The 144,179-nt window shown below is 37.0% G+C and overlaps 3 protein-coding genes across 10 annotated transcripts; 2 read left to right on the forward strand and 1 right to left on the reverse strand.

Moving 5' to 3' along the window:
* Window positions 1-2,227: 2,227 nt before the first annotated feature.
* Window positions 2,228-53,970, reverse strand: LOC121855307. 2 transcript variants are annotated; one of them, XM_042350190.1, is made up of 12 exons: window positions 53,871-53,970; window positions 38,014-38,131; window positions 33,966-34,129; window positions 31,936-32,134; window positions 30,301-30,432; window positions 19,714-19,934; window positions 19,098-19,257; window positions 10,514-11,252; window positions 9,021-9,236; window positions 5,300-5,486; window positions 3,616-3,724; window positions 2,228-2,880 (listed from the first exon to the last, which is right to left on the reverse strand). In XM_042350190.1, exons 1-12 carry the CDS (start codon window positions 53,876-53,878, stop codon window positions 2,578-2,580), a joined length of 2,556 nt encoding a protein of 851 aa, XP_042206124.1. In that variant the 5' UTR covers window positions 53,879-53,970; the 3' UTR covers window positions 2,228-2,577. The 2 variants fall into 2 exon arrangements, with proteins under 2 accessions (XP_042206124.1, XP_042206125.1); XM_042350191.1 differs by lacking the exon at window positions 53,871-53,970 and adding an exon at window positions 42,808-42,905.
* On the forward strand, window positions 47,542-120,784 carry LOC121855308 (rho guanine nucleotide exchange factor 11-like). Of its 7 annotated transcripts, none has more exons than XM_042350192.1 (19): window positions 47,555-47,616; window positions 47,812-47,861; window positions 56,829-56,965; window positions 59,525-59,632; window positions 66,402-66,553; window positions 70,380-70,496; window positions 71,470-71,568; window positions 72,082-72,381; window positions 91,814-91,907; window positions 93,120-93,328; window positions 96,665-96,832; window positions 103,323-103,409; window positions 104,008-104,115; window positions 106,143-106,241; window positions 108,825-108,917; window positions 110,573-110,766; window positions 115,064-115,241; window positions 116,789-116,900; window positions 120,610-120,784. In XM_042350192.1, the coding sequence occupies exons 2-19, from the start codon at window positions 47,851-47,853 to the stop codon at window positions 120,663-120,665; spliced, it is 2,322 nt and encodes a 773-aa protein (XP_042206126.1). In that variant the 5' UTR covers window positions 47,555-47,616; window positions 47,812-47,850; the 3' UTR covers window positions 120,666-120,784. The 7 variants fall into 7 exon arrangements, with proteins under 7 accessions (XP_042206129.1, XP_042206130.1, XP_042206131.1 ...); XM_042350193.1 differs by having other exon boundaries at window positions 47,559-47,576; XM_042350194.1 differs by lacking the exons at window positions 47,555-47,616; window positions 47,812-47,861 and adding an exon at window positions 50,757-50,826.
* An 11,779-nt stretch (window positions 120,785-132,563) lies between these two features.
* LOC121855316 (S-antigen protein-like) lies at window positions 132,564-133,001 on the forward strand. Its single transcript, XM_042350214.1, has one exon. The coding sequence runs from the start codon at window positions 132,564-132,566 to the stop codon at window positions 132,999-133,001; it is 438 nt and encodes a 145-aa protein (XP_042206148.1).
* The last annotated feature ends 11,178 nt before the right edge of the window (window positions 133,002-144,179 follow it).

Raw genomic sequence — 144,179 nt, forward strand, 5'->3', positions numbered from 1 at the left:
TATAGCTGTTTAAGGGTACTGTCTGTACATGTTGGACTGAATATGAGCAGCCACTTGAAAGTCCTCATCCAATGGACATTCCCAATGTGCTAGGCTATGAATCTTCTACAATGGCTCTTGTGGTTGGTATACCAGAGTACATAGTGTGTGAAAAATTACCATAAAATAATGATGATACTCAAAACTGCTGTTGTTGGTAAGCCCATGGTTAGCAAGGGATACCTTATGGTGTACTGTACAGTATTTTATATACCGTAAATAAATTTTCTGATTTATAAAATTAGATAAACCTTTTATATTCTTTAACAAGTACCTGTCCTTTAAAGTTTGAATAATACAAGAATTTATTGTACCGGGTACTGTACTTGGATTGAAGTGTTCCCTTATAGATAGTACAGTCATTGTCGAATTTACATTGTTCTAGGCTGTCCTGTGCTATAATTAATCCAGGACACCTTACACATTCCACATACATTTTTCCCACTCACCATGCCTTTAAGAAGAGTACATCAATCTTTTCTTCCTTACACTATTCAGTTTCAACTTGTGCATCTCCCTCAGTCAATTTTATTGATCATAATTCCTCAAATATCTATTCATATAACACCATTGAAAAACAGAATTCCCAATAATGGATATTAAATCAACAAATGATCATGATTTTTATATTTGAATATTTGTAAATGAAATAGTATCAAAGGAAAATACTGTACTGTATATTCTTGAGCAAATAAACACTGATGAACTGGCGTAGTATAATCAGTATACAGGTGCTCCTCTACTTAAGAACGTTCAACTCACAACCTTTCAGAGAAACAAACATCATCACTGAGGGGGGTTACCTGCCAGAACAGGTGTTTAATGTGGATGAGACTGGATTATTTTGAAGAAATTCCAGACCGAACAAACATTACCCAAGAGGAGAAGAGTGAGCCATGTTTTAAGGCTATATTAAAGGGTATAGCTGTACTAAATACCCATAATCTTTAAATTTTTTACAATATGTTTGGTATCTACAAGAGTAAAGTTGGACTTACAAACAAGCCTCAGGAACGTAACTCGTTCGTAAGCAGAGAAGCACCTGTACAAGGTTTCTACGTGCCATGTTATAGAAAGTACAGCCATTCTTCCCCAACCACAGTTTTAAGTATCCACTACAGGTTTTTGTATTGTCACCATATTAATCTACCATATTTTAAAATTTTAAGTATTTATAAGTTTTCATCGTGAAGGTATGTGGCAGTGTCCCATCTGGGCTATAATGCTAAGGTGAGTATTGAGGCCAGGTAACCAGCATCAGTGAAAACTGTGACAATTTTAAGTTTTAATGTTACAGTTAATAGGAAAGTAAAACACATTTTTAAAATATTGCTTTCATATATTTTACTGTACTGTATTGTAGGACTTGGGGCATGCCTCTCTTAGGGTCTGGTAACCAAGCCATTTCTAACCATGGTTTATCAGGACCCTAACCCCTGCAGTTGGAGAGGGAAGACTGTACTACACATCTAAATCCATTTTTAAAGACAACTGATAAATACTGTTACTGGTATAAACATAATCATATGTCATAAAAAAAGACTCAACTATTTACACATTTAAACAGTATTCAAGTTACTTAAGGTATCTAAAATGATTATTGCTATTATAATCTTTTTATATAAATTATTATCTTACAAAAATATATTTTAACATTTCCCTTTCAGACCCGCATATGTAGGTTTGACCACCGAAAGATGTTAAACACAAGAAAAATTTAAAATACAGTATGTACTTGTTTGTGATATTTTATTATTTACCGACTCCTCGTAATTGAGGCATTCAAAATACTGTATGTAATAAAATTTAGAAAATGCAATGGAAACAATGTTTTGTAAATAAATGCAGGTACACCACCGATTATCTGGAAACTGATGGTCCGGCACTTCCTTTAGTCCGGACAAAATTATGACAGGGGACTTAACTTCCCTCCCTCCCTCTCAGCCAGGGTGAAGCTAGTTTTAGGCTTTTAAGGTTTTATCTTAGCAGAATATAAATTGCATTGCTGGAATCCTTGTAAGATAGTGATTAATTTGAGTATAAACATCACATAGTTTACACAAGAGATAAGCTCTTTAGTCTAGTGTAGTACATTTGAGTACAAAGTGTGTACAGTAATGTTGCTCAAAATTATGGCTTTATCACATTTAATTTACATTTAATATTTGTTTAATTTAAGTTTCTAGCAGTCCATGATGCTTTAGAGACACACATCATTAGTGGGTCAGAGGTGTATTGTTGAATTATTATTACCTGACCTCGGTTGGGCCGGCAAAACGGATAATCTGGCAAGGCTTTGGAACCTGTACCACAATAATGTGAATTAAAGATCCAAGTACCTTGAATTCCTTTGGTCTGGTGTAATGATCTAAGAGAATTTTTCAGCAATGTAAACATGAACAGTATTTCTAGATTTTAATTTATGAACAGTTATTACAGTCACTGATTATCTTCTAATTTGTCATAAACTGTATGTAGTACAATACAATGAAACCTAAATATTCATAATTCTTAATGCATACTTTGATCCATAATTATTTACTGGCTTTGTATTTGTCTTTGTATCATTCTAGTTAAGTTTATGACAATATCCCAGTCACCTTTAGAAACTCCTATGGCTTTTAAAATATCATTAGCATTACGACTTGTTGTTTCCAGAAGATGATACAAGAGGTATATCTTAAGACCTAAGGAAACTAGTATGGACTGTAGAGAGGCTTGCAGTGCTGAGGTGGAGTGAAAAAGCTTACGGCCATATTGCTCTATGCCCCGAACAAGTGTACCACCATAAGCCACTCCAGAGATGTGGCCAGTTTCAATGTTCAGTACAGTCACTTGATTCTGAAAATTAAAACAATTACCTAAAATGAAATATTTAGTCTCATGTTCAGCAACTGATTCATTGACATGTTATGACTGGTCACAAATACAGTAAGTCCTCTAGTTACATTGGTAAACATGACATCAAATAAAACCAAAAATTAAACTGTATTTCAGCATCAAGTTAATAACAACAATTTCCAGAAAAATACAGTATTGAAAAATGACAGAACAAAATCTATAACTATCATTTGCTGGTCATTTTGAACTCCTGTTTGCATGGTTTGCTTAAGACAAAACTGGGTCTTGGCAAACACAACATTAATGTTGATAGTGTTGCTAGGGTGTGTGACAGTGACAGACATTGTACATCATTATGAATGCCTTCACTGTACAGTGACCACAAATATTATCCATGAATAATGAGCGAAACAAGGCTTAACCAAAAATATAAAAGGTCAAAATGTGCAAAGGATAAACAACAGAAACCTACTTTTGAGGTGAAGTTACCCATCAGGGTGTATATGCATGTGAATATAGTAGGCTACAGTACTTGATGTAGATTTAAGATCAACAGATGAGTAAAGGTAATGCTATGCTTCTTCCAGAATTGTGACAGAGCATATTAACAACAATGAGTAGAAACATTTTTCTTGAATGTTAAATGGTTGACAATGTTAATTTGCCTATTATAAACTAAACAGCACTCCACTATTATCATATTTCTGACAGCACTTAAAAGATAAAATAACTCACCAAAGTAGAATTGGACATAAGGTCTTGAACATGAAGACGTTCTGGAATACACACACCCATTATACGAAACTGCTTCAGGTGATGGTCCGTAACAGTGCCTGTGTGCCATCTGTAATATGTGAAATACTGTCTGTATTGTTACACTCAGGTATTTTGTTCTGGCTAGTAACAGCTGAGAAAAACACTTATCACCCAGTGGGTTAAAGCCTATCTCAATTAACCCTTCATGAAGTACAGTAGTGTTCCACTTAGGTATTTTATTCAGCAAATTTTCCAAACAGCTGTCTAGCATATGTTTGTAAATTAAGTTTTGCTAACTTTTTTAGCACCTCCATTATTGTACTTCGTTCTTCCAGCATATTTCACGTCCTCCTCCTTAACACTGTAACACCTCATTGCATTCAAAAGCCCACTTATCTCTCTTCTGGCATCTCATCTTTACAAATTTTAAAATCTCTATTTTGCTTTTCTTTATCTTATCAATAATCACAGTAATACACATCTATCCTTCGTATTTCATTCAACAAAAATTTATTTTCCTTTTATCATTTTACCTTTTTATTAGTTTTATGGCAGTGTTGAAATTTTGTATTATACTGTACATCTCTGATCAAAAATACATTCAATACAGGGGGCCCCCCCAAATTCACGGATTTTTATTTCGCGGTTCTCTATTATTCACGGATAACACCCTGGATGCACCCAAGAATTTCTGTGAGTAGTTTTAAAGTTGCTGGCATTTTTGCAGCTGGGACAAGGAGCCATTTGTTCTAGAAACAGTAATTTCCTTTACATGGTATTGTAAATGTGTGTGTGTATGTGTACACACACACACAAAACACATACAAATAAATAATAATTGGAAAAATCCTCTCAAATAATCAGAAACAAATTTATAAAAAATGTGAGTCTACCCTCAAGTCCGTGCTTCATTAATAAAAGTAACAGCTTGGCACAGTAGCCTGGTGGTTACACAGACGGGTCTAACCTGGCTACAATGCCACTAGCTATGTTAACAGATGTAAATGTGAAAAGAAAGTTTTCTATTGATCTTTTTTTATCAGGTATTTGTAGATTTAAAAATAAATGTTTCAGTACGGCATTAATAGATTGTAATGTTTGTAAGAGTTCAGAAATGGTTACTGCTTAGCTGCCTCTGAAGAGTTGGGTGTCTGCCGTACGGACGTTAATCATCTCAGGTTATCATCATCAGTACAGTACAGAGAAGTTATAGATTGAACTTTTATATTTACAATAATTATTTTTTAATTAATTAAAACTAATACAAGTAATAAAGTTTAAGTAAGCAATAACATATTTGTATTTCTGGAGTTGGGTTAGGTAGAATTTAGCCTACTGGAGACAGCAATGAGGGATTCATTAGCTTGTGGGAGACCACAACTTCACATATGCAGGCTGATTTTTTTTTTTTTTGGCCATTTTTCAGTAAAAAGTGTGTCATATATGACGTAAAATACAGTATTTCATATGGTTCTACTGTGTTTATACCTTGTAGGATGAGCTTTTACTATATACCTTTAAGGCTTTTGACTTGCTTTATATCATATTTTAGAAAAGTGGTCACCTAGAGATTTACAAGATAAAAATTTTCAAAACCCAAATTCTAATGCCATCTGATTTATAGATGGAAATATTAAATAAAAAAACTGACAAAGAATTTTACCTGAGCACTGGTAATTGCTTTGAAGGTGAGCGAGGGAGAAGTGTGGCAAGAGCCCGAACGTAGAGTTTAACTGTTGGACGATAAGTGTCTGCAGCTGCCAATAAAACTGTGCGGCCAGACAGCAAGGCATGAACCAGACAGTGGGAGACACCACAAAACTGTTGCACCAGTCCAGACAAACGGCACACTATAAATAAGGAAAAACAATATATACAGTAACTTCATACTACATGTATATTTTAGTGTACAGGTATCCCTTGCCATACAAATGTTCACCATATGAAAATTAATTTCTCCAAAAATTCAATTCTTGGAACTCTTTTTCATTATCCAAAAGTGTAATTCACTGTGGTGAGCCCTCACTGCCCTCACATAAAGTAATGCACCATCTGTATACAGTACAGTATTTAATTTGGTTTAGCAATTTGTTAGGTACCGTAACAAAATATTGTGGATTTTGTTGTTTATGGTAAGAATTCATTAATTTAGGTATAATATTTAGTTTTTGTTATTCATGAACCGATTTCATTTTTTAAAGACAATATTGGGGTTTTCTTGTCATTGGGGAACCAAACCTCATTTTTCCTTACTTATTATGTCAGTTACTATCCCAAACTCAATGTCCGATTGGTTTTCATGGACCTAACTCATTCAGATAGCAAGGGATGTCTGTATTGTGCATTATTTCAATAACTGCTTAATACAGAAAAGGCAAAAAATTAAGATATAGATATACAGTATATGGTACAGTAGTGTACTAAAAGCATTAACAGGAATTTATTTAAACTATAAAGTTCCCCCAAAATGGGAGGAAATTAATCTTCTTAACTTAATACCTTTTAATGACATATTTCATCAATTGATATTTTGTCAAAACTTCTTACATGGTGGTGGCCAAAATGCTTTAGGGGATATTTTCAACTAAACATTAAAAATTTTTGAGGACGTAAAAAAAAATTACAATATAAATAACGAGTATAATATGCAGTACCGTACTTCATAATGATATACAGTGAACCCTCACTTTACGCGGTCAATTGAACCCACGGAGGCCCGCGTAAAGCGAGAAACGAGTACAGTGAACAACATAACATATGGGATTAAATGAAATAGAGACCGGCTGACCCCCAAACTCCACTTTTTCCAACACAATACCTATGTTCTAGTAAAAATAACATCTTAATTTTATGATGGTACATGCACACAATTAATACTTAAGAGAAATAGAGAAATACAGTCGCCAAATTAATGTCCATTCAAATAATGGACTCAACTCCCTCCCCCTCTTCTCACACTACACTCGCTGGCTCTTCCCTCTCTCAGAAATTTTTGGGGGAAAACCACTAGATTTTAAGGTATAGTAATAAATAATACCTCAAACTAAAGTTAGGATAATATAATTGACATTGCTGGATTCCTTGTAAGACCAGGAATATTTTGAATATAAATGTCATATATTTTGCACAAAAGATAACATATTTACTCAGAGTAAACAAAATACTTACAGTACCTAGATGTAAAATTTGTATGTCTAATGCAAAATCTATGATGTTTATATTCAAAATGATCATCAAATTGTAAGAATTCCAGCAATGTAAATTATATTCTGGCCAGGTAATTTGTATGAATTTTATGAGCTAAAACAAATATCTTTAGTTAATAAAAAAAAAATATTCTTCACGACACTATCTGTCAATCAAAGTACCCCACCTTGCCTCCCCTCCTCTTCCAACCGCACCAGATGGTCGGTCGGTCCCAACCCTCCCCCCCACCCCCCACCTTCCCTCCCTACCAGAGAAATGTTAGGTGAAAAAACTAGATTTTAACTTTTAGTAATAAATAATACCTCAGACTAAAGTTAGCATAATATAATTGACATTGCTGGATTCCTTGCAAGACCAGGAGTATTTTGAATATACACTTCATATATTATGCACAAAAGATAGCATATTTGCTCTGAGTAAACAAAATACTTGCATTAGATCTAAATTTGTATGTCTAATGCAAAATCTATGATGCTTATATTCAAAATGATCATCAAATTGTAAGAATTCCAGCAATGTAAATTATATTCTGGCTGGATAATTTGTATGAATTTTATGAGCTAAATAAAAAAATTATACACTCACCCGGGGTACACGCACCACGGAATGTGAGCATCCCGGGTTCTGGCAGGGTACCGCGTAAACGAGGAAACGCGGAATGTGGGACCGCGTAAAGTGAGGGTTGACTGTACAGTATGTATTAAAACAATAAGGAAGCAAGATTGATTTTGGAAAAGAGCAAAATGATTAGTGCACTGCCTAACCTCAAGCAATGGATGAAAGACATTATTCACTATATGCCTCTACTATCTTTGATGTATGGTACTAATTAAGCATTAATAACTGGGTCCCCAGAGGCATGCAAAATCACGGAGGATTGGTAAAATTAGCCAAAAACTTTTTAGAGTGGAGGACTGTGGTTGCTAACCCTCAGATATGAGGACAGTATACTTTGATTGATTGATACCTTCTACAGTAATGATTATCATCCTCAAGGCACAACTGATAATCAAATGTCATAAGCAACAGAAAGATCAAGCAGAACCAGGAAGGAGAACTTCTTGGAACAAATGTAAATAACCAAACCATTAGACTGTAGTACTGTAATTATTGCTCAAAGCTGCTTCTGTTCAGAGGAACTTTTAATGGGCAGATTTGAATCAAAGGAACCACCTTATTTTGCTCCAGTAATGTACTCCATAATTTCTATAAAAAGTAAAAATAAATAAAAATTTTATAAGCCAGATGATAATATGCATTATTTTCTCTATCATGACCCAATTTCTAAATTCTTGCAGCAAACACTTTTCTTATAGATGGCACATGGCCATTTTTCACTTTCCCCATGGGTTTCTCACCAACACCAATAATCAGTACTTTTTTCACCACACGTTCATACCCTTTGATCTCTATTCCATCCTTCCACCTCTTTATGTACTATCAACTATCAAGCACTATGTCATCAGTTCACAATAACTCCCAGGGCCAACCAGTCCTAAAATCCCACGATAGTGTCCCCAGCACCATCATAAATAAAAGGCAGCTCAAAACCTTCGTGAACCACTACTATTTTTTTTTTAACGGGGAATAGCCCATCCGGGCACAGGTCATTTACTCTCATAGCAGTTTTTGAGTTCTCATATGATGCCATAACCAGTTGAAGACACTTCTCAACCCCAAACTTTCTCATTGGCCACTGTACTACACATGGTACCCTGCCAAATGCCTTCTCTATGTCTACAAATACAAAGTACAGTAGTTTCCTTGCCTGGCATGTTTAATATGATACTGAAAGATAGGAAACCTTATTCAAAGTTAAGAGGGTGACTGGGTATTAAGAATATTGGTGAGGTTTTGTGTAGTAGAATGAATTATTTTTTTTTATAGTCACGAGATGCACGAGTTTGAATGTGATAGGAAGAAGAGCTGGGGGTAAGCCAAGAATGACATGGGAACAAGAACCTAATGAGAAAGGCTGTAAGAGATCCCACAGCATGGAGAGCTGCCACTAAATAATCACAGTTAAACTAAACAAATGTAGAAAATTACTGCAAGGCAGTGATGATGATGATGAAATTATGAAATAATTTACAACTTTGTAGATATAAGGCAGTTATGATGAATTTTAATAGAGAATTTAAAGCAACGTGCATATATGATTCCATTATGATTCCTACCTTTGCTGATAAGCATCCTTTTATCAATATCCTCCCTTGGAATAGACTGTTCTCCCAAAACTGTGGCAATATCATCTTCCACTTCTTCTTCTTCTTGGATATCCTCATAGCTAGATAAGTCAAACATATGGTTGGAAGACCTACTGCTGCTACTGCTTGTACTGAGCTTACTTACACCTTGTTGGTTACTGCTACTAGCAATGGGCACTCCACCTTCTGTAATATACATATACAACATGCTTAGTCATTCATATATAGGTATCACAAGGAAGCAAAACAGATCACTGCAAATCTTCAAGGAAATTAAAAAGTTTGAGGAATGTTGCGAGGAAATGGCCAATGAGCGTGAGTCCATCAGTTGGTAGGCCACATAGAATAGACTTAATTTTTTACTGCAGATTTCTGTCTGCCACTTTAATGTATAAATGAGAAGCTGGTACAGTAGTCTTCAAACATGCATGTAACCACAACTTTTAATACATATTCAAGGAGTGCAGCACTTACAATCTAACTAAAATTAAAATATGGTTCATATATTGATTCCCCTTTAGTGTGAAGCTTTCAGCATGAGCCAACTACTGTACGGTATTTGTTACCAAGATTGTATGTGAAAACAGCAGTGAGCAAACGAACAAGTTTGTGCTGTGGCAGCAGACAATGAACTAACAGTGTCCTCATGCAAGTGTTTGAAGAGATAGGCTGTGAGATACATCAGCTAATCATAGGCATCCCATGCAGTCACATGACAGTGTAGTGGCCAATCGTAGCTCATGAGCACTCTGAGCCTACCCACCCACGTGCCCGGTAAGGGTCCCTATGTTTTTAACATGATGCAATCTCTTGGAAATTCGTTCCCATGCTCAAAATGGAGAGATTTTCCTGTAATTTCTCGCAATGCTAAAAAAAAATTCCTGTTAACGGAGAGAATATAATAAGGGAATTATGGTGAAATTGCATACCCGGTAAAGACATTGTTAAAGTGGTCCTGAGAGAGGAGAAGAAAGTCACCCACCCGCACTGCCTCCCATCTGCTGCTCCCAGATACACACTCATATACCAAGTTTTTTCATCATTCATAAGGCACATGAGCACATTGAAATAACTTTTCTAAAATTCTGTGGTTACCAATAATTACAAATACTGTAACACTTTACAGTACAAAACAGTCATAACAGTGAAAAATGTTGTCAACAATCAGACTTGTGTCTGATTATCTTGAAACAGTCCAAATAAAAAGGTTTATGTCCCCCCACCTCTAATTCACTTTTTCCAGACTGAGATCTGCCCAAATTATTCCAGTATATATCAAGTACTACTGTATGCTTGAATATATAGGGCAATTTAAAATATCAATACGTATAAATAAAAGACTACCTGACAGGTAGAGATAGTAAACTTTGGTGAAATCAATGAACAGAAAGACTTCAGTGTTAAAGCAATTTTTTTTAAATGCAGGAAAATATATTCATCAGAAAGAAAAATGAACAACTTACCCTGGTTTTCTTCAGCTAACTCCTGAGAAGTCATCATTTGACTTGAGTCATCTAAATCCAAAATAATTTTGTTGTCCCACATAATAGTCATTGATTCTGCATCAACACCTTCTGGAATATGTGGCACTGTAGCTTGGTCATCTCCATTACCTATGCTTGAAAATGAGGCACTATCATCATCTATCACCATTGGAAAAACTTTCAAACAATCTGCAGCTGCTGACACACTTGGGTTACCTTTGGGAATTTCCAGTGCATCTGTATATTCAGAGTCTGGACTTGATGACCTTGATAAGCTATTCCTGAGAAACTTTACAAAATCTGTATCCAAACATAAAGCAGAATATGAACTTGACTCAGGAGATGGTTTACAATTTTCTTCTTTAATTACATTAATGGCTGGAATATTTCCAATAAATAGGGAGCCACATGGATTTTCATATACTTCATGATCCATATCCTCAAACTTCAGAGTTATAAAAGGTTTACAGAACACCTCATGAATAGAACGAAGTTTGGAAAGGCAACCAATATAACCAACTCCACAAAGTTGTTGTACAGATCTCATGTCATGAAAGTTTCTCTTCATCAAAGACAGAACACATACAGTTGGTTTGGTGTCTGTCTGAGGCTTTTCAAACATTGACAAGTCATTCATAGCCTTGTACAGTGGTGACTGTGGTTTTGACAAAATATGACCAGCAAGGCAACTTAGGTCTTCTTCAATCTCCTTCTTATCCTGCAAAAGTAAATATGTGTTTTAAGTGTTATGATCTTCTAAAGAGATTTATTGATTCCTGGAATCTACAAAGTAATAAAGTACATCCTAATGTGAAAAATCAAAGTGCATAAAGTGTATATATTGGGGTTTCTTAATAAATAAACCTACATCTATTCTTCTTCTTTTTTATTACAGTGAAAAATCCTGTGAAGGTTAATAATATTTATTTTTGACTCTTATATTAATATCGTAATTGATAAACATTCTTAATAAAACTAATGGGCATAGGGATATCAAATTCTCACTATTTAAGAGTATGCAGCTGGTAACTCCACCTTCTGTATTTTTATTACCAAAAGGAAACAAGAACAAAGAAGACTATAAGTGCCTGAAAGACTATTGTAATAAGGAAAATGACTAACTTAAAGATGAATGGGAGAATCCTGGATATCTTGGCTCAAAGAGAAACAAAATTGAAGGACATAAGGGGACATCTGCTTAGGACAAATGAGGTGGACATAAAGTTATGAGTCTGAAATGGTTAAATGTAAAAGAGGTGTGGTAATTCTGTCGAGAGGAACATAATCTAATATCATAAGGCGGGTGAGTCAGTCCAATAACACTATGAATCTGGTTAAAAAATAGGGGATGGGTAATGAGTTATTTCAAGTGCATATTCACAAGGGGATGAGGAAAGAAAGGTTTTGGGAAAGCTTGAGCAGCTGTACTGATCAATAATTCACTGGTCAACAGCCAAAATGGTTCACATATGAGATCATGCTCACACAACTAATTTCATATTGCTGAATTCGAATCTGATATTTGTTTTGTTCTATCAGACCAGGTTTTATAAAAAAATCAATAGGTACAAATATTTAATATTCCATCACGTGTCGTGCAAAAGATGAGATTATCTCATGTGACTGTGCTTTCATGACTAATTTCATATTAATGAATATTAATTGGATGTTTCATTCTACCATCAGACCTACTTTCTTAAAGAATAAAAAAAATAGTAAATATAGTAACATTATCGCGTCATGCAAGATACAATTTTAAACCTATCACAGATAAGCTCATAAAAAATTGTACCAAAAAACATAAGTTCAAATCCTTTATAATGACAAAATATGAAGTTCTAAAAGTGCTTCTGAACTTTACTCTTTCTCTTGTACAGCTTGCTCTCTTCTCGTTGCAGTGTCCAGCAATAGTCGCCCATCATGTTAGGACTGAATTGTCCCTGATATCTGCTCTCCATTATGGCGATATCTTGATGAAATCTTTCGCCGTGTTCATCACTAACGTCTCCAAGGTTACCTGGGAAAAATTCAATATGAGAGTGGAAAAAATGCAATTTCAAGGACATCCTTGCTCCCAATGCATGATAATTCTGAAGCATGGTTGTTACGATTTCTTTGTAGTTGTCAGCACGATAGTTTCCAAGAAAATTCTTTGACACATTGACAAATGATTCCCATGCTTTTTTCTCCAGTGGGTTTAATGTTTTGGTGAATTCGCTATCATTAACTAGTATACGAATTTGTGGTCCATTCAAGACACCTGCTTTCAACTTGGCTTCGGAAACCACACCACCTAGTTTCTGAGATAAGTATAGAGTCCCAGCACCGAATTGATCCATAGCTTTGATGAAATTTTTAGCCAAACCGAGCTTTAGATGCAGTGGAGGCAAAAATATCTTTTCTGGATCTACAAGCGGATTGTGAGCACAGTTAAACCTTCCAGGCGCATCTCTTGGTCTTTTCGGCCAATCCTTTCTCACATAGTGCTCTGCATCAGCTCTGCTGTTCCACAAGCACAAAAAGCACATGTGCTTTGTGTAGCCACTCTGAAGGCCCAGTAGTAAACTGATGACTTTGAGATCGCCACATATCTTCCACTGGTGTTTCTCATACTCTATAGCGGCCAACAGAATTTTCATTGTTTCATAGCTCTCAGTCATTTTTGTTGCGTGTGCTATTGGGACAGATGGAAGCCGATTGCCATTGTGTAAAAGAACAGCTTTCAGAGTCTTTTCCTGAGTCTATAGACAGCCTCCAATCCTCTGTCTTGTATGTTTCAGACTTGCAGAGTTGTTGCATGAGAGATACTGCGTCCTCGCAATAACAAAGGTTGTTTGTCATCTTGAAAAATGCAGACAGCTGTCTATGTCGGTAACGCGCTGTAGTGATATGCACTCCACCTTCTAGCAGGTCGCTGCTTTAGTCTGGATCTTCAGCTACAAGTTTAGGTCCCTGATGAGATCATGAAGCGCTTCTTGAGTAAATAGTTTAGGCCTGGTATTTTCAGAGTCATCCTGGTAATTGAGGTAGAGGTAGAATCTTCAATTCTTGTTCAGTCGGTGGATTTGGGACTGGAAGCAATATTGGGGTACTGTACCTTGCCTCGTGTCTTGATTTTTATTCCCTTAATATTTGTGAGACAGAAGTAGCAGTCACTACTGTGGTCTTTAGGTTCACGCCATATCATTGGTACAGCAAACGGCATTCCTGAACTTCGTTTACCACACATCCACTCGCTCAGGTGGTTAACACAAGACTTACAGGCTACATGAGGTGCCCATTTCTTGTCTTGGTCACCCAAATGACATTTGAAGTAACTTTTGTAGTTCAGTCGAACAGCTTTTGTGATTGGTTTCTTGAGGCTACCAGGAGTGAAGGCACCACATATGTAGCAAAAACTGTCAGCACCGTTCACACACTTGCGACGTTCCATGTTTTGTTAATTTCAGAGTAATTACAAATCATGCAGGTGTAGATATGCAATATCATGAATCAGCAAACTGAAACAAACAAAAAAGCACAAATCAGGACAAAATAATTGCATAAGTGGAGCCAATGAGCATATAAATTACTGTATGAATAACATGGTACACTAAATATATAGATATGCTGGTTCTGGAAAACTGAGCCTGATACAGCTATACGAATGTCATAATTGAGTTCAGCACATACAATTACACTAGAATCAGACTGTTTTGATCCAGAACCATGAGAATTTTTTTTTATGTTGACCAGTGAAATAATAGATAATGGGTGACAGAATTGGATGATACTTTGGATAAATTTGGAGCTTAATGATTGATTAAAAAGGGGGAAAGATTAACATAAATGTGCAATAAGAGAGGTTTAATGATTGGGAATATAGGTTTTTTCAAAAGAAGGTACATAAATTATAAGCATACTGTACATTGATGCATGAGTGAATAGAAAAAGTTGTTACACTTTGTGTTGGTGGGTAGATGAGTGTAATTATGGTAAAGAGGAGGTGCATACAGTGTCACACCATTATTTGGTACATGCAAGAATAAATTAGTGAATGGAAACATCAGGACAAAGAAAAAATAGAATGAGATATTCAGTAGAGAGGAAAGTCAATGCGCATGAAAAATTTAAGGAAATGAAAGAGAACATGGATATACTGTACTGTACTGTACAGGAATGTAAATACAGTAACTGCAATTGGGGATAGTTGAAGAATGAGAGCAGTTTCAATGTTTAATTCTTAAGACTGCAGTTAAGGTGTGTAAGTACAAGATATTTGGAAATAACAAATTTTAATCACCATCCAAGTGGATGCAAACCCTGCCCAAGAACCATTACCATGGCAGGATTAATAATGAACTATTGACACTGTTACAGTAATTAATGTAGTCACTGCTGGAGACTGTCTCATGTCACTGTATTCTTTAACCCATTATGACTGAACAAACCAATACCATGGTAAAACCTAATCGTTTTTGGGTCAATTTGCACCAAAGTGTATCATGTGAACATTATCACAAGAGAATCAAACCTACCAAGTTTGGTGCAAATCTGCACAGACAGATAGGATCAAAATCAATACCTGTACAGGCAATCACCATTATACAATTGATCTATATACACTCGATCAGTTTTACGATGTTAAAAAATTAGCACCATTTACCTCTATGTGATGTCTCTGATCAGTTTTACGATGGTCGTATCCGAATGCTTTTCCTGCATTGTCACTGCTATGAAAAAGTGATGTGCAATAACTTGCAATATTCTGAGATATGATGAAACAATCTCAGAATGGCATAACACGTGCAACCAACACGGAATGCATATAGGCTCTGCCCGTCCCAAGTGGCTGCCAGGCTAAGCAGTTCAACTGTGTCATGTTGCCCAGAGGATGGTTTGTATGTGGAAGAAGCTAATCTTTGTACATAAAATAATATACTGTATACTGTATCAGTAAATGTGAGGAATAAATACTACATTGTCATTTGGCAGTCGTGTCACTACACACTAGACAGCTGAGCCATGATGGAATGCTGCTCCGTCCCTCCCTCACTCTCTTGTGCTAGCCTCCACACATAATAAATATTTAATCCCTTTACATTTTTGACGGTATAATAATTTTTTTTTTTTTTTTACACAGTCTGTATGAACTATTGCGTGCATGTAGCAGTGTAAATAAAATGTTTAATAAAATAACGTATATCTACCTGAATTTACTAGTTTAAAAATAATAACACACCTCACAGCTTAGAGGGAATCTGAGATACTAACTCTGCACCCGTCTCCCATGGCATTATCCCACCCACAATTCTTAGGGACGTAATTTTTTTCTATTCCTTTTATGTTTTTAACCTTATGATAATTATATATATATATATATTTTTTTTTTTGGGGCCACATTCTGTATAAATGATTGTACAATGTACAGTAAAAGCCCAGTTAGCTCTACCCCATAGATTGCTGTTTCATTGTAATGCTCTTGCTTGCATCTTGGAGCTCTAGAAAATAAAATAAATAAATAAAATCTGTAGTCAAAAGTCATGAGTTCGAACACTCACAACATGTCAAGAGCAGCTCTCTTTATTTTTACTCACTCTGCCAATCAGCGACAAGCACTCTCTGTTTACCCCATACACCACCCACAGTCCCCCAACACTATCCACAGCACCAACATAACCCAACACCACCCACACACCTTACAACACCACCAACATACCCCAACACCACCCACACACCTTACAACACCACCAACATACCCCAACACCACCCACATAGTACTATTGCTACTTTACTGTCACTCAGAATCGAGTACTGTATATGACGATCATCCAGCTACGATACAATGATATGAGTTATTGAAGATATCACCTTCATTGGTTAGCTCTGAGGTGACTCGAGAGGCCGATACAGGACCGGCAAGGTCGTCTACAGATGTAGCACATGTGGAGGGCTACACCTAGTGTGGGAAGGGCGGTGGCAGCGTCTTTCCAGCGTTGGCACTTGTCTGCCTCTGTATGCAGTCGGCCTAATTCAAAAGTATTGACACCTCTCGTGTGGTGCTCCTCCAAGTATTATGGAGTGGAGTGATCGTCTCCCAGGTGAGGGGGTCGATTTGGCACTTTTTCAGGTTTGTCTTAAGACTATCCTTATACCTTTTCAGTTGCCTGCCAGCGTTACGTTTACTATTCTTTAGGTGACTGTAAAGTAGCTGCCTGAGGCAGTCTACTGTCGTCCATGAGGGTAACACGGCCAGTCCAACATAGTTGATCATGGATAATGGTAGCCTCGATGCTCCTACAGTTGGTGTCAGCGAGAATACTGGCATTGTGTTCTCTTGTCTTCCCAGCGAACTCGGAGGATGGAACATAGAGTACGTTGGTGAAAGTTTTCAAGTGCCTCGAGGTGCCTCCTGTATGTGACCCATGTCTCGCTGCCATATAGCAGGGTGGGGAGGACCACTGCTTGATAGTAAAAAATAACATCATCAGAAATGCATACAGTATTCATATCATTTAAGCAATGGTATGATAACCCCTTAGAGTGCTCTTTGGGATAGGAATAAATAAAAATAATAAATAAATAAATAAAAGAAAAGAAAAAATACTGCACTGCCATTTGGGAGTCCTTGTTACTACACACGAGACAAACGGAGCCATGAGGCACACACCACGCCCTCCCTCCTTCACTCTCTTAGCTAGCTGTCACACAGATAATAAATGTTTAATCCCTTTATGTTTTTGACCTTATAAAGACTTTTTTTTCTTTTGCACATTCCGTATGAAGATTGTGTGTGCATGTAACAGAGTAAAAAAAAAGAAGAAAATTATGTATATCTACACGAAAATATAAGTTGAAAAATAACAAAAGGGCAACTCACAGCTTGGAGGGAGGCTGAGATACCAACACTTGCGGCACTGCACCCCCTCCCACTCCCACTATTCCGGTGGTCGAAAGAAATTTTTATTTCCTTTATGTTTTTGACCTTATGATATTTGTATTCTTTTGCACATTCTGTATGTAGGACTGTGTATGCATGTAACTGAACTAAAAAAAATTGTGAAGAAAGTTATGTTTATATACCCAAAATTACGAATTGAGAAATACAGTAACCCTAAAATAACTCCTACCTCAGCCATGTATAAGTCGGGCAAGCTTTTGCATTTCGAAATAGTGGTGTCAATTTGGGAAATTCGTATAAGCGAATTTTCATATCTCAAACGTTCGTATCTCGAGGGAAACTTGTAGGTCTACCGGTAATTAGGAAGGCTCTTTTTCTATAATCTTTTAAGTTCCTTCTCAGTGCATGTGGAGTGACTAAAAACAAGAGCAAATAGCCATACAAACAAATAGGGATATAAGGATATAAGTCTGTTGCTCTGTACAGATGACATTACTCTGATGGGTAATTCAGAAAAATTAAGCGACTAATCCTGAAGTAGCAATTTTTATTGAACATGGACTGTGTGATTCACATACCCCCTGTACCTCCATTAATAAGTTTGCAGTTCTAAAACCAGTTTCCAGGAACCCTGGAACCCTCCACTTACCTGTATATGACTTTTGGAAATAAATTTTGATATTGTAAATAAAACAGGACCAGCTGCTTTGCTCAAAATAAATGGTAACCTAATTATTTGGAAGCAACAGACAGAATCTATATACTATGCTTACAACTGTATGTGGCTAAGTTTGTATGACTGTTTGCTCAAGATTATATAAGTGCCACTTCTTAATGGAAATCTTCCAATGAAGCCATTTTGCAATCCAAATTTTTTTAACTTACTTAACCTTTTGGTTGCGGGAAGTTACCCTATTAACCTTTTGGTTGCAGGAAGTTACCCTATTAACCTTTTGGCTGCAGGAAGTTACCCTATTAACCTTTTGGTTGTGGGAAGTTACCCTATTATCCTTTTGGCTGCAGGAAGTTACCCTATTAACCTTTTGGCTGCAGGAAGTTACCCTATTAACCTTTTGGTTGTGGGAAGTTACCCTATTAACCTTTTGGCTGCAGGAAGTTACCCTATTATCCTTTTGGCTGCAAGAAGTTACCCTATTAACCTTTTGGCTGCAGGAAGTTACCCAATTAACCTTTTGGCTGCAGGAAGTTACCCTATTATCCTTTTGGCTGCAAGAAGTTACCCTATTAACCTTTTGGCTGCAGGAAGTTACCCAATTAACCTTTTGGCTGCAGGAAGTTACCCTATTAACCTTTTGGTTGTGGGAAGTTACCCTATTAACCTTTCGGTTGCAGGAAGTTACCCTATTATCCTTTTGGCTGCAGGAAGTTACCCTATTTACCTTTTGGTTGTGGGAAGTTACCCTATTAACCTTTTGGTTGTGGGAAGTTACCCTATTAACCTTTTGGTTGTGGGAAGTTACCCTATTAACCTTTCGGTTGCAGGAAGTTACCCTATTATCCTTTTGGCTGCAGGAAGTTACCCTATTAACCTTTTGGCTGCAGGAAGTTACCCTATTAAACTTTTGGCTGCAGGAACTTACCCTAAGCTGAATAAAATGGCCTGGCGGTAGCCAGAATAAAATGGGTAAGTGTGGGAATTGCAGCAAAATGGTTAAAACTTACCATATGTGGCCTTGCAACATCCAAAATGTGTTGACACTCCATAAGCTGCATTGCAACAGCTTCTAAGGATGTGTGTCTTAACATAGCTGCTTCCTCATCATCATCATTATGTAAAATTCTGGAGTCTGGAGCAAGACCTTGTGTGTCTTTGTCATGAAATCTGAAAAACAGAATTATGAAGTTTAACAATATCTTCAAAAATATATAAGAACAAATATAAATATCTTTTGAAACAACATGAATGACTGAATGACAATGGATGACTGGAAAATGTGCATTTTCCTTTGGTTCTGACACCCAGCATTAATTGGGAAAAGCCTTGGATATTCTTGTTCTGGTGGAAGAATAAATTAAAAATATCCATGAACTTTTTTCTTTATTTCAGTCCAACCAGTAAAAGAGAGTGAGAAAGAGAGAAGATAGAGAGAATGAGATAGAAAGAACTAAAGAGGACAGAATGAGATACTGTACTGTACACAGAATGAAGGAGAGACAGACAGAGACAGTGAGAGTGAAAGAAACAGAATGTGCACAGAATATGCAAATTAAAAACTCTAGTGGGAAATACAAAATAAATACTATACAGTATATCTAAATGCAACAAAGTAAAACTAACTGCTTATGGTTCCTCATAACTGTATCAGAAGGTTTGAGGTTTTGTTGCTTTGAAGTTTCAAGACTTTCATACATCTGAACAGTCTCAAGTTCAGCAGCATTTCTTGATTCATATTTCTGGAAATGGCTTTCTTGTCTAGAAGATAGCTGATCTTCAGACATCAAGTCTTCATCTCCTACTACTTCTTCTGCAGGTTCAGGCGACTGAGCAACTGTAGAATTCTGCAAAAGCATTTCTACAATTATTGGTGACCCATGACAAGAGATAATGAGAATTTTTGGTCCAAGATACCTATTCATAACATGAACCCAACATTCAGATACATCAAAAACTGTATTGTGACTTTCTTAGCTCCAGGAGCTGAGCAAACAATTTCATAAAACAAGCATTAAAGATATGTGTAGAAATCAAAGAACTCAAGCATGAAATCCTAATTTATGGCCATAGGAAAAGAAACAAGTGACCTGCAAGATCATCCTACCAAAACACTCCTTGGCAGAACCTGGCTAGTCCAGTGGGGTCTATTTACATTCTGAGAAGAACATGATCATATTGCACCAACATGAGTTGCTACATCAACAGATACTCCACCTTGCTGAGCCGGGTTTAAGAAGTAAACTCTAATTTAAATTCTACTGTGCTCTTAGAAGCCAAAATTATTCTACTACTCTGAGAAGAATCCCAAAGCCGGTCTTTAACTGCTTCAAAATAATCATCCATAAACTGAAATTCCACACTCATTTATCAGTTTTACCCTAGAGTAAGCCTAGCCAGTAAAAACCTTTGCAGAGAAACAGGCTTTGACATATCTTGCTTAAAGAAAACATTTATTTTCAACAAAGGACCAAGGCTGTTTAAGCATCCCTCCGAACTGCATAAACCCTTGGGACATGTTGTTAGACTGCAGTCAATTGAAGCAAGAATATTAATTAACAAAGTGTTCGACTTTTCTCCACATCTTTCAAAAAATGCTCCACTTCAATGGAGTGCTCTTTAACACTCCCTCTTCTGCCTGGCAGACAACAAGAGTCCATAGCTTTTGCCATATGGTGACAACCTTACCCATAAACAAAGACTCACCCAGACTGATGCAATATCGCTTTCTCCTCAATTTTCCTTTGTTATCAGTTAATTCAATACATTATGGATGGTATAATGTCAAGTTATGCTCTGTAATGATCTATTATTTCTCTTAATGCATTAACTGCTAAATATTATGATAATAAACAGAGTCCTCATTTTTTTGTAGGTTCTGTTACTAAAAGTCAATACTGTACTTATAACTATTTTATAAATAATGCAGCAATTCTTCTCATATAAATCAATGCAATAAGGGGGAAGGGGGTTCAGTTCCCAGCTGGTCAAGTTAGGTTATTTTTGTTGGTTGATCTGTAATAAAAAGCACAGAAAAACATACTCATTATATAAATACTGTACTGTACTGTACTGTACAGCAATAAATAAAACACTTTCTAACCATAATACAGTACATTATACAGTGATCCCTCGGTTAACGAGCGCCTCGGTTAACGAGATTTCAGTTAACGATTTACCTTCCATAAGATTCTTAACTTCGGTTAACGAGCAATCCCTCGATTAACGAGTTTTTTACAAGCCGACTTCAACATGTTTTCGCTTGCATTTGGCGGTCCACCAGCTGTAGTATTAGTCCGCCAATACAGTAATCGGTTTTAGGGCTTAAATTCCTTACTATTTTAGTAAATATCAAGAAGTTTATACTATTCAATAATTTTAAAAGTTTAATATAAACTTTTTTTAGTCATTTTAACAATTATTGAACATAATTGAAGGTAAAGAAACTAGTTTCTGGAGTGCCATCCAGCCTGTTAACACACCAGACAGGCGCTAGTCTCTCTCTGTTTACAGTGGAGGTAACATCTTGCTTGAGACTCTCTTCAACTAAACGCTTTTTTCTGTGTTTCCAAGCAAATTATTGGTCATTTTGAAATTTCTTTTACATATTGACAATATATAATGCAGTGCAATGTTGATTTAAAGAAAATAATCTTGAATTACACCAAGAGAACTAAAATTTTATGGGTGAAATGGTGCCATGGGGTGACTTCTCTTCCACCCCAATGCCTTCTCTTCTCCCTTCTCCTCCACCCCCATTCTAATTCCCATCATCATCATCATCATCATCATCAGGAGCCTTCTACATACACACCTCAAAGTAAGTGTACTTTTCTACCTTTTTTGTTGAATTTAGGCAATTTTCAGTGAGCTGGAACCAATTACCCAAAAACCCATTGAAACAATGGTTTCGGTTAACGAGCAACCTGCTGGAACGGATTGTGCTCGTTAACCGAGGGACCACTGTACCCTCATTACATAATTAAAAAAAAAGGGGCTCTGGGCCACTCAAATTACCGAAAAATCCGAATTAACTGAGTTCAGAATATTTTGACATTATTCAGCAATTTCTGAACTTTAGTGTTTGAATTTTCATCCATTTTCTGTTCAGTTTTTGCACCTTGCCTTGGCTGCCACATAAAATACCTGTATTCTATTTACAGAGTTGTAAAAAGTACCAGACTTTGTTACATTGGCAAAATGTTACTCAAGTACAGTATAGTCTTCATTTACGCGGTCAATTGAACCCGTGGAGGTCCGCGTAAAACGAGAAATGCGTCAACGAAATAACAGAACATATGGGATTAATTGAAATAGAGACTCGGCCGACCCCCAAACTACACTTTTTCCGACACAATACGTACGTTGTAGTAAAAATAACATCTTAATTTTATGATGGTATGCACACACAATTAATATTTAAGAGAAATATCAATAATATTAGGTTTTTTAACACTTACGTTAGTAGAAAAGATGGCTGGGCACACGGGGATGGGGGGTTGGTTCCGAGGCAGAGGGCAGATTATTGGTCCTCTCCTGTATCACCTGTATCACAATTCACCACAGAGGCTTGCAGGGCCTCTTTGTCAAACCCCTCAAGGTCTATATCCTCACTATCAGTATCACTGACTTGGGCTGGCTGTGGTGGGTGGCGGGTGAAGAACTCGGTAATGTTTTGATGACTGGGCGACCTTGTGCGCACCCTGCCCGCGCCGCTTCCCGCGTAAATGATGGAATGAACCGTGTAAATAAAAATTGTCGGTCTGGCAAGGTGCCACGTAAATAACCAAACGCGTAAACCAAATCCGCGTAAAACGAGGCTATACTGTATAAGTAAAAGTATCCAAAGTTCAATGTACTCAAGTAGAAGTAAAAACGTATCTAATTCATAAAGTACTCAAGTACTGAAAGTAAAAAGTAACAACAAAATTATTGTCTTAAATAATAAAATAAGTCCACAGTAAATTATATTAAAACAAAAAATAGCTAATTAAAGATAAAAATAAAAGACTCAGCATTACACATGTTTATTAGCAAATCTTTCTATTGAGCATAATTAATAACTACTAATTCTCCAGATTATGACTGTCCAATCAGGATCTTTTAGGCCTAAATATAAGCCCAGCATGACTTACCGAAAGAGAATATATTCAGCCGCTCTTCTCCCTACAATCCATCGCAAGGATAGTGAACGGGCTGAGAGTATATCCATCCAACACTATGGTCAGTTTCTTCCTCATCCACATAAGTATCATCATCGTGGACTTATGGTCTACAGACATAATGTTGTCTCTGCTCACATTAGGTTAGGATGCAGACCTATCTGTCAAGTATCTCAGGCGGGGATGACCCACACTTCTCTTCCTGTTAACTCTGTAACTGTCCCAACACTAACACCCTTCAACACTACTGTATTGCCTTGACTGTCTCACTGTCAGGGACCTCCTACCACAGGAAGAGTCACTGACCACTATATGTCACCACCTACTTATTTGTAATAATTTAATTTAATTCTTGTATGGTACCCACACTTTGGTGGGTGCTAACTCCCATTGTCCTTCAATCATATCAATATTGTCTCCATATCACAAGTCATAAGGTTTCTTGTGAGACATGAGTACCAATGTATTAGTGTCTGACCACATGTTCCTGTGACTAGGCTTATTGTCCCCTGGGGTGTATTAAATTAATAAAATAATAAATAAGTAGCCAGCATGACTAAACAGAAGCTCACAAGCAGCAGATGCAGGTAGCAGGGTGTTAAGCTTGAGAGATAACTCACATAATGTTAGGAAAGACCTCAGTAGCTTCATTCCATCCCCTGGCCATGCCATTCAGTAAAGGAGTTTGTGGATGATTGTTGCCTCCATAGTGACAGAGTCTGACTAAGACTCACCGTGAACTGTCCCTGTAATGGGGGTGTGGCTGTGGTGACATCACTTTTAGATTCTAATTGATGAGTGGCTGAATTTTTTTCACCACGTAACATCTGATGGGTGCTGGGGGGTCAATGGTACTGTACTCAGTTATTAAAGCAGAATTTTAAATACACTCAGTTTACACATGTGTATAGACACAGGCTTTATATCTAAGATGGAATTATGTAAAGCATTTTAGAATCACAGCCTTTTTGAAATTCATTTTAGGTACAGTTATATGCAAAGAAGAACTGATGTGTAACAGGAAGACCAAGATCCTGAAGGAAAGGTGGGGAGAAGAGGGGGATTTGATGGGGGGGGGGAGAGATAAGAGGGTAGGCTAGGTGAGGTGGGTGGTCAAGGTGCTAATGGTCACAAGAAGATCAAAGGGAAAGTTCGCGATCATGGCTACTGCCACCTGACCTGACCTGATGTCACCTCACCTCACCTCATGAGACCTCTCGGTGTCTTCCCACACCCACACCGTACCCTTCATGGCTCCACCCACACCATACCTTCCATCCACACAACCCTTTTACAATGGTTAATAATTAGTGAATTATTTTAAAAATATATTATTAGTTTGCCACAGACATTAAAACTCTTTGTTTCGGTCATGTAATGAGTAACAATTTTTGTTTTTCAATTGTATTGGAGTAAAGGTATTAGAAAACTATACTTAAGTATAAGTGCTAAAAAACTTGAGTATGTTTTAAAAAGTAAATACCCAAAAATGTTACTTGAGTACAGTACTCATGTAAATTTATTCAGTTACTTTACCACTATGTCTATTTATAATTACTGCAAAACATAATTTGTTTATAAATGTACATACAATAATAATAAGGTAAATAATAAAGTAATAAATAAATGTAACACTGCGAGGTGAGGTACGCGGACAAGGCGAGAGGTGAGGTGACGCGGAAGGAGAGGTGAGGTGAGGTGACAAGGCGAGAGGTGAGGTGACGTGACAAGGCTTAGAGGTGAGGTGACGTGACAAGACGAGAGGTGAGGTGACGTGACAAGACGAGAGGTGAGGTGACGTGACAAGGCGAGAGGTGAGGTGACGTGACAAGGCGAGAGGTGAGGTGACAACACACACATTAACAGCACTACTAAACCAGTGTCTTATAACATTTTAACTCCCAATTTCTATTTTAAAACGGATACATGATCGCTCTATTTGCTATTTTTGCACTTAAAATAAATCAGGGCATATGGAGGCACTGCATATTGCTCATACGCTGATGATTCTACTCTTCTTCACATTTTCCCCTTCCCCCTAATTCTCAAACTAGATGCCGTAGCTATTTCACTCCTGAACAGTTGCTTCTAGTTTATAAGGGATTCATTCATCCTAACTTAGAGTACTGCTCTCATATCTGGGGTGGCTCCTCTTCTATCCAACTGTTAGATAGGGTGGAATCAAAAGCATTTCGTCTGTTTTTTCTTTCTTTTTTATAGGAATTAGCCCACCCGAGCACAGGTCAAACAACCCACAACGTTTCTCTTAGCTGCAATGTTGCTTCACTCTCTCTTTTACAGGTACTTTGTTTGGTGGATTTGGCATCCTGTGTACCCCCGGCAAGGCCGTGGGCTTGTAACACTCATCTTGCCCGCAGTGCCCACAGTTTCTCTGTGGCTGTCGGTCACACTAGAATAACTCGTTATAGTAAGTCCTTCTTTCCTCACACAGCCAAACTGTGGAATGCTCTGCCTTCTTCTGTGTTTCCATACTCTTACAATCTGTCTCTTTAAAAAACTGGTTTTTCAGCATCTTCGTAATGTAGATTAATATGGTCTTTTTCTGTTCTATTTTTAACTTCTTTTTACTCTATTTTTTTGCACCCTTGGCACCGGTGTGAAGGAGAGTGAAGAGCAGAATCATTAGCGTAAGAATGGATAGAATTAGTCGTAGTGAGAAGTAAATCATTGATAAAAAGAAGGAAGAGAGTAAGTTAAAGAACAAAACCCTGTGGGACACCACTATTGGTAGAGAAAGAGCGAGAGATCGATCCTTCGACAACAACTGCCATAGATCAGTTCTCAAGGAAGCTAGAATTTAGAGAACAAAGTGGGGGAGAGAAACCATAAGAGGGAAGTTTAGAAAGCAAAGACTTGTGCCATAACCTGTCAAATGCTTTGGAGATGTCGAGGACCATTACGAAAGTTCCCCATAATCTCTAAGAGAGGATGACCAAAGATGGGTGCAGTAAGAAAGCACATCACCAGTAGATCTCGCCTGGCAAAAGCCATACTGGTGATTCAACAAAAGATAAAGATGTTCAAGGTGACGGAGAAAATGAGAATTTAGGATACAGTACTGTAGTCTCGAAAATCTTAGAGAGGGATGAAGTGAAGGCAATGGGGTGATAGTTAGAGGGATTAGAATGGTCACACTCCCTCAGAACACTAGGGGGTATTTTTAATACTGTACGTTTCACTAAATAAGTTTTTATAAGTTTAATAAATAAATATCAAATGAAAACTGTCAATCAGCTGATGAAAATATAGTTTCCCCTGCCCTCAATAGATGGCAGCACAAACATGTATGTCTCCTGCTAGCAGATACTGTCATCCCCTGATATATGGAAGGATTAAGTTCCATAAAATCTTACCATTAATCAATATTCCCTATATTTAACCAAATTTTCCTATAGACTCCCATCATATTGGTAAAAAAAAAGTTCTTACACAACAAAATCTTGACTCTACAAAGTAAAAAATACTGTGTACATAATAAAAATAATATACTTTATTAATTTTATGTATCCTGAACAGAAACACATGTAATAATGCAGCAATTAAACCACATTATTTTTAATTTTAGTCATTACTTACCCATTTCCGTTATTGTAAAACGCATTTCCCAAAATCAGGAATGACTGTACAGTAGGGTCTCATTTTACGTGGGTCTCGTGTGTGCAGTTACCACTTACGCGAGTGGTTGAAATGTGACCATAGTTATAGCTTATGAGGAGAGTCGTGGGTAACGTAGGTAGTGGTATAGCATTAATTTAGTGATCCTTTGCTTATTTAGCCACAAATTTAGCAATTTTGGTCATTTTAATTATTGGACATTATAAGTGCATACCTTACGTAATATAGTGCAGCACAGTTCATTAAAAAATAATTAATTTTTTATTAAATATATTACCTTATTTATTATAAAAATACTGTACAGTACGTATTAAAATAACTGTACGTATATACTGTACAGTATTGTCTTTAATGGGGATACTGTACAGTGGACCTAATCAGATTATATAGGCCTAACGTGAGCTAATAGGTACAAGAGATGACATTTCACATGTGAATGTGTTGGAGGGACTGGCCATTGCCGCATTCACCAGTTTTTATTTATTCATTAATATATTCTCGTATGATCAACCAATTATGATGTATGTTTCATCATAAATTATATAATATACAGTATTAAATAATAAAACAAAATACGATATACAATTTGACTTCAAAATAAAAGGATAAGCCGGGAAGGGAAAGGTTGAGGAGTGGAATGTGCATTGTGCACTAGTGTTTTACTTATTCATTATTATATTCTCATATGATCAGCCTCTTATGGTGTATGTTTTATCATTAATAATATAAACTATTACAGTATTACCCCGCCTAACGCGGTTTCACTTAACGCGTTTTATCATATACGCGGTGCCTCGCCAGAGCTGAACTTTCACTTAACACGGATTTTTTCCACATATACGCGGTGAGTGTCCGGCTCGAGACGCTATTTTTAGATTTGCCCCACCCTGCCTGACTGCCTGTTTTAGCTCATAAAATTCATACAAATTACCCGGCCAGAATATAATTTACATTGCTGGAATTCTTATAATTTGGTGATCATTTTGAATATAAACATCATATTTTTGCATTAGACATACAAATTTTAGATAAAAATTTTTCTCAAAGTAACTATGTTATCTTTTGTGCAAAATATATGACATTTGTATTCAAAATATTCCTGGTCTTACAAGGAATCCAGCAATGTCAATTATATTATCCTAACTTTAGTTTGAGGTATTATTTATTAAAATTTAGTGGTTATCCCACACATCTCCTTGGGACGGTTGGTGGGGGGTGGGGGGGAGGGAGGGACCAACCGACCGACCATCTGTTACCCAGTGAAGAATTATTTTTTTTTAACTGAAGATATTTGTTTTAGCTCATAAAATTCATACAAATTACCCGGTCTGAATATAATTTACATTGCTGGAATTCTTATAATTTGATGATCATTTTGAATATAAACATCATATTTTTGCATTAGACATACAAATTTTAGATAAAAATTTTTCTCAAATTAACTATGTTATCTTTTGTGCAAAATATATGACATTTATATTCAAAATATTCCTGGTCTTACAAGGAATCCAGCAATGTCAATTATATTATCCTAACTTTAATCTGAGGTATTATTTAATACTAAATGTTAAAAACCCTGGAAGGGAGGATTGGTGGGGGGTGGGGGGGAGGGTTGGGACTGACCGCGCGGTTGGAAGAGGGGGGGAGGCAAGGTGGGGTACTTTGATTGACAGATAGTGTCGTGAAGATTATTTTTTTTTTATTAACTGAAGATATTTGTTTTAGCTCATAAAATTCATACAAATTACCCGGTCAGAATATAATTTACATTGCTGGAATTCTTATAATTTGGTGATCATTTTGAATATAAACATCATATATTTTGCATTAAACATACAAATTTTAGATAAAATTTTTCTCTAGGTAACTATGTTATCTTTTGTGCAAAATATATGACATTTATATTCAAAATATTCCTGGTCTTACAAGGAATCCAGCAATGTCAATTGTATTATCCTAACTTTAGTTTGAGGTATTATTTATTAAAATTTAGTGGTTTTCCCCAAAAATTTCTCTGAGAGGGAAGAGCCGGCAGTGTAGTGTGAGAGGGGGAGGGAGTTGAGTCCATTATTTGAATGGACATTAACTTGGCGACTGTATTTCTCTATTTCTCTTAAGTATTAATTGTGTGCATGTACCATCATAAAATTAAGATGTTATTTTTACTACAACATAGGTATGTGCCTTCAAAAAGTGGAGTTTGGGGTCGGGCGTTTCATTGGAATTAATCCCATATGTTCTGTTGTTCACTTAACGCGACCCTGGTTTCAATTGACCGCTAAGTGGGGTACAACTGTATATAGAAAAAAAATTATATACTGTAATTTGAATTTAAGATAAAAGAACAAGCCGAATGAAAAGGTAACCTCTTCCCTGACCAGTGGCCCCCTCCCTCCGCAAAGGAGGGGGGGAGGGGGGTTGAAAGAATGGCTGTTGCCGCGTTCACCATTTTTTTTTCATTTATTCATTACAGTACTGATACATTATAAAAATAAGCGAGCCAATCATTATCTGTATACAATGTGATGGAAGTTATTGGAGCAAGGGGAATCCACTGCACTAGATGACATGCTGCAGGACGAGAAGAGTGACTTTGAGGCAGCGGAAGGAAGTGTTGGTGGTGTGGCAGAACCGAAGCAGACCGAAGTAGGCATGAATCAGTGGCAGGTGATGCAAGTTTTCAACAAGGTTGAAGAACTCAAGGATGCTTTAATGAGTGCTGAGCCCAGCCTGCAATGCAGTGATGAATTATGTGCACAGCTAGACAGTTTGGTGGAAACCTACAGGCAACGTTACCAGGAGTTTATTAAATGCCGCCGCCAAACTCTCATCACCGCCTATTTTCTGCCTCAACAATGTGATGAAGATCAAGGAGAATCCAGTGACAATGACCCCGCTGCTCTGGTGATGAAGCTGAAGTCATTTTACAAGTGTCAACAGTTGATTTTGAAGGCTTCACCCCTGCCTCAGACCCCAATCATCTCCCAGAGCTTCCCACATCGCTTAATTAACTTCCCGGGCTTTCTGAAAAGATTTATTTAATAATGTAGATGCAATTTATGTGACATGTGTAATTTTGGGGAGGTTAAGTTGGTTACCCAAAGTCGTTAAATAGTAAAGGTCTGGCGTGTCCAGTACAAAAGAGCAATTTTAACATGTGTTAAACGGCATCATGTGTGCAGATTTGTGATGCGCGGACGTGTACCAATACAGTATACCCACGCAAAGTGAGACCCCACTGTACTGCACTTAAAAAATACTGTATTGTACTAAAAGTTTTTGTACACACACAGTAAACATACATTTGGTTATGCATTCTAGGACACAATAAATGTGAATATGTACTTGCATAATGTGTAATTTGAAAATAATAATGTCCTCCCTAAGCATGAACACAAAATCAACATAAGCTCACACTGGATGAGTCAGCTAATACATTTCTTTGAACTTGAATGTATCGATCCTTTGTATATTCCAAGTTTCTGATGAGTCCCTTCATTTCTTCTGAAAACCATTCAAGATTACTCAGCTTCAGGTATTCAGTTGCCTGCAAGAAATAAAAACACCATTAATTATAACACTGGAGGAGGAGGCTAGTCATACATACTGGTAACACAATACTGTACAGTAGATTACTAATATTACAGTAACTGAATTATAGCACAATATTAATCTTAACTATGGTGCACAGATATACTGTAAATGACTACAAATCTTTAGAATTAAGAAATGCAATCAATCATCATCAGAAAAACAAATCAAATTTCACTCTTTATCTGCGAGCCGAAGGGTACAATACAGTTTCTGATATATTTACAACACTGTTGTGCTGGGAACTCACTACCACTTGCAATGGAGCACTACACTGAAAAAAATACAGAAATGGCGTGAAAGTACAGTACACGATCCCTAGAGCAAACAGGTACTGTATATCCCCAAAACTGATGTCCCAATAACTGCCGATTTACATAACCAACAATTACATATTGGGGAAATACCCCACAAGTTTTGTTGATACTCCGGAGATTCAATGATTGGGAGAGGAGAGGCAGAGCTGTTTTGAATGTGGTGGCTTGGTGCAAATTCATGCCATGAGAGAGCTCTGCACACTGCCTCCGACTCATTCCGGCCTCTGCACTTTTTTACACTTACGATGTGTCTCCGACTTCATACTTTTTCGTTATTTCAGATTTCTTGTGTTATGCAATCATGCCTTAAACGCTCTGGTGAGAGTTCCTCTTGTGCTGAGGGGCAGCTTGATGTAATGTGATAAGATGTAAAAAGGCATCATAGAGTGGTGATGGACCAGCAAAGATTAGTAGAGACTTGAACTTGCCACCCAAGATCATCTCTACCATCCTCAACAAAGGTAAATAACAGCCTTACTTTATGTTTTACATTCCTTATTTAATGCTTATTAAGATTGCTTCATATGTCTGTTTTATTTTCTTGCTTGACAGTGTGCACTAGTGATATATCAAGGGTAGATGGGAGTTTTTGGGGGGTGGCCCTTCCCTAATTCCCTGAATTTGTTATATGCTTATGAGATTAATTGCTTCAATAACCGTTGATTCACTAACCAACGACATTTCACAGTCCCTGCGTTGGTTATCGGGGTATGCCCGCTAATATGTTCAAACTGCCAATAAAAATTGGACTGAGTGCACATGATCATGAATGGTGTGAACATGAGACAATCACAAACACCAGCCCAGTAGAGCTAACCCAGTATTTTCTGAGTTTTGTAGTTAGAGTTAAGATGGACACTATAGCATCAGTTAGAACTGACTAACTACAATACACCAAATTAGTTTAGCAAAAAAAAAAAAACTGTAGCGTATACAGTATTATTTCATAATTTTCTCAGTTTTCTGGGGTAAGCACAGATGGGCCAGATAGGGTCTACTTTATCCAGATTAGCAGGTAAATGAAATCCCGTTTAGCAGGGTTTACAGAATACAATTTGAACATTGGCTCATCCAGAATCCTAGTTGTGCTAAAGAAAAATAAGGCTCTACTGTACATTCATGTTACAAGAAAATTTCCTCACCATAATAAAATGCTGTCTTAGTTGAGAGAAATAATGCAGAAGTTTCCTTGCATCTGAGGAAATGTATGAGAGGCACATGGGTCGAACAAAGCCTCGAGCACGCACATCATAGAGTGTGAAGTAATGTACGTACACATGGACACCTGGGTTTATGTCCTGCTGCACCATCTGGGTATCCTCATATACACGAAATTCACCACTGGAGGAATAATAAAACATTATCAGATTTGTACAATCACCATCTGTACACATAAAAATTTATACTTATATATATTTTTTAAGTTAAAGCACAAGGTAATCTTCAACAGTAATGCTACTTTGATATAAAATATCTGTTACCAGGAAGAAATATGAAACTGTATTAAGAATTACAAACATAACTTATTGTACAGTACAGTCAAAACATCAGAAAATAAGAAATACAAATTCTTTATAAAAACATCAACTTATAGTACATGTTCCAGCATCTTACCAGTGATATTTCATCAAAATTCATGAAAAATATTTTCTCCTTGAAGAAATATATCACACAACACCAACAATACCAAATAGGTACAGGGTAAGTAATACTCTTTAGCCTAGCTAAAAGTAAGCGCTCACCCATTAAACATTTATCCAACTCATATGGCGGATTGGTCATAAAATCATATTTTCCAAGAGAATCTGTAGCCAGGCAGCTCTTGTAAATGGTCAACTCAAAGTTATCGGTGTAAAAAGGAGTTTGCGAGCAAGGTTTCCCTCTACAGACAGGAGGTCTGCCAGGTACAAGTGACATTTTGATTTCAGAATCAATCTACCATTTTCTATTAAGTTTCCCACTGACTACCCACAAAGCCAAGGTTGGAGGTAGGGTACTAAAAATGGAATTCAAATTCAATTCTCTATTTCTTGCTAGATACCCTTGCTGTATAGCTAACTAGAAAGTGGAGGAAGCAGTACTAATAAACCTCCAAGGATACAGCAGTCATACATCCCTCAGCAGTTCCAAACTGTACAAAAAAGGATGGAAACATTAACCTCTAATTTTCCCCTACAATACAGTTCTTTGGTATTATACTGGACTCTAAAGGAAAATAAATTATGAACCAAAAATATCCAGAGCCCTTAGGATGATGAAAGTGTTATTAACATGTGCACTCAGAGATAGTTATGAAGTAGCTATGCAATACCGATACAGTATTCTACTATTTTTCTAATTTTAGTGGGTCAAGGCAAAGTGCAGGGAGTGAAGGGGCAGTTAGTCTGACTCATATGCTTTACAAAAAGATACAAAAAGACAAAATGTTAATCTTATCTTATTAATAAAAGGTACCTAGAACTGCAGTAAACCCTACATGCTACTCTTAAGATATTACTACACAGGATATATCACTTAGCTCCACTTTAGCCAGCAGAGGTAGGAGATGGAGGTCTACTCTCTGGAGACCAGTGTAAATAAAAAGCAGCAAACTGACTCTGAAACCAAAATGGTGACCGTAACTGGTGCAATGCCTGAATTGCCTAAGCAGATATGGGTGACTTCATAGACCTCCTGCTTCAAAAGGAAAACTCATGCAGCCAATTTCCCTTTTATGGTGATGACAGGGATGAGCAACCACAGCATAGGCCCCTACCTGTTGGCTAAAGGGTAGTCTACTGTAAAAGACTGTGTAAAATAGCTTTTGCATCAACAGGTTTTGTATGACAAGGTTGTCAAGCTAGAAATCTACATCAAGTATTAGCAGCATCTTTATGTCTGCTAGTAATGTTTTATTGCCGTTTTACATAACTCTGTTACACTGAAGTACTATGCTAGCCTTCCATTAACCCCAGCATACATATAAATTGTGCAGCACCAAATGGATATTTTCATTTTTTTTTTACTTTGTTAAATTAGTTTAAATCAAAGCTTGGGCTTTAGTCTGCTCCCAACACCTGTATCAAGTCTGATTCAGCTTCCCCCATGGAATTTTTTTTACAATTGTACAACATGAGACATGTGTAACTGCAAACCCATCAACCTTGCATTTTTGGTTACCTGTGTAACTTACCTTGTATTCAGATAGTCAGTACACAAGACTTTCACAACAAACTCATTAAGGTCAAGTTGTACCAGAGGTGACTGAGGTATTGTTAGGAGTGGCATAGGTCCTTCAATTTCAGAAAATTCTGCTAACAATATAATATCCTGACTAGAAGGTGTTGGAGACCATGGCTGAAAACAAAGAAGATGGCATTAGAAAACTACTTCAAAGTGAGAGGTTCCTCTCTTGTGTACACAGATTCTTTACATCCATTATCTTCCATGTGAACCAACAGGAATAAGTAGAAAAAGAACTGTAGGTAACTGTACAGTCCTGGACGAAAGTTCTTGATACAGTCAAGGGAGAGGGTGTAAAGTCTGTCCCCACCCTTATTGGGCGATGGGTAGCTATCTGTCCATTGCACTCAACACACAAACAAGCACCCAAGCAGATCAACAATTGAGCTCTGATACTTTCATTTCTCAATAAGGATTGGGAAAGGATGTCATCTTTTGTTTAATAAATTCATGAAACAATTTACTCCATCAAGTTTTACATTATTTGACATAATAGGTTACATCATTACAGTATTAGATAATCATGACATATTCTTTATAATAGAGAAGACACAATGGAGAGTGTGTGTCTTGGAGGCTGGAGTTTGCAACGATAATATCAGAATCCTCCAAGCTGTCTTGTCCCTCAGAATGGTAGCCAGTAAACTAAGCATGAATGTGAGGGATAATATGGGTCATAAGATATGCTTTATCACCCTCCATGGTAATGGCCTTATCATAGGGTCTACTGCATGTAACCTTGGCTTGATCCCTACAATGGATGACATGATGAAAATATAGCTGACATATGATTGACCCGATTCATATAAAAGTGTGTCACTGATTAGGTTGGATGGAAATATAAGGTGAAAGCAGCAAGACCATATTTTATTATTAATTATACTCATATAGGCAACCGTAAATGTTGCTTAGCTAATGTTATACACACTCAATATCTTTGTAAATATTTACAGGTAAAAAAAAGGGTAAAACAATGATTCAAACAATCCCTATTATTTACTGTAGATTATAAAAATTATACAAAACACATGTTGTCACGAAAATTATTCATTCAGTAGCCAGTCCAGCCAACCCTGCTTTTCAATGATGGCCTGTAGCCTGTCCAGCATGGGTGCTACTGGGTCTCCACCAGCTCCAGTTTATCCCTGTCGTATTCCCACTCTCTGTCAATGTGCACCATTATGTCAAATAATGTGAAACTTGATTGGGTAATTATTTCGTGAACTTATTAAACCAAACTATGATATCCTTTCCCAATTCTTATTGAGAAATGGAAGTATCAGAGCTCAATTGTTGAAATGCTAGGGCGCTTGTTTGTATGTTGGAGATGATGACCAGACAGTCACTTGTGGGGCCACTGCTTGAAATTTGTTGCTAGATCTTGGAAATTTTACCCCAACCTTGAAAGCTTGAAACTAATTTAAGAATCATAGTTAACATAGGTATGATAATGTTCTTTTGGCACTTAATTTGTTAAGTAATTTGGCACCCCTGGGCCCTTGATTCGCCAATTTTGCACCTCTAAACAACGTGAATCTCCCTTCATTTATTTTGAAAGAATGTTAAATATATTTTTTAGTTGCTGCAGTGTACAAGTAACAATTAAAGTTAATTACTTAGTAGGCAACACTAAATTACTATAGTACAACAGGTCTACTTGTTTAGATATCAAGTAAAATCTCTGCTTTAATATACTGTACTCAGATAGAACTTTAATTTAGTCTCGTCTCAATCTGCCCAACGAATAGACTTTGTTTTCTTTTGTAATGCAGAATACTGAGTATAATTTTCATTTAATATGACATCACAAAAGTCTTGGTAATTATGGAAGGTTCACACAGCAAAACTTTAATAGGGTGGATGGAGCAACAAAGCCTGTTAATCCTGGATCTGTTTATACAAGGAAGAAGTCTAATATTCTATATACAGTACTGTACTGTGTTTTCCTTGTACCAGTTCTAGTCACAACCACTACAGTACCTAGAGTCAACAAGGTCCCAAATGAGGAATGAAGGTTCACCAAATTTGTGAAACTTTAATTCCTTGAACTCACTAAGGACATGAATCTATGAATAATTACATAGCAACATAATAAGTCAGCTACTGTTTCATTGTAGACTATCATTATCTTAAAACTAAAGGAATGGAAGTCAGTTCATTATATATGCAAACAATCTGATCATTTAAATACAGTATAGGTACACCATATTTTATCAAATATAAAATATCTTTGGAAAACCACAGAAATCTTGGTGAATATCAAGGGTCTACCAATATTATTTCCACACTAACCTGGCCCATAAGCCATGCCCCTCCTCTATAAAAATAGCTGATTGGTTCATAGAAAATGTTCGTGTCCATTTATTCAAACTAAAAATTTTCACAATTACTAGCAAAATGTAAATGATTTCGAGGCATTAGCAGTACATTTACATTTTGCTAGTCCAGATATTTAACATTATTTTAGAGAATAACAGGTCTGCTTACCAATTGTGAACACATTTGAATAAATGAACAGCTACACGAACATTTTCTATGAACCAATCAGCTATTTGTAGCTATAGACGAGAGACATGGCTTACGAGTCAGGTTAGCGTAGAAATAGTATAGTCCTTAGGCTATAAAACTGTCTTAGTTAGAGAGGTTGCATTACTTACTGTGAAAATCATTTACATCAAGACATGGTAAAATACAAAATTGGTACAATGACTCTTCAATCAGATTTGAACATTGTTATCCTAAAATATATACAGTATGTAGCTATTCCTTTTCAGTAAAACTTCTCATTCTCTAAAAAAATCAATGGGTGTGAGGCTCAGATAAAGGTATAAATGAATCTTCAGAAGTACTAAAACCAGACTGAGCAGACAGTGTGGAACATGTGCTTGTCCTGGGTAAGTGACTTTTGACAATTATTTTTCCTGATACCTGTATTTTGTTTTTTACTTACCCATAATTTTTTTTTTAATTTGTTGCCTAATTTTTTTTCTGGGAAAAGTTAAATAAACATATTAAAACATTCAAATTTATTGTGTGTATCAACTTACAGATCAGTTGTGTCTGTGTAAATGCCTTTTACCCTCACCCTTCTCCCTCCAGTGGCTTTTGAAGAACCTGTTAAAGTTTCCTTCTTGCTCTTGTTGAGTTTTCACTTCAATTTGCAGCACAATTCTGCTTGCACAGCATTTAGTGGGTGTTTTTATACAGATTTACAGGTCAGGTCATTGTGACCAATAGAAATAGGAGTGACCAGCCTTCTTAGCAGGTCAGTTCATTGTGGGAACAAAAAGTCAGGGATCAGCTCAGTTGTGATGCCATTATGTGGCATCAGGTCAAGCAAATACACCCCCCCCTCATCACCTAACTGATTGATGGACCTCACTAGTTAAACATGTATGGGTAGGAGGGGTAACACAGCACCTGACAAATTCCCATCTGGGTATTTTCCTTTTAAAACATAAACTTGTCTGCCAGACAAATGCCGGGCACACAGACATGTAAAGTTACTTGTTCAACCCCTAGTCGTGGCACGTCCAGGTTGTTGGGCACTGCACAGCCTGATAAAAAAAAAGACATACTGTACCACTTACTTATTCCCAGTCAGGGCAAATTTGCCCAGGACAGGCAGTGCCACATCCAGGGAGTGCATGACTAGCACTAAGGACTGGGTTGTACCTGTTGTCCTAGGTTAAGGCTTGACAAGTGGTTGGAGTGAAAATGATAATATGGAAATTCCTATTTCTAAGAAGACCTTTTTTCAGGGAAAGATGAAACTAATCATTTGTTTTGTATAACTGCTATTCCAAGGGACCTTATGGGTTCTTACCCACTAGACTTAGGTGGTTCTATGAAAATATATATCCTAAAAAGACATGGTTTCCAGTTATAATTATCTAACAGGCATTAGTATACCATATACAGTGCATAATACTGTACTCTACATACATGCCTTGCAATTTGTTCCACAACATTTTCATTCTGAGACCCACAAAACTTACCCTAAAAGTTGATGATGAAATAGTAGACTGAACATCAAGTCCTCGAGGTAGATTCAGTGGTCTTGCAGGAAAGGACGTTGGAAGAAATCCAGTCTCTGCTTGCCATCTTGCCATTGTGCTACAAGTAAAGCAAAGCAACCTAAAATATTTTACACATGTACATACTGTATACTATATCTGCCTGTAATGTATCTAATAAACTGTTTTCCTACTCTCATAACATTCTAAAATAACTAAAATTATAACTGTTCTGCACCTCTAGCCTTTCCCAGTACAGACTGATGTATTCCTGTCTTTAATATTAACACTACTCTAGTACTGTACTGTAGCAACTGGACAGTATTTCATATGACAAATTTTCCCGGTGTAATATAATATACTAATTGAAGCTTCAAGTGGCCATTTTGTTATTGCACAACTAACTCATTGGCAATAGCAAAAGTTGTAAAGTTGGGCTTGAAAGTTCTTTGCTTCCCAAAATGAAGCAGCATAACCGCCAAATGAGATAAAACAATACAACCACACCAGACAACGGCCAGGGTAAGTTCAGAGACTCATTCCATGACTCTCAATTTCACCATGGGGAGCAAACTTTGTTTATACCTGTAAATTCTTTCATCATTCTCCATCAGTCCCCAAAACTCCTTACTATAATGTATCTTACTACAAGGTCTATTTTACAATTCATAAATATGGATAAGAAAATTAGAAAATTACACTATTCAGTTACATGGCAATAAAACTTTCACTATAATGTGAAAATTTTACGGGGTTTCTTATCTTTACCTCTATCTTGTGTACAGTAATTTTTTAAATATTTAAGTTATAAATTACTATAATCAGCCATTTTAAATCCCATTATTACCATACTAAATACAGTACAGTACAGTATGGAGGGTCGCCAACTTACGAACGTACGGCTTACAAACGCCCGCCAATATGAACGATGTTAAACCTTAAATTCACAGTACAGTACCTGTATTTTATTTACCTGATGACTTATCTTTTACTTTCATTCACTGTATTTTATCCTTCGATTTCTTCTGTTCTCTTAAATTAAGTAATTTTAGATGTATATAAGGACTTAGGCTATGATATACTGTAGTGGGATTTTCAACATTGTTCTGTAGTACAGTAGACACATAGCACGTGTTTCAATTTGCGTACATTTTTTACTTAAGAACGTCCTCAGGAACGGTACCCGTTTGTAAGCCGGGTGACCCCTGTATGGTATGGTACAGTACAGTACAGTACAGTATGTAGTTTGATTTTGGAGTGCAGGTTGAAATATCTACCATTGTTGCCCCACAGTTTATCATTATTACTGAAACAATCAATTGAATAAAGCTACAGTACTTTTATTAGCACAAGATATTAATCCTATGGCATTATAAAATGAAATGAAACAATAAAGTTTTAATATTTGCTATAGAGTACCACACTGTAGTTATGAGGGGATAATTGGTATGAATAAACAACAGAAGGATGCATCAATAATTGGTCCATCCCACTAGGTTAATGCCAATTTTCATATACTGTAATATTATTATTTGTTGAGAAAAAACTGACAAGACTGAAATGGAGAAAAATTGTGGGGTGCAGAAAACCATAACCATATGTTGACCCAAGGATCACAGCTGTGGGAGCCCTGAAGTTTACATTCTCCCACGGTATTATCTAATACAGTATATGAGGTCAAAATAAGCTAAATAGATACTGTATACCAGTACACCTACAATATTGTACAAGTGCAGTATTCCTCCATATCAGAAAATTCATTAACCAAAAACTCTATTCTTACACCTCTCTTTTCTCGATCTGAAGGTGATTTTGCTTTTCTGAATGTTGGTCTGATTGAAAATTCAAATCACTCGCCAGGCAAGGCCTGGGAGTCATCTTGGCCAGTGCTTTTCAACTGGGGTGACTAGTCACCCTGGGGTGATCCAAGCAAGGATCAGGGGTGAACTGGCTCACTGGAGTTTCTGATTTATTTTATTTATTTATTTATTATATTTTATTTATATTTATTTTTTTAGGACAAGACTACCTCCATCATAGACAAACAAAATCACTAGGTGATACAGCAGAGCAGCAGTGTTATAACCAGAGTTGTAAAGTATACAATAAATAAATTTACTTGAGTACTGTACTCAAGTAACATCTTTGGGTATCTACTTTTTAAAACATACTCAAGTTTTTTAGCACTTATACTTAAGTATAGTTTTCTAATACCTTTACTCCAATACAATTGAAAAACAAAAATTGTTACTCATTACATGACCGAAACAAAGAGTTTTAATGTCTGTGGCAAACTAATAATATATTTTTAAAATAATTCACTAATTATTAACCATTGTAAAAGGGTTGTGTGGATGGAAGGTATGGTGTGGGTGGAGCCATGAAGGGTACGGTGTGGGTGTGGGAAGACACCGAGAGGTCTCATGAGGTGAGGTGAGGTGACATCAGGTCAGGTCAGGTGGCAGTAGCCATGATCGCGAACTTTCCCTTTGATCTTCTTGTGACCATTAGCACCTTGACCACCCACCTCACCTAGCCTACCCTCTTATCTCTCCCCCCCCCCATCAAATCCCCCTCTTCTCCCCACCTTTCCTTCAGGATCTTGGTCTTCCTGTTACACATCAGTTCTTCTTTGCATATAACTGTACCTAAAATGAATTTCAAAGAGGCTGTGATTCTAAAATGCTCTACATAATTCCATCTTAGATATAAAGCCTGTGTCTATACACATGTGTAAACTGAGTGTACCATTGCCAACCCCCAGTACCCACTAAATATTACGTGGTGCAAAAAAATTCAGCCACTCATCAACTAGAATTGAAAAGCGACGTCACCACAGCCACATCCCAATTAGAGGGACAGTTCACAGTGAGTCTTAGACTCAGTCACTATGGAGGCAACAATCATCCACAAACTCCTCAACTGAAGGAGCTTGATAGTTACTTGGCATGGCCAGGGGATGGAATGAAGCTACTGAGGTCTTTCCCAACATTATGTGAGTTATCTCTCAAGCTTAACACCCTGCTACCTGCATCTGCTGCTTGTGAGCTTCTGTTTAGTCATGCTGGCTACTTATTTATTGTTTTATTAATTTATTACACCCCAGGGGGCAATAAGCCTAGTCACAGGACCATGTGGTCAGACACTAATACATTGGTATTCATTGTCTCACAGGAAACCTTATGGCTTGTGATATGGAGACAATATTGATATTATTTAAGGACAATGGGAGTTAGCACCCACCAAAGTGTGGGTACCATACAAGAATTAAATCTTAACTAGTGCGAATAAGTAGGTGGTGACATATAGTGGTCAGTGACTCTCCCTATGGTAGGAGGTCCCTGACAGTGAGACAGTCAAGGCAATACAGTAGAGTTGAAGGGTGTTAGTGTTGGGACAGTTACAGAGTTAACAGGAATAGTGTGTGGATCATCCCCGCCTCAGATACTTGACAGATAGGTCTGTATTCTAACCTAATGTGAGCAGAGACAACATTATGTCTGTAGACCATAAGTCCACGTCGACGATACTTGTGTGGATAAGGAAGAAACTGATCATAGTGTTGGATGGATATATTTTCAGCCCATTCACCATCCCTGCGATGGATTGCAGGGAGAAGAGCGGCTGAACATATTCTCTTTTGGTAGGTCATGCTGGGATTATATTTAGGCCTAAAAGATCCTGATTAGACAGCCATAATTTCGAGAATCAGTTATTGATTAATCTCAATAGAAAGATTTACAAATAAACAAGTGTAATGCTGAGTCTTTTATTTTCATCTTTAGTTAACTAGTTTTTTTATAATTTACTGTGGGATTTATTTTAATATTTGAGACAATTAATATTTTGTTGTTACTTTATGAAAAGATACTTTTACTTTTACTTGAGTAACGTTTTTCCATTGTAACAATACTTTTACTTAAGTAACAAAGTCCGGTACTTTTTACAACTCTGGTTATATCTCCTTTGTTTGCTCTCCTCTCTTGCTACCTACAATCGAGCACCATATATCAGTTTATGTTGACTTACTGTACATAACACTGCCAGAATAACCTTATTTTTTTCATTTTTGGGGGGATTTCGTAATTGGGGACTAACTGCAGGATTATTGCCTTGGATAAGTTAAAGAGACTGCAGCAGTGAAAGTAAACTGACGATATTTTTCATAAAATGGAAATGTATAATGACTATAGCCAAAGTTTATTTAGGTATTATGAGAAAGGGACTGGTGAATCAGTGAAACTACAGGTATTAGGTTAGGTTATGATTTTTTTGCTTTAAAATGGAAAACGGTTGTAGGATTCTTAATTCGGAAGGGTAAAATTATCATTTCGGTCATCCACCTATTTGGAAGCTGAAATTATGTTTTTCCGAAGGTTTTTGATGTGTTGTGAATGATTCTGACCTTCATTTCTACCATTAATCACTACTTTTTGTGCTACCCCTCTTATCCAACGATAATGGGGGACCCCCAGTGGGAACAAGGGGTTATGGGTGAGGCAAAATCGCAAAATGTAGCAATTTAAGATAGAAATGAAGATCAGAATCGTTAGAAACACATCATAAACCTTCGGAAAAACATAATTTCAACTTAGCCTAACATGACAAAAAATTACCGTTTCCACATAAAAAGACTAATCTCCATTGCATTAAATCTTGGGCAAAATGAAAAAAAAAATTATCCACCAAACTAGCAACAATCAAGATACAAATAAATTATATAGTTTCCGTGTAAAAAAGTATAGTAATTTCCACAGAATCATTAAATATACCTACCTCAGAGGCTAAAGCACCCAGTCAGAGGTAAAGTCCCTGAGGTTCTGACAGCTACTATGTTTACATCACGTGGAGGTCGCTTACAACTACAACCATATCCTTTTAAACCTCCCTAACAGTATTTTCTCTGATTTAATGACATAATTACTATTTTTGTATTCCATAAAAATTTCGACGGATCATCTGAAGAATCTCCACCCCTTGAGAAGCACTGGAGTATGTTCAGGTACATTCAGGAGCCAGTACATGTCCAGTACTTGCCAACAGTACGTGACAGAGACGTGACCGATCAGTGGTGAAGAGGATAAAAGTAAGTAAAAGTAAAAGTATGAGAGGAGGTTGGTTAGGTTAAGTTAGGTTAGGGTAACGTTAGGGTGTTTAAAAATCTTATGGCGAAATTAGCTGGGATGGAGATCTTCAGGTGATCAGTTTTCTTTTTACTATGTCGACAACCTTTTTACATGAACCAGCAGTGTGTGTAAAGTACTGTACTATAGAGCATTAAACGAAATGCCTCGATGAAACATCTATTAAGAAATAGCCTAATAAAGGGATGTCAACACGTTTCTATGCCAAGACGCGCTTCTGCTTGACGCAATTACTTAAGCTAAGGTGATGGATGTGTGGAGCCAGATGATAAAGCGTGAAAGCAATATTTACAATATATATCTGGACTTAGCCAATTAGGTTTTCGACAGCGTACCTCATGAAAGGTTGAAAATTAAACTGGAAGGCTACGAAATTTGGTGGATTAATACCTAGCGTGGAAGGAAGACTTTCTTGGTGACCGCAAGCAGTGTGTGGTGATCAAGGCCGCAAACAGTGTGTGGTGATCAAGGTCAATAGAGACCTTGGTGGTGGTGGTGATCAATGGCACGAAATCGGCATGCGTACCTGTGATAAGTGGGGTAGCACAGGGCAGTGTACTGGGTCTATTGTTGTTTATTTGTTTCATATTCAACATGCCAGAAATTATACACTCCTCCATACAAATGTTCTCGGGCGATGCCAAGTTATTCACGGAAATTAAAAACTAAACGGACTGTGAATAGCTACAAATCTTTGTCAGCTTCAGGAGTGGTCACAAAATGCAAAAGGATGCATCTACAGTAGGTCGAAACAACAGTAAGGAGGCGTATCACGTCCCAACGAATCGAAATGTGAAAAGGACCTGGGTGTGTATATCGACAACGAGCTAAAGTTCTTGGACCATTGTGAGAAGAAGCTGAATCAAGCAACTAAACTCGTGTGTCATATAAAAAGAGTGTTCAGATACCTTGATGGCCCGTACCTCGTAATGCTCTTCAAACGTGAGATGTTTCCCTGTTTGGAGTACTGTCACCCCGTTTGGTCCCCGAGATATATGCTAGAGACTGTCAGTTGAGTGCAAACGTTCAAAGGAGCATCACGAGACTGGTGACTTCACTAAGGCACCTCAGGTGTCCAGAGAGATTAGAACTCTTACAATTGCTTAGCTTATACTATAGGCGGGCAAATGGTGACTTACTATAAGTTTATAAACATCTCGAAGAACATTACAGTACTCAGTAAAGTGTTCATACCTGGATCTGACGGATGTCCGTTCTGCAACTTAAGGTTGAAGAAGCCACAAGTTCAGAAAATTGCCCAGTCATCAGGTGAAATAACATGGGGGTGCCTAATCTTGAGCTGAAATTAGCTGGGTTGGCTAATCTTCCGGTGAAATAAGCTGCGGTGGCTAGTCTTCCGGTGAAATAAGCTGCGGTGCATAATATTTAGGTGAAATAAATCGAGGTGCCTAATCTTCAAGTGATCTGTTTAATGTTACGCAAACCTTGGCGATTATAATAATTTTATGTCGAGACTTTACCTTTACTTTATCCTCTTCGCCACTGACCGGCTCGTTAGCCGCTTGGTCGGTTGGTCACGTCTCTGTCACGCACTGTTGGCAAGTACTGGACATGCACTGGCTCCTGAATGTATCTGAACCTGCTCCAGTGTTGGTCAAGTCTGGTTTTGAAAGAGCTCACACTCGGTGCCGTCATAACACTATCTGGCAGGTTGTTCCAAGAGTTCACAACTCTCACCCCGAAAAAGTTTTCCTCAGATTTCTGGACTTGCGGCTTCTTCAACCTTGAGCCGTGTCCCCTAATGGGGTGGGCGTCCGCCAATTCCAGGTAAGAATATTCGACGAGTAGTGCCCCCTGAGATGCTTATACACCTCAATTAGGTCACCCCTTGCCCGTCTGTAGTATAAGCTAGGCAAGTTCAGGTATTCCAATCTCTCTGGGTAGTTGAGGTGCCGAAGTGCAGCCATTTGCTCGACCATTCTTGAAGCTCATAGAGATCTTTCTGCGGCTCTTCACAGTCTATTTGGTTCTTACTTTCCTTTAAATAACTTGACATCGTCAGTAAACATTTGTCTGGAGGAGTATATAGCTTCTGGCATGTCATTAATTAAACGGACAAACAACAGCGGCCCAATACACTGCCCTGTGATACCCCGCTAGTCACAGGTACACATGACGATTTCATACCATTTATCACCACTCATTGCTTGCTGACATGCAGAAAGTCTCCGAGCCACGATAGGACACTTCCCCGAATCCCGTACTCTTCCAGTTTGATTCTCGCCTTTCAGGGGTACGCTGTCAAAAGCCTTGGCCAAATCTAGGTAGGCTATATGTTGTCGATATTTACACCTTATTTTAGTACTGAGGATATCAGTACAGTTAAGTACTGAGATATGCAAATTACCTTCTCTTCCTTCCATAATTTCGCCTTGATTGTAATCCGAGTTATGTTAGACAATAGATATCGCCAGACAGTTAAAAGGCTACTGCGGCAGAGGCAGTTCAGCGTCCGCTTACTGAGGTCGATATTTTTCACACGTAAATTAGAGTTTTGCATGTGCAATCAGGATTTTCATAAAAATAAGATCAAATTGAAGAATCAAATGCTTAGAACCAAAGAGAAAACATAAATCTAGGCTTCAATACGTCATTACCAAATAAAAAGAGAAGATGAGAAGAAATAACCTATTCGCTGTGATTATACAAGAACTAGAAATAATGATTATGTCAAATGAAAATAATGTGGAAAGGGGATGTGAAATGTTTGAGAGAGAGAGAGAGAGAGAGGGGGGACCGGTGGTAGAAGCAGTACCGTTCTTGCCTCGCAAGCGAGATGTCACGGGTTCGATTCCCGGGCCGGTGGAAGTTGTTTGGACATACTTCCTAGCCCCCATTAGTCCCTGTTCACCTAGCAGTAAAGTAGGTACCTGGTGTAAATCTAAAGTTGCGAATTCGTATTCAGGGACAAGTTGTTGGAGCTTCCAATAACTTGATGACATAAACCACTAACTCTTCAGGCTTCTACGCCCTTGACTCTTCAGGCTTCTACGCCCTTAACTCATGAGACATAAAGGCAAGCATGAACTTAGCATGCTTCCCTGTTGGGCGCTGTAAACGCTTCTGCGCTTCACCTTACACAAGGATGAAGGGGAGTGCCCAATAAATAAAAGAGAGAGAGAGAGAGAGAGAGAGAGAGAGTCATAAACAATTCAGATGAAGATAATAAAAATAAGCTCTTATGAACTGCCCATCTAACATACAAGGTATTAATGAACATATTTACAAATACAACAACGTAATAAATGAACTTGTCCTTTAAGACGCAGTGAACTTGTGTGTTGCGTACTGCTAGAGATTTCACCTCAGGTTTTTTTCATTATTGTTCTTTATTTCATAAGCAGAAAATACTAAAATAATTTTTTAGCTTAATTATGAAGAATTATTCGCGTACAACTGAAATGATTCAGTGCATACAGAGTTGAGTGTAGCTTATTATAACTTGTTAATAAGTAGAGCGTGGAAGGGCGCTCTCCCTATTGATACTGTAAATTGATCAGATTCACATTTCATCAAGACTGTACTTCTCTTTCAGTGTTTGTATAACTAAACTATACAATAGAGTGAATTTTATATGATCCAAGTACTGGGGCATTTCGTAGGTCATTGAAATTGTGTTGCAATCACAAGCTTTAGCAAGTATCATGTTCAGGCATTGAATATAGACGTCAAAGCTTTAATCGGACTGTAAGGCTTCAGCTCTCCTTTCCGAAAATAACAAACCTAGTTCATTGTTAAATACCAATGAATTAAATACGTCAATGTACTGTGAGAAAATCCGGAAATCAAGTTACACTCTGCAGTTGAATGTCATGTGATTCATCAGAGCGTAACAGGACTTATATATGATCAAGATTTCATTTTACAGCATAACATGAAGTGATGATCAACGTATATAACATCCATTATAGTAAAAAAGTATTGTTTAATAATAGAGCCTATTCCCCTTTAATAGGCATTATAGAAGTAAGCAACTCGCATTGTTAACAGTGATGTCAGCGTATAATTTTGCTGGAATAAAATTTCGCGGTTGATATATTCACGTTAAACTTTAGGGAATTCTCCTCTTAAAAATACATGTAAATAGGTTTAATATTAATTAGGTTAAGTATTGTAATATTTTTCAAATAATTATTTCCATATTTACTTTTTTCAACTTATTTAAAACTACAAACACTTGACTCACTTAAAATCCGGGTTTTACTACATACTTTATCAATGAAATATTTTAAAATATAATTCAAATATATTAATAGAAATATTTAATAAAGTAAAATAAGATTGATATAGGAATATAGAGAGTTTATAGTCATTTCTAGGTAAGATCTAGTTGTGTGGCGGAGGGGAGTGTGTGGAGCGGCCAACATGGCAGCCACTAATGTTTGTGTTAATGACAGAGTGAAGGATTGAAAGTGACAGTGTAGTGTTGATTATCTCTATTTCCTCATTACTTTATATACTGTAGATGTGTATAAAAAAATTAATAAAAAATATACAGTATTTGTAGGTGTGATAAGGTTTATATTTGTCTAAACGGCCTGAGAAATTAACAGTTAATTCAAGTAGTGTATTGTGAAGGATAATCTTTATATTAATGAACATTTTTCTATGACAGTCAAGAGATTATTTGGATTTTCATTAATGAGACTTCAGAATGGATGAGAGGTAAGTGTAATAAGGTGGTGTTGTAGTTATTAAGGTGTGTTGTCCTGTAATGCATGGGGTGTGTCTTCCTATAGTGTACTTCTTCAATTTTTACATTAGTTTAATCTGTAGTTAATAAAAGGGATATATTTTAATGTTATAATAGAGTTTTGGATGTAATTTACCCGTATGTATAGGGAGTTAACTGTTTATATGGTAGAGAAGAGTTGCCACTTGTGTATTTCATGTGTTGGTTAATATTAAAAGAGGAATTATTTTCTTTTTGGCTCTATTTATTGTCTAGATATATACACATTTTGAGAATAAACATGAAAAGAGTAAGATGTTGTAGCTGTTTATACATAACTTGTGTAGAATTCATGTTGGTCTATATATATTGTCTAGTAATACCTAACCTTATCATTCCTATCTACTGTATATGGTCACAAGTTCTCTTTCTTGTTTCTATTTTAACTGACTAAATTATTGGTATATTTGTATAAATTGCCACTAACCAAATCTGGAGAATTTTATCTTTGTAACCAATAGTCAAGACAATTCTAAGACACCTTTTTCTTCTATGACATTTCCTTCACTAATAACCTAAACTAATGTAACAACTTACACAATAATATCAAATTATCGTGTCAGTATATATTCTTTATTCATATACAGTATTTTTTATTTGGTAGGATTGATATTTATATATACTGTTTACTGGTATATTTAAGACATAAGCTAATCTTATTTAAATAAATGTAGTAATTGGGTGTGACTATAATACTAACGATGTCTTTTGGTAAATTAATGTCATGGTTGGGATCCCTACAACTAACAAATGGGAATCCTGCACTTTAATCTGGGTGTCTTAATTTGTTCAATGGTTATCCTGACACATATAGCACGAATTTCTAATATCAACCATTAAAACACCTCCCACACTCTTCACTCAGAGACAATGTATACAGGGTATATATACTGTCTCTTCACTCAGAGACAATGTATACAGGGTATATATACTGTCTCTTCACTCAGAGACAATGTATACAGGGTATATATACTGTCTCTTCACTCAGAGACAATGTATACAGGGTATATATACTGTCTCTTCACTCAGAGACAATGTATACAGGGTATATATTCTGTCTCTTCACTCAGAGACAATGTATACAGGGTATATATACTGTCTCTTCACTCAGAGACAATGTATACAGGGTATATATACTGTCTCTTCACTCAGAGACAATGTATACAGGGTATATATACTGTCTCTTCACTCAGAGACAATGTATACAGGGTATATATACTGTCTCTTCACTCAGAGACAATGTATACAGGGTATATATACTGTCTCTTCACTCAGAGACAATGTATACAGGGTATATATACTGTCTCTTCACTCAGAGACAATGTATACAGGGTATATATACTGTCTCTTCACTCAGAGACAATGTATACAGGGTATATATACTGTCTCTTCACTCAGAGACAATGTATACAGGGTATATATACTGTCTCTTCACTCAGAGACAATGTATACAGGGTATATATTCTGTCTCTTCACTCAGAGACAATGTATACAGGGTATATATACCGTCTCTTCACTCAGAGACAATGTATACAGGGTATATATACTGTCTCTTCACTCAGAGACAATGTATACAGGGTATATATACTGTCTCTTCACTCAGAGACAATGTATACAGGGTATATATACTGTCTCTTCACTCAGAGACAATGTATACAGGGTATATATACTGTCTCTTCACTCAGAGACAATGTATACAGGGTATATATACTGTCTCTTCACTCAGAGACAATGTATACAGGGTATATATACTGTCTCTTCACTCAGAGACAATGTATACAGGGTATATATACTGTCTCTTCACTCAGAGACAATGTATACAGGGTATATATACTGTCTCTTCACTCAGAGACAATGTATACAGGGTATATATACTGTCTCTTCACTCAGAGACAATGTATACAGGGTATATATACTGTCTCTTCACTCAGAGACAATGTATACAGGAGACAATGTATACAGGGTATATCTGTCTCTTCACTCAGAGACAATGTATACACTCAGAGACAATGTATACAGGGTATATACTGTCTCTTCACTCAGAGACAATGTATACAGGGTATATATACTGTCTCTTCACTCAGAGACAATGTATACAGGGTATATATACTGTCTCTTCACTCAGAGACAATGTATACAGGGTATATATACTGTCTCTTCAGAGACAATGTATACAGGGTATATATACTGTCGAGACAATGTATACAGGGTATATATACTGTCTCTTCACTCAGAGACAATGTATACAGGGTATATATACCGTCTCTTCACTCAGAGACAATGTATACAGGGTATATATACTGTCTCTTCACTCAGAGACAATGTATACAGGGTATATATACTGTCTCTTCACTCAGAGACAATGTATACAGGGTATATATACTGTCTCTTCACTCAGAGACAATGTATACAGGGTATATATACTGTCTCTTCACTCAGAGACAATGTATACAGGGTATATATACTGTATACACCAGTAACTGGTATACTGTACCGTATATACAAATTAATGGATTTATTTAATATGATGCAGTATCTGATAAAGAGATGACAGCAGTAATACATTATATTATAATTAAACCTGTATTGCAGATTTAGGATATATTTATCAGGTAAATTGTTTATTGAGTAAACCTATTGCTGATAAAGAGATTAAAGCATTGTGCATACCATGCAGTCTTGCTTATCACATCCTCTGCCAGATAAGAAAAGGGCGGAATAATTGTTTGATAGTGATCTTGGTCTGTGAATATATACAGCAGCTATTCTCTCTAGTGGAATTTTCATATATTATTCATATTAAAGCAAGGATAAGAACTTCCCTTTGGATTGGATAGTTAAGAATCTATACTCCAAAAGATGATTTGCTTTGTGAATTTTATGTCTTAGAATAACAATGTAAGTTGAAATATATTTCTGCTCTGGTTTTCAAACTTCTAAAGTTGTGGTTGCATTAGTGATTGATACAGGGTGTACCATTGGATTCAGGAGAGCCAGTAAAACAAATTTAATGGGTCACTGGTGCTCAGTATACATGTTCTTGTTTTACCCCCTGAGCTGTTATCATTACCATGCATAAGGGTGCTGGACAACTCGTGTCCAAGCAAATCGTACCCATCAGAACATGTCAAGTCGTACCCGGTTACAAGATAACTCATACCCAGTTTACGAGAACGTTCGTACCCATAAATACATATACGTATATATACAGTGCTGCTCTCTTTGACTACGTCGTTTCAACTTGGTTGAGATCTACAGTGTGGAATATCGATAACTGGTCTGGCTACTAACGTTAGGTGTGCACAAATAATGATTGCGGAGGGTGGCATCGACGTCTTAACTCTTAACATAAGGTGTGGGCGTGAAAATCTTCAATTGTATATTCTCCTGCCACACTTATTAAGAGGCCAAACTGGTTAATCTTCAGTTACACTTAGTTTCAGAGCACTCTTTACCATCCACTCAATGCAAATCAAGTCGGGATTGACAAAAGCAACTGAATTAATTATGGAAAAAATATGAAGAGAAATCTGTAACTACAGCTCAGTTTTTAAGTTCACGTATGCATTTAGTGCCTTTTAAAATATGATTTATTTTAAATATTATGAATTGTTGTACCAGGTGGTTGTGACTTTTTAAACAAATCTATCTAGAGTATCATTAACATACAATAACATTACTAATTGTTTATGCGTTGGCCAATATTCTCGCTCTTTGTTCTTTTATATCCATAGTACTACTGTATTTCATCCTTGACGTTGACATGTCAGAAGAAGAAATTCCTGGCAATGTCAGCCACTCCGTAGAAGAAGTACCAGAGAGGAGCCCCGAATTATATACACTAACTGATTTGTTTACAAAAAGCTGAGGCTGGAAAATAAATCTGTTTTTATGCTTGTCTAGACTCCTCCATGTCTATATTTATGACTATTTTAAACGCTTAGATCGCACAGTTTATAAATTGAAACTGCTAAATCTATTAGCTTGAAATTTATAGATTGCAATAAAGTTATTCTATACCACATAGTGTGAAATATGTCCTTACAGTGCAATGTTTGTGTGATGGAAGAACATACTTATGTAATGAGATGCAACCATTTTAAAGTGCTGCATTACATTTCACTATTTCACTGCCCTTTCCTGCAAGATTTACATAATCTTTTTTTGTAATCATAGACGAAGCTAAAATATTATATAACTCCTTCAAACTGTCTTAAATTCAATTGTATTTTTATTTCATTCAGGGGGCCCCCTTGTCTGAGGGGCCTGGGGCCCCTCCCTTAATCCGGCTTTGAATAGTTTGTACTGTAATAAGCTATAATAACGCTGTGACAGCAGCTACCTGTATATATACTAATAGGTATGGATTATCTCTTAAATTGGGTGCAAGTAATCTTGGGTACGAGATGAACCTAACCCTGTGCATAATGTCGATACTGTACAAGTTTTATATAGTGCAGTCTTGAAAATATGCATAAATAATATTTGGATTGTACTTTCCAAGTCATTTTTGAGCTGTCCAATGTCACCCCAAGTTGAAGAGAATTTTCACATGCCTTCATTCAAGTCACATTTGCAGGTAGCTTCCGTGTATACAGTGTCCGGTAGGATATATCAAGCACCCCAGATTGCTTCTAAATTACCAATATAGACATATTTCTCATATCTTACACTAGTTACATTACACTCACACTACACTACACTAGGTATCCAAGCCTCCCGTGACCTTCTCTTTACGGTGCTGGGGGAAGGAGTGTGGAGGAAGCTGGCCTTCTACACAAGCATTGAGTTTTATACAGGGTGAGTCAAAAGTCTCCATACTTAGGCAAAATGATTACTTTATTATACAGTCACTTGTAAGTTACAAAATATGCTCTATATGGCCACCATTACAGTGAATGCACATACGGATGTGTTACTCCCACTCATGGTGAACGCGCGTTAACAAGTCTGGTGTTATGCGCGCACACGCATCACGAATGCGTTCCTTTAGGTGGTCTGTGTTTTGTATCTTCACCTGGTACACCATGGCCTCCAACTACACGGATACCGTAATGGGGTGGCGCCCCATCTTCCTGGAATGTAATGGTGGCCATATTTAGCATATTTTGTGACTTACAAGTGACTGTATAATAAAGTGATCATTTTCCCTATGTATGGAGACTTTTGACTCGCCCTGTATATTAATGTTTAAATGTTTTAAGCTATTTATTGTTTTGTTTTTTGCTTTTTGACCTTGCAGTCTCTGTTTTAACCTTGTGAGCTTTTACCTTAATCTGGCGGCATATAACCTAAGCTGTTGCGTCACCAGGGATGTTTACCACAATCAGTCAATCAATCAATCATTGTGAAGGGCAGTTGGGTTGGGAAGATCTTGATTATAAATACTGGCTGAAGAGACAACAGACTCAGTATTTAGTTTTTCAACCGTAGATGTAATTAGTTTTTGAAGTTGAAGAACAGGATGGTTCCTTGGAAACTTTGCTTCCATTTTATACAGCAGGTAGTCAACTAAAGGATAATACGTTTTGGTTTTATAATGACCAAATGGTGATGACGATTTGACTTTCACTCTGTGCTTTTGCTTACCTGCAGACCAGACTGGGCTGTGACCCTCCCCAACCACAACCAATCACAGGTCACTGAGCAGCATTTGAGCCCCACCTCCCCCAACCCACACACCTGTTGTAACCCATGACCCTTGCCCTCTGTTAACACACTCGCATCCCACCACAAATTCATGTACACCAGATGCAGACCCCTTACAACCTATTCCGGCAAAATCCAATATATATTGGCATTAATTGTATATGCCATTGTTCAACAGAGATAACAGAGATCAAAAGGGGGGTGCATGCCCCCTGTGCCTCCTTCCCTCCTGGGTACGCTACTGTTTGTAGCATTAGTACAGTTACTGGTTGAATTTTGTGAATTACTCCTACCTTTTCATTTTCTCGTAAGAATAAACTTTTTATAAAGTTGAAATTGCACTGAAAGGAACTGTCCATATTCTTAGGTCTTTCTCCAGTGTGTGTGACAAGCAGACTGTTAATCTACACAGGATGGGACATAACTAATTTTTCTTGTTAATGTACTGTACTGTCTAGTGATGGTTTAATCTTTTGTAAATAAGACAGAGACTTTGGGTCTTACTGTATACTTGTTGAATATCATTATCTTGTAATGACACATACTATCTGTAGGTCCATCCTGTCTGAGGAGATACTGGTACAGTTGCCTCTGAAGCTAGCATAGTGCTGTCTGACATTGTTTAATATATAATACTTGCATCATTTTTTATAATATCCTGTAGAGAAATAAGAATTGAATACAGTATACAGTACAGAACCGTACAGTACTTGTATATCACTTGCATTTTTTGCTTGATTGTTAATTAAACTTAATATTTTCAATTAAATGTTTAGGTATTGGACCCTACTTCAGACCATATGAATGAACTTTCAAAAGGATTTCTGTTTTTCATTAAATATTAATGATGTTTACCATAATCAGTCATCATGTTAAGTAAATAGGTGGGGGACTACCCAGTATGTTAAAAATCAGCCATTGATACTCATGTCACACTCCAGACACTCCCCGGTTTACGGAACAGTTCCGTTCTTGGACCCTAACTGTAAACCGAAAATGTCCCTTCCGTACGGTAAATACGAGTATACTGTATACAGCTCCTCCCCGACTTACGACCACCCGCACTTAAGACCTGCCTCGGTCGTACCAAAATTTTGTCAAATTACGTATTTTCGAGTCCCAACGTCAGTATACAGGCAAAATTTTCGTTTGTAATTCACTTTAAAATGGCTGGCCAGCTTAAAAGTGAGAGTTTTGTGGTGCTGAGAAGAAAAAGAGACCCATTTTAGATTTTCTATATATTATTTAAGCATTTTCGACTGACGAACATTTCGACTTACGACCTGGATTTGGGTCCCTCACCCCGTCGTAAGTCGGGGAGGAGCTGTACTGTACCCTGTACTGAACCATAGATGGCATCTCACAAGGGATGCGCTCAGCTGCCTTATATATAATTGTCATGGTTTTTCCTTGTAATGTCCAGAAGGTCGTTCCTTAACCGAATTCATTGTTTCAATGGGATATTGGGTAATTGGTTCCAGTTCACCGAAAAGTACTTACAAAGTAAAAAAAAATAAATGCAGTAAAGTACACTTACTTTGAGGTGTGTATGTAGAAGGCTCCTGGTTGATGATGGGAATTAGAAGTGGGGATGGAGGAGAAGGGAGAAGAGAAGGAAGTGGGGATGGAAGAGAAATCACCCCATGCTTGATGCCGTCATTTCACCCATAAAATTTTGTGTTCACTAGGTGTAATTCAAGATTATTTACTTTAAATCAACACTACACTGCACTATATATTGTCAATATGTTAAATAAATATCAGAATGACCAATAATTGTACTGTAAAAATGTAAAAATACTCTGTGTTCAAGAGACCCACAAGCAAGATGTTTCTTCCACTGAACAGAGATACAAACTGAGTCCTTGGTGGGTGAGTGAAGTGGCTGTTGGGCGCACCAAAAACTAGTTCCCTGTACTGCAATTTTGTTAAATAAGTGTTAAAATGACTAAAAATTTTAATATAAAACTTGGAAAATTGTTGAATAGTACAACCTTCTTGATATTTACTCCAATTTTAACGAATGTAAGCCCTAGAATCGATTTCTGTATTGGCGGACTAATCTTCCAGCTGGTGAGCAAGCCAAAGCATGTCGAAACATTTTCGTCAGAATTTCGTTAACCGAATTTTTGTTTGTTAACCGAAATGAAGATTCTTATGGAAGGTAATTCATTAACCGAAATTTCGTTAACCGAGGCGTTCGTTAACCGAGGGACCACTGTACTGTAATCAGAGTTTTCATATACCAGTGCTATCTCTGGTAACCAGAACAATTGGTGCAGAGCACTTACAGGAATGAGAGATTTCCGGGTAATGAGACGACTCTCTCAAAGCTGGAAAAAAAACCTCATCTCCGGAATTTTCCTGGTACGTAATGGAAAAATGTTCTTGGAAGTTCCAGAAACTGCGCATTACATCATCTCTCAAACCCGGAAAAATATCCCCCATCCCCAGAATTTTCCGGGTACTGGGAAAATGTTCTCAGAATTGTCCAGAAAATGTGCCCCTCGGAAAATCATTCCCAAAGCCGGAAAAAATCCAGCTTTGGGTACGATTTTCCGAGAAAATTTAAATTCCAGCTATTGGAGAATTCCGGGTTTGAATGATTCCACCTAATGGAGATATTACTGTACTTTGCGTAAATTGAAAAATGGAAATTATTTTTTTCATAAGCTGGGATCATCGTAAATCACGGACTGCTCGCATTATATTAAAAATAAAACTGGCTAGTGGCTTATTAGACATGAAGATTTGATTAAAATCTCAGTTATTGAGACACAGTATTATACTTTTCTGAGAAGGCCTTAGGGGGAAATTCCACACCAAAAGCCTGTGTAATACTTTACAGTACAGTATTAGACACCAACACCAAGCCTCTGCTTCCTCTTGTTCATAGTTGAATAATATTTTTGAAGAGGGCAGTACAGTACTTCATCCCAGGTAGGTCACTTTATGAGGCATGTCCCTTTCCTTGTTCCTCAAAGAGGCACAGACAGGGGCATCTGCCAGCATATTTATTTTCAGATACAGTACCTGATTAGGAAGAGCTACTGATGACTGTGCAACCTTGGTGAGTTTGTAAGACTGTCATACTTGCATTGTAGACCTACCCTTCTATAAGTAGTTTACTCCCTTTGGAGAGTGCATGTCACATAAGCAGATGAAGCAGTTACAGTCTCACCACCTACAGTTTATGAACGATTCTGAAAATGTTGTATTTTTGCCACACTAATAACCACTTTAATTTTCAGGCTGGAGTCGATAGTGGAGGGCAATGACTCTAACGACTCCAGTAACTTACGCACTGTTGTCATCCATCGGGGAGAGCGGGGCTATGGAGTCACTGTCTCTGGGGAAAGTCCTGTCATTGTCCAGGATGTCAAAGATGGTAAGCATTGGATATACAGTACGTACTTTATTTTTTTATCCTTCATCAGTAAACAATGTATGGAGGTGCAGCAAATTTCATGTCTGGCGTAAAAGAATCCTAAATATATCTTTCATAGTTATTGGAAATGTTTTAGTGGGCATTTACGGCAGTGCTGTAGTCTTGCTAGATTATCTGTAACATAATATGCGACAGGTTTTTGTGATGAGTACAGTGCAGTCAGTTGTGTGGAATGTTTAATTTTTTGTTTGATTTTACCCATATTGCCTAAATATAACAACTACTGCTCAGGTATTTTAATGAAATACAATCGGAATTGAAATTAATGTTGTTATCACTGCAGTATTTTATTTTATTTTTTTGGAGGGGGACGTAGGTGTTAAAAATGTTTGAATTGATTGATTCATATTCAAGAGAAATTAAGAAAGATAATAATAAATCTATGAGCATGATATTGTTTTAAGACATTAGGTGGTGAATAACATAAGCATTTTAATTGGTGGTTACAAGAGGTATCAGAACTATACATTGTTATCATGCCTGCAAGATAAAAGTATTTACTGGACCTATATTTTGTAAAGTACCATAATTTAACCTGCATTTGTAAAAGTAATGTTTACTCCTTGGTCCTAATTTAAAATGTAATGATATTTTATAACATATCTTACAATTTAAGTGTCACTGTTATCAGTCAGCACGACTTATATAAATACTTTACAGTAACTCTCCATCACAAGCCAATGTACTTTAAGTCATCACATATGATCATTGTTATCACCAGACTACACTTTAAGTCATCACATTTATTGGTAACTATAAAGACAAGAATTCCCTAAACTTCCTTCAGTCACTTTTGACTCTTGGAGCTGAGCTGGCCTTAGCACTGTCATGTTACTCAGGGATTTATTCCCAATGTTGAGTTTCTTCAGCCTTGCTAAGGCCACATGTTTACCTGCACATACATTAAACTTAAAGAAAGCAGTTTGCCATTTACATCACTGCATATTATATGTATCCACCTTCCATACTCAATGCACATTAATGAGTTGTTATTAACACCTTTTTTGCAGAGAGCACATAACCTTTTTTCACTTTGCATCATGGACCCCTTACCCATGCCACTAATCAGTATCTTCACTAAGTTTTATACTAATTGAAGACCATAGTGATTATTTAAAGTTTTAGTTCTGAGCTGAGTTTTATCTATAACATTTAAATTATTTTTATGAAAGTTCTATGTTATTTGTTACTTGTGTTTCTTACCTTGCCTTATTTGATTGTAGTATTTGTAGCCTTTATATTTAATTTGGTAACACATGACTTAAACTGTTGCATTGCCAGGAATGATATTACCACAATCAATCAATTCTGAGCTGACTGCCTGGCAAGCTGACCAATTTGCATGATACTACATGATGTGGTTCAGATTGTTTCTTGAATATAATCTTTCTTAAGTTGATAGAAAAGTTATTGTCTTGACCTAGGCCAATCTTTAAACACGTGTTTTTATTTAATCAAACAGGTTAGGTGTTATGTATCATGTTTATTTCTTGATGTACGGTACTGTACATAAGACATGTTACTCTTGATCCTCAACCTCTTCAAGTTGCCTTTTGGCCTTTTACCCTCACATTTAGTTAGAACCTTGTTTGTTATTATTAATACAATGTCCTGTTTAAGTTTTAATTTTGATATGACACGTAAACCATTACTAATTTCCTTTTGTATCTTGGAGTTTTATATGAAACTGTTGCTATAAACTTTCAATCTTAGTTGTACATAGGTGTGATGAGGATAGAAAGAAACTGATTGAAGTAGTGGTGAGTGAAACAATCCTGGATATTTTGACAGAAGAGAGAAATGGTGAGAGTAAAAGAGGGTGTGGTAGTGCTGATGAGTGATGGCATGTGGACTCAAGTGAGGGAATACACGGCTCTGTCCCAGAATAGTATGGATAAGGTTCATGTTAGTGCATATGCCCCCAAGGAGTGAGAAGAAAGGAGGAAAGAAAGAGAAGTAAGACGATAGAGGAGTGAGAAGAAAGGAGGAAAGAAAGAGAAGTAAGACGATAGAGGAGTGAAAAGAAAGGAGGAAAAAAAGAGAAGTAAGAAGACAGGAGGAATGAGAGGTTTTAGGAGAGCTGTCCAACTACATTGTAAACTTGTGGCACAGATGAGTGATAGTAAAGGGTGATTTAACACAAGATTGGGTGACAGGGAAGTGGATGGGATTTGGGGTATACTAACCACGGATGCCGTAGGAATGGATGAAAGTGGAGAGAAACTGATAGAAATATTTACCAAGAGAGGATTGATAACAGGGAATACCTTGTTTAAAAAAGCTTGATGCTGTATTCATATGTACTGTATACAGGAAGGTGTTGCAGGAAACAACAAAGGTGAAAGTGAAGTGACTTTTTTCATAAGACGGATCATGTTTACATATTATGCAGATCAGTGTTAAAGAAATTTTAATAACCCTCTTAATAGGATATAACATAAACTTACATGAACTGTGTCACAGTGAATTATTTACTTATTTATACTTGTCTACATCTAGGTGGACCAGCAGCACAAGCAGGAGTTAAAAAGGGAGATTCCATCATCAAAGTCAATGGAACAATAGTGTCACAAATCAACCATAAAGAAGTGGTGCAGATCATTAAGTGTAAGTTGTAACATCAGCATCTTTTTATATTTATTATTTGAATTGTAAATTGTTTATACTGTACAGGTATTTGTCAATTACTGTACTGTACTGGTGTGTAAGATCACCCTGAAACTAGATAGAGATTCTTCTCTGGAACCTAACTTTTTACTTTGATAAATGTTTTGAATTTGAAATTCAAAAGAAGAAGGAAATGGATTATTAAATTGTTTTTCATGTGAATGATCTTTTGCTGGAGATGTGCAGCATGCATTTTTGTTTCCTCCGCGGGTCTTAAGGTCAGTGTAGCTTATGTGTTGACCCATCATCTACTCTCTTGTTCATCGTCTGTCATCTTTTGTCACATCCACTGTTCGTCCAATAAGTAGTTGACACATAACGTCATATCCTTCAATAAACTGCTTGTTCAATGTGTACACCAAGCCTTGAAGTTGAGACATGTGTCTTCAGACAACTCCTCAGTTATGTCAATCAAGGTTCATATGTTAACTCATGAGGGTAACCCAGTCACCCTTCCTTCCCCATGCCATCCATTGCCCCCAGAAGAGGGGGCACACTTCGTGCCAAAGCTATGAATCTGCGTTCTTTTTTCTAGGTCAGTCTACCCTTTTTAGTTCCTAGCTAATCACTATTAAGAGCAGACATTCAATACTAGGCCTTTTAATTTACTGCAAAATGCTGTGTGCCTCACCCCTTTGAGGCACATCAGGAATTAAACAAATTTCCAGGGGTGGGGGATTTTTCTGAATTTGAGAAAGTTGTGTGGTTAATTGGAAATCTCTCATCCCTGGAAGTGCTCTGGACCAGTTGCCTCAACTAATGGGGATATCACTGTACTGCAGCTTTTGTAGCAATTATTGTTGTAGAGTGTGTTGTCAGAGTTTACTGACCCTCCTGAGTCTGGGTTTTCATACAGGTGTCTCATTTATGTTGTACTAGGAATAGTGTTCCTTGAAATCAGAATAAAATTAAGATAAGGTTCTGTAGTGAAACAGAGCTTATTTTCTCAGTCACTGTCCAAGACTTCCATTTGATAGTGAGTAGCCTGTAAAAAGTTTGCATGCATACCCGTATATTACATAATAATTTAATTGCTAAATATGACAAGTCTTATTGATTATATATTATAAATGTATTCTCTACCCTTCAAAAAATTCTGTTGTTTTCTGCTAGAGGCATACAGTAATGCCTTGTGCTAAATGTTTCTTGTAATAAAGGACAACATAGATATCCACAAGTCCATTGATTGAACCTCAGGATGTGCCATAGTTGATCTTTTAATTACTATCTACTTGATCATCAAAACTTTAAATGACAAGCAGATGGAGGACTGATTGTGAAATTAACATTTATAGCAAAGCCTCTAACAGGTAATTCAGATACCCTGTTATCTCCCTTAGGGTTTGTGTCTAGTTATCTGGAACTGTGTTGTCACGGAGCATATCTATATTTGTGGTTGGTTGAACTCTGCCTCTAAGCAGACTTGTAGTCTCTCTTGAAAATATTTGATTTGTTAGTAACAGAGATAACATAGGCATGTTATTTTTAGCTACACAGAGTAGAAGAAATTTCAGTTGTATTATATTTATTTTGTTAATAGATAATATCAGGAGTCTTAATCTTATTAATAGCAAGAACCATTTTGAACTTACTGCCTGTATATTGTGAAGATATTAAATTGAAGTCATAGAAGTGCTGTACTGTACTTGTGGTTAATAAAATAATGATCAATAATGGGGATGTAATCTAAGTAAGTCGTTAATGCTTGCAGTGATGATAGTCATTTGTCTACTCAATTATGACGTTTGCATAGCACAATGCAATAATTTTTTTATATTTCTGCCTTTTCACTTCTGGTAGCTGCATCATTTGGTAATTTTTCTCATTAATATAGAAATTATATATCTGCCATTTATATGACTATGGCTAATATTGCCCGTAACAAAATTTTGTTGGTGCAAAGTATCTACAGTTAAGTAATGTGTTTATGTGTTTATCTGCAAATACTTTAACTATTGCAAATAAGGCATAACATATACTGTATATGTTGCGTTATTTTTTACGAAATCTGTTATTTTTCAAAATTCCCGGCATGGATATTGGTAATTTTGCGAAATAACTTACAAACAGGCTAACCAAAGTAAAAAAAAAGAACAGGACCACTTAACTGTGTATCAGTCTACATGAGCTATCCTAACCTAACCTCTCATTTAACCTAACCCCAAGGTTAGGTTGGTTTAGGTTGTCTGTCTGTAAGTTATTTTGCAAAATTACCGATATGAATGTTGGGAATTTTGAAAAATAACAGATTTCGTGAAAAATAATGTAACACACACACACACACAGGTATCCCTCATTATGCAAATGTTTTATATAAGCTATTTCGGTTATACGAATTTCCTAAATTAACAATTCTTTTTCATATCACAAATGCTCCCCTTCTTTACAAATTTTGGTTCAAGCAAAAATTCAAATCTTGTACCCCCAGGAGTCAGCTGGGATAGGCCACACCCCCTAGCCCTCTTCCTACCAAGCTGAGGTGTGAGCTGTTTTTAAAATTGTAATTTTTGGAAGATAAACATAACTTTCTTTATATTTTATTTTACTCAGTACATGCACACATCATCCTATATACAGAATGTGTATAAAAAAAGTGAAAAAGAAAGTCATTAGGTCAAAAGCATTAAGGGAATAAATATTTCTTTGTGTGTGAGAGCGGGAGGGGGTAGTGAAGTGTCGGAGCTCCCGGCAAAGGGTTGGCAGAGCCCGTGTCTCAGCTGGGCTATATTGCTATGGCGAGGCTTTCGGTCACGCAGCAAGTGTGTATGCAAATGGTGGTTGTGTTAAACTTTCTTTTTGCCTTTCCTAAATGTTTTAGTTGCACATTTTCACTTAGATAGTATGTACTGTATTACAGCTCCTCCACGACTTACGACCACCCGCACTTGCGACCTGCCTCAGTCGTACCAAAATTTTGTCAAATTACGTATTTTCGAGTCCCAACGTCAGTACACATGCAAAATTTTCATTTTTAATTCGCTTCAAAATGGCTGGCAAGCTTAAAAGTGAGAGTTTTGTGGTGCTGAGAAGAAAAAGAGACACCCATTTTAGATTTTCTATGTATTATTTAAGCATTTTTGACTTACGACCTGGATTTGGGTCCCTAACCCCGTCGTAAGTTGGGGAGGAGCTGTATATTAATGTGTTTTGTTCATTAACCTATTTTATGATATACAGTACAGTATTGGGGCTTTCTCTTCATTGGGGAACCGAACCCTAGTTTTCCTGTTATTCGAGATATGAAAATTCACGTAACGAATGGTTTTCAGGAACCTAACCCTATGTGTAGCGAGGGATACCAGTGCGGGTGTGTATATATATATATATATATATATATATATATATATATATATATATATATATATATATATATATATATATATATATATATATATATATATATATATATATATATATATATATATATATATATATATATATATATATGTATATATTCAGTATATATATATATTCAGTATATATATATATTCAGTATATATATATATATATATAAACCTCCATATAACGGACCTCTCTCCATATACTGTACTCCATTAGATGGGGTTTCACATCTAGCGGTCCTTGATATAGTGGACACTCATCTCCATGTAGTTCGTTAAATAGAGGTTTCACTGTATATATATAAATGAGTAGCATGGCTTTCTTTTTTATACTAATGCTGTGTTGTTTGTCTTTTGGCACATCCGGTCTCTCTCTGGTAAGTACAGGCTGAATTATTCTTTGGGCAGAAGTTTCGGCTTAGTAGTGTACCTTTGAATACTACATACTGTACCGGTAGATCATTCTATAAATGGTATCTTGTTTTCTGTCCTTATCATTGTTCAGGTTCCATCATCATGAAGTTTGGTCATGTGAAAATTGTATTTATTTATTCTTCTTGATGTTATAAATTGTGTGACTGTAGCTACTTCAGTGATGTTGATATGGGTGGTGGGGGGGAGGCAGTGATTTTCATGGGATTGTGGCACATTTTTTAGTGTACCTTTATCACATCTTGGTTGCATAATATTTTCTCCATAGGAACATAATCCCAGTTAAATAATGGTTGTCTACTTGTAAGAAGAGGGAAGCTTGCACTTTTGTCTCTTTGAGTGCTAATTTTCTTGTGTAGTTACTAAATGAGATGGTCCAATAAATCACAGCCAAGAATTATGGTGCAGTTAGTTATTTTTTCATTCCATTTCTCCCATAAATTTTCATAATAAGCTTCTTGTAGTTTGGTAATATGTGGAATATGAGGCAAAATGTTTTAAGGGTAGATGTTATTGGGGTGTTCTTGTCATTGGGGAACCGAACCTTATTTTTTCCTTATGTTCTGTTATTCAAGATATGAAAATTCACTTGATGAATGGTTTTCAGAAACCTAACCCATTTATCTAGAGAGGGATACCTGTATTGAAAATTGTTTGCGTTAACAATTTTTCTTTGAATTGTATTGTATCTCTTATTATTGGCCAATGATTCACATTTTCTCTGGTAGTCACTAATGTTACCAAGAGAAAATTTGAATTCATTAACTTAGAATAGTAATTGCTGTCCATATTTAAAAATTTTTGATGCCTTATGTGTAGTGAGTGATTTCACTCGTTGGAAGTTGTAAAAATGCTTTTGATTTGACCTGCTTTCTTGCATGTTGTGTCAGCTTTAAACTTTCTCTGATCTGGATGTATTTTCCTTATATCCATATAGTAGCAGTGTTTTTTGCCTGATTGTGTGTAGTGATTTTTTGTCTTTGAGTATTCCTTCTTTAATTTTAAGTCTGCCATTAAATATGTTTTTCCGTGTGACATACCTTAACTTCAAAATTTTCAACTGTAACATGTAGATGAAACACACCCATGACAATAACTTGCCATTTAATGCTATTATTATTGTAAAAGGTTATTTTATTCAAATATTTGAAAATTTGGTTTTTTGTGATTATATTAAATTATTTTTTTATTACATGATACATGTCTTGGGTATCCGTGTAGCCACACAAGTTGTAGGAGGGAAAACCCAGAGCTTAGCACTTCATTTGTTGAATGGAATCTGAAAGTTTAAACAATTAAAAAACATATCCCTGTCTCCCTACAGCACTGAGTTCATAAAAGTTTCCTACTTAACATGAAAGCTTGCAGCCATCACCTTTATACTTAACATATGATCAATGAGAGTCAAAGTGGCTGGAAGAAGCTTAGGGGCTTTTGCCCTTATTGATGACGAGAAGACAATCTCTTCGTGTGAAAGGAAAGATGTATGGAACTGGCTTGAGAAATATGATGTTGTATGTCAGTGAAACATGGTCAATTAGAGAGGATGAAATATATAGGCTTGAGTGAGCTGAAAAGAGAATGGTCAGATGGATGTGTAATATGACATTGAAGGATAGGAAATCTTGTTCAGAGCTTAGAGGAATGCTGGTAATTGAGATAAAAACCTGATGTGAGAGGCTGGAATAGACTATGCAGCTACCAACAGGTAATCATGGCTAACTTATGTAAGTGTGGAAAGAGGTTGTAGAACTGTTGTGATGTGATGATGATGATGACAAGTACCTGAGTGCCTGATTGTTCCTTAAGTGTTTCTAACTTTATAGGTTTGGTCAGATTTTTTCATCTTTTTTTTTTTTTTATCTTCTGCATTTTTTGTTTTTTCACCTCTTTCTATGAGTGGCCAGCACGGTCTGTTTACTTGTTTGATAAGAGACTTACCACCACATGGGGGGGTGTGGATGATTGTTTTAACAACAAATGTGGCAATAGTTACTAGCAGCCAGAAGAAAATTCCGCATTATAATAATAGCAGATTTTTTATGGTAATACTGTACAGTATATTACTTTGTTTAAGAGACCTGTCTGCTGTAACAATTAATTGATCATTTCCCTGAAAAAAACAGAACAAGCAGTATGTGGTGGGTGTTGCTTTTCTCCTAAGGCTACATGAGAATTCTATGGCTTTATATATGATATAAAAGCATCACACCAATACAGTACTTGAACATTTTTGAAGATGAATTTTGAGTTGTTTATGTCACAGGAGTTAGCATGAATAAATGAAGATGAATGAAGGAAGAGTTTGTTTGTACTTCTAATTCCTACAGTCTGCAGCATATTGAGAAAAGGCTTGCAAAAAAGAAAAAAATCTTAATTCATTTTATCTCCGAGATCTTTGACTTCCCAAGACTATATTCATGTTCGTGTTATATATGCTGAGCACAACACTCTGAATGGCTTGGCAACATTCAGCATTTTATCCAAACACTTTCAAAATCAGCCCCCATAATTTGTAGTGACAATACAGTACAGTATAATGTAGTGCTTGAATATGACATAAGATAATACAGTATTGTCCCCTAGAAAATGTAATAAATGTGCTTGAATACAATAGTATATGATTTTTTCCCTAAAGTTTAACATAAGGTAGTAAGGATTATAGCTACAGTATTATCAGATTTTTAAGGTTTTAGATGTAAAGAAATGTCCTGGATGAGTGCATTTATTTTCTATATGCGTTTTACTGTAGTTAAATATAATTTTGTTTCAGAAAGCAAGAAATATTAAAACCAATACTTTTATTTGTAGAATTTGAGTGACTAGTATAAATTTATCTCCATTATTGTAGACAGCAAGTAATATGTATTGAATTTTTTGTGAATACATTGATTATGTTACAGACTTTATTAAGTTATATTGTATTTTATCCACAGCCACACAGTTTGTTAAGCTGACTTTGCAAAGTGGTCCTGAAGTTGATGTTCCAAACTCAGTGTCGCCCCTGGATTCAGTGCACCGCCCTCTTCCTCCTACACCAACGCCCTCCAAATTAAATGACCGCATAACTGCGCCATTACCTGCAAATGTAAGTTTTGGGATACATTATTTAACTTTGCTTTATTATGCAGAAAGTCTTTTTTCAGCTGCAGAACCATTATAATTTGTTAATACTGTACTGTAGTTTCCATTTTGATACAGATGTACAGTTAATTGTTCCAGTTATATATTTGAAGTGTTATGATAGATATGTAAAATATAAAACAGTTAGTCCAAGGTATATGCTTCAGTAATATGTACTGTATACAGTACAGCATTCAAATTAGATTTTATGGTTACCACTTTCTGCCAGGCACCTCTTAAAATTCTTGGAGGCTTTTTAGGTGATAATTCTTTTGTATTTGGCTCTTTATATTATATATCATCTTGCAGTTATCTGTTACAGTATTCCATTTGATATACACTTTAACTTATACTGCCCACTGTGCAGTGACCTCACATGAGGGAAGCTCACTATTACAGCTGCATAGAGGCTGATTCTCACTGAATTCTATGAATCTGAGTCTGGTCCAAGCCACCCATCCACCATCAGATCCTAGCTAATAGTGACAGCAAATGGTCATATCCGTTTATCTTTACCCTAGGTTGTATTAATTCTTCAATAACTAAGTACTGTATTGTCCCCATTTATGTTGTTGTTATTGGATAGGCAGGTGATCTATTATCATGTTTACCACTAGGTTTAGGTATTGTTATACCCTATATAGCAATGTGAACTTTTGTCTTGCAGTTATTGCTTTGTAATGTTTGTTTACATTTAATATGCACTTTTACAGCTGATTTTGTGGGCTGGACAGTGGATCAGCTAAAACACTGAAATTTGCGATAATATTTTCTTGAACACTATACTATACCTTGGTCCAATTTTTCTTTACTTTTTTTGATTATGAGGCTGGGTCTTGCCCAAGGTCAGTTAATTTGATTACAACTGGCATATGTACACAGAATAACCATAAGTCTATTGAACATCTTGGAATGAATAATAATAATAATAATAATAATAATAATAATAATAATAATAATAATAATAATAATGGTTTATTGAAAGAACGTAGCAGCTAAGGGCAAAAAAATTTAAATAAACAGATGATATAATATTATAAATTAATATGGTGACAAATGAGGAGTGAGTCCTCAAACAAAAGCATCCAGTACAAAAAGGATAAGAATCATTGGTTGAACACACAAGAAGACAGTGAATCTGTTAAATTTCATAAGTTAAACAGGTAGTCATTGATTACCTCTGGGAGTTGTAACCCTACCTTGCCACCTGTTCTCACCCTGTTGGTAACTGGGTTACCAGAGTTGTCCTCAACTCCTGGCCTCTGCTGCATTTTCTGGGCTGGTGCACTGCCTTTACAGAGGGTACCCTATGAGTGTTTTACAGGCTGGCTTGATAGTACAGTAGCTAGTATGGTGAACCCTCAAAGATTCGGACCCGGTGAATCCGGATTTTGGAAGATTCGGACCAAATTTGGGGGTTTCGGTGGCTTGCTTTCCTAAGAAGCATTCACAAAACAGAGCAAGGATCATCTTAGGCCCATGTAACTAAGATGTCAGTGCGTGGGACACAGGTGCTCAGGGCGGGAACCATGAACAGAGTTGTCAATTGTTGTTTGTGGAAATATTATTTCATTCACTCTAGTAATGACAAGTGATCGCGGGCACCTTCGTGCCCAGTGAAAGTTTGAACGCTCGTGCTTGGCAAGTGTACAGCGAATGAGGGTGCGCCAAGTCCGTAGACTTGCATCGTTTTCCATCGTAAGTAAAATGGTTAATTAATGCCTTCCTAAGGAAACCATCGACATGGGACCAGGTTTGTTCCACTCAACGATTTTTTGTGATTTTTCCACCAAGTTTTATGAAAAACGATTGTGCTGTTTCGGCTGCCCAGAACAGACACACAGACAAACACACGGCTAATCCTATAGTATATTAGACACAAAGTTTCTTATTTTGTTATCATAGGTAAATGCAGGGTTTACATAATTTGTTTATCACTGCCCGTCACCATTTTCAAATTAAACTACAAGATATGTATTTCTCCCATATGTATTCCGATTGTGCACCTGGCAATGGGTGCGAGTAAGGGGAGTGAGTGACCGCTAGTTGAGCGTCGTCTGGTCTCCTCCCTCCCTACCATATTTCACTATATTTACTGTTATTATTAGTGTTTAATCATGGCATTGTAGCCAGGTTAGACTTGTCACTGCAACCACCTGGCTACTGGTCCAAGCTCTGAGGTGTTATAGTTGTTTTTCAAATTGTATTTTTGGGTAGATATGCATAACTTTCTTCATTGAATTTTACTAAATTACAGGCACACACCATCCTACATACAGTACATATTGTAAAAAGAGTAAAAGAAATGATTTTTCCTAAGGAATATACAGTACATTTCTTTGCACACGAGTTAGCTGGCTCAGTGGGGGAGGGGAGGAGGGTGCAGAGTGTAGGGGGTGGGTAGCGTTGCTAGAAAATCGGCGTCCCAGCTGGTCTCCGTCACTATGGTGAAACGGAGTGTATGCAAATGGCGACTGTGTTAAACTTTCATTTGGCTTTTATTTACTGATTTGGCAATACAGTATTTTTTGTTGTAACTTATTTATTGGCGTTTTATTAATTTTTCCCTGCTAATAAAATGCGATACTTTATTTTTGGTCTTTTTTTTATCATTGTTTGTAATTTTTATACATTTAGGACATTCGTCGGGAGATACAGACAATTGGCTTTTTCGGACAGGTGGTCCCCCCTTTTAGTCCGGATCTTTGAGGATTCACTGTAATACCACGGCCAGCTTTGGTGGCATGTTGTGCATGGAAGGGTGACCCTGAAGCTGGTCATGGTGGGTCACCCCAGGGCCACTGGACTGCTTTTGTTATAGCACCAGGGTTGCAGTCATACTAGGACCCAGATTCGCTAACACTGCTGAGATACGAAGTTCATATCTGCCCGGAAACTTGAAGTCCAGATGAACTAGCGTAAGAATGATTCACAAGTGGTTTGTAAATAAGCTGTGGTCCTCGTACGAACTTTGGCATTAGTTCGTATGATGCAGACAGATGGCAGCGGTGTGCTTGTTTTCATTTTCCTCTCAGCCAATCACTGCGACTGATACATAATTGAGTAGGAGACTTTAAGCCAATCATGTCACAACAACAGAAGACTTTGTTGGATGCATGTGTTATGGTCTCATTTGACAGCATTTATAGAAGAAAATAGATCATGGAGTTTTCGATAATAATAATAATATGATCGGTATCATTAGTACGGTACTATTATTTTGGACCAAATGTTATTTTATAATTCTTGACACAGTTGATTGTATTAAGTTAGTAACATCATCAACTACACTCTGCTATTAACACAGATGGATGCATTGGGAGGGGGGGGGTTGTATCCTGTTCTGGGTGTTAATCCACTTGTCAAACATGACTAATCACCTACAGTATACACCACATGAATGAATGTCACAGGAAACTGCTCATGATCAAATGGAAGGAACCTGACATGGAGTCAGAGATGGTAATTTAAATGCAGGTGAGATTGTGGAGACATTGAGTCGTAGAAAACTCGATGTTTGCTGTGTGCAAGAAACTAGGTGGAAAGGTGCTTCAGTAAGGCTGATCACTGGGAAGAGTGACAGATACAAAATATACTAGAAGGAAGTGAATCTGGAACAGGTGGTGCAGTGGTCTTGATCACTTAAAAGTGGATGGAGAAAGTGCTAGAGGTGATAAGGGTGAATGTGAGAATTATAGTTCTGAAGTTACTAGTTGGCTGGAAGTTGAAAAATTATTGTTTAATATTGTTTTTATAAAACCCTCTGTACATTAACATCCATCCTTCAACAGACACAGTTACAAAATCAGATGGATGTAAACAAGGGCAAAATGTTGACAAAGTACCTGGAAAAGCAGCGTCGTGTGAGGGATACTATTTTGGTGGAGCTTCAGAGAGGCCCCTCTAAGGTGAGTCGAGCATTCAAGTAAGTCTACATTGACTGTGGTCATTTGTAGGAAAGTAGAATGACTTAAGCCACTATGTATTTTAAGTTTACATAGATAGAAGCTGCAGCTTCTTATTAGCTTATTGTCTGCATGTATCAGCATGTTCTTTATTATGTTTGTGTTGCTATTGCTTAATCAACTTTTATTTTTCTCTTTGAGAATTGGATAGTATATGGAAAGATATCAGGGCAGCATAATTAGCACAGATGTATAATGAAGATTATACAGTACGTACAGTAATAGAAAGCTCTTAAAGGGGAAATCATTAATTTTACTCAAAAAGAAAAGTTTTTAAAATGGTTAGATATATAAATTGATAGATTTAAAGGTTAATTGTTCTTTCATCTCATGGGCAGAACAGTTATACTCTACAGCTATATAATTTATGGGAGTCTGAAATACTAGTTTGGAAGCAGATGAAGGATTTTGTGAAAGGGATAATATGAAAATTCAGGGTAAAGAATAAATTTAGACCTGAATTGGCGAAAGTTAGAATATCTGATAAAATTAAGGAAGACCTGGTCAAGGAATAGTACTAGGTCATGTCAAGTAAAGAAGAAGGTGTAGTAGATCAGGCAAACACCAAAAAAGACACCAGTAGTGGATCATACATAGTAAACTTGACTATGCGTGAGTACAAGTTATAGATCAGTAAATTTTACTCAAGGCTCGGCAGTATAGATGAAATAAAGTAAGGTCATCCATTCTTCATATGGCTTTTTACATGGTCTTAATTATCAACCTATTTTTATCTCTCTATAAATGTCTTCCTGTTCATACATGTACCATATCATTTTGTTATGCACTCATCTGAAATGTTTCTCATGCAGACCCTTTACTATTATTTAATGTACGTAGCTACTTGACTCAGAATTGTGGCTAAGTCTTTAGGTTTTGCATCTTGTGGTCAGTGGTCACTGTTTACCTTTTACAGGTTTTGCAGAGAAACCTTGAGAAGGAGTTGGATTCTATAAATCGTCAAATATCCAAAATACAGGAAGAACTCAAGAACATGAAAGACATTGAAACTCAAGTAAGCCTTTCTTTCATTTACCTTAGTTTTCTTTTTTTATGGTTTTTGTTGTATTTAATGCTCTCATTTGAGTTCTTTCAATTTATTTTTAAATAATTTTAAAGCATCAGTTCTAAACATTATAATTTACCATTAATTGCTTTAAAGTCTAGGATTTTCTAATTTCACTAATTTTATTTTCCATTTCTTATAATTTTTTATAACTTGGTTTTCATGTTTCTTTGGAATTATGCCACTTACTGCATTGGATTAATGAGGCAGTCTTTCACTTTATATAAGAGACACTGTGATGGGCTTGTATTCTGTTGTCTCATGCTCAGACTTACAGACAGGTCTTCTAGATGTGTGAAGATCATTGGGCTTGTAATGTGCCCATGGCACTCTGCATATACCTGCTGCTTTGCTGTGGCCAACTAATGAGATGTTTAACTAGAAGACTGAAATGCATATTGTTTTATTTTTTGTTGTTTTATGTTTTTATGTTATGTCATGATGTGTTGTATTTGTTTTCAGTTACACACGCACCCACGCTCCTCCCCACGCTCTCCTCCTCTTTCTCGTCCATCATTTTCCCACCCTCACTCCCATTCCCAGCATCACACACACGCGCGTTCGGCTTCAGATATCCCCCCACCACTCCCAGTACGCAACCGCTCCCTAGTCAGTCAAATATCTGCCCCTAACATCTCAATATCAACAACATTGACATCTGCACCTCCTCTACCCCCTCGACTTACCCAGCTGGAGAGAGTTGGGGAGGGAGGCCTTGCACAAAGTCTAGAGAACATTCATAAGGTGCAGAGTCTCACTCATGTAAGTTGCTGCAGCTTTAAAAGTAATGTTGTTGTACCTATAGAATTTTTTGGTGTGGGTGCTAAACTGCTCATGTTCTTTGTGTGCAACCATGAACTTAGCTCTCTATTGTATTGGCTTTTTCTGCTTTTGCTGTGCTTTTGCTCGTAGTAATTGTTATGTGTGATGAAAATGATGGTGTTAGAATTAGGTGTAGAATGTAGATTTAAAATTGCATGAGTGTTTGTGAAATGCATATAGTGGACTCTTAACAGGTGTATATTTGTAGGTACCTGTACATCACTGAGCAGATGACAGAATTTTATATTTTTTTGTGCTGTACTTGAAAATGAGGCTACACTTGTACTATAATCATCAATTAGTATATTAAAAAATTACACACAAGTGCCCTATGATAAAAACTTTTTAGTCATTTGTCATTCTGGAATTGCCACATTTACCTTTGAACTCAAGATCGTTTTTACAGTTAACTGACAAATACCCTTTACAGTAATCTCTCCATTAGCCAGAATCTTTGATCCCTAGAACTCTCCAATAGCCAGATTTTATTGTACAGGTATTTATTTTTGTATTTATTTTTTTAGCTTTCCGAGAAATTTTGGGAAAATCTCTCCATTCCGGGTATGGGAACGAATCTGAGGATTGAATCATGCGTATTTATGGAGAATTCTGAGAAAATTTCAAGAAAATCTCTGTTTCTGTCATGGAAACGAATTTCTGAGAGATTGCATCAGGATTTTGATGTGGGGTGCATACTTTTGCGCGTGAATGGGTGGGTAGGATCAGAGTGCTCGTGAACTATAATTAGTGACTACTGTCTTGTGGCTGCTTGGGATGCCTATACTTGGCTGATGTATCTCACAGCCTATATATTCAAACTCTTGCAAACATGAAACACTTAGTTCATTGTTTGGTGCCATTATACAAGCTTGTTCACTCACTCACTGCTGTTTTTACAAATATTGTGTGTTGTGCAGTATAGACTATACCCTCATTAATTAAATAAAAAGGGGGCTCTGGGTCACTTGAATTACATAAAAATCCGAATTAACTGAGTTTGGAATATTTTAACATTATTCGGCAATTTCCAAATTTTTGCTTTCGATTAATTATTCATTCATTTTCTGTTCAGTTTTTGCACCTTATTTGAATCATTCCAAAGATAGATCCTCATTCTTGCAATCAACAAACCTACTCAGTTACCATGCCTTGGTTGCCACATAAAATATTCCGTTTGTAATTATTGTGCAAACAAATGTTTTTTAAATGTTTTGTACACAGAGTAATAATACAGTAAATAAGACTGTAATAAACAAATGTAACACTTACATTGTGAAGTGAGCTGATAATATGTAGATGGTTGTAAAGGCCTGGGACTTAGGAATAAAAATTCCTTACCAGCCTAATCAGGATCTTATAAAAGGAAAGTCAAGGACCATGGTTTTCTGAGGAATAACAAACAACCGTTTGAGATTGACATCTCTTTACTATAAAAATATAAGACAAAACTCTGACACCACTCAACAAACATGAAATAACAATTACGGGAGTCAAACAATTAAGAGAATCAACAATTAATGGAATTAACAAATTAATTGGAGTCAACAATTAATGGAATCAAACAGTCAATGGGAGTCAACAATTAATGGAAACAAACAATTAATGGGAGTCAGCAATTAATGGAATGAAACAAACAATAGAATCAAACAATGAACAGATATTTTCTACGGCAGCGGCCCTGGGGAAGGTTCTGGAACGCTGTGATCCTTTCTCAGGTGGAAGGTCCATTCAGCTCCTCACTCGAGCGACAGCGTCCGATATCTTGATACAGCAGGAGAAGCACCGGGGCGCAGACGGTGGAGATGAAACTGGCGGGGACGTTGCAGCCGCAGTAGTCGTCGGGGTAGGTGTCCAGAGATTGACAGTCGATAGGTGAAGGTCTGGGGACACAGCCCACGAGTCCAGAGCCTTTGATGAAAACACCACCAGAATTTGGAAGAGCAGCGGGGGAGGTGTGTCTGGTTTGAAATCTGGGTAATGTCTGCCAGTGACACTGGTAGCAGCGACCTCCTCACCTCCGTCCAATCCCCCCCCCCCTCCCCCCTCCAAGTGGGGGTCGTGCCAGCAAACGAGCGAGTGAGCAGCGGTAACGAGCAGAAAGATCGTTACCGCCCTTACAATGGTATTCCAAAAGTGTAATGGTCACACTGGTAAAAGAAGTAAAAACCCACATTGGAGAAATAAAAAATGTTATCTTGGAGCTGGTATACTACTGTAGTACTCTCATCAGCCAACTAACAGAACAAAGTAAGGGAAAAAGACATAGGACATAGGAATCAGGTCACATGACCTGTCTCCTGATTTGAGGTAGGGAGGAGATTAGGGATAATCTTCATGATGACAGTATTCAGGATCAGGTCCAGTGTCCACTGAACCCCGGACTTGCTTGCCTGCTTCACAAGTTCAATATGACAGCATCTGTTGGTGAGTACAGTACAGTACAGTATAGTATAGTGTATACAGTACAGGTGGTCCCTGTTATAAGTGTCTACATTATTAGTGGTTTTGCACTTAAGTGGTCAAATCCAGTAATTGTGGAACTATACACGTAAAAGTCTCTGAGGTTGAGAGGAATCTGAGGTTGAAATCTGTCAATAATCAGGAGCACAAGCGTTTGAGTGATTGAAATTCCCGCACACCTCTCACACTAGAAGTTTATCCTTCTCGCCCTTGCTATGCCTGTGTCCATAGGCATTATTTTGAAGTGCTCCAAGAACTGTAATTATCAATTTCGTTGTATCTTTGGTGATATTGGTGGATTATTTTTGTACCCATCAGTTCCAAATAAGCAAGGTGATGTATTGGCTAAAAGGAAATGTATTAGCTTTGGGATGGACGTGAAATTAGAAGTTATATGTCGAAAGAAAAGTGGTGAATGTGTCTCAATGAACCACTTTAACTGAAGAGAGCATCTGAGTGAGTGGCTTGGTAGCTTTCAATGCATCAACTCACTGACCCCAAACAACTTTACGTACCTTAAATAAGTTATAAAGTTAAATAATTTCATAAAATAATATGTAATCAATGTTTAACAAATGTTTCTAAGGTATATACTATATATAAATGTTAAAAGATAACAAATTAAACTTTATGAGTGTCACTTACAATGTGATGGTCCCAATTAGACCCTATTCCTATTAATTCTTATGGTAATTAATTCTCCGTTATAAGTGGCTTCATTATATCTGTCCATGTGAGATGTGTAGTTTAGAGTCTCGGAAAACTTTCCTCAGTACTGTACCTGGAAAAATTCTGGGGATGAGAAAATTCGTCTCCATATCCAGAAATCTCTCAATCCCTGTACCGCTCTGCACCAATTATTCCGGCTGACGGGGGACATCATGCAATGTCTTTTTTATCTAAGTGTAGGTTTTGCATATTAAAGGAAAAGTGTTTTCTCAAACAAACTGAAAAAAGTTTAAGACTATTCAATAAGATCTTTTATTTACAAATTTATTTGATTAAGGGAGGAGGAAGAGAGACTAGCTGTAATAATTTCAAGAAGTGTAAGGCACCAGGAGCATATGAAATTATCATTGATAGGATGAGTGACAACTTAGTCCTGTACAGTTCTGGGAAGGGTACCAAAAGGATGGGAAATGTATAATTATCCTGTATAAAGGAAAAGGTGGTTAGGATTAATGTAAAATTAATAAAGGAACAAGTTGGTTAAGAACTGAGAAGTGCATGGTAGAACTTTTATTGGGAAAATTATAGCAAAAACAGAGAACAATCACCCAAATGAATGATGTCTCGATTTCCAGAAACTTTCAATCAGAAAGTGATGCCTGGCAACTACCAGACCTGCTTTATTTTTGCTCTTTTTTTTTAGATTGAAAACAATTTCATGAAAAGAAAAAAAAAATAATAATAAATACTGGAGTACAGTATATGTCATGTGCCACCTAGAGGCTCAGGCATGTCAATATTGTTCTTATTGTCCACTCTATTTTTCTGGCTAAATAAACTGTTTCAATATCATTATCAACACAATTTTTGTATAAGAATATTGTAACAACAATTTATGTAGTTAAACTTTTTGTATTTTATATTTTGAAACTACCGTATATTACGGCTGATTAGGCGACCTTTGGATAAGACGAGGCCTACATTTCTGTCTAAATTTCATGGTTTCAGCTCATATCTGTGGTATAAGACGACTCCCCAAACCTCCTGTGGTAAAGTGTAGGTCAATATGACTACCAATATGGAGCATTTGGCGCGGACTCTAATGGAATCACGCTCGATTTAGCGAATTAGTTTGTTAAATTGAGCGAAAATAACGGAAATTCAATTTAGCGTAAATTTTGATTTAACATAAAGGGGTGGCCCGAATTAGTTCATTAAATTGAGAATATACAGGTAATTCGCATTTTACGCGCGTTTGTTTTAGGCGTTTTTGGAATAACGCGATTGTTCAATTAATACCAAAAGCCAATTTACGTGCACCTATTTTTTAAATAATGCGCTCAAGACAGTTCAAATTTGCCACACGTATTCGCCTGGTGGCCTGGCAGTGGAGTCGGGTGGTGAGGTGCTTGTAAGTTATTATTATAAAGTTGCAGTCATAACAACATCAACGATTTTAATATTATTATTAATAATAATCATTATTATAATAATGTAATAATAAAGAATATTACTACTAATGATGATGATAATGAAGTACTGTACTGTATTCTGTACAACAACTGTGACCACGTCCAGCAAGCTTCCCGCATATCACTTTCTCAGTTCACACTAGCACTACTTTTTCTCTGTGCTCTCATTTGCAATGTGTGTTTAACTCGTATCTTTTTAGTATTAAACGCTGCTTTCCCCATTGAGCACTTCTGGAAAACGTCCATCTTCATCCTCTGGGGCGCCTAAAGCTAAAAAGGCACGAAAAACAATCACAATGGACGTGAAATTAAATGTGATCACCCGCCATCAGAAAGGAGAGAGTGTCGGAGGTTGGCCGCGTGCTTGGTTTAGGTGAGAGCACTGTTCATATCCTGTGCGGTAAATGATGGTTCCCCAAACCTGTAGTATTTACGTGTATTCTTATGGGAAAATGATGTTTAATTTACACATTTTTTAATTAAGCGGTGGTTTTCAAGAACATGACCCCCGCGTAAAACTAGAGGTGGGTGTACTGTATACTACTGTATACTTTACTGTATACAGTACTATATTCACCAGCAGAAGCTGTCATCTTGGGCTTATGATACATGCAGGTCAAATGGTGATATGGTGACAAAGGATGGTCTGCCTTTGTCCTGTACCATCTCCTGTAGCAAGTGTTACTAACTGTCACTCTCCTCTCCCTCCATGAAGGAGGGATTGTACATGCACTGTATACTACACTGTACATACACCTCTACACACCAGCCTACAGGAGGCATACACTCTCCATTCTGCTGAATGTACAGTACAGTATATGTAACTATTATCACTTTTTATCTCTTAACATTGCTTTAACACTGTATACTTGGCTGGTCGTGTCCTTGTACAGTAATGTACTTAAAGTACTGCACAACACAAATGGTATGCAAAAACAGCAGTGAGCGAAGGATCAACCTTGTACAATGGCAACAGATTATGAACTAAGCACGTGAGCCTATGGCTAATTTACCCAAACAGCTAGCCTACCCAAGAGCCTGACACGTGGGGACGTGTTGGAGCATGATGTAATCTCTTGGAATTCGTAGAAAAATGGTTCCTATGCCCGTAATGGAGAGATTTTCTTCAGAATTTTTTAGGAATTTCCTAGATATGTGCATGATTCTATCCTCGGAAATTTGTTCCCACGCCTGGAAAGGAGAAATTTTCCCTAGAGTTTCTCGTAAGGCTCAAAGATTCATTCTAGCTATTGGTGTATGCTGGCTTGTGTGAGTCAACAGGTGTAAATCAGATTTCAGGCCTTGTTGTGGAATGGGAACGTCGTAGTAGAATACATCTTTTATGGCACTGAGAATGAATATTGAATGAAGGTATAACTGTGTGTATTTTATTTTTGTGTGCAGCCACTTTACATTCAGCAAGGAAAAGGTTTAAGAGAGTCAAGAAAAGATCATTTAGCTGTTACGAATTTTTCCAAAGTTTCTGATATTATCCTTAATTTGTTTTAGCATTACAGTAGTCATAAATAAACTCGGACTGATTACCGAAAAGCGAGTTTATATATTTTTTACTTACGTATTTGTATAGTTACCGGTATATTTTGTGTTTTATGGCTGAGATGTGGTAATAAGCTTGTCTCGATTGAATAAGCTTATGACTTCTTTATATACAATGGTTGTGGGTGTGTGTGTGTGTGTGCCTGCATGAACTGATAAGCATAATGGGAGTTGTACACACCGGGGAAGGCTATTAAGGTGGGACTATCTATTTGATACTACTGTACAATATAGCAGTAAATGTGCATGCCAATTCTTTTAGATATAATGCTACTTCTCATTGTAATTAATGACTAAAGTTTCTTAGTATTAACCTTGATTACTGATCCTTAGCTTATATTGATGATTAATAGAGTATTATTGTACATGGTATTTCGTTTTTTAACTTATACTAATTATTCAATACATTTTCCACACTAATATGCTTAAATAACTTTATCTCTGCAGTATTTATTTTTGCCTAATGATTTGTTTTTTGTCAACTGTTGTATAATATAATGTAATGATATATTTAATGTCAATCAAATTTGATTAGTTAAATCATAATAAAAAGATTTCAAAGTAGTTTTGAATTAATTAAGTTATGCAATAATTGATATCTTCTCTTCTGTTATAAATTCTAATCATGGGTGACATTTGGATTAAAATAGGTTGCGCTTTTATCTAATTGAGTGGTGTTTCTTTAGGCTTTAATTTCTCCCTTAAAACTTATATATATTTTTTTCATTTTTAAAAAGAATTATATGTTTATTGCAAATTACACTTTGAAGGATTGAAAGGGAGGAAAATTAAAATTGACTCTATCCAATATGCAGCTTTCTTCAGCATAGCAAGCTGACTTATGCCTTCTTCCAAATCATGCTGTAGCTACTGATCATCTTATGCTCAGTCATACCGTCTGTCAATCATTACATCAACACTTTTAACCAAGAAATTTTATCAACATGATCATTCATAATACCTATCAGCCAAAGGATCTAGTTCGCTATATCCAATGTGTAATATCCTGCTCTTGACCAGAATGACAATTACTGTACAGAGACTCCTCTAAATATTCCCATAGGTGCATAACTCCATACACTTTTCCACTTTTCTGTGCCAACATCTCGGCTATTTATTTCCCCATTGTTTCTGTATTTAGTGTTTTCCTCATCTTCTCCCTTTCACCGCACTCATTACAGTATATGGTAATGTTCTATATTAATTTCATCCATTCTCACTATTTATCATTTCGGTATTTTTATTTATCTTTGTAGCACTTCCTCTTTAGCACATTTAATATTTCTTCCCTGACTGTTTGTTAGTTTCATTTTTTCAACCACAGCTTATTACTGTTGGTCATCATTATATTTTCAACCAAATTCCAAACTATCTTTTGGGCATCTGAATTTTATTGAACCACTTCCTGTAAGACACCTTTCCTTTACCAGTCCAAACCTCTGAGGCCTCCTTTATATGAGTATTTTTTGTTGTACGACTTTTTGGAAATCAATAGAGTTCGATGAGACCTTTCAACAGACGTCCATTGAAGTCCATTGATTTCTAAGTCACGTGACACACAAAAAAATCTCGTGTGAAAGAATCCTTGATCAACACTGCTTTACTTTTTGAACCACCACCTTGTATCTGCCAATGACACCTTTATTTAATCACCACTACTTGGCATCTAGCATTGATTTGATTCTTCTGATCTAGATAAACATTTTACACATGCTTCCACGCTTTATTTTTGTAATGAGATTAAATCCTTTTTTTTTTTGTAATAATTGAAGAATGTAATGATATTGCTTTGTTTTCACTTCATTACCTGAGATGTGAAATAGCTCTTCCTTTTTTTCATGAGAATTATGTACAGTTGGGGGACTTTTCTAACTGTTACAGTCAATGTTGTCAATTCACACTGTGAGGTCTGAACCCCGGGCGTATCGACTCGTGTATCCGAAGAATTCACCTAATCTTTGGAGTCTTTGTATTGTGTCCTTTTACGACTTTCATGACCCAGCAAACATGAACAGCTCCTCGTGAAATATATTATCAGACTCCTGAATAAAGTCAGGTCGGGTAGGGAGAGATTTGTGCATTTGACATCTTTTGTCATGGTTTTGGTTTTCATAGTGGTAGTAAGAGTGGATTATATTATATAAAGATTATAATATGTTGTGTTTTTTATGTTTCTTACCATAGAGTTCGATACCTTCACACTGGTTACTTACAGGAGATTATGGCGTATCTACGTAGAAGTTCACTCCACCACCCGACATTCCATGATTTATACTTGATAAATGATGATTTAATGAATTCTATTAATTTCCAACATCCATTTAAGTTATTGGTTATACTATGTCATAACCAATCAGTCATTACCTTTAGTAATAATAAGATAGGATCACAGATACGGGCAGATAATTGCACTTACATTTATTTGTCAAGCTTCCATACAATGATTTACAATTTGCATGGATATATGAGTCACTCACGTTCACGCTGTAAAAAAAATAATCTTCTTAAAGAGGGAAATTTCAACTTGGGGACACATGTGATTACTCTACTATGGGTATGACTTAACAGAGCCTTAATTCTTCAAGTGATACATTTACTGTCGGCCTGGATTGCTCTTGTTGTAACCAGGCTTCCACACAAGAACTTCTTTCCACGGCAATAACAACAAAAAGTACTCTTGGGTTCCCACACATAGTCTCGCGTCACTGACAGTCACTGTAGAAGGTTGTCGTGGCAAGGAGAACTGGTAAACGTGACTTGATTAACCACTTAGGTTCAGTAGGCCCGCCTGGATTGCTCTTGTCGCAACCAGGCATCCACACAGGATATTTCCACGGGGATAACAAACCTAGGTTAACACACTTAGTCTCGTGTCACTGACGGTCCACAGGACGGAGTGGCGGTGGAGGACTCTGTGTGGTGTCCCGTTCCCTTCAGGAGGGAGAAGGTGGGGACGACGTCTTAACTAACCCATGGCCTAGGGGATACTACTTAAAATGAGGTTTTTGGGTGTGACACGCTGAACAGTACAGCACTGTCTTACCGGCCTCCCCCTATAGGCTGGCTAACATACCACAAATGGAAAATATATGTCCCAGTTATGCCTCGCCGGGCGCCTTATCTCTAGTAAAACAAACTTTGGAGTTGGTTGCGTGGGTAAGCCTAACGCAACCTATGACACTTTATACCCTACAAAACACTCCTAAAAGGTGGTTGGATAACTTCGTCAGCAACTGAGAGTGCCCAATGCCACATTGCTGTTAATTTTTGATATATTTTTTTTATTGTTTTAATTTTGGGTTACCGTACTCTGTCAGAAAAAAGTGGCTACAAACATTCCAGCAATCCCACAGGGTGTTGTAATCATGTTTCATGAAAATAGGTAAAGCAGTCTTCTGACCTCCTTACAGACGTGTGCTTTGGATTATGAGGCAATCAATGGCAATTCGAAGGGTTCAACAGTACATTGTTGTTATTTGGGGGAGGGGAATATCATATTAAAAAGCAAAATGTGATATTTTTTTTATGATCAAATGACCTTTATTATCCCTAGGTAAAAAAATTCAGTAATGTGGCATACCTGTATCATAGGCAGAATCTTGATGAGTCACTCAGTTACAACTAGCCCTAATTTTCTCTTTGTTATCATGGATTGTACCGATAGTGCAGGTAGCCAGGCCCAAAGTTTTGGCAGTGTAACTCAGTTTCCTTCCTGGTCAAACCTCCTTAATTTTGTTTCTGAGGTAATAAATACCCTTTCATGTTCTCTTAGCATCACTGCTAGCACTTGCACTTAATGGCCTCTTTCCACTCATCTTGAATAAGAATGCACAATAAAATAGTACAGTACCTGTAATACAGTCAGAAAAACTGAGGGAAAGATGAACATTTGTTAGAGATTCAAGTGTACGGAAACTGTTGTTGTTGTTGTGGGACAGCTGGTGCCCTTTGGCTACCACAGATGAATCCACATGAAATAAATGTAAATTTGTTTTTCAAATTTGTGGTTAAGATTTTTTTTTTTAACAGCTCTGCCATATATGACATTATTAAATGTAATTTCCTATTGTTGCTACTAGTTCACTGATATTATTCTTTGTGAGAAGAATGTATTTTTTAACTCTCACTGAGTCAGTGTTGAGCATCACATGTTGCCTAAGACAAAATAAACAGATCATCAGGTAGCCATTCCCTAGCTCTCCAGAACACTAAAATAGTGTTCTGGAGAGCTAGGGAATGGGCAGCCTGGTGACTCTTGCTGACCAAGCCCAGTCCCCCGTGCTATGAATTTGTTTTATTCAATTGATTTTCTCGGTTATCTATTCATTTACGGACTTACTTTTTGCTCTTGGAACAGGTCTATAAGATTTTTTGCTGAAATATACAATATATTAATTTTGAGCATGGTTATGTACAGTACTGTACAAATAAAAAAACGGACACCTAGATATATTTTTGTGTTGAGGCAATCATCTTACTTGTAACAACTCCTAATGTTGTACGTTCACAGAAAAAACTGGATTGGCACGTGATGTAAACAATGGTAAATACGAACCTACTTTACCGGATGCCAGACCGTGAGTGAGTAAACTGTCCAGGCGGCGACTGGGTAACTGGACGGGCACTCCCACATGTATTGTACGAGTCAAGACTGTGATGACTAAGGGGTTGGAGACCGTTTTTTGGGGGCGCTCAGGGAGAAATATTAAATAACACAGTGAGAAAATCTTCCCTCTGAGTTTCACTATCAAACCATGTGTGACCCTGAGAGGTCCTTCAGTTCATCTAAAAATATTTTTTGCTTTAGAATGATGAACAAACAAGTCGATAAGGAACTTTGAATGTTACTCCGTATACAATTTTTTTTTAGAAAAGATCTATAAGTAACACCAGTTGACTTGGTCTGTTTTGAAACAAGGGGGCCGCAGTAAAAACGGGGGGGGGCAGTGCCTCCTGTGGCAACAGGAGGCACTGTAGCACTGTATATATTGTATCATGTTTAGTGAAATATTGTGAAATAATAGAGGTTGCTAAGATTTATAACATTTTCTCACCCCTTTTTTTTTAATTCCAGAAACTTTGGATAAATTTTCTATGAATGTGAATTTTTCATGTATGTCTAATTCATTCCTTGTTTTTTGGAATCCATTAATGTGAATTTCTTTAACACAGCTGCCATAACATATCTTGAAGGATGTATGCAATAGATATGGGATGAAAATGTCAAAAGTATTTTAGGAATTAGTTCCAGTCACTATTGTTGAAGGTAACCTAGTTATACAATCTGTAAGTTGGGTGATACAAATATACTTGATAGGGATGGTTCCTGAAAACACTATTGTAAATCAAATCATATTTGTCCTTGCTCATAGATTGGGAAATATGGCCCTAAAAAAAAGGAGTGTCCTCAACACTTCATCTCTAGATTTTTTAAACTATCTTAAACTCCCATTTTCTCCGTCACCTTGAATGCCTTTCTCTTTTGTCGGATCACCAGTATGGCTTCCGCCAGGCGAGATTTATTGGTGATCTGCTCCCCTACTGCACCTATCTTTGGTCATCCTCTCTTAGGGATTATGGGGACACCTTTGTTGTGGCCCTCGACATCTCCAAAGCATTTGACAGGTTATGGCACAAGTCTTTGCTTTCTAAACTTCCCTCTTATGGTTTCTCTCCCCCACTTTGTTCTTTCATTTCTAGCTTCCTTGAGAACCGATCCATGGCAGTTGTTATTGAGGGATCAATCTCTCCCTCTTTCTCTACCAATAGTGGTGTCCCACAGGGTTCTGTTTTTTCACCAATTCTCTCCTTCTTTTTATCAATGATTTACTTCACACTACTATTAAGTTTATCTATTCCCATGCTGACGATTCTACTCTTCACTCTTCTTCTCAGTTTTCCCTTCCCCCTAACTCTCAAACTAGATCTTTTCTAGAGCTGATATCATTTCTTCTATCATTGTGGATTTTGCAGCATCTCCGAATGGGGAGGTAGAAATTTGATCAAATTCAATAGTAAGAAAACAGTATTTACCAATTTCACTTTCTAAAATAGAAAATCTCCCACCAATCACATTTCAGACTGCAACTATTTTGCCAATTTCTAAAATACCATTTCCTCTAATATTTCTTGGAAGCCACACATCCAAAACATAGCTAGAGCTGCCTTCCGAAAGCTGTGAATGCTGTACAGATGCCATTGCTACTTCACTCCTGAGCAGTTGTTTCAGGTTTATAAGGGATTCATTAGTCCTAATTTGGAGTATTGCTCATATCTGGGGTTGTTGTTCTTCTGGCCAACTTTTATATAGATTGGAATAAAAGGCATTTCATATGATTTACTCTCCTCCTTTAGTCAATAATCTCTCTTCTCTTTCTCTTCGGCGCATTGTTGCTTCACTCATTCTCTTTTACAGGTACTCCAATGGACTGTGTTTGGTGGATTTGGCATTCAATGTACAGTCATTTCTGCTACAACGCCTGTTTTGTCAAGGCGAATTGGCTATAACGCGATTGATGGATATTTGTAAAACGCGAACGCTTGTTGGCTGTAACATGATTCCACTCGAACGTTTTAAGTGTACTGTCGCTTGGCGTGGGGTTATACAGTGTTTACAGTTCACGTTCGACATCACATGTTCAATTGATTCATGTGTTTTGTTTGTGAAGTGTTATTTGATAAGGGGCTATAAATTTCATCCTTTTTTTGCAAATTTAGCTGTTCCCATAAATACTGTATGAAAAAAAAAATAATAATGTTTCGCAGTGCAGACTAATAGCGTTTTACACCCGCGTGCTCTGTTTCCATCACACGATCAGTTGAAACATGTGGGTTGTTTTGAAGCATCCTCAGTGATTTTTGCTTACTATTTCTCCAATTTAATGGTATTAACTGTGAATATGGAAAAGAAGAATATCTCCAAGAAGCGTTCTGGTGATTGCATTCCCGGTGGTGATCGTAAAAGAAAGGCTATAACACTTGAAGAGAAGCTTGATGTTATCAACCTCAAAATCACCCTTCTCCCCCATCAAGTTATATTCATATTTTTTCAAGGTAAAGTGTTACATTTACTGTATGATCTCATTATTAGATATGAATGTAACATTTATTTAGACTGTGCTATCCTTTGTGTTAGGCTAACTACTAAATTTTTTTCGATTTCGAGTAATCTGCACCTAACCCTATTTTCTCCATAAGCCCTGTTATTTCTATTGCGCGAATTTCTACAACGCGAGGTTTTACAAGAACACAACTATCGTGTTGTAGCAGAACTGACTGTACTGCTGGCAAGGTCGTGGGTTTGTAACACTCATCTTGCCTGCGGTGCCCACCATTTCTGTGTGGATGTCGGTCACTAGAATAACCCGTTATAGTACATCCTTCTTTCCTCACACAGCCAAACTGTGAAATGCTCTGCCTTCTGTGTTTCCATCCTCTTACAATCTGTACCAGGGTGGGCTATGCCCTGTAAAAAAAAATAAACAAACGTTAACAGTACAGTAGAACGTCGATATAACCGAGATACGTTCCAAGAGAGGTCGCTTTAAACCGAATTCGCACTAAATCGAAGTGTTGTTTCAATGGAATAATTTATTTTGATACTTGAGAGAAACACAAAATACTAAAAAGACTGAGAGTCTACCCAGATGCACCTCAGCCCATATCCGAGAATAAACAAAACATTGTTTTTTGTAGTATTATGTTAAAACAAACACTTATAAATCAACACAGCTAAAATTAAGGGATGCGAAATGGTCTGTTTACTGGCTGAGAAGATGGGGGGGGGGGGGTTGGTGAGGTGATATGTTTGACAGTTGCTGCCAAGGTCTAGTGCTTACAAATTTATTTATCTGTCCTTAAGAGTGACTTTAAGTTTTTCTCTTATAAAATGTCACTGAACTGACATGGGAGAATATAATTAACATTGCTGGAATTCTTATAAGATAGTGATTAATTTGAATGTAAACATGATATAGCTCGCATTAGACATACAAATTTTAATTCTAATTTAAGAATTTTACTACAAAGAGCAAAAAATTTTATCTAGTGCAAAATATATGACGTTTATATTCAAATTATTCGCTGTCTTGCAAGGATTCCAGCAATACAAATTATATTCTCCAAACTTTAGTCTGTGACATTATACAGTCTCTCCTCGACTTCAGACGGGGTTCCGTCCCGACGACCAGATCGTAAGTCGAAAAGGTGAAAATAATACATAGAAATTCTAAAATGGGTCTCACATTTACTCTTGCCAGCCATTTTAAAGGGAATTACAAACGGAAATTTTGTCAGTACACAGCGCGATCACTAACAGCGGGACTCAAAAATACGTAATGTGAAAAATATTTTATACGACCATGGCCGTTGTATGTCCAGGTTGTTGTAAGTCGAGGAGAGACTGTATAAGATAAAAACTTTAAGCCTTAAACTCCAAACCCTGGCTGGGAAGGTGGGGATGGGGGGGGGTGGTGACAGTGACATGGTTGACAGTTGGTGCCAAAGGTCTGGTGAAGTATTTATTTGTTTATTTATGTCCTTTAGTTTGAGGTTATGTTTTTTGCTTATAAAATGTCACAGAAGTGACCGGGGAGAATATAATTTATATTGTTGGAATTCTTATAAGATAATGATTAATTTGAATATAAACATGCTATAGTTTGCACTTGACAAAAATTTTAGTAATCATTTAGTACATTATTTTGAGTACATGTACAGTACACCTTTGCCCTTAGGACAGTGTAGAGTGCCCAGAGAAACATTAGGCGCAAAATTTTAAATATGATGCGCCAGATTGACTCGTGCAAAATAGGAAAGATTCGCTTTAAATTAAAACGTAGTCCTTAATTGTGGATGTCTCTTTAAATCAATAATCTGAAATTGAATCGCTTTAAATTGACATTTTACTGTACTGGTATATGTCTGTCATTTTATTGCTATCTTCAATGCTCCATTTCACCCCCAAGTCTCCAACTTACCATATAAGTTATTGTTTTGCAGTGTCTTATACCACAAGGGGTATTACTGGTGTTCATTTCACCTATTGGCTGTCTTTCTTACATCTTCAAATAGGATAAAACACTTAAAAAATGAAGAAATTGTTAGAGCTGGAGCTGGATTTTAAAGATGTATTCGGCTTTTAACAATTTCATTATAACATGCTGATTGCTGCAGCCTGTCAAACTGCTTAGAACATACAAGTGATCGCGGGGCCTTCGTGCCCGGTTTGCCGTCCGGCTGACAGCATACAGCGAATGAGAGTGTGCCAAGTTCGTAGACTTGCATCGTTTTCCAGCGTAAATAAAATGGTTAATTAGGGTGTGCCAAATCCGTAGACTTGCATCGTTTTCCAGCGTAAATAAAATGGTTAATTAATGCCTTCCTAAAGAAACCATCGACATGGGACCAGGCTTGTTTCACTCTACGAATTTTTTTGCGATTTTTTCCACCAAGTTTGATGATAAACAATTGTGCCGTTTCAGCTGCCCAGAACAGACACACAGACAGACACACGGCTATTCCTATAGTATATTAGATGTACAGTGTTGTGGGTGCTACCTCGTGGAAATAGTGGTACTACCACTACTTGGGCCAAAATGTAGTGGCACTACCGCTGCAGCGTGCCACTGCTCTCGTCACCACTGCCACTTGTTACTTGAAGTTGAACATAGAACATTTATTTGTGGAATATTATTTGACTAAAGGATAACAAAGTTCACACCACAATTTCAAGTTATCACTGGAGATTGTTTCTCTGAATGTGAAGTTCTCACCAATGTACAGCCATGACACAGCATATCCTTGTCCTTCAGCTTTCTGTTCACAATTTATGTCTTCATCGTTTGATGTTGCACTGTTAATTGACTGTTGTCTACTTTTACATGTATAGTACTAGATTTTGGTTCATTCGGTTCTATGATGACTGTGAACAGAAACCTGTTTACTAATTTTTTTTCTTCCATATCCTTTAGACATTTTTGTATCTTGATAGTTCACAGGAAAGGCTATTTTGGTGGCTTCACTCTGGTCCAGTAGAGTTTGGTTTTCTCAAATGGTAAAGCTACTTTAGCTTCTTTGAGTCAAAGATTGAGGTAGAATGAGGTCTAGTATCTTTGTACTCAACTTTAGAAGTTACATGTATGGATATTATAAGGGTATCTTTGTTTAACCCTTGAAGGTCTGACATATCTCGGGAAGTCTCCCTTCAGAAACTGAATAGTAGGCTAAAATATGAAAATCATAAAATTAATTTTCTATTTCTATTTCTATTTCCTATTCCTATTGACTAACAAAATGTTAGTCAATAGGAAATAACACAATTATTACTGTACTCACCACCTATGGTTATTGGCGAGTCGGAGAAGTCGGCGAGACATCGTACCTCACCGCCCCTCTAGCAGTTGTCTCACATCTGGGAGTGAACAGTGGTGCACTACCAACTCACTCCATGTTCTTACAACTTAACAACACCTTCACATGGTTCCTTATTTTTACACTATATACAATACATTCACCACACTGTGGCTTGGAGTGGCACGGCTTGGGAGCTGGAGTTCTAAGTGGGTAATCCTGAGAGGTAGATGCACGACCTTCTTCCATGGTGGCAACTGTTATACTGATTATTTGCATAAGATGTGGTCAAGGAGAAGTGTGGGTGAGCGGGGATGAGCTATTGCCACAAAAATAGTTACTCTACTCACGCGGGGAAAAAAAAAAAATGAAGCGCTAGATTGATGACATCAGACCCCTACTATGTTGGGCACTCTGGGACGACGTCAGACCTTTAAGGATTAATGGTGGGTTAATGAATAGTAGTGTCACACCTTTAACTGGTAAAATTATAATATACCTACTGTGGTTTACCTTGTTTTACCAAGAACACAAGAACTTAGGATAAATGTGTCTACAGGAAAGTTCTGCCAAGTAAGGTACTTTTTTCTAGATTTTTGGAATTTAGTCCCAATCATTCATGTCAGTGGTTCTGGGAATCCTGGGTTGTTAAACTATGGACATGTTTACTAGACAAGTCATCAGATCCATGCTTGGTTATAAAATGGGAATTCATATTTTTTTTTAATAATAATAATAATTAATGGTATATTGAAAAGTACAGCAGCCAAAGGCTGAAAATATGCATTTGACAAAAATTACTTCTAAAATATAATGACATTGGGGAGAGGGTTATTTAACAAAACCTTTCTGTACAAAAATGAGTCATGGAGTGAACATTCAGTTTATGTATGAATCACTGTTAATTTGGTGTTGTGGAGTATAACACATGGTTGTAGTACTTCCCTCCCTGGTGGTGTTGTGGAGTATAACACATGGTTGTAGTACTTCCCTCCCTGGTGGTGTTGTGGAGTATAACACATGGTTGTAGTACTTCCCTCCCTGGTGGTGTTGTGGAGTATAACACATGGTTGTAGTACTTCCCTCCCTGGTGGTGTTGTGGAGTATAACACATGGTTGTAGTACTTCCCTCCCTGGTGGTGTTGTGGAGTATAACACATGGTTGTAGTACTTCCCTCCCTGGTGGTGTTGTGGAGTATAACACATGGTTGTAGTACTTCCCTCCCTGGTGGTGTTGTGGAGTATAACACATGGTTGTAGTACCCTGGTGGTGTTGTGGAGTATAACACATGGTTGTAGTACTTCCCTCCCTGGTGGTGTTGTGGAGTATAACACATGGTTGTAGTACTTCCCTCCCTGGTGGTGTTGTGGAGTATAACACATGGTTGTAGTACTTCCCTCCCTGGTGGTGTTGTGGAGTATAACGTGGTTATCATAGTACCTCCTCCTCTGATGGTGTTGTGCGTAAGGTAAACATTGTAAACACACTGCTGACTGTGATAATAGCGGACTGTTTCCACTGACCATTTCACTGTTTCATCACTATATTCATTCCTTTTCAAGTTGAAGTGGTCCTCGGTTCTTGTACTATTTTTGTGGTGGGAGTTTGATGGCATATCCTGAGGGAGAGGAGTTGGAGGGAGGGAGGTGGAAGAGGGTCTACATTTAACCATTTGGAGCTCACTCACTGGAGTGTCCCAATAGGCATGTGTGTTTGTATGAGTTGGGAATTTAACCTCTTGGGTTCGAGGGTCCCTTTCTGCTGAATAAAATCATCTAGCATATGCCAGATAAAATATTAAAAGTGGCATCCTGTAATGAAGGAGTTAATGAGCAATTGAGTAAGGAGTAATGGTTAATAATAATTAACGGTTTATTGAAAAAGTTCTGCAGCCCGAAGGCTGAAAATATACATTAGACAAAAATGACTTATTACATACAAAGACATGGGGTGGGTGGGTCGTTTAACAAAAGCTTTCATAACTGAAAGGAGAAGGAACATGAATTGAACAAACAAATTATTATAGTTTACAGCTGATGGTCCGGGCTGGTCTCTTGCCATACTGTGTGAGGTCACATAGACCTCGTGGTGCAGTAACTCATCTGTAGGTGTTGATGTGAAGGACCTCATAGGGTCATGGAGGCACCGGGTGGTGTGGTGTTCACGTGGTGTAGTAACTCGTCCGTAGGTGTTGAGATGAAGGACCTCACGTGGTCCTGGAGACACCTTGTGGTGTGGTGTGGTGTCGTGTCGTGTCACAGTACCTCACTCTCCTTGGTGATGTTGTGTTATCTCGTAATCAGGTGCATAGCTGGCCCTCTGTTGTTCTCAGGGTGGACGGATTAGTACCTCCTAGTCAGAAGATGGTGGTCAGTTCCCAGGGGTGCTTATCTCACTGGTGGGTCACGGCTCTCACTGGTACTGTCTAGTGCTGAATTCACCGTTCACCACTTCTTTCTGAAACGAAATTGTCACTTTTGATTATGTAGATATCCTGGTGGTGAGGATGGGTCGGGGAGAGGGACTTGGGGCCGAACATGGCCAAGGGAAGCAGCTGCGCAGCAGTGCCTGATAGGTCTTGACCCTCCGGTGGTCAAGGATGTAGTGTGTGTGTGTGTGTGTGTGTGTGCGCGCGCGCATGCATTAATATATTAAGGAAAATGAATGAAGATTGAGAGGAAAGTGTAAAGTTGGGAGGAATTCGGGAGAGATTATTGTGGCAGTATTTGAACAAAACAAAACAGAAAACAGTTGAATATCAGGCTGCTACTCTATGATTCATTTATTTTCTAATTGCAAGAAAACTAACATTTGACCCTAAAAAGTAGGAATACTTAATTTTGTCAACCTGATTTTATTACAGTCGACAAGTTCTGTTTCTGAACCTGGCAGTCGGCCGCCATCTCACCATCGCGCTAAGTCAAGTCCTGATCCCATGGGCCTTCAGAGTGGTACTGGTAAGTCAGTTCTTAGAATTACTGTATAGTATTTAATATGATAATTTGACAGTGAAAATTTGGTTTTAATTTCATCACACTTTTATTATTAGGTAAATGAGCCTTAAGGGATATAAATGGGTTGTAGATTTTGTAGACCAAAAGATGAGGTTTGAAGCATAGTTAAGGAATATATTGGGTATATGATGGTTAAGCAGTATAAAGATTGCAATGTAGAGAAGTATTCATGGTTCATCAAGTCATGCATTGGTCAGTGGTTAGGTGATGGGGAAGAATAGGCTATAGTGATATACATGCAAGAGATGGAGAATGGGAGGGAAAGGAAATTCATTAGATAAGTAAAATATAGGGGAGGGAATGGAGAGAGAGATGTTGTAGCAAAAAAAATTATTGTTGAATGAATTTTTCAGGTGTTGCCTCAATAAATCAACATATTTGGTATATGCTTAAATATTTACATTTAGAATTACCTTTAAGCGTTAAACCAAGTAAGCTGTAAAATATTGGTAGTGATGAATAGGAATGGAATTTCCCTTTATGTCATTACTTCTTATTCTTATTGGAATAATTTCCTACTGTTTTTTGTTTCAGTATTTATACCAGTTTTTTAGGATGAAACCCTGACAGATAATGGGGACCAATTGTAAAATTGTAATTCAAATTATATTCTGTAAACACTGCAATATTTTCATGAAAAATTAAGGACACTTTAGTTTTTATTGAGAGAATAACTTTGTTGTCCAATATTCATTAAGAATGTGATTTTCTGTATCCAGTTTTCTTTTTCTAAATACTAACTAACTTTCTTAGTACAGTATCAGCTTAGAATAGCTGATATTTTAAATTTAAAATAAGTTGACACTCCAGTCAAGTATACTGTAGAAAGGGCATGAATGTGAACAGTGACCTCATATGAGCACAACAGTGAGGAAACTGTATAAATATCCAGTTCATATATGAATTAGGACTGAAAAACCTGCTAACACAAGCTGGTGTCACATTAGAAATCTGGTACAAGCTGATTTTTTTTATTCATAGTTTTTTAGTGACCCTGTGGACTGGATTACATCTTGTGAAGGGTCAGATCCAACCCATGGGCTGCCTTTTGCCTATCCCAGTCCTTGAGAGAGCCAGTTTCTTTACAGTATGTAATGCTTTAAGTCTCACCAAAGCCAATTATTTAGTTACAAAAAATTTATATTTCTTTTTTAGGTTTCATGAGTGCGAGTGACTCTGTCATTGATGTAAGTACTATATCAGCGCCAACTGGAAGTCGTGGCAAGGTTTCCTCTGTATGTAGTGAAGATATATTTGCACAGGAACCTCCAGGAACTCCACCTCCACCTTATGCTTCTAGTTCAACAATCCATCTTTACCCCTCGGATGAGATGGAGGAGAACTATTCAACCATACTGGATGATGTGAGTTCTAAAATTGTACAGTAACTCTTGATGTTAGTATGTGTTATTATGGTTTTTACTAATATGTGTATATATATACTAAGTGAATTTAACAGGATATAGTGTAGATATATTTTTATATAACTGTAATATGAAAAAAAATAAAGCAACAGTTTTGTTTCATATTACAGATATTGCTCTATGTAAAAATAAAATAGAGGATTAACTTTTAAATATAATAATGCATATGAGGAACTCATGTATACCTGTATACTTAACCTAAACCACGGTAGGTAGGGTTAATCTGAAGATCAGCCAACCCACTCAAGCCCCCTTGAAAACAGAAACCACATTTACTATTGATGGCTGGGAATGATAATTTCTGAAGCTGCACAGTAATGCTGAGCCTACTCTTCACTTAAAATATCTGGTCACAGAGCAGGAATGTGATGCTGTGACCCCACAACATTCAATGGTAATCATAATTTCTCAGAACCCATTTTTAGGGCTTGATTTGCTCTAGGTGGGCTGATTGATCTTCAGACTAGCCTCAGGCATAGACATGAGCTACTTTTTCCAGGCTCAATCATGAAATGGGATATCAGAATTGATTACTCCTTCCTGTGGCCTATTAATCATTGGTTAAGTGACATGTGAGATCACCTAGTTTATCCTACCTAGTCTTGGGGGCCTATATGTAATTTGAAATAGGAGCACTGCATTTAAAATCATTGCAATGTTGTAAATAACTACTTCCCATACATACCATGCTTTTGTATTTGTAGCAAGGTTTTAACGGGAATCTAGTGGTTGCTTCAAAAGCCAGTGAGCCATCAGATATACCAGAACCTGATCAGAATCTCTAAACTCAGCCTGTAAAACTCTGCACAACAGTCAACAGTTTCCCATTTACCCCATACAATTCTAATACATCCTGCATTATACAACACATCTTCCATATACCTGCTTGTTGACATCATTGTTTATGTGTGTTGCCAGCACTTTCAGCACTCCTCATGGAGCTTGGGGTTAAACTAACTTAGTCTTTGTTATATGGACAGTCTTTACATTTGCTCTGTAATCCTTGGTCAGAATTACTTTGTTTGATGGTGATTTAGCCATTTTTATTCACCATACAAGTGTATTTATTTTAGAGAAGGATGCTGGGGTGACTTGTCTCAACCAGTTTTCTTGAGCCCTAGCTATATTCAGTATTATATTTTTTATTAAAAGTAAATTGTGATTGACTTCACTGTCCATGCAGTAAGTGAACCAGAAAGTGGATTGCAGTCCTACCAATTGATTTGGTTATGTGTACAATTAATTGATAAGGTTTCAAACTCCTACTCACATATATGTTGATATTTTTGTGCTATTGTTTCTTTAGGAAACAAATTTTGGAGAATTTTAAGAAGGATCTTGTCACATCCTATTGAAGAAGCTCATAACCCCATAAAAGATGATTTTTACTGCAGATTGTGGTGCTAGACTGTAACTATTAATATTTTTCATAGATTTGAGGTGAATAAGGTACTTATGATTAGCTCCTTAATACAGGCCCTCCTTAATCCTCTTCCCAGCTAGTTTGAAGTGTTGCAGGTTATTTGACAATTGACTGATAAACCATAATGGAGTATGAAATACCATTTTTGTGGCTGTGGGGAACATTCTCAACCATCTCTTTTTGTGTTTCTTTATCAATAGGAAAGTGTGAGGTTCTTTTATGGATCCCATACTTAATTTGGTGAGAGTTTAGGAGGCAAACTAATTAGTTTAGGGTTAAGTCCCAATGAATCTAGATTCTCTGGCTCAAAGCAATCACTAGATCAGGTTTAGAACTTCCATTATAACTGATTTGAATGGGAGAGTGAGTGGTTGTTTACAGCTAGTATAGTGAACCAGAATGAGCAGTATATCAATTAAAAAATATTTGGTGCTCAGAACAAACCAGGCTCTACCAGGGGGTGTTTGGATGGTTGATATCATAGTTTACTTTACTCTTCCTCTTGGCCATGAAATGAGACTTTATTCTTCAATGGTATTTTGTGAGTTATTAAAGGTGCATTAAGAGACAGACTGTTCCTTCCATGTAGAAGAAATTTTAAATTTTAGTAGATGACACAGATATCATTTATTTGAGCAGGTTGTAGGAAATAAACATTAAAGTTTCCTGTTACTCTATGTTAATAAAAAAATTACCGAGACAGTTTAAACTAACACCTCTGTCTTTTTTTGAAAACTTAGAATTAATATATCATAAAACATAAGCCTAATATTCCTCTTAAGGTTTCCTTAAATGCCTGTTATTATAATTATAATTAAAAAAGTGAAATGTGCATTATGACTTGCACATGCTAATGTACATTGTGTTTAACACTTACCATCTGCATAACTGCTTTACTCACACATGAGGTAACTGAGACAGAAGATTAGTTTACTGCATTGTCCTCTCTATCAAAGATGTTTGTGCCATATACTGTACTGTAAAACTAACCCCAAACATCCTGATGTCGTATTATACTCAAATTAAACATTTACTGTAAATCATCTGTTTCTACAGTATCCAAGTTTGCAGTTTCAATTTACAGTACTCCAAGAAACCAATTATTCCATAGTTTCCAGTTCAATGCTGCCACTCCTTAGACTATAGATAATGCCAGTTGTGGGTATAAAACATAATGCATTATGTACAGGTAATCTAATTAAAAAAATCTTTACCATAAAGGATATGAAGGAAAAGTTCAATATGAAACAGAACGACAGGTGTGAAAGGCAAAGAGATTGGTCATTAGCTGTGTATCACACAGAGGACATAAAGCACTCACACAAACACCATGATGTTTCTCTGACCACTATAAACCCATGCTCTCTCTCTCTCTCACACACACACACACACACACACACACACACACACACACACACACCTCTCTGCCAGTTATATGTTTGAGGTGTTTTTAATGAAAGACCCAAATCTTTAATTGTGAGCTCAACTGTTCCCACAAAAATTAGGTACATTTTCCATGATTAATTCTCAACCATTTTGCAGGGCATTATAAAAAAAGTTTCCTTCATTTATTTTAGATTTTTTTAGTTAGTTACAAATTGGCATAATCATTTTGTGTGTGCCAAAGAGAAGTTGTTGTGCTTTTGGTAAGGTATGTCATTGGTCAAAATAATATTTGTATTGTACATTGAAATTGGTTCTTGAATGGAAATTGTATGCTGTAGTGAACAACTTTAAAATTATTACTAATTAAAGATTTTCTGTCTCAGCTAGCAGTCATATGTTCCCTGGTAAACCTAGTTATGTCCTGCTGTGCTTAACTAACTGCCTTTCCATTGGTATCTGTTGGGTAGTGTGATGGTGGGGGAGAATTTCCACCTTCAGCTCCCCTTCTCCCTTCCCCTCATGGCACCTCTTTACCGAGCCGACCAACCTTACCAGGCCTGCCACCCAAACCAGGCTCACATCATGTCAGCCCTTTCTCTTCACAAGTTACAAGCCCTACCAGCCCAAATGGACAGGTAACATGACAGTCCTGGTTTTTCCATTTACCCTTTTTAAGGTCAAGGAATGCAACTGGCAGAATAAGTTACTTTATTATTTGGTAAACTGAATTCTGTTTAGAGGTCAGTGCTGTTGCCATGCTCAAATGTGTAGTTTTTTCCTTGTAGGCCCTTAAAACATATTCCCCTTCCATTACTGAAACACAAACATATGCATGATAATAGTTTATAAATAAGTAAATTTTAAATGCTCTACTGTGATTGAATTTGAAAAGAAAGGAAAAAAAAATAATCAAAATCATCAAGTTGGCACCTTCCATTTTAGGGTACAATATAAGTACAGAATAATCTATGGCATTTATAGGATGTTCCATTTAAATAGAATTGTAGGGAGTAATAATTACTGAAAAGGTTATTGGTACTGTACTTTTATGATGACCCAAGGCTTTCTGACACACTGGGGGTCTTTGTGCCCAGCCAAATGTTGCCTGTGCTTGCCACAACTTGAGATGTAATCATTGAAGTCAATAGGCCTTTCCAAGTCATGGCGGGAAAGGATGGCATACATATACGTTAGCTGCAATGCTCTACGTCCGTGCACGCCAGACCCCCTCTTTATGCCGTGGTTGAGTTCTGCGACAACACAATGGAAATACGATATAGTGAATACTTAATCTTATGGGGGAAAATTAGATATGTTCCACAACTCTAAAAGTCAACAGTAATGCTATAAAAGTTGTGGAAAAATCATTACAATACTCTAAGATGGGTTAGCAATAAAGATAATATTACTATCTATAAAACTATAAACTAAGACATGAAGGGCATGGGTGTTTGTGTGGAAAGTGAAAGTGTGTGGAGTGTTGTCACACACACACACACGCACACAGTGCCACATTTCACAACTATTTCTGGAGCATTAATGCGATAAAAGTTGTAGAAAAATCATTAAAATAGTCTACTGTAGTGCACCATATCTTCTACAGAATACATAAAGGGAATCTTTGCCACATGAAATGGATTTTGGGTAGAAATAGGGTCGCCACATAAATGCAAATTCGCATATAGTGAGTGCTCATAAAGCGAGGGTCCAGTGTATATGTACGTTGGCCACATGTTAGGGGTTTAAGATTTGGAAGTGTTGGCTGCTAACTTCAGAGTGATGTACGGGTACTCTATGAATAAAGTGCTCCAGTATTTGAAGACATAATTGGGCTTTAGTGAGGGCAATAGAATACCATAAATACACTCTCAGAGAAGATAGCATTACAGGTTGACAATCCCTTATCCGAAATCCTTGGGGACCAGAGGCATTTCGGATTTCGGAATTTTTCGGTTTTCAGAATTTTTTTTTTTTTTTTTCTTTAGCCCAACCGGGCACAAGTCACTGACCCACATTGGGGCCTGGGGGGGGGGGATATAATAATAATAATAATAATAATTCATAGGTCTAGGTCGTGTTTCTCACTTTTTATCTTTTTTTCATTCTTGTATTTCTCTATTATTATTATTTTATTATACAGTATTATTGTTATTATTATTATTATTATTATTATTATTATTATTATTAATTTTATTATTAGTATTATAAGTATTATCATTTTATTTTAGTGTATTTTTATTATAAATTTTATTTACTATGAATAATTATTATTATTATAATTAGTATTACAATCACATCTTCGCTCCCCCAGACCCACATCGGGGCCTGGGTGGGCTAATCCCTGTTTAAAAAAAAAAAAAAAAAGTTTTGTTCCACAAAAAAAAACTTTCGGTTTTCAGAGCTTTTCGGTTTTCGGAATTTCGGATAAAGGGTTGTCAACCTGTATTAATATATTTATTTATTTACATCTCTAGTCAGTTGAGTGTGCTACAATGCTATCACTCGGCAGCTCAGTGAACGAGGATGAGTTTGGTAAAATTAAATTAGTAAAAAATGCCACCACTCGGATTTGTTCAGATTTTTTTTAGTTTTTGGATCACTGATGTTAGGGTTTTTAAGTGCAACCTGTACTATGAATAACAGCACCAATAACCTTTTCAGTTCTTATTACTCTCAATAGTTCCATTTAAATGGAATACCCTGTACACCAGAACAATGTTTTGATTTCCATAGTAAGTGTCACCAGCCAACTTTGCTCGTAATAAGCCTGTTAGAATGTCCTAGTGCAGTCTTTCCAAGCTATTAAATTTTTCTGTAAAACAAAGTAATTATTTTTTTCTTATGGAAAATTTTTTCACCTTGAATTTCTTAGGTCTTTTTGAACGCTATTTTCGGCCCCAAAATGAAGAAGACAGCCAGATTCTTGTTCAATTGGATTAGATTCGGGCTGCTCCAAATTTTCTTTTTCACTGTTTTTTCTTGTTAATGTGAAGCACTGTTAGTGTAAAGCATTGTTTGTATGTAGTATATCAAATGGTAAAATTGTGCCTGTTTTCTCCATGGTTAATACTTTAGCTATGATTTTAAGTACCATACTGTATGCTTAAACTCTCCAGGTTCTATGCTTTGTGTTTCCTATTGTGATGCATCCTTCATCTATTGCATTTTTGTTGCTTTCGTAAATGAAAGCATTGAAAGGTTCTTGGTTAGGAATGCACATACAGTAAAACCCCACATAATGCAATAAAGTACAGTCAGTCCTCGACTCACAACGGGGCTAGGGACTGACGACCAGGTCATAAGTTGAATTGGTTGTAAGTCGAAAATGCAAAAATAATACTTAGAAAATCTAAAATGGGTGTCTCTTTTTCTTCTCAGCACCACAAAACTCTCACTTTTAAGCTTGCCAGCCATTTTAAAGTGAATTACAAACAAAAATTTTGTCAGTACACAGCGCAATCACTAATGTTGGGACTCGAGAACTCTCCCTTTTCTCTTGCCAGCCATTTTAAACAAAAATTTTGTCAGTACACAGCGTCGGGACTCAAAAATAAGCATTTTGAAAAAAAAAAATTTACTACTTCGGCGGTCGTATGTCCGGGTGGTCGTAAGTCGAGTAGGTCGTAAGTCGAGGAGTACCTGTAGTTGCATTCTTGGAGAATGTCATATGTAATGAAATCAAATCATTTGAAGCATTCAATCATTAGGTGATGGGCAGTTAATTTTCTCCTCACTTATTCTTGAAAATTATATTGGGTATTTTTCATTTATCTGATAATGAGCAGCATTAAATTCCCTCACTAATTTCACATTGTGAAAGTTATGGCATTTTTAACACCCATCTACCCCAAAATATGAGTTGAAAAACACCCATAACACCTTACAGCTTGGCCCAGTAGTCTGATGGTTACAGTGACGAGTCTGTCCTGGCTACAATGCCATGATTAATCACTATTATATCAGTAAACACTAATAATAACGGTAAATCCAGTGAAATATGGCAGGGAAGGAGGAGAGTTATAAGAGCAGACGACGCTCAACTAGCGGTCACTCGACTCACTCACTCTCCTTACTCGTACCCATTGCCAGGTGTACAAACGGAATACATATGGGAGAAATACATATCTTGTAGTCTTTGAAGATGTTGACAGCCCAGGCACAGTGATAAACAAATTATATAAACCCTGCATATACCTACAATAACATAATAAGAAACATTGTATCATTACTGGAGTGAATGAAATAATATTCCCTCAAACAACAACTGACAACTCCTTTTATGTTTACCACCTTGGGCACCTGTGTCCCATGCGCTGACATCTTAGTTACACGGGCCTAAGATGATCATTACTCTGTTTTGGGAATGCTTCTTAGGGAGGCTTCTTAGCCCCCAGAACCACCAAATTTTGTCTGAATCTTCCGAAATTCAGATTTACCAGGTCCGAATCTTTGAGGGTTCACTGTACTGCTTCTTGGAGAAATCACTTCTTTTGAAGGCATACTTAGTGGGGATTTTACTGTAACATGAATAAACCTTTCAACATTAAGGTGAATCATGACTGTAAATACATTTTTATATTTCTTTGCTTCTAACACCACTTATAATGACTATATCCTTTCCTTATTTTCTGTGTATATGGAATGTTCTTTACATCTAAAGGCTGTAATTATATCCTCCTTGGAATGTATTGATCTGTCAATGCTGACCCAATTGTATTGCAACAAGAATGTGTATTTGTATATAGTAATGCTGTTCCAGAAGCATTCTTCCCTGTGGAAGTGTCCATTTAATAATTACTGTACTGTACTTTAACAAGTACTGTAACCGATTTAAAATATAATGGTGAGCTGTACATAATATAACAATTGAAATTAATATATTAGGGAGTATCAAGAAAATATGAAAATGATAATCTGCTATTCTTCAACATTTTACACAATTATATTAGGCATAATGTAGATTTCTTTAAAAACAGTTTCAACCCAATGAAACAATATTACAGAATGGTCAGAGGAAAGATAAAACACATCTGCAGTCTATCCTTTCATTCACTATCATAAATTTCATTCTTACTGGTATACAGTATTATGAAATACAGGGTATCCATATATGATTACCCTGATTAAAGCACGGTCTACCACTGTGTTTAGGGTAATATATATTTCACAACAGCAAAACCTTACGAATTATGAGTGACTTCGAATTTGAGGGGTATGAATTATGGGATTTTGCTGTAATGTATAAATTTTGAATTGCAGTATTATCTAAATAAGAAATAGGGTAGTTAAGCATGTAGAATTAATGAATTGTTTATGTAAAACTAAAAAGTGTAAGGTAATCAATAAATAAAACTGAACTTAAAGTTAAGAAGATGCGCAATTATACTGTAATGAGACCGATGATGGATGCAACTTACAGGTACTTGAACTTGATTACATATCCAACAGATCCACATCTTATCCACTAAACATCCACATCATCAGGGGCAGATCCGTGAATATCAACGGGGGAGACATGGCAAGCACAGCAAGCCCCCTAGAAAATTTTGTGAAATCTGACCAATAATATGGGTCATTTTGGGGCCATTTAGTAGCCAGGTGCACTTGATGATATTAGATGATATTCGAAGTCATTAGTAATTACTTTTTATTATACAAAAATGCCTGAGTACAATACTGCATTAAAGAAAAAGTATTGGAATTTTCTGATGAATCCCAGGACCCCACCTGGATCCTCCCTGATCATCACTGAACACCAACATCTTATCCACTACACACTCACACAGTCATTGAAGCTTATATAATAATCATATTTTTTTTTATTTCCTATGCGGTAAGGAGAAAGGGGGAAATTTACTCCCATAATTTTTGTGTGTTAATTTAATTACCACCTAATCATACATGTTATAAGAAAACCCAAAAAATCTATCTATCTCTTTAAAAAATAAATGTTTATTACATATTACAATGCAATTTGATAATGATTATAGCATGTGTACGAGAATTTGTTTTCAGTGCCTTTCTCTGAGATTTTCAAATTTTCTTAATTAACAACAAAAGTATAATCCATAGCCAAAATTCGATTGCACCATTGGAAACCTCACAATTTTCTGCATCTAGTGGTATAAGGAGCATAGTTTGACCTGGGAATTTTTTGAGCTAGGAAGTGGGAAAGATGTTTTTGGATTTTTGTTTTGCATTAGGAGCCAAAAATTAGTGTTTTATAGTTAGTTTTCTCTTATTTTTCTTTTACCTTATATAAAAGCCCAAGCTATTCTGAAGCCAAAAGTATCAAATTAATCCCAAAATAACAATTCCTTGGTCTAAATACCAGTGCTTAAAAAAAGGGTTTTCCATGTATAAAGGGCATAACTCTGGAAATGAAAACCAAGATTTCCCCTACATAAGAAGGTAAAGTAAAGTCACTAATATTAGTGTTATTATTTTTATTTCATTATTATTATTACAGTTCTGTATTTGAATGCAGTATTTGAGATAGTTTAGGAGGGATTTAGTAGAGGGTTTGGTACTGTAGTGAATTAGTTCAGTATACAGGTACTGTAATAATATTGTTTTGCTCTAGTATTCCACATCAAAGGTTTAAATAAGTACTGTACTGTATCTGGCTTACACATGGCACTAGAGACAACCCAGCATTTTCTTGATATTTCCAGTGTATCAGTTTCTTTTGTTATATTTTGCCAATTTATTTATTGTAATTTAAGTCTGTTTAGTTATGTAATTAGGAATGCTGTACTTTATGAATTGGTTGTTTATTTACTTTTTTATTTTATTATTAATTATTATGTTAAATTATAAAGTAAGTAATCTTTGTAGTTGTTTTTAAACCCCTACTCCTCTTGTTAGTGTATAGCCAAAATAATGAATTGGTTTACTTGTTTTTGTAATATCACTTCCTTTATTTAATTATAAATAGGTTTAATAATGGACAGTATGTAGTTATGCTTTAAATGCCTTATCCCTGTTCAATTGTAATTAAGTTTATTAACCTGTAGTTGTATTTCTGATGATATTTCTTTAAGTATATTGTAAATAATTTAATGAATTTATATAGTGTGTGTTTATAATACAAATACTACTCTCTTTTGCTCTGTCATATACCAGATGCTTTCCAGTACAAATGCAATTGGACTCTGCCCAACACAACCCATTCTTAGTATGGAAGATGAAGAGTTTTCTGACACTGAAGTTGTAAGTATAAATAGTAAAAAAATTTATATCAGGGGGAAAGGTTTGTTTGTAGGTTTATTTGAGAAGGTGGATGTGGTGCCCTTTTCTTTCTCATTTTATATTTGTTTTGCATCACTTTCCTCTGTTAAAACCCTTTTTGAGGTTCCTGTGTCCCCTGATGCTTCTTACACAAAAGTGAAAGAGAAGTATAATGATAATTGATAATAGAAGTATAACTAGAAATCTCAGCCACCAGCCATTTTGTTCATACATACTTTAGAGTACAGTATATCACACAAGGATTACGGGAATATTAAAAAAAAAAAATAGTGATTTATTAGAAATTTAAACTGATGAGCCACAAACAAAAGAAGAAAGTTGATATTTGGATATTGTTTCTGCTGTTTCTTTGGGGGTAGATTTTGGTTTGTTAAGTTACTATGTTTTCTTATATTAATTGATAAAAGTGTCATATCTGGACTGGTTTATTTATTCTACTTTGTGCTGCCATTAGATAAATTGACATCTGTCATGATCAGTTAAATGCGATTTATTCTGTTATACAGTAGTAACAAACATAAGTGACATGCACATGTATTTTTACTCTTTTTCATTGCAGCTTGAAGACCACGGCCCATTCCGGGCTTTGAGTAAACTATGGAACCATAACGCTTATCTTGCTGTCTTTATGAATTATGTCATCTCAAATTGTGACTCATCCAGTTTGGTATGTATTGATGTGCACCATTTATGAGTTGCTGTTGAAACTTTTCTGTAGATAAAACATTCACATGTTAAATTTAGAATTGTTAGGAAGAGCATCATCTCAAGAGTCTTGTGACTCGTACTATTTTGAATGGTATTGTAGGATGTTAATAATTATCCTGTGGGGGAGTTATTAGGGGAAGGCAATTTCTCAAAAGTTAACCCACAGATTGGTTTTAGATTTTTAGGGTTGAAGGACTTTTGGTTCATAGTTAATGTATATAAGGAGGTGTAAGGTGACTGGACTTTCCTCCAATTTATTCACTCTGACTGCTGTTATAGATCTCCTTTTTAATGTTGTTCACCTAACATAGTACAGTCCTAAGGTTATCATCTGGTTTACCTGCCATGCACCTAAACACATTTTACCAATCTTTTATTTCCCATTCTTTCAATACAGTATATCCATACTGTACCACCTTAACTAACTAATTTGCCCTCTAAATTTCTGTTTTTCAATGTATTATGTGTCCTCCCACAAGGTTTTTATTCATTCTAAGTTTCTTCTTTTTTATTGCAATCAAAGTCCATACTTTACACTTAATATTAATTCCTGTAGATCTACAATGGAAACATTCACAAGATAAATCTTGATAAAACCACAGAAAATGGAAACACTGGAGCATCTTCAGAGGCAGTGTTGACTCATTCAGTGCTATATATTCCCCAGTTTTTCTCATTTAACAGTTCTTCCTCTGTTCATTTCTTTTCACCTATTATTTCATTTACAATGATTGCCATTGTGTCTCCAGCCAAGCTAACCCTTTCTCCCAGCTCCACTTTTTTCATTACCTGACCAAGTGAATCTAGTGCTCACCAACTATCTGGTTCAAGCCCAGGACACTTTGTTTCACCTAACTGTACAGTTGTGTAGGTTGTCCCTGTTTCATAATTAAACTAAAATAAATCTATTTGTGGCGTGGAAAGAAAATCACAGACTTTCAATTGCCACCTCTTTGTGAGATTGCCAAGTTTCCACCTCCCTCTACCCTCCCATACACCACCTCCCTCCCTCATTGCCTGGTAAATTCTATTTGTCCACAACTACTGTATATCTAACCTTACATTTGGAAATATGAAGTAAGTCAAGTGTAGTGATGGCCATTTTCACTATAATCTTGACTGATCTCAGTCAATAAGATTTACATTTTTTTTATTCCACCACCAAAACAGTGCATTCTATAAATGTCAGCCGACTTGCCTCCCATTTGCATGAAATGAATGACAGCAACCTTGTATAGTTCCTGTGTATACAGGGAAGGTGATCAAAATTAATGCAAAAATTGAGAATATTGGTTCAATAAAAGAAGGTTACATGGGTCAAAGGTTTAAATTTAAGAGTGTCGGTGAAAAGTTTATAAATAACGACTTTATGGCATATATGGATCAAGTAAAAAATATTAGAATAGTTTAAATGTGATGTCGGATGTATTAGAAATGTATGGGGTAAATGGGAAAGTGTTGACTTTTGTGCAGAGTTTTACAGGGAGAGTTAAGTATGTGTTGAAAGAGTGTGTCAGGATGAGTTAGTGAGAGAGTTGAAAGCAAGAGTAATTGAAAGGGGTGCATGTTTATTGAATAATGATACTGAATGCAAATTGGAGTTCATTCATCTGCTGTGTACTGATTACACTGCTCTAGCTGGTGATTTGGAAGAGATGTTACCATTGTTAATGAATGAGTCAAAGTAGGAATGACATGATGATGGTGGGTGTTTCTGTGTGTTGTGAAGAACAAGGGTACAGTACCATAGTAGAACACATTTAATACAGCAGTGGAAATGAGTGAATAATTATGAACAGCGGGAGTTTTTAATCTTAATGCCACTCATTCTGCATTATATTGGGAAAAGGTTTAAAAGAGAGTAAAATGCACTTATTTTGTCTCTGTTGTAGTGTTTAATTACTTTATTTATACATAATGTTTTGCTTACTGTAGTGTTTCACCCATAGAATTATTCTTATACTGTACATACTATTTTTTTTCCAGTTCTTTTACGTAATAACGCACCTGTACAAGGAAGGAGTTGGGAAGGAAATGAAGAGATGGGCATATGAAATTACTTCTAGTTTTTTATTACCTGGAGCAGTAAGTATTTAGTGTGTTTTATTATTTAGTATTAGAAGCTATATTCATTAAAGACAAAACAACCAGTGTCACACCTATTTTATGACAATAGACTCCCTCTGTGTGGAACAATATAAAACTGCCTCGCACCATTTGTTATTCATTCATTATTGCATAGAAAAATTTTCCTTTTATTTTGTTTTTAAACTTTATTCTCATGCAAAGCTCATATGGATCTCTTTATTTTTTGTTTATTTTTTTCATAAGCATTTGTTTTACAATTTGAGGTTTTGACTTTGTGGTTCATTTCCTCATATAAAATAAAATAATATAATAATAAAAAAATAATTCTATATTACATAAAGAGCTCTTTCCCTTCTCATAATCATCATGTGAGTGACACCATTATACCAAATAATAAATAAATACATAAATAAGTTACATAGAGACAGGCAAATGTCAGAGCTTGTTGGCTGATCAGCTGTTTGCACGTACAGTATATGAAAACGAACTAGACAACTCATCTGGGGTTGAGTGTTTTTTTGTGTTTTATTAGGAAAATTTATTATTTTTATGATAATAGTTCATTAACCTGGCACCAAATGAACATAATTCTCTTTCCACTTCAGTTTTTTCTTATTTTATACTTATTGTATAGCCACAGACATCTTTCATATAAGTGTTTGGGTGTGTTATGGTGGTTTTTAGAATGTATTGTTTGGCTGTAACAATTTTAGAATAAAAAAATATCCATCCCCAGCAGTTCACACTTCACTCACAAACAGTGGCTTCAATTTTGAATCTGAACTAAAAAAAAGAAGTAAGAACTATTAAATACTTCACAAACAGTTTTACAGATGATATTACTGTACAATGAAGGAGAGGAGTATGGGAGAGGGATAAGGGGTAAAATTTAAAAGGAAAGTGCGCTCCACAGGTGCCGTTGTGGGTTGTTTGACCTGTGCCCGGGTGGGCTAATTCCCGTTAAAAAAAACCCATTCCGGCTTGACTGCCGGGAGACTACTGTTGTGCTCAGGCCTCACCACCCTTGCACTAGTAGGGGTTGCCATATATATAATAAGCATTGGAGAGAGAGAATGATTCAAAGAGTGACTTGCCAAAATCTCACTCATCACTCATAATTACTCGATTTCTGGTGAATATTTTTGAGTGACGTTAGAATGGCGTCGGTGCCAATTGGACGAGATTAAAATTGAAGCGGATATCAAATCATGGTTCTCTTGTAACACTCATCTGATGATAAATTGAGTTTGGAGAAAATGCAGTTACTTGATACATCATATGCTTTTTAAGGAAAATTGGATCGTGGCAAAAGTATCACTTCAACTAATCGCTGATTCACTTGGCAAATGACTAATCTATGTAGAACAGTGTTTGCTACCACAGAACATAGGCAACTTATTTTGGGTATTTCTTTTTTCTTGACCATAAGAAGGAATCTCCAAGGCAGTTTAGTCCTCTGTTTTATGGGCCACTGAGATGAGAGAGTGACCCTCCTCTCTAAAGTAGTCCCTTAAAGATTGGCGAGGAATTGAAGGCTGGAGCATAATTCCTGTCTTGGTTAGGTGGGTTTTGATTGTGTCATAGGTCTCTGAGACAACCAGTTGATCCAGACATGAAAATAGAACTATCTAGGTGAGAAAGCAGCTTTGCATCAATGCTTATGACCAAACAGTGTTTATATCCCCCAAGTCAAGCATTACATGTTGTAGGGGTTCTGGGTACTCGGTTCTAACTACAGGGGCGAACACAAACACCTTTAGAGTATTGTAGGTTCTATTTGACGGAAGTACAGAGGTGCGCAATCCCAGCGCCGGTAGTCCCTACACTCTCTATGGGTCAACTGACCTCTCTCTGACCTCTCAGGCGACATGTGGCAAGTGGTACATTAGCAGCTTCCAGATGTCGCCAGGCACATTATCTAAGCGTGTGGTGACATGAAAAAGGGGCATTGCCACGCGCTACTGACTAGATAAGTAATGTATATAAATGGGGTACTTACATAGTATACGTACAACATACATAATATACATACACATGTCATCTGGGCACTGTTAGGCTCTGCTCAAAGGGTGCTTGGCTGTGGCTTCTCTTTTGCAGATCATTTGCTTGTCTCCTTGGCTACAAATGGGGATTTTATGCATTCCTCCCTCTATGTTCAGTCTGACCCAGGAGCCTAACCCTCTTTATTTCTATTGAATAGGGTATCTACATGTGCAGGGTATTCCAGGCATGTAACCCTTGCAAATGCAGAGGGCTTAATGTACGTTTACTTAGTCATTTTACATTTTTGGTGATTAGGGTGTGGACAAAAGCACACCTAGCTGTAAGGAGTACCAGCCTCTCAGGGGGTCCATTAGTATGAAATATTTAATCAAACCAGCAATTTTATTTTATTTTAATCAATTCATAATCCAATATCATTTGAAAGGCTAAGATAATCTTTGAAAGGCTGGTGAAAGAAATCTCAGCCTATAGCTGAACCAAAATTGATCCTTTTAGATACTGTTTATGTTGAATGATTTGTAAATATTATTTATTGTAGGGAAATCCTTATATTTTAACTGAATGTTTATTTTTCAGCCTCTTCGCCTCAGTAATGTTGAAGAGTGTGTTCTGCATGAAATTGACGAAACCTTGCAAAATGAATTGGACAAAGAAGAAATTCTTCGAAAGGTAAGAATATTACATTTACTCCAATTTTTTAAGACTATCTAATGAATAGTTAAAAAAGGTAGGAATAAATGTATCTGAAGCAAGATGGAAAAGTGGAATAAGGAATTATACTGTATGTGTGTGTGTGAGGGTTATTAGGATGTTGCTTGTTAGCATTGGCAGGTTTTTCCTCATTATATTGATTTGTAGAGTTTTACCCTTTGTGAATGGGGCCACAAAATTCTGGTCATTCAGACCACATATGATACAGGATATGTCCAAAAAAGGTTAAGTAAGCTTAAATTTAAAGCTGGCAACTTAAGGCAGTGCTAAAAGTTGCTCTACATGTAGAGTTGAAAAAGGCTGTGGTTGAATTCTAAAATTGTCAGTTAAAATGCAGATAGATGCTTTGACTGGCAACAGTAATTAATAGGAAAGATTGTACAATCTGCAATGAAGAAAGGCCATAATCCAAAATATTTCACTAACACATGCAGTACTCCATAAATACAAGGTCTACTCAAATTAGAAAATATTTCCTGTGCCTCGGGAAAATATAGGATGGCAAGTATTTTTATTTATTTATTTTATTTATTTATGTACGTATTTATTTATTTATTTATTTATTTATTTATTTATTTATTTATTTTTTGCTACTTTGTAGAATCCCAATGTGCATTCTTGTTACAGAGAAAAAACTCTTGTGTTTGGAATTCCATGTTCTTATAAATCTTTAGGAGTTGTCTCTGATTTACACAGTATGATATGGGTTAAACTTGATGTTCAATGTTTTTCAGGATAGCTCCCAAGACTCGATAAAAAAAAAAAGCTAAAACACCCCAGTTTATTACCAAGTATGTATGCAGTAATACAATAAAACTTTGATAGGTTATGATGAATTAGGGGAAGGGGGGAGTCTAGAAAATGTGATTTTCCAAGAAAGAGCAATTTCCTAGTGCTGTATAGATGAAATGTATTCTCTAACTAAGATGCTTATCCCATCTTAGTTAGATATATCGGCTTTAAAGAAGAAAGTTAACCCCTTCACTATGGGGACGGTACTTTTAATATTTTATTTGTCTAATGCCAGATGATTTTATTCAGCACTGAGGAGATCCCACACACAAGTAGTTTAAGGTTGAAGTATAATATGTGTAACACTAAAAATTGCTGGCAAAATGTGCAGAGCAGGAGCAAACAATATGTTGTTGCTTTTCCTCACAGCAATGGAATATGTGGGTACATTTTGGGTGACCAGAATCTCATAAATTTTTGTTGGATCACATGGAATTATCCAAGCAATCCCAAATTTCTTTAAGCTTAACCAGGTAGATCACCTGGTTGCCTTGTGATGATCATTAACTTAGAATATAATGTCTGAAAATTTGGTATGTATTAACCCATTTAATGCTGCTGGCCTGAATTTCAAGAGTACTTTTAGTGTGCCATTTTTGACACATACCCAGTAACTGGTTTCCATTCCATACAAAAATATCTTAGCATATCTGACAGGGGGTCCAAGATTTCCAGGATTCCAAGGTAGTAAATTTCAAGCTACTGTATCAGGATTTTGCTGTATGAGTGTGAAGTGTAATTTTTAAGTACTGTATTGTATTATTTACTACGAGAAATACTATGTGTATTTTCAGCTAATGTACATTTTTTTATATTCAAAGGTATTTTGGAAAGCACGTCAACGCTGCCGGGAAGATTTAAATGAGCAATTAGCAGACTTCCGCAGCAAACGAAGTGCTGGCCTTGGGTCTATATTTGGGCCTAAAGACCATGTGTTGGAGGAGAGTATGCACAACAAAACCAAAGAACTAAATATTGTGGAACATCTCCTAGTGCCTTGTCTTGAGAGTGTGTCGTAAGTAAAAATTGCAGTTTTTCATTGTTATCATAAAATCTTTGATTTACCTTGAGTGTATACCTGTCAAAAAAGATTTCTCTTGTAACTGGAGAGTGTGGTGTCAAGTGGTTTTGGGAGGAGGGTTTTGCTACTGAGGGTTGATGCTGGGTTGTGTTGTGTGAAGTGGCTGGGTTAAATCAAGTACAGCTGCTCCTCGACTTACGACGGGGTTAGGGACCCATAGCCAGGTCGTAAGTCGAAAATGCTTAAATATTACATAGAAAATCTAAAATGAGTGTCCCTTTTTCTTCTCAGCACCACAAAACTCACTTTTATGCTTGCCAGCCATTTTAAAGTGAATTACAAACAAAAATTTTGTCATTACACAGCGCAATCACTAATGTTGGGACTCGAAAATACGTAATTTGACAAAATTTTGGTACGACTGAGGCGGTCGTATGTCGTAAGTCGAGGAGTAGCTGCATATATGTGAGGCCTTCTTGTGGAAGTAGTGTACCAAAAGAAAAAAAATTTATGTACAGCAATAAGCATTATTGATAATGCTGAGTGACAGAAAAATTGTGTACAGGTATTTATTTATGGTCTTGACTCCAGCCACCTTGCATTATTATAGGAAAAAATAGTGGGGGGTGGGGGGATTCATTTCCTTCCTTTTACATTCAACAATAAATGAGTACACTAGTGGTTACACTTGGTGGTGGAACAACCCTTCAGTGGAACAATGTCTTGCAAGGGGATGGAGTAACCTACTAGCTACTGAATGTTTAGAATTGGAAGATCAGCATCTTTCTGGTTTACCTTGCACTGTATCAGTAAAAGGTTTATAAAGTATATTGGAAATATATAAGTTTGCACAAACACATTCCTGTACACACACAGGTTAATGGGATGTATGATAAGTGGACATTAATATCAGTAACTACCTTTGTTATAAATTCAGATAAATACCAGAACATCCCCTCCTCCCCTCTCCCCACAAAAAATAATAGAGTAATAATGATAGACATAAAATATGAGCAATAAACTCAGAACACCGATGAGAGTATTTTACCACATGTGACGCACTTTTTTGTCTGAAAAATGGCTAAAAAAAACCAGCTTGCGTCCTATATGTGAATTTAAAGGTCTCCCGCAAGCTAATGAATCCCCCAGTTGCTGTCTCCAGTAGGCTAAATTCTACCCAACCCAACTCCAGAATTAAAAATATTTTATTGCTTACTTAAACTTAATTATTATTATTTTTAATTAATTAAAAAATATTGTAGATGTAAAAGTTCAATCTATAACTTCTCTGTACTGTACTGATGATGATAACCTGTGATGATTAACGTCCGTACGGCAGACACCCAACTCTTCAGAGACAGCTAAGCAGTAACCATTTCTGAACTCTTACAAGCATTACAATCTATTAATGCTGTACTGAAACATTTATTTTTCAGTCTACAAATATCTGATATGAATGAATATTTACAGATAACTTTCTTTTTACATTTGCATCTGTTATCATTGCTAGCGGCATTGTAACACGGTTAGACTCATCACTTTAACCACTAGGCTACTGGGCCAAGCTGTGAGGTGTTATGATTGTTTTTCAACTCGTATTTTCAGGTAGATATATGTAATTTTCTTCATTTATTTTTACTCAGTTACATGCACACACCATCCTATACTGTATACATATTGTGAAAAAGTAAAAGAAATAATTGTCTGAAGGGCAAACATGTAAAGGGAATATACTGTACAGTAAATTTCTTTGCACACGAGTTAGCTGGCTCAGTGGGGGAGGGGAGGAGGGTGCAGAGTGTAGGGGGTGGGTAGCGTTGCTAGGGAATTGGCGGAGGTAGCGTCTCCATTGCTATGGTGAAGCAGGGAGTACAGTTGTATATGCAAATGGCGACTGTGTTAAACTTTCATTTGGCTTTTATTTACTTGTTTGGCAATACAGTTTTTTGTTGTAACTTATTTACTGGTATTATTTTTATTTATTCCTCACAGTTACTGCATATATTGTTTTAAGAAAACTTTGGATACAGGAAGAAAATACACACAAAGTTTTTCCTAAATACTCCCTGCTAAAATGGGGGGTGCGTCTTACATGGCCGTGCCTCTTATATGCCATAAAATACGATACTATGGAATCCCAGTTATCCGGCACCTCCTGGGATCGAGAGGTGCCGGATAAAGAGTTTCTGGTTAGTTGAAACTCACTCTTGGCATCCTCCAATAAATCCTATAATCCATGGTGCTCCAGGCTGACCTCGCAAATGTGATGCGGCTTATAGATAAAGAAATTATATAAAACTATAAAATAAGAAATATAAAGAGCATGGATGTGTATTCTGTGTGGGAAGTGAACATGTGTGGAGGTGGTGGGCTATAACTGTGTTGCCGACCCGCCAGCCCAGCTGCTGTCTGCTGTGTTTATTGTAATGAAACTATAAAAGTTGTTGAAAATCATTACAATACCCCAATGTGGTTAGAAATAAATAAAATATCGTATATTCCGGTAGATAAGACAACTCTTGAATAATAAAAAAACCACCCCAAAACCAGGGGTCGTCTTATAGGCCAAATATAAAATTGAAAATACAAAAAGTTATTTCAAAATTCCGTACAGATTACCTTAACGGTGTGGGTCAGCGAAGGTAGCTGATGTCGTCCATCTTAAAACAGCTGTTGTAGTGTTTAAAATTTTTATTTCTCACTAAAATCCATATACTAATATGGTGTTAAACCAATGAAAGTATTGTAAAAAAACAAAAACAAAAAAAACCACATACCTTTAAAATCCATCAAATTCACCAACTTCATCATATGAAGCAAAGAACTCGTCATAAACATCCCGATTCTTGTTATTTACGTTCTTGTCGTCAGTGTCCCACAACAAATCATCCTCAGTACCATCCATTGCATTAGAGATACTACATTTTGTAAATGATTTTATTACAGTCTCTACTTTCACTTTATCCCAAGCTTTGATCACGAAATCACACAGCTGAGTCAAGGTTGATTGCGTCACCACGACATGTAGGAATGTAAACAATACGGTCATCGACCTTAACGTACTACTTCCGAAGATACTGTAGTCTATACATGGTATTTACCTTATTTTATGCCTCTCTGATAACATAATTCAAATGATTTACTGGTAATACATTGAACATTTTAGGTATTTAATACATTAAATTTTTCACCATATTGGTGGTTTGATGGTCATTGACCTAAACTTTACCATAGGTGGTTGGTAGTTTGGGAAGTCATCTAATACCACAGATATGAGCTAAAACCATGAAATTTAGACTGAAATTTTGGCCTCATCTTATCCAAAGGTCGCCTAATCTGTCGTGATATACGATATATAAAACTATAAAATAAGAAAAATGAAGAGCATCGATGTGTATACTGTATGTGGGAAGTGAATGTAGGTGGAAGCGGTGGGTTACTGGGCTATAACTGCATGGCCACGCTCCCTTCTGATGTGATGCCATGCCATACATACAACCAGTGCAGCATCCACATGTCTATGAGTCAGCCGATTGACTGCCTAAACTGTGTCGAGTCACCTAGACTCTAGAGGATGGTTTGGGTGTGGAAGTAGCACTATTTTGTACGTAAAATATGTGCTATGCATTGATTTTATTGTTTATCATAGCAATAAATATGGCAGTTCGTCCCTGTTTCGTGCAGTATGCAGTATTCAAACTTACGATTCTAGCTGATTTTGGAGGAATTTTTATTTTACCATTATTATTTCATTTTGGTGCCAGTTAGTTGAATCTACCGGTTGCCCGGATAACTGGGATTCTACTGTAATAGGGATTTCCTTATTTCATTATAGTGTAGAGCCCATATATTTCTGAAATATTGATGTTTTACTGTACTGGTATTGTAATCTTTGTTTACTTAGCAGCATAAAAATGCCTCATACGTTAATGAGTGCCCACCTGAATTTCCCACATGAGTGCTCTGTGCATCTGAACCTTGACAGATGGTAGTGCAACCTTGTAGCCAGATGACATCATGTTTTATTGAGCCAGTTTTGTTTAGAATATTTTAGATTTTTTTAATAAATTATTAATAACTGCTTAAAAGAAACTGTCTGGTATCTTAAAAAAAATAGGTTAGGGCAAAAATTAGGGTTAAGAATGAGACCTTATGGAATTGAACATTGTTCTTTATCATGGGTCTGCTGTTTATGTATTGGCACTTATTGTATACTGTAATCTGATGTGGAAGGAATTTTTTTGTATGTACAGTAAATAGTGTTTCACCTACAGTATATATCCTTTTCCAGGGATGACCTGAAGAATGCCACAGACCAAATGATTGTAACAGCCTCTAGTCTAGCCACCATCCTGTTGAAATACTACGGGGTGCGAAGTCAACAAGCTCATCAGCTCATCGATAGATGTCCACTCTTTGTTAGTAAAGAACGACCACTCAGAAGTAAAATTTTCAGGGGGAGTAAAAAGGTAATGTGTCCTATATGTTTCTCTTGATAGTATGTTGGGCTATCATTAGTTTTAAGTTGTTTATAGTGATCATTAACATTGAGTTGTTTTATATTTTTTTGTAGTATCACTGTTTATGAAAGAATGGGTATTGGTCGTGTAACGATGGACGTGATTGGTAGATAGGTTTGCTATAGGTCATATAGGTTGGCCGTTTAGAACCAGGGGTTACCACAGGGGGTGTAGGAACACATTTCTGCAACTGTACTTACTATGGTTATATTTGTCAATTGGCAAATTTATTACACCATATATTGGTGTGTGTGTTTCTTTATTGCTTCCTGTATACAGTTCATCCAGTCATTAGTTTATTGCTCTTGGGTTTTAGTGTAAGATGTGGTGTTGAATCTTATACTTAATGGGTAGACCAGCCAAAAAGCATTTGTTTTGCAGTCATTTTCCTACACCTATACTATTTTTTTTGTGTACAATTCCAAAGGTTGAAGTATCTAGTGGGCCTTGTGATGTGTTAATGGGGAAGTGAATGGATATGTTACAAAACAGAATGTGTCTGCTCACTCTATTTATGTTTTTCTTTATACAGACATGATATAAAAATCACTTCATCATCCGTGATAATCTTATCTGTGTGAATTGTTATAATATTATCTATGTGATAAGATATATTGAGACAAAATCTTTTGTCATTAATTGCCAAATTAGATTTGAATGATAAAGAAACAAGGAGCTGAAATAGCATGTGTAATTTAATCATGCCATAAGATGGGGATAAACAGCAGGGAATCTATTTTGATGTTTAATTAAAATGAAAATAGTGTTTTTTGGGGAAGCTAGCTTTTATTTTGTCACAGAGCAAGTAGGTTATTGTGCACCCAATGTCCTTTCTGTGGATGGTAGTGAAGAAACTGCAAGTACAAAAAACCTAAGGCCAGGCCTTTTTTAGGAACTCCCGGTATGTCTATTATTTTGATCATACCTTTTCTGATGAAGGGGAGGTTAGACCCTCATGTGCTTCCAGAAAGTTGGATCATAGAGCATGCCAAATGTTTGCCTCTTCTTCTGGGAGGAGGATTATTTGTGGTCAGGTGAGGCCCAAAATATAACTTTCTTGGGGAGTTCTGAGTTTGTGAGACCAGATTGTGTGACAGCCTCATTGTTGGATCTTTTATGCAAATGCAGTTACCAGCCTTATGGGTCTGGCCTTTTAGGTTAGGTTCATATGTGTGGATTGACAGCTGGTGTGATACCTAAGCAAATAACTGGTTTGGAGTGCTCATCAAGGAGAATACTGGTTAAAAATTTTTTTTCATGTTTACTGTAAGTGCCTCCAGTAGTCTTATAGATGAGAGTTCTAAACAGACCTTATGAAAATTATATTAACTCCAAGGGCTACTTTTTTTTTTACGGGATAAATAGGTATATGAACATTTTCATGACTAGGCAGACATACGGATAAGTTTTAAGCATGAAATTTTTTTGGGTGAAAGTCTTAACACAATGTTGTCGACAAAAGGGGATTAACTAATATATATAATTTTTATCCACAGCAAGTGTACAGAGACCACCACTTCAATCAACATACATATTACAGTGTAACCTACTGTAATCATTGTGGCCTCATTATCTGGGGAATAGCACCACAGGGTTACCAGTGTACCAGTGAGTATCTATTTGTTTTCATTTGTGACAATGTCTCAGTTACATATTGATGGTTTGTCGTGACCGGCATACACTTGTTGATGAAAGTTATTCTGTAAGTATAGACTAAGAGTGTTTTTAAATTATGAAAATTACAAATGAAAAGAAGTTACATAGAAGTATTCATAATAAATTTAATAGTTTATTTGAGTTTATCTGCACAAGAAATGAGGCAACTGCAAGGGATTGGGTAGAAAAATACTCAGTATTGAAATAATATGCACAAATCAGAACTGAAAATAAGTGCATTAAAATATCCAAACTTTTTTATTTATGTATGGGAAAGATATCATAAAACTTCATTTGTGATGTTGTCCTCAGTTTCAAAGGTAAGTGAATATAAACTTAGTGTGTGTGCATGTGTGCAGAGATCATCTCGAACAAGGACTGATAAACACAGTTTATCAGTCGGGTGACTGTGGCAACTACCGCAGGATCTCGCTGTTATCCATAGCTGGCAAGATTATCGCCCAAGTCCTCCGAAACAGACTTCTTCCTGAGACGGAAAACTTCCTCCCGGAATCTCAATGTGGCTTTAGACCATCACGTGGCACCACTGACATGATATTTGCTGCCCGCCAGATACAGAAAAAGTGCAGAGAACCTGTACATGGCCTTCATCGACCTTACCAAGGTCTTCGACTCAGTCAACAGGTAAGCCCTCTGGCGGACCCTCAGCTGTTTTGGCTGCCCACCAAAATTCATAGCCATTGTGAGGCAACTCCATGATGGCATGAATGGCAGTGTCCTGCACAATGGCACCCATTCTGAGTTCTTCCCCATCCAAACGGGGGTAAAACAAGGGTGTGTACTGGCACCAACTCTCTCTTCCATTTTCCTGGCTGCTTTCCTTACTCGTGCCAGTGCCAATTTAGCCAGAGGGGTGAGCATCCAGTACCGGATGAAGGATCTTTTGAACATGAGATGACTCCAGGCAGGAACAAAGGTGTTGGCAGCGTCCATTACTGAACTTCAATATACAGACGACCTCACCCTCGTTGCTCACACTAAGGTGAATGTACTTAAGACTCAAATTCTCTTTCAGCCTGCCCCTGGTTCAACCACACCTTCATCATCCATCCAGCTTAATGGTACTACCTTCACTATTGTTACTCACTTTCAGTATCTCTGCTCCCACCTGTCCACCACAGCGGACATTGATGAAGATATTCAACATCGGATCAGATGTGTGTCTCAAGCCTCTGGCTGACTCCGTACCTGTGACTTCAGCTGTAGGGAACTGAAATTATTTATAAAGTTGCACATATATTGAGCAGTGGTCCTCCCCATCCTGCTAAATAGCACTAAGACATGGATCACACACAAAAGGCACCTCAAGGAACTTGAAAACTTTCACCAACGTACTCTATGTTCCATCCTCCGAGTTCGCTGGGAAGACGAGAACAAATGCCAGTATTCTTGCTGACGCCAATTGTAGGAACATCGAGGCTACCATTATCCATGAACAACTACGTTGGACTGGCCATGTTACCCGCATGACGACAGTAGACTGCCAAGGCAGCTTACTTTACAGTCACCTAACGAATAGTAAACCTAACGCTGGCAGGCAACTGAAAAGGTATAAGGATAGTCTTAAGACAAACCTGAAAAAGTGCCAAATCGACCCCCTCACCTGGGAGACGATCACTCCATGCCGTAACACTTGGAGGAGCACCACACGAGGTGTCAATACTTACGAGTTAGCCCGAATGCATACCGAGGCAGACAAGCACCAACGCCGGAAAGATGCTGCTGCCGCCCTTCCCGCACTAGATGTAGCCCTCCACACGTACAACATCTGTGGATGGCCTTGCCGGTCCCATATCGGCTTCTCCAGTCATCTTAGAGCTCAACAGCGAAGGTGACAATCCTTAATAACTCGCATTATTTTATCATAGCTGGATGATCGTATTACTCGATACCGAGTGACAGTAAAGTAGTAGTAGTGTGTGTGAGTGAAGACAGACAGTTACAACACAACACAAACAATGTTATTTATTGATGCTGAATTACATTTTATTTTTTCAGTGAAATTAAAAGTAATTTATATACGTACTTGTAACACATTGACCAAATTATAGTCTTCATGAACTAATTTTTTTATCCTTGGAAGCCCTCTACTCAGAGGCATTTTTAAGATTTCCAACTATTTGGTGCAATTTTCTTGGAGGGCCTTTCTGTACTGATCATCTGTATAATTCAAATTCTTATTATTATTAGATTTTGTTTTTTATAGTACACTGTAGTTCATCCTTTAATTCGTTTCAAAATCAATAAATTTAACTGTATACCTACAATATATTTTACATATAACAGTTATAGTCTTCACTGTATTGAACATGTATCAAGAGCACCATACACTCAAATCCTCCCATGTTGATAATAATTACTTTGGGGCCTGCAATATGAGGGGTTTGTCACTATTGCACCGATTACAACTACATTAAACACTTCTGATTCTACTGTTAGGGTGCAGGGTAGCCAAATTGAAGAGTATCACATTTCTTTTCTTTCTCTGTAGCAATGTGTGAAATGTGTTTATTTTGCTTTATGGTGTTTTCATTCTACAACAAGACCCTAAAATATTTATCTGATTTTTTCTTGTCATTTCATCCATCCCTCTGTAGCCTTTCCATTCCCCCAAAACACTTGATACCATGCTTTTCATTCTTACATACAATACACATACACACCAAGCATGGGGCTGAAGCTGATTTCGGCTTCTGGAAGCCATGATTTTTGGACTTGGCTTCGACTTTGAAGCCAGAGGCATAGCACTGTCTTCGTCTTTGAAGCCACAGGCCTGGCTTCGGATTTTCTACACAGACACACTGACTATATTATATAATTGTATTTAGATCATATTAAATTAGTTATGGATCCAAGGCAGCACAATTTTGACCTGACAAGTGAAATGGGTTTTTGTGTCATTGCCAAAATTTCTGACCAGCATGTCAGTGACCAGTGCTAACATGTGAACATATAGCCACAGGTCAATCAGCTTAGAATCTCCACCCCAGGTAGTGTTGTGGAGGGTAAACTTTAGGTGAGGTCAGGCCAAATATGAGTTGGCCATGTGACCTTGGTATGATCTTACATGAACTGAGATCCACACTAACATCAAAAGTTATCCCTACTGGTCTTATTCTCACAAGGACCTGATCTAAACGTCTCATGAGATCAAAGATACCTAACAGTTGTTACCTGACATTAGCTCACTTTGGATTTTTGAAAATTGTATAATGATTTGTTCCAGTGCTTCTCTGTGATTTGTAACTGTAAATTATTTTGTTTATGACTTAGGGGTAAAATAAATTTAGTAAGATTTATTGTCAGTATAAGTAACCTTTTTCAGCCCATAGGGAGAGTTGAAACTTACCACAAGAACAATCAGCTTAAAATAAAAATGAAAAGTCAGCTTATCTCAAAACTTTGCTGCATCTTAAAATACCATACATATCCCCATCAACATGTTAGGTAATACAGTATTGCAGTATATAAATAATGGTGGCTTTGTCCCCATGCATGAGTCAGACACACACACACACACTTCTTTCTCTCATTCATATGTATATGTAGGTTATTTATTCATTTATGTATGTATTATTTTTTCAAGGTTTTCCTAAATTTTGTGCATTGATACTAAAACCTTTCTTATTTCATTTTACAGATTGTGAAATGAATATCCTAAATCATGTGCCAAGCAGGTGGAAGAAGTTTGTATAGGACAGCTACATAAAAAAGACAGAGGTCGAGATAACAGATTTAGTTCTATTCTTGGCAAGATCATGGCAGACGATAAAGACAATGAAGCGGAAAATGTCACAAATCTCTGCCGCTAAAAGTAAGAACATGAGACTTTTTACTGTTTTCATATTTCTCCCTTTTTAGTATGTCCACCTACTTCTTCACTTACTCCTTTGCTTTTGATAACTACTGTAGTGTCAAATTTTTCCCATGATATTTGTTTGAAGGACTGAGATTGCTGTACCGTATTCAGTAATTTATTTATTTTATTTATTTTTTTTTATCAGATGATGTACATAGGAACAAAATAATTTTTTCATGGCTGGTCTAGCTGTAACAACTGCTTGTTGTATCCTCCAAACTTTTGATCAGGACATAGTATATTTTAAGAGCTGGAAATATTTAAAACATGTACTTGTAGTCTATCTGAGCATGGTTGAAGGGGACAGTGGGCATGTCTGATTTCATGCTCCATCTTATTTCCTTGAACCATTTATTGATTCAACTCGATATCAGAAATACAATTGATTTTGTGTCCTACTACAGGGGTCATTATTATAGAATTAAACATTGTACAAATATGCCCAACATTTGTATGGCTATGTCTTGATTTTTGTATTCCTAAGGACTCCTGTATAAGTTTGCTGTGAGTTTAGAAATTCTCAGATTGTGTGGAAGAAGAGATGAATGAGTGATTGTGTTGAGAAAGGAGACCTGGAATAGGCCAGCATTTATAATACTCCTACAGGTATTCCTTGGTTACCTTGTTTCCATACAACACAATACCTGTACACAAAGGGAGAGGTTGTTGTTTGCATTCACTCACTTTCTAATGGAAATGACTAAGGTTAAGTTTGGACATTATTGATGAAGCTGATAATTCTTAGGTGTAGAAGTTTATTAATGGTTGTTTATGTAAGTTCATTACTAACCCTACATTCTCACCTGTTATTCCACCAGATAGTACATTCTATATCTCGCCGATCATAGCCCCTGCAGGAACACTAGGTACAGTCTTGTCACCTTTTGCCGCTTTGTATCGTACAGTCCATTAGCTCTGCACCTTATTGTTATTATTGTGTGTGTAATTCTTTTTATGCTTTGATAATTGAAGCTTGATGTATCTTATTGCCATAGCACTGCAGTGAGTTAGCTTTTGTGTGATTTAGATGTACAGTACAGTACAGCAAACCCCCAATACTTGTATAGTAAGATTTTTTGCATGAATATGCTCATACATGGTCAGCTATTTTTTAAATTTTTTAATGCTGTATAAATTTACTTGGTTCCTACAGTGGCCACAAGGGCCTAGAATGTCCGATTCTTGTCAGATGTCTCCATCTGACTTCCTCTGTCTTCATGTGTCTTATGCACACACATACTGTATATACCCACAACCCTCAAACATCAGTGCTTACACAAATCACTACGAGGATTTTATTGCAATAAGGAAAAATATCCAAAGAAAATCATGTTTAATCATAAACTCTTGAAGTATGTAAACACAATTAAGACGTCACCAACTGTATGCGGTACGATGTGGCTGTTCCAGTGGGTGTCATTGTCAAAACTTACTTAGTAATTTGTCTACAAAACTACAACAAAAGATTAAACTAAACATTGCCAAAACCTAAAGTGTTGAAGAATATATAAGCACAGTAATGTTAACTCATATGGCAAGAAGTGGTGGTGTTACCAGGTTTGAGAGGATGTTACTTTTGAAATTTACTCAATGTTTTCTCTACAGTACTATGAGAGTAGATCCAACCAAACATTACAGGAACCTATATACTGTTTAGTATTAGAGCTTATCTAAGCAAATAATGTTTAAAGTAAAATTATCTAAGATGAAGTAGGAAGCTGGTCACTATAGAGTGGTCAGCTGATATATTTTGACCAACTCATGGTGTTGCCAGTATCAGGAGTCTTTATCTTTAAAGGTATTTTAGTAATATCTAGTGCTGGGTCATTTATCTCTTCGTATATATCCCAGTTGTTTTATGTTACAACATTTATCTGAGGCAAGATGTGCATCTTTTTCTTATTTCCTTGAGTGTTTCATTTAATGCATCATGGTCAGAGGTATATTTCAACAGTTGGCATACCTTACTGTGTAGTGTTTCATTTAATGCATCATGGTCAGAGGTATATTTCAACAGTTGGCATACCTTACTGTGTAGTGTTTCATTACATCATGCATATATTTCAACAGTTGGCATACCTTACTGTGTAGTGTTTCATTTAATGCATCATGGTCAGAGGTATATTTCAACAGTTGGCATACCTTACTGTGTAGTGTTTCATTTAATGCATCATGGTCAGAGGTATATTTCAACAGTTGGCATACCTTACCATGTCCACCACTCACTTGTCAAGGCTTTACACTCTTGTCTTCACCGCCTTTTTGAACTGTAGATATCAAAGTTTGGTATCAGCAGAAAATTATTTATAAAAAACACGGATGAATGTACAAAATGAGCATCTTTAGAAGAATTGGAATGATGGGGTCATTTATCTATAGTGAGTTATGTCTTTGCTGGCTAGCTGATAAGATCTCCCTTTCTGGTAGCCAGTCATGGGGAACTAATGAGAACCTGGAACCTATCCCTCTACAGTATTTCTCTTAAGCCGAAGGTATTATTTTTTTCTAATGTAGATTCAGTCTGCATGGTGTTTTCTAGGAATCTAACCACCATAACATCAAGGGTTTATTGTCCAGTGCAATATAATGATCAGTGTATGAAGATCAAAGATGTTGCTTCACTTTAAACTAAATTTTAGTTTTACCAGTAATATAGGTTTGATATTACAGGTTGACAACCCCTTATCCGAAATCCTTGGGGCCAGATGTGTTTCGAATTTCAGAATGTTAAGGTTAGCCCACCCGAGCACAGGTCACCGACACATCGGGGCCTGGGAGGTGAAAATGTAATAATAATAATAATAATAATAATAATAATAATAATTCTTAGGTCTAGGTCGTGTTTCTCACTTTTGATATTTTTTCATTTTGTATTTCTTTATTATTTTTATTATTATTATTATTATTATTATTATTATTATTATTATTATTATTATTATTATTATTATTATTATTATTATTACTATTATTATATTGTTATTTACAGCATTATTATTATTATTATTATTATTATTATTATTATTATTATTATTATTATTATTATTATTATTATTGTTATTATTATTATTATATTTTCCCCCAGGGCCTGATGTGTGTGGTGACCTGGGCAGGTCAGCTAATCCTGTAAAAGAAAAATAATAATAAAAAAAAAATGGGGGATGTTGTGTACACAAGTGATACTAACTTTTGGTTTTCAGAGGTCTTTGGCTTTTGGAATTTCGGATAAGGTGTTGTCAACCTGGTATTATGGTGCCTATAATGAGATAATAAATTTAATTAAATTTATATCAATAAATACATCTGAAAAGACTCTAAAGTAGTAAGCTTGAATCAAATTATGAAAACCTTTGAATACCACACTCAGGAATTTATTCACTGAATTTGTATAAATACTGGACTGTATTTTTTTATAATTTATTTTCCTTCCTAGGATGTGTGTGTTTCTAAGAATAAATAAATGAATATATATATATTTTTTCAGTATTAATATGATGCAGGGTGGCAATGAAGGTGCTGATCTCTTGAGTATTAGAATTCAGCAGTTGTGTGTAATATCATCCTTATTGCTGAGAGTACAAGGAAGGAAGAAAGAAAGAGAGAGAGAAAAGAAAACACACACACACACACACACACAATATGATGTCTAAGATGATGACTGATTGCAAGGATGCAGCCAATGTGAAATGATGTAAATTAGAGGAAGACTGATTATAAAATGGGATACAAAGTGAAGGAATGTGTGCATTATGTTATATAAATTTTTCCCGGATTAAAGAGATGTGCAGTATATGGAGTGGAGAATTAGGAAAAGGTTTAGCTCAAACATTGCTGGATCAAGAGGTGAATTAGTTTGAATGTGAAGGGAGGGAAGATGGGGGTAGGCCAAGAGTGACATAGAGAGTGGCTGTAAGAAATGTCCCTCGAGATAAGAACCTGATGAGGGAGGCTGAAGCTGCAGGAAACCGTGCAACTAGGAGAGCTGCCCTCGGGTAACCATGGCTAAAACATAGAAGTCTGGAAAAAGACCATAAATTGGTGATGATGGTGATGATGATGAATGCTGTTGTGTATGAAAAGTAGAAAAATAAGATACTGTACCATTATGAGCTCAGTACCACATTTTTTCTCCATTGTGTGATAGTTGTGTTTTAAAGATCAAATATCAGTGATTCTGTAACTGAATGGTAATGTATTAAATGAAGCATCTGAAGTTTGTTATTTGGACATAGTGGGGGACTGGGATTCATCCTTTACATTAACACTTGTGCATTTGGCAATAGAATTCAGATGCTATCAGATATGCTTGTCAGTGATGGAACAGCCCTTCAGTGACAGGCTTCCTGCTAAGGGGGATGGGTAACTTTCTTGGTTCTGAATGCTAAGAATCAGGGGGATCAGCACCTGATTGGCCAGCCACCTGTTGAGCTTATCAGGGGATATGTATTTTTCATCCATATTTCTATTAGCTTGCCTTCTACATCGTCTGCCATGAAGTTTTTCATTTATGTTTAATATTTTATATTTAATTTCACAATTTTGTGTTAATATAGGTAACAACAACTTCAATTTTGAGATTGATTCAGGCTACAGTTGAAGATCTTACACCCTGATTGAACAGTTATTTCAAATTTGACAAAACAGATCACATTAGGCTGTACCTGTAATTATTTTTAAGAGTTTGTATTTTATATATTATTATTGTACAGTATAGTTGGTATATAATACTGTATAATGTATATATGTTAACAAATAGCACCTGCTTCATTTTATGAAGGCAAACCATGATTTTTCTTTTGGGAATATTTTTTTATTTTAATGTGTAAAGAAGGTTGACAGCCAAGTTGTGTTCTTAAAGAGTATTGCTTAAGCTCACATAGTCAGTAGATGAGATTGAAATTTATTAATTTGCTTTTTGAGGGTTATCCTGTCACAGGTCATTGACCACATCGGGGCCTGGGGGACGAAAATATTATAATATTAGTAATACTAATTAAAAACAAATATATTATGTATGCTGTGTAATAAAAAGAAGGGAAACTATTTAAATGGTACAATAAAATGAAATGTTGAAAATTAGATTTTCTAAGTTAATGGATCAAGTGGTGTGTACAGTCAACAAATCAACAGTTTGCTGCTCTTAGTTCCCAGGACTGATGAAATGTGTGACTTGGACTAAATTCCAGGAATTCTTGAGAAGGGGTACAATTTCTCTTGACATTTCAGTAATTTCATGAGGGACATAGAAAGGGTAAAAACCATATTGGAAGGATCTAATGAAGGAAGAGGTAAAGATAACATTGAGAGGTGTGAGCCTCAGAGAGAGTGATTCACCTACATCATTTAGTGGGTAGAATGAAAATTTTCCTATTTCTCCTCTGGTTTCTGTGAATGTTAGGGAGACTGATTTCATCTGGGTGAGGGACAGGCGTGTGTGTGTTTCGTCCATCTATACATGCCTACTAATTCACGTGCTAAGGTTCATTTTCTAGCATTGCTAGGGTGTGGGATTATGACTGCAGTCTTAAACTGAGACATCTTTGTCCTATGTACAAAAGGGAATGGATCAGCTATAGATTGGGTGAGGGTAACAGTATTAGAATTGCGGAGCCGGACCCACCACCTTCATATACCCCTTTGACAATTTTTGTTAATTACTTGCTGTAGATATTGTAAAAATAGAATATGTCATAATTATGAGGTCCGACACAAAAAAACGAGACTAATGCTGTATACAATGCTGCCAAAGTTCAAAGCAATTCACAGATCATGTTCTGTAAGGCTGTTGAGGAACTCCGTCATTTTTACTTTCACCTCTTCTACCGCCAATTAGTTCCTTTGAGCAAGGACTTGATCTTTGGGAAGAGGTAGAAGTATGAGGGAGCCAGGTCTGGCAAATAGGGTGGGTGCTCAAGCACAGTGATGTATTTGTTGGCTAAAATCTGCTTCACAGACAAAGCGTTGTGGGCTGGTGCGTTGTTCATCTAACAGCATTTTTGGAACCATTTTTGCACAAACCTTTGTCACGTTCAATTCTCCCGTTAGAATGCGTCGAACACTTTCCTTGTCTAAATTAACTTTCTCAGCTATTGCTCGAACACCCAACCTCGTTTTTTCTAATCATATCTCGCACTTTTTCAATGTTGTCATCGGTAACTGCTGTGCGTGGACGGCCTGGGTGGTCATCATCTTTCACGGGTTCTCTGCCATCCGAAAATTTTTTGTGCCATTCAAAAACGCATGCAGTCAATAATTGAAAAGTTTCTGTCGCGGATATCTTAAGTTTAACGTGAAACTTGATGTTAACTCGCTCTAGTTTTGCAGTCCGACATTTTTCGACCGAGCATAGGAACACGTCTGTACTTCAATCTGGCGTCCACTTGTACTGAGTGAAGCGATGAGTTTGACTTGTCACACTGTGACAGGTTAGAACATGTTCAATAACTGTCTGTTTGTCCTCCTCCTCTTGATTTCCGAGTTATAGGGTCAGTCTCGTTATTTTTGTGTCGGATCTCGTATATTTTTATTTATTAACTAAAGCTCCATGATCAGAATGTTTTTTTTTTTGAGACTGAATGCGGTATTGGGTTTATACTGTACAAAGTCGAACTTGACTGTGCGAGAGAGAGAAAAACAGTAATTTAGGGTTTAATCGTGGTGCATCAAAAGTTAAATCTAGGATCCTTTGTCTTGATGATTTAGGGTTTGATAAAATATCTTATCCATCTTTGCTAAAATTATATTTTCAGTTTCTTAAATATAAGTTTATATGCACTGATGAGCATGAACACATTTGGTCAGGGTCAAGAATCACAATCAGTACTGCTAAAAACAAAAATTCCATTTTTAAAGTCACTAGTATTGAAAATAGTTTTTCAGAGTACTGTATTACTTTCCATTTTCTGTTCTTTGTGAAACTTCTGTTGTTCATTGGTGTTGGGAAGAAGGTAGATACTACTGTATTTATTTTATCGCCAAAGATCAAGGTCTTTAGTTCTAAAAGTTATATTTTATGTGCCACCTGACAACTCCTTTTTCTGTTCTTAAGTTCATAAGTGAGCTTAACATGTGTTTTTGTTGGCACTCTTTTCATGCATACACTATACTGTATAAAGTGGAACTCTTTGCTTCAGGTCCTAAGTACATACAAGTGTTTCTGTTTTTATTTATTTTCCGAGATGAATTTATTGTGGTATACAATAGCTTGATAATTGATATTGATTATCGTTATCATGTTTATACTTCCAATTTCCATGTGTGTGTGTGTGTGGATTAGGTTTGATTACCTGATGACAGCATTCCATGTTGCCCAGTCTCTTGTAGCCTCTCTCAATAGACTCTTTTCTTTGAGGTCATTTCTTACAACCTCTCCCCATACACATTTGTTCTGCTTGAGTTATCATATGGTGTCAGTTTTATACCAGCCCAAGATTTCTGTCTGTTAGTATGTAAAGGCGTAGATCAATGATAAAGCATTATTCATATCAGTAAGTAACCCGAGTTCATTTCTCAAAAAGGCGACTGGGTCTTGACATACTGTTATGCCATAACTTATCAACTTGAATTATGTTAAAGATTAATATACTAATGAGGTCAAACATGGCACAAAAACAAAACAAAAACAATTGGCAACTCGGTACATCTTAGTCCAAGGTTCAATCACAGCCTTCCTCTCTTTATCCCAACAGTTCAGGAGTGAAGGTTTGGAATTAGACACATTACAAAAGATTCAAATAAAATTTAATAACAAAAATTTACCATAATAAGTGTGTAGGTTCCATAAGATAAATTAAGAGATCAAAGAATAAACATAATCCTTAATAAACCACTAATATATGCACAGTAAATAAACAATAAACTACTTTGTAATATCACCATTGATTGCACTTTACACCCATAAATATACTAGAGCAGCAATGAATAGTTAATACTCAACTGAACCTGATTTGAAAAGGTATCCACCACTGACAAACTCAAATGTCCTTCCACCTACACGGCCAGCCAATGACTGACATTACTGCAGGGGACTACAACCCAAATACTAATATTAATCAACTCTCACATTAAGCTACTCAAATACCTACATACACACTGAAAATATTTTAATGTATCAAGTACCAGTCCTGCTCACACACAATTACAAAAAAATATATTATTACACTACTTAGGGTAACATGCCAAAAAAATATTTCACTATGCACAGCACAACGCACCACTGTACATTACGCCATGCATAACAATACTGTACGGCATAATGGAGACTACTTTATGGTTTTAATGTTTTCTGTATCTTAAGAGAGCTTATCCACTGCTTGAAGTAATATTTATCTCAGAGTAGGGTGTTAGTTTTACTATTAAGGACAATTGTTCTGTTTGGGCCCACCCACACACAGGCACACGTTCCCCCATTGGAAACATAATGCAGTCTCGGAAATTTGTTCCCATGCCTAGAATGGAGAGATTTTCAGGAATTCTTAAAAAAAAAAAAAAGGCTATCCAGAGTTTCGGGGTCAAAGATTCTGGGTAACGGAGAGGTTACTGGTCCATATCACTATGTAAGATAATAACAGTTTTAAGGCCAGAAGTGATAACAACATTATGTCTTTGACTGAACACACCACTTCTTTTCATAACAAGAAATTACGATATATTTTATCTGCCATAATCCATTGATAATGTAATCATGCTCACCTCTGCTGCTATGCTATAAACACTATCCTGATGAAATCACTAAGGTGTCAGTACAGTACTATGTTTTTTTAAATTACTTACGTACTTTATAAGATAGAGTTTATTGCATTGATTTGACAATTGATGGTTGATTTATGTGTTTACCAATAAATATATACAGTACAGGTAGTTTAAATTTTGGTGTCGGTACATTATCAATTTTTTTTAATTCATATAAGATACCTTGGTCCACCTATGACAAGATTAGTGCGATGTCGGATTGTTCAGGTTCCTGTAATTGCTTTATTCCTATCATTTGTCGAGGAAATCATATCCATGTGACATCATCGCCCTAGAATGCATATCAGTTACGAAATATGCGACTGTAGTTGTTAGCAGGTCACTATTAATATGTGTAACTTTGGAAGTTTGGTGACTGTACACTACAGTATGTAGTGTATAGATGTACAGTACTGTACTTTTATATTTTAGTACAGTATCTGGTGGGCTGGTATTGAAAATAATGTCATTAAATACTGTGTACAAATAGTATTTTTATTTTATTTTTTGTAAAATGTGGTTAGAGGGAATACTAGAGTATGTAACATACAGTATGTATGCCTGAGGTGGTGTGTGTCAGCTGCTCAGGACCACAACATTCCATAAGCTTGGGGAAACTTGACAACAGCGGTATAAATCAGATTTGGGTCTCAGTGTAAAACAATTTCTGGTTATTACAACTGGGCCAAAAATAACCAAGTTGATGCTGCTGGGAAAGTTCTAATTAGTGAAGGGTGAATTATAGGAGTTTGAGTGTACAGTATTTGGTAGCCTGAAACTTTGTGTTTGTTAGGTACTGTTCGGTTCAGTACTGTACAGTACTTGTATGTGTACAGCCTCACCATTGAGTTGATGAAAAAGTTAGGCACACTAATATCTTCTCCAGCACATGTTTATTAAACACTATTAAAATAATGGATACATTACTTCAGTATTTTCATTGTAAATCCATGAGATATTTACAGTTCAGTACAATACAGGTGTACAGTGCAGTACAGTACAGGTACTTATATTTTGTTATGGAATTGCTCTTAGTGTAAGTGTGAAAATTTATATACGTACAATACACATACATAGTACAGAATCATTGTCAAAAGGGGGACTTTGTGGCCTGGAATGTAATATTTCTTTTACAGTACTATGAAGATTTGTCTTTGTTTTCTGGTACAGCACATCATACTGTACCAGTTTCAGTTATACTGGACCATAATTTTATAGCAACACAGTCCCAGTATACTGTACATATATGAGGGCAATTGATAATTACTGTATCCGTACACTTATTTGAAAAAAAATAGTTATCATAGACAATACTGTACTTTCATTTATACTTTTGAAAATACTGTTACATGTTTTAAACTAAAATGGCACATTACCATTTTAACTTAGATATAATTTTGATAAACCTATATTTTTCCCCCACAGTTGAGAAAGCTCGGAAAGGTTACGAAGAATAGCAAGTAATCCTTGGACTCGTAGCAGAAACAGACAGCTTAACAGGTAAGTGCAAGCATAAGATTGTACAATATTATTATTTCTTTTTATGCATGTCTTTCATCTCCAGTAAAGTTGACTCGTGCAGTCTGTTGTTAATGACATCCACATACAGAGTTCCCTGTTTTAATGAAAGAGATGAACTGTAATCCTGAAAATTTGATTGTATCAGGAAATCCTGTAAAGAGACATATTTAATTGATGCATACACTGTCTAAAGGAGCTAAAGGTTGAGTATAGTACTGTACTGTACTAAGCGTGAAAATACAACCGAATGGTCGCCAACTGGCTCTTTCATGTGTCAGTTTTCTGTCACTTCAAATCACTTTATCACATCCAACTTCACATTCAGTGTCACTGTTTCCCATTCTCCTCCAGTACTTTGGCTCTGTTCCACTTTGAGCCTTTTATCCTGACATGTTGCATTGTAATTAAAGGTGAAATAATGGTCAGAACTCACCATGGCATGCATAAGTAGTATAAACACAAACTCTCTCTAATCCTTTTCTATATAAAAATCCTTGGTGATAAACTGTGTACTGAACATGCAGCATGTTTTATTGACTGGACTTTTGGCCATAGTTTAATCAATGGAAAAGGCCAGAGGAGGGGAGGACGATGACAATGTTAACCCCAAGTATCATGTTACTGTACTTTGGAGAATACACCATCATATTCTATGGTTAAAGCTATCATACCAAAGGGATTAAACCATATAATTCTGTGGTTTAAGATAATGTACACTTATTAAAGGGGTTTACATATCTTATTGTCCTTGTGACGATCTGTTGGCATTACACTTAATCAAGAGGGTGTTAAACATCAAGGGCCTTTTTTGTGTTTGGTGGCGGAAAATTTGAGGCATTATTTTGTGTTTGGTTATGAGGAAGACACAGGGAGGTAGAAAGTTGGTTATGAGGAAGACACAAGGAGGTAGAAAGTTGGTTATGAGAGACACAAGGAGGTAGAAAGTTGGTTATGGGAAGACACAGGGAGGTAGAAAATTGGTTATGAGGAAGATGCAAGGAGGTAGACAGTTGGTTATGAGGAAGACACAGGAGGTAGACAGTTGGTTATGAGGAAGACATAAGGAGGTAGAAAGTTGGTTATAGGGAAGACACAAGGAGGTAGAAAGTTGGTTATGAGGAAGACACAGGGAGATAGAAAGTTGGTTATGAGGAAGACACAAGAAGGTAGAAAGTTGGTTATGAGGAAGATGCAAGGAGGTAGAAAGTTGGTTATGAGGAAGACACAAGGAGGTAGACAGTTGGTTATGAGGAAGACACAAGGAGGTAGAAAGTTGGTTATGAGGAAGACACAAGGAGGTAGAAAGTTGGTTATGAGGAAGACACAAGAAGGTAGAAAGTTGGTTATGAGGAAGATGCAAGGAGGTAGAAAGTTGGTTATGAGGAAGACACAAGGAGGTAGACAGTTGGTTATGAGGAAGACACAAGGAGGTAGAAAGTTGGTTATGAGGAAGACACAAGAGAAGGTAGAAAGTTGGTTATGAGAAGATGCAAGGAGGTAGAGGTAGAAAGTTGGTTATGAGGAAGACACAAGGAGGTAGAAAGTTGGTTATGAGGAAGACACAAGGAGGTAGACAGTTGGTTATGAGGAAGACACAAGGAGGTAGACAGTTGGTTATGAGGGAGACACAGGGAGATAGAAAGTTGGTTATGAGGAAGACACAAGGAGGTAGACAGTTGGTTATGAGGACACAAGGAGGTAGAAAGTTGGTTATGAGGAAGACACGAGGAGGTAGAAAGTTGGTTATGAGGAAGACACAAGGAGGTAGAAAGTTGGTCATGAGGAAGACACAAGGAGGTAGAAAGTTGGTTATGAGGAAGACACAAGGAGGTAGAAAGTTGGTTATGAGGAAGACACAGAGAGGTAGAAAGTTGGTTATGAGGAAGACACAAGGAGGTAGACAGTTGGTTATGAGGAAGGCATGAGGTAGAAAGTTAGTTATGAGGGAGATTGAAAGATGTGGAAGGCTGGCAGTGAGGAAGATACAAGAAGATAGAAGAGTGAAAGAGTTTATTGGGTTGGTTATGAGGAAGATAGAGGGAGGTAGAAAGAAAGATTTATATCACTATTAGTCGACCCTCCGCCACAACCAAGAATCAGGTCAAGCCGGACATTGCTTGGCGTACCTGACGTGAACTTAACATTACGAAAGGTAACTCGGCCAGAACCGTAGTAGGCTGTGTCGTAACTTCACTCAGTCTTCCTCATAACTTGGCGGGATGTATTTATTTATTTATGTATTTGCTAATTAATTTATTATATTTATTTTTTGGGGAGAAGGAGAGGGGTTAGTCTGAAGTTTTATGGGTAAATAATTTGCAAGTGAATGGTGGGGAAAAGACATAAAGTAGCGGAATGAGATAGGAAAGTGACTGATATGGCAGCGTAGATGATGTGGGGGGTTAGAAGACATGGGTAAGGAATTGTTTGTGTAGACTGATGGACGGATTTACTGTGTAAGTAAAGGGTTCCAGTGTGTAACATTATTTTATTAATTTAGAGGACAGATTATTATTATTATTTAGATTTTGTGTTAAAGAAAAAAAAGATTGTTATTTAGAATAATTTGGCGGGTAAGAATTTAAGTGATTTTTGGCATTTTGTGGAGGGGGGGTGGGAGGGGGTGGTGGACACATGTGAGTCATCGGCCGCCATTCATGAGACAGCCACCACCGCACAAGAAGAGTGGTGGTCGTCGTATATGGCCACGACAACGCCCCACACCCGTACTTTCTCCCTGCCCACATTTTTTTTTTTACGCTTGATTCCTTTATGTGTTATGTTTGTCATCTGTTGGGTGAGCAGGTGAGAGGTTCCCCCGTGCCTGGCGAGCAACATGGATCTCCCAGTTGAAGTAAATTTCATGTGACTCCGTATTCTTGGCTTACCTGACTTGAACCTAATTCAAGTTCATTAAATAAACTAAACAAAATCAAATATTGTAACATAATCTTAACCAAGTAACGTGAACAAGGTTTAAAAATTAACTTACCTTGTCTTACCCTAGTAACATTAACAAACTATCTTAAAAATAACCAACCTAACCCAACCCAACCCAATTCAATCCAATCCCCAACCCAAATAACCAAAGTAAAGTGACTTCCCCCAAACGATGGAGAAATTCTACATTATGTCAGTATCTTGTAGTTTACGCTCGTCCATACACCATCCGTCTCTTCCACTGACTTGTGACCTGGTTATCATTTTGGTTATTAATTACAAGTTCGGTAAAGTTTATTCTGACACTTGTGGTCATCTCACTTTGTAGTTATATATTTTTTTCTTCATTTTCTGTGACAGTTTTGTTACTTATAATTTTTGACTTCTAGAACCATAAAATCCGTCACTCCAGGTGGAAGCTTGGGCGAGTGTCTGTGTTATTGCGTGATAAGGGAAAACGCCTGACATCATTGAATGCTAGTGGTTATGGTAGTGGCCATTTGAAACGTTACGTAGGGTGTGAGATGATAGAAAGTGGCAGCTCTCAGCCTCACCCATCCCCTACCATTTAACCTCCTGACCTTGAACTTCCACCATGTAAGGCTCACCATTTGATGTCTCCGTGATTCGTTTTTCTCGTTCCAATTACTGTGCACTGGAGTCTAGGAGCAAGTTCGACGTCATTTTGTCCTCATCTGTGTGTCGGATCGTTAGTCAGTCAGTCATGTGGAAAAAAAAGGCCGTTAAGAACAACTTTCAAATACACCAGTCACCATTAACGTGGCAGTGTCGTTCATTATTAGATTACTAACTCTCTCCAGACAAGCGGACTATAGACATAACCCCTATCGTGTTGTACATTTTGGAGGGGGCACATTGGGTAGTCGGTTGGGTTTTAAAAGAAATAAACCCGAGCGCATAATATATGGTGTGTGTGGGGGGTTAAGTTGTGATGGTGTGGGGGAGAGTGGTGTGTGTGGGGGCGATGGTGTGTGGGGGCGAGTATGGTGTGTGTGGGGGCGAGTATGGTGTCGTGATGGTGTGTGTGTATGGTGTCGTGATGGTGAGGTATGGTAGTGATGTACTGGGGGAGGGGTCAGGCGGGTTGGGGTGGTGAGATATGCCGTATATGGTAGGTGACTCACAACAAGCCTCTGACAACTACCTGTTCTCGCCTCCCCTCCCTCCCTCCCTCCTTCCCCCCCTTACCCTACTACAGTTTACACTCCCTTACACTTCCCATACTGTGCATTTGTTAATTTCTTTCGTGTCCATTCGCTTCACCTGACCTACACCTCTCACCGCCACCTTGACCCCAGCCACTAAAAGTAATGTTCCTCAGAGTTAAGTAAAAAAAGGTGTCCTCTGTGACTCATATGGCCATTTGTTGTAAAGGAATTTATATGCCATGTTTTCGCACGGTTGTTGTCGTAACCTGTCGGGACCAGTTCAAAATGGCGTTTTATGTAAATATTTCCTAAGTTATTTGTAAGGATTTTGTGAGTTTGCCTTCCTGCTGGTAATGATCCTTTATATAATTTGGTAAATATGTTTCCAATGGTATATACAATTCAGTTTGACGTAATGCTGAGGTTACGATAGTTTTCTGGGTTATATTATTATTATTATTATTTTTATTTTATTTTATTTATTTTTTTATAAATTGTATAGATTTTTTTGTGGCCAATCGGTTTGGCCGATAAATTAATAGGGATTTACGATAATGATATTTCCCCCTCCGTCATGGCCACGGCGACTCCCAAGTTGTCAACCATTGAAAACGGTGTATCGCTTAATTAAATGCATCTCTGCCTATAACCTTTGGCGCTTATAGGAAAATAATTATCAACTATCGTTTTTACCAAACGGAATCACTAGGCAGTTCAGTGATGATTATTTTATTTGTTGAAGGTGTTCTACGTTCCTCAGAATGAAAACCGACCAACCACTGGGACTGTTAGGTAAAGATGGGCAGTAGGGCATAGCGAGTGTGGTGGGGCATCGTTTTATCGGAAATACTATTTTTCTCCAAACCAATTAGTAGAAAACGCATATTCTCCTTCTTAGTTTCTTCAGAGCATATGAATTATTTTTTTTTCGTGGAATCTTGCTTCACTATTACGAGATTTATAAGAATAGAATTATAAGTTTGTTACAGTGTATCTGCTGTACATGTTCCCAAGGTGGTGGCAGTGTGGTGAGAACTGTAAGACAGGACATATCGTTGTGGTTTTCGACATAAAGGGCCGCATAGTAATGTTATTATATCTGAATAATTAACAAGTTGATGCATTATCATGTTTCAAAGACTTGTTAAAGACAAAACAAACATCGACTACACAAACAAGAGGGGTGAAGACTCAACTTTTATTTTCCTTAACCTCGTGTTGAGTCCCGGATTAACAATGTATCGTGGTACTTTGGTTTTGGTTGTCACAGGTATTTATTTAATTAGTCAGTCCGAGTCGTCGGCTGTTTATGCAGGTTATCTGTGTTTCTGACATAAAGGGAGCCAATTTATTTCTGTCATCTGTTTCCGGACGCATGGCGCTACTTAACCGGCAAAACTTCATCACAAACATTATATCCATAATGCTGGCTAATGTTTCATTTAAAGAGGTAACAATGACAATTATTATGATAACTATCTATATATATATATTTATCATCAACCCAAATATGATGAGCGTGTCATCTCTCACTGATGGCATAGTGCCCTGACGGTTCAATTCGTTCAAAGTTAAATATAGTATGTCATTATCACGCCACAGTTCCCAGCGGTTTACCCACACACCGATTTCAAACTTCAAAACCGAGAATTGTTTGTTTGCAACGTGAAGAACTGTTCTTGTTTTGTAAGTCATGACCACCTAATGTTTATTGGATAAGTTAACCTGGGCTTAAGGGAGAACGTCGACCTTTGGAAGAAAATTAAAGATTCAGACTTTTATTAAAGTGAATCTTCAAGCTTGTGATTAACGTGCTTCGCGATTTTTTTGTTGCCGTCTTAGTGTCTTGCTGTGCAGTCTTCACGTTATCAAAAATGTCAAAACTGCAGTGCATAGCTTTTATTTATTTGCTTTCTGTTTTCTATGTACATAAATCAGCCAGTTAGCGCTTGGTTTTATGGTGACGTAAAAAATTAGACTAATGAACATATAGATGTACAGTAATTATAAATTTTCTAATCTAATCGAATGGCAGAGTACATTTCGCCTCGGCCCGTGTGGCTAACGCGGCCAGTATCCATCTCGTGGTTACCCTTGTTTTTCCCTAACCAGAATATCATTAGTGGTGTGTGTGTGGGGGGTTATCCCAAGGTCAGGCTATCATTAGGGTGCGTCACTGAGAATTTTCCCCCACACCGGAATATACAGTATGGTTAAGTAAACAAAATTGTGGACAGGCTGTGACCAGGGAAGGGAGAATGGCTCCTTCCAACACACCCTACCATTGTTTTCCTGCCGCGTGCACCTGAGCGCCTCTGTGTGTCAACACCAGACACACACAGGAAGATATTTTTACATACCAGTCATATGAAATGTATGTGTCCGGGTCAGCGAGTCGAACCCATGTTTCTAGCCATTGTTCATATCCAGTGGGAGAGCCGAGCAACACCAAAATATAAATACTGTAAATGGGCGAATTGTTGTGTCATGGTGTTGGGGACGCAAAGGTCTTGGCTTTGTATGCCCGCCATCTGTTTATTTTTTTATTTTTTATTTTTTTTACGAGGATTAGCCCACCTGGGCACAGGTCACTGACCCACATCGGGGCCTGGGGGGGGTGGGGGGGGAATTGAATAATAATAATAATTCATAGTAAATAAAATTCACAATGAAAAATAAAATAATAATAATAATAATAATAATAATAATAATAAAACAAAATACAAAAATGAAAAAAAAAGATCAAAAGTGAGAAACAATATATGTATGTTGTGTTGTCAATAGTAAGAGAAACAATTGAGACCCTGCAATTGTGTGTAAATGAGGCAAAAAGTCAGATCAGCAACCTGGGACTTGTTCACAATTTTCGTGATGCCATATGGCAGTAGGCTCCACCATTAGACAATACATTATGCTTCCAACATCTTCCCAGACGGTAGTAAGGCATTTTCATGATTCTACTCTGATTTAAGAATATCAGAAAACACAATAAAATATGTCGTAAGCAAATTTAAAATGGTAGGAAATAAAAGATTGCCGAGACGTTCCTCCATTGGTAAAAACCGGAGGTAGTGTATGGCAGGTGACGGCTCCACGGAACTACTTCACTGGATATTGTAAATGTTATGCCCCCAGCAGCCTTGATCATAAAAATCTGCAGTAAAGTGTATATGAATAGTGTAAGATGAACTTCTTGAATCTTTGAGTGTAATTAAACTTGAGTGAATATTGTAGCTTAGTTAATGAGTGACTGACTCTAGAAACCCCCATTCCCAATAGACCTGAGCCTAAACCCTACATTAGAAGGCAGGAGGTTGGTTCTCTTAGCTGAATAGAATCGCCTGGGGATAGTCAGAATGAAATACCTACAGGTACTGTATATTATATCAAACATGAGAATATACGATAATTACTTTATTGCATTTTAAAACTACGAATATTTCAGAATTATAAACTATAAAGAGGATTAGAATATGGCTGAATTACGTGCCCAAAAATTCTTCTTAAAAGATCCGAATTATTGTTAAAAAGTCGTAAACTCTGTTGATTCTCGTGCTGCATTTTACTGTAGAGGACCTGGTGATGGATGTTGTAAGACTCCAGCATTGGCACCAGACATGAATATAGTCCTGTTGAATTACAGTGTATTTGGATCCTCACGGGGCATCGCGTTCTTGGTAGTGAGTCATCGAATACGGCGAGAGTTGTGATGTACGAGAGTTGTAAATCATTATGTGAATTTATTTATCTCGGCCCCATGTAAGGCAGGAGGCTAATATGAGTTTACTTCTGTACATGTAGACGAGCTCCGTTATGTACATGTTTGCTATTAAGGAGAAATTATGGGCTTGTCATGTGTTATGCGACACACACACTATACCTGGCGAGGGACAAATTAGTTGTCGGAGTGGCGGTTCATTAGGGCGTGGATGCCGGGGTCGTCTACCTGACGTGGTTCTTGAACACCTTCAAAAGGCCACAGGCTAAGAAATCCTGATGCAGCATTACCTTAGTTGTATGGCTTTCCTGACCCCGCTAGTTTATTGACTCCCTTAAGGAATCACATACACTGTACGTTGGCCAGCATGAACGTAGATAACCAACCATTTACACGTGACACAGAGTTTCCAGCTGACACAGACATGGCGATAACCGAGATTGGAAAGTCTACTCCGGGAATGAGTCCGGATTCTTGAATGTTTGTACGTTGAATTATCTTCGATTTAGGGATGTTAGAACACATAACCGACACCTGTAAGTTATGACACCGGGATGGTGGCCAAACCGGCGTCTAAGTTACGATGAGATTCTTTCGTAACTACGTTCTTTAGTCCTCAGTCTGAAGGAAAAAAAAACTACTAGGCTGTGAAACTGTGACCCAGGCTGGCTGGCTGGCTGCCACCTGTATAATGGAGTTTTGCTGGTATGAATGTGGCAGCGGCTGTGGTAGGGAGTTGGTTAGGGGCCGTTGGTAGAATAACAATCAGGATGGTCACCTCTCTTAGTCCGTGTAGTATAATTCGTCCACCGTGTAAGGTGTAACAGTGGAGCTCAGGAAAACATGACATAATTCGCAGTTAAGCGGAAGATCACGATGTCTTTCACCCTTTACCGTCCGCCAACTGATGACGATAATAAGAGAAATAACAGGGAATAATGTTAGGGTCAGGAAGGATCAGGTAATATTATCTCGGTAGTTCAAGGAAGTTCAGGAACACTGTGGGGCCACCAAGACACTCCCTCCCCAGTGTCCGTATAAAGGGCAGTGTCACATAAGTTTAATAAAAAAAATAGTTACCTGTACGTAAATTTACATCGATGTCTGCTGTACTTATTACTGTGATATTGACTGAAGGGGCCGCCGTCGTTAGTGCAGCAGGGCAGGTAATTGGTGGTGGTGGCCCCAAGGTGTATCTCTATACTGTACCGTACCTGTACTGTATTTGGAGGAACGTGCGGAAAGTTGCCTGGACGCCCACAGCAGTTGTCGCCGGCACCTTCTCTTATTTCCTACTATTGTTAATAAATGTGAACCTCATATTGATTATTGCAATGAAATTATGGTGTTTATAATTACAATTGAAATTAAGATCTTTATGATAATAATAATAATAATAATTTTTATTATTATTACATTATTATTAATACTGTTAGTGCTAAAGCAAAATTAAACAGGAATAATATTTCAGTTTTTCATTGTCATTGAATAACCTAACCTAACCCCACTAAGGTGGTTAACCTCTAAGTTAAATAAGCTCAGTGGAGATTTTTCAGGTGGTCCGCAAAGTTAACTACAATTAGTATTGCTGACTGTCTGCGACCCTGATAGCTGGTGTGTAGCGCGAGGAGGGGACTCGTCATTCACTGAGGCAGGTATATGTGTACACAACCACAAATAGCTTGAATTAATGTAAACAATTGAGACAGCAACAATATGTCGTGTCACTCCTCGTACAGTATATCTTTGTCCAGTTCCTCAGTGATTCGTTCTTTAACCTCACCAAACTGTTGATGCGAGGATACACCTAACTGGTGACTCCCTTAAGCTGCGACATAAACATACCCACCATAATATTGACTACAGTCTCTCACTCCTACCGAGGGAATAAACTCAACGTACGATACTATACAACTCAGGACCGTGGATAGTAAGAGAGCCCGACTGTGTGCTGGTGATACAGTGTGGTAGAAGACAAGGTCGACTACATTAAGTCACACAACGGTTCTATTTTACATATATTTAGGTCTTATTTTGTTTGTGGTGAAGATGGATGAGTTTTGCCTCGCCTGGGATTATTCAATAGACGTTAGTGTCATTGTGTCATGTTGAGGGACGATATACAGATGCTTCCAACACTCGCTATGTCCCTGCTGCCTGGGCACAGGAAAGTTAAGTATTATCTTTAAAGTTATGATACTGGCTTCATGACTCGCTGGCACCATTGTAAACCCCAAATATAGAAGTGGTTCACATTACGTTATCGGAGTTATCGTGCGGACACTTAACACTGTTCCACGGCGGTGCAGGGTGGGCCAGAAAAAGGAAGATTTTGCTTAAATATGTTTGTAACTTTGAATAAGCTATGTATGTTTTTGTTTTTATTATTGTTATTATTCCCCAGTATTTAGTATAATATATTTAATCTTGTGCCAAATATCAAGTAAAAATCTTGTTCTCTATGTGATGAACATTTTGTTTAAATCAAGTGGTAAAATATAAACAAAATAACTTTTGTCTAAAACTACGTTTATCTGTGAAAAGCAAACGGACCAAAATGTTGTATTCACGAACAGTTACTTATTCTGTGGAGAACAGAGTAATTAAACTTCAATTGGATATTCAATATATCCACTACGTTGCCGACCACTGTACATCCTCCCAGCCTGGAGCACCATTGATCACTGACGGTATGTAAATCCATGGAGGACCTTTCCCGGGGGTTCTCGGTCACCTGGTGCAATACGTCACGTTTTCGTGGGATGGTGGTAGACAAGCTGCTGCAGCTCGGCGTGAACATGAGTTTACTACTATTATTGATAGCCCGCCCTGTATAACGCGAACCCTGCCCAGGATGTGAGGATATTGAAAAGAAAATTAGCACAGGAAGGAAGGAATAATTATCTTTCTTTTATTAGCATTACTGTACTGGAAGTAGACTAAGGTAATGGTTAAACTATTCGTCTTAAGTATTGTATGATAAAACAAAAGTGGTCTTCTAGTTATTTTGGTAATGGAGTTTGGGTGTGTTGTGGACGTGGGTGTGTTGTGGACGTGGGTGTGTTGTGGACGTGGGTGTGTTGTGGACGTGGGTGTGTTGTGGACGTGGGTGTGTTGTGGACGTGGGTGTGTTGTGGACGTGGGTGTGTGTTGTGGACGTGGTGTGTTGTAGACGTGGGTGTGTTGTGGACGTGGGTGTGTTGTGGACGTGGGTGTGTTGTGGACGTGGGTGTGTTGTAGACGTGGGTGTGTTGTAGACGTGGGTGTGTTGTGGACGTGGGTGTGTTGTGGACGTGGGTGTGTTGTGGACGTGGGTGTGTTGTGGACGTGGGTGTGTTGTGGACGTGGTGGCTGCGTCTGTAAGGTGTGTGGCCCTGTGGGATTGACGGGGTGGTGGGGGTCAAGGAACCAGTTGGTAGCTGCAACAGTCCTGCCTTGTGCTGGGCCCCATGAGCGGTCCGGACCCCACCCCACCCATCCCTCCCCACTTACTAACCTGGTTATTCACCTGCTCATTTACTCCCTATTTCCCCATCGACTCACTCCCATTTACTCACAGTACAACCCGCGAGATCATGTTCATGTACTACATGTCGTAATAGTGGTAAGGTGCCGTAGTGGAGAGTGGGTGTAACTTAATACACACTTTGACCACAAGCAAAAACTCGATGAACCGGACTGTTTTTTGGTCATAATGTATTGTAAACGTCCAAAATTGGCGAGTGTACAGAGACTGGTATAGTGTGATAATTTTGATACGTGTGAACGATGCGGTTGGATTTAGAAATTAATTTATATTTGTTCTTATTTAATTTTTCCTGGTTGATTTGTTTTATTTTTTAATTGTTAGTTTATTCTTTGTTTTGTTGTTAGTTTGCTGGAACAGCACAATGACGGTTATTTGGATTGTACAAGTATTTGCTTGCACTGACATAATATATATATATATATATATATATATATGTAACCGGTCGGAATTTGCTGGACTTTAATTTCTCACTTGACTTGGGGTTTATTAAAATTTAATAGATGGTAAAGGCAGTGGAAGCGCCCCTTTGAGAAAAATCCCGAACCAGCACAAGAACACTTAAATCTACTACACAAAATGAACTGTCCGTGACCCGTGGAAGGATAGCGTCTGTGACTGGGATGAATGAGACACACTGTAAAATTTAGACACTTATATTCCCTCCAACACTACAAACACAATCAAATAATGGTACACCAATATGCGCACCTCTTAACTTAAACTTTAAAACACTACTCTGGGGAATAAAAGTTATAAATGACATAGAAATTATTAGAAACACAGGCAACAATAAATTTGAAGTATTAAGAAATGTTGCTTGCACACATGAAACAGGCCTCTTAAGGGCTTTCACAAAATAATATCAGTCACTTAGGAAATGGTATTAAAAAATAAGAAATTAACTACTCTACAATGAATAGGCCTTAAGGGCTTTCAACAAAATTATAGCACCCCAACAGATGTACACTTCCTAACCTAACCTAACCACTACTCTGGGGAACAAGGTTATACCTGAGATCAGAATTATGAAGAACAATTAGAGGCATTAAAAGAATCAAATCACAGTATCACTCTGGTTCCACTTAATGGCACAAACATTCAAAAAAACACTACTATCAGAATTATTTAAGAAATATTAAACTACACACGTCAAGATAATATCAGTCTGAGGAATGGTGTTAACTACACCCGTAATAAGGAAGATAAAATGTTCCTCTAGGTATCTCCTAGAATCCTAGACTCACGGTCTCAGTGTGTGACCATTAATATACTCAGATAGCCCCAGTGTACTCCCAGTGCGTCCATGGGCAGGAAGAGAGTGAGCCAATCAGACCCTGTGCAGTTGAGAGGAGCTTTAGCTTCCCGTTAGCAAGAGGGTTTCACTAAGCGGCTCTGGACATGTGGTGTTGTGAGCCGACGTCCGCTGGGCACCCAGACGGCTAGATTCCCTCAAGAGATCCTTTGGTACCCCGCTAAACAGTGACAGGCCTACTCTGATCGGTCCAATGGCGACAATCGCCACCCTCAATCATCAACAGCAGTCTCAAACGGCAGTCAATCTCTCGCAGTCAAACTCCAGTCAACTCCGGTCAACTCCAGTCAACTCCAGTCAAGTGGGTTCTGACGGAAACCCTGAAATGAACTCACTGTTAGCTCTAGTTAACTTTACCACTGCCCTATCTAACCCTGTCTGAGATCGAATGAGACTTACTTGTTATACTGCAATAGCGCAGCACAGGTGACTAGG

Source organism: Homarus americanus, unplaced genomic scaffold (genome assembly GCF_018991925.1).
Source record: "Homarus americanus isolate GMGI-L3 unplaced genomic scaffold, GMGI_Hamer_2.0 scaffold32063, whole genome shotgun sequence".
NCBI lineage: Eukaryota > Metazoa > Arthropoda > Malacostraca > Decapoda > Nephropidae > Homarus > Homarus americanus.

What these genes read in the sequence shown, in the direction of transcription:
- LOC121855308 (XM_042350192.1), top strand. An exon ending in AGTGGTGCAGATCATTAAGT is followed by an intron (nt 59,633 to 66,401) that starts GTAAGTTGTAAC and finishes TTTTATCCACAG; the next exon opens with CCACACAGTTTGTTAAGCTG. An exon ending in AGTTTTCTGACACTGAAGTT is followed by an intron (nt 103,410 to 104,007) that starts GTAAGTATAAAT and finishes TTTTCATTGCAG; the next exon opens with CTTGAAGACCACGGCCCATT.
- LOC121855307 (XM_042350190.1), bottom strand. An exon ending in GTTAGCTGAAGAAAACCAGG is followed by an intron (nt 9,237 to 10,513) that starts GTAAGTTGTTCA and finishes TGTATATTACAG; the next exon opens with AAGGTGGAGTGCCCATTGCT. An exon ending in AAGGATGCTTATCAGCAAAG is followed by an intron (nt 5,487 to 9,020) that starts GTAGGAATCATA and finishes CCTTATTTATAG; the next exon opens with TGTGCCGTTTGTCTGGACTG.
- LOC121855316 (XM_042350214.1), top strand. Translation starts at nt 132,564, where the DNA reads ATGCAAGGAGGTAGAGGTAGAAAGTTGGTTATGAGGAAGACACAAGGA.